The following is a 124777-nucleotide window of genomic DNA, read 5'->3' as shown; positions in this document are numbered from 1 at the left end:
TCATTTTGATGAATATTCATCCAAGATGCACAAAACAAAAAACGTGATTTTTCCGATTTTGACGGATCAATGTGTTGTTAAACACTTAAATAATGATAATTAGTTATGCACTATTTTAGTTTTATGGACTTTTAATGCATAAAAATGATATTTTTAAGTGTTCTGACCATTCTTATTTTAAGATTGTTCTCACCGGAGTGTTACTATATACTCATAAGGGAAAAGGGAATATAAGGTTGTCCGACACCTAAGCTTAGGTGTGGAACCCCTCACATACCATACTAATATTTACTATAAGACAGTTAAACTAATGACTTATTAACCAATCAAATCGTTTAATTTTATCAAATTGACTCTCGCTTATGTCATCATTTAGATAAACTATAAATTAAAAATCCTAATAATAATTATCCAAATATATTATTATAATATTATTTATATTAACTTGTAGAAAAAGTCTCATTAACTTACACATTTTTTTTATTTTCCATCAACAATTTACACTTTCTAGCCCTCAATACTTAATTTATATTTATTTTTAATCATCAACTTGAGAGGATTTTTTTTAAATTTTCTTTAAAAAGTTACAAAAAGTATTCATATCTTTTTTAAGTTACAATTGTCACTCAAATCAAGAGTCCTAATTGTTATCAAAGAAATTGAAAACAATTATTATTGTTATCTAATTATCATAAGACAGGTGATTGAAAAAGAGCCTGTATCATGACCACATACATATACTTGAATGTCAAGTACAAGATCACAAGTATAGTTATATTTTAACTCTTAATTATATTTTAATAATAATATTACATTATGAGTATAACTGGTTTAAAAAACTTTTATAATAGGAAATTATTGTAGCATATTCCTTGTGGAATGACTACGTCAAACAATTTCATCAATATGTCTCAGCTAATAATGACAGTGACGAGCATGCGATTATTGTACTACAACTTGCACATTATTACACTTAGAACCGTATATCTTTAAAATTATAAGATTTTATAAATTAAATGTATGAAGATCTAATATTGATAATATCGTAAACCCCGTGTCCAGTGTTGGACACGGGTCTAAAATCTAGTTAGTACTAGATTATAACCCCGCGTAATTCGCGGGGAATATATATATATATATATATATATATATATATATATATATATAATTAATGACATGTTAAACCGGGTAAAAATTGAACCACTAAAAAAAGCGTGAAGTTAGATTGATGGTCGTTGAGTTTTTGGTTAACGGTGACCGACCAATTGAAAAAATGGATACATCATCTATTAGAGGTCTCGCTTAGTAATGTTTCTGTTTGATTGGATGTTTTTTATGCATCTGAATATGTATGTATTGTCTATACTTGAGCTTTAACGTTTTGTTTGAATAATTTAGTTATTTACAAAATTTACTAACCAATTTAAGTACCAATCTATACATTACATATTGTATGCTAATCTAACTTAAAGTTATACATAATATCTTTACCATTTTCATACAACTATTTTTTGATACATAATTGTGATAACTTATTATAGATTTTTTATATGTTTTTTTTTTCCAGTTCTTCATTAACTCAAAAATCATTGAGTAATTATTGAAAAGTTATGTCAATCTGTGTATCGTAACGATTAAAAAGAAAATTTTATTAAAAAAAAAGTCAAAAATTGATTTTAAATATGAAAAATGATATAAACTTAAAAAAATTATTAGTTTTCATAATTATATATTAAATAACATTAATAAATAATGTCTACAAATTTATATTAGGAAATAAAAATTATTTAATTTATTGAATTAAAATTAAATCTAAAAAAGTTAAAAAAGGTATATGACATCATCGTTTTGATCTAATGGTTATAATTAAAAGTTGAACTTTATCCAATGGTCCAAACTTCTTTATTTTGAAATTAAGATTTTTCTTTTATATATATTTAGAGATAGTTGTTATTAACTTTAGAAGATATTTATCTTTTATATTTTGAGATTAATTATAAATCTATATTTCTTATAAAAAAAATCTAACCCCTTAAACTTTAAAAAACTTTAATATGTCTAATTTACCCTTCATTTTAATAAATCTTTATCTCTATTCTATATACTGTGAGTAAAATATTTTTACCAATATTTTTGACTTTATTAAAATTCTCTTTGCTCATAACATTGTCACGACACCTCGAGCGTTGCCTATTTTTACTGTTACAACATGTAGGCACCTATCTAATCAATAATTAAAAGTTGTCTATCAATTGTTTTTCAAACAACCCATCTCAAATACTACATGACCCGATATAAGTAGTCCAATCTTCAAACACTCCTTTTAACCTTATGGTAGTTAATTAGAAAAAAAAAAGAACACGTAAGTTTATAAACCACTAATTGTCGGATAAAGATTATTAAAAGTTAAACTTCATAGGTGAAGTTGGTAAAATTCAAATTTAATATTTGAATCTAAAACTTTAATTTTAATGTAAAGTTTAAAAATTGTCTAATGTCACTTATAAAAGTTACCTCAACTTCAATCTTAATCCCTAAGAACGTGCCTTGGACCTTCGTCTTTGGTTCGTCCAAGGACTCATCCTCCATTGTACACCAAGGGGTTGGACTAATCTTTGGACTCGTCCCTCCCCATTCGTCTCCCCAAGGACGAATGGGTGCTATTAGATAAAAGGTGGGTCCAAGAGATTAAGACTAGTCTCGGGTATAAGATTGTATTTAAGAGAATTAGCCTCTGGATGACTTTTTATTGTTGTGACGCTTTATTAGAATGAACCTTAGGCATAAGGCAGCCCCTAATTGTCCATGGCAACGGAACTTTGGGGGGAGGGGGGGGGGGATGGAGGGTATATAACCCGATAGCCATGAATGGAGAGAGTGAAATGGGGGAGTAGGTCCCATTTTGGTCAAAAGAGCCGTTGACTCACTTAAATAAAAAAAACTCTTTTTTTATAATATATATATATATATATACACACACACATCTATCAATCTTCTTTAATCAAAACTCAACCAAACACATACATTTTCACCCCAAAACCTTTACACCTAATAACATTTTCACCTAAAAATGTCTTCAAGTTCTTCTGATGAACTTATCATGCCACCTCCGTTTTCCCAATTATCTACCGGTAGTACGTTTGATTTTTTTCAAAACGCGAACAAACAAATAGAAGAACTTGAAGAATCGGGAAGCTCTCGTGACACCTAATCGAGGATTTGATTTAGTATTACGTAGTTTATTTAATTTTTGAAAAAATGTTGCATCGTATTTTTTTTGTTCTAGTTTATGTAATGTTATGTTTTTTTACTATTAAATAAAATGTTATGTATTTATATTTAATTGTTTAAGTTAAAAAAAGGAAAAAAATAATAATTTGGGAGAGTTGAAAATATTATCATCCGCTAATAAAAAGGGTTGAAAAGGTTAGTTGAGAGGGTTGAAAAATTAAATTAAGTTGGAAGGATTTTATTGGTGGAATTGGAGAAAGATACTCATTTTTCCCCTAACACTCCGCCCCCCTTATGTTAAAAAGTCGAGGAGCGTAAGCCCACCAGGCTAAAAAAAGTCAAACCCCACTAGAAAGTATTAGCGGCGACGTCGCCGCTAATACTGCGGGCCCCATGTCCGTAATGGTAAATCTGACAGAGAAAATAGCGGGCCCCCTGTCAGTGTCAGAGTATTAGAGGCGCGTCGCCACAAATGCCTTGGGCGGGTTGACTTTTATCTGGTGGTGTTACCCTGTGCCTAAAAAGTACTCGAGTAAATTATTTTTTCATTTATGGGGAAGGTAAAAAGCTGCATTTGCTTTGGTCAGTTGGTCCAATGAACCCACTGATTGTCCATATTTTGACGGTCGCGTGTGAAGGAATCGAGTAGACACAACCATTATTAGCATATATGGTTCAGTTTGATATTTTCAAAGAACTAAACCCCAGTTATTTTACGTGTCTATTCATATACTCCTACCCGTTGTAATGTTGTATATATAAAATTGATCGACATTATATAGGCATAAATAAATAAATAAATAAATTCACCATAAACATATAATCAAGCAATTTCTTTTCTGCCTTTACAAAACACAAACACTAAAAATGTATGATTATAATACACTACCCTTTCAACCAGCAAACCACCAGGATCATGAAGAAGGACTAGATTGCCCTGCTGGCGGTTGGGTTTATCTATGCTGTCGTTGCATCGGCTCCTTCAGTCACATGGCCCCGCCGCCGCCACCCCATGCTGCTCCATGCATGAGAAACTGCTGCTGCCATTCTGGTGGTCAGAGTACTGTTGCTGTTGCTGATCCCCCGAAAGAACCGGAAAAGTTTAGTGTGGATAACAAACCAGCAGTCCGGGTATACTGCAAATCCTTAGTTAAATACTCTCTGACTATCCGTAATGGTAAACTCACGCTTGCACCCACCAACACTTCTGATCCTCACCAGGTTTGTGATTAAATTTATTTCAATATTTAATACTTTGTTCTCAGTTTTTTTTTTTTTTTTTGGAAACAACTCGGTCAGGATGTGATCGAAGTAAATTTAGGAAAAAAAAAACCCTTATACTTGTCACTCCGTTAAACCAAAGATCTATGTGTAAAGACCTATACGGAATTCTTTTACAATAGTTTAACTAAGGAATTTTTTTTGACAATTTTTGACCCAAGAAAATCTGTTTGACAATTTTTTAGGGAAAATTGACCATTTTGTGAAATGTTGTTGTATAGTGTATACATATCACCAATTGTTACATGTACATATATGTTGGTTTTAAAATCTTCCATCAATTTTTTTTGTTGATATTCTTTATTGTCCCTGAAACAAAGAAATGGATCAAAGAAGAGAAGTTTGGGAAAAAAGTCAAGGATGAAAAGGGCAATTCTTCTTTCGCTTTAATTAACAAAGCTACTGGTCAAGCTATAAAGCACTCAATCGGTGTAACATATCCGGTATATATTAACTATATTTTTGTGTCATATGTCAGACTCTTTGTTTTGATGAATGAAGTTTACTATTGATTTGTAAATGTATATTCAGGTTCAGCTGATCAAGTATGACCCTTATAAACTCGACGAGTCTGTTCTTTGGACTTGGCGGGGTGTACAAGGTTATAGTGCAATCCGACCAGTTTATGATATTTATCTTAATTTAGATGCATACGACTGCACCAAGGATCTTGAAAAGACAAATATCCGTCAATATGGTTGGAATGGAGGCGGTAACCAGCTGTGGAATCTGGCTTTTTTCTGTAAGTAGATTACTAACGCACAAACTACGTACATTACTTGATAACATAGATAGTTTAACATGATGTTAACTAAGTAATTTTGTGACATGTATACGTGGTCGATGTGTATTATCTATTAAGTTTTATGTTAAGAGCATTTCTTTGTCAAAACCTAAGCGGTTATTGTAAGTAACTCGATCTGAGTCTTTGTCAAAAGGATAAAATGTTACTCCCTCCGTCTCATTAGAAGTGTTATGTTTAAATTTTCAAAGTCTTCATTTTTTAACTTTGACCTCAAATATTTTTGTTTGTACTATATAATATTTGATGAAAGTTATATGAAATGATTGAGATTTAGATATATTTTTATAAGATATAATTTTTATCAAGAATTTTTATAGACAAATTTTTATTTAAGGTCAAGTTAACAAAACAAAGACTTTGAATAATCAAGATGTGGCACTTTTGTTTAGTAAAAGTCCAAATCCAGATTTAAGAATCGCCCCGTAACAAACACTATAAAATAGCTAACTTAGATTTTAGTTAACAGTCTTTTCTTAATTAATTTTAGAACTGGAGTAGACACGTACATTTGAGGTAATTTTATCATGTAAGGATATCTTGATTGTTTGTTTTTGTGATATTGTTTTACTTTTCATGCCATATATGAATGCGTAAGCTCGTTTTTCATACTTATTACCAGAACCTGAACTACCATTTCAATAATTTTAACCCTTTCTTAAATCCTTTGTGCAGGATATCGATCATGGCATGTAGAATTTCGATGTCTAGTAATCGTATATATACCATCATGGGATCGAGGAGCTACGTTTCTTTGTCACATGGTATTCATATGTATTCTGAATGATGATGTGTTATGAATAACTAGATAGTAGCACAATATATTAAAGACTTGATTTTTGTTGAGATATCTTTATGAATTTTCTACTGTACTCATTATTGGCTGTTATGTATGCCCAATTTTGGTCATCTAATTTGATATGCATTTCTGCTTACCATGAAGCTTGCTCTGCTAGTTTTTCTTACAACAAATAGTTGTTTTTTTAAATTGTCAAGTACTATTGTCATGGTACTCTTGTTCTATTCATCTTTAATTCGTTAAGACATACATCTTTGGTAATTTAGTACTTATTTATTTACGTTTGGGCGCCATGGCCGGCAACATGTCGTGCATATTAGATATTGCAGGAATGCCATATTTTCATGACTTCATCATCTATGTTAAGTTATTTTCTAATGCACAGTTGTCACGCATCTATGTTTTCGTTGTAACTTGCACAGCATGGACTAAAAACGTTATATCTCTAGTCATTGGGTTTGCAATTCTGTAACAATATCGCTCGTTGTAAACGGTTGGTTATACCTTCGTATCAATGCCGTCTTCGAAAATATAAAAAGTTTTTGGGGTCTGGCTTGAGAAATTAAAACGGGCCTTTAATATAACGAATTTATAGCATAATATTACGACGATACTTGTTTTCAAAAATAGTAACAAAGTTTTACGAACTGAACACGAGCGTATTCAAACAAGTTAAATGATTTAATAAAATATAATTATATACATTTCCGAAAAACGTCATCTCCATTAGTATATTTCAAAGAATCTTCTATGTCTGACATTTCTTAATGCCATAGCATTAGTTAAACAAATTAATGGTAATTCTGGTGCTGTTAGATTAAAAAAGAAAAAATTACACACTATTTTGTCAAGTAAGTTGTAAGTACCAAAGCAAACATTAGGTACTAGATCCATATACCACTTATATGTACAAAGAAATTTATGGGACTTTATATGACAGTGGACCAGGTTCATTTGCACCACATGAGCTCCCTCATGTCCGGCTCTTCTTCGTATGCTATCTTTGGCGGACATGTATGATAACTAAACTCTTTAAGTAAACTATCCAACTTTTACCTCTTTGTGGCCGACGGTCCTTAGAAGCGATTTCTAATACGCCGGACGAAATCGAAATTTATAATACGGCGTTTTTTTTTAAAGGTGAATTTCGCTTGAGAACTTCGTGTCGTGATTCGACAGCGGAAGGTCTAGCATACGTTGTCTTAACCGGGTCTGCGCTAGAGAGCTCCCTCGAAGTAGAAATGCCTATTTCAAATACCCGATGGGGGGAAAACCCCCTACTAATCCGCCTGAAGGCACGACGATCAATAGGGGTAAACCCTGCCCCCTCAGACTTGAACCTGGGTATACCCAAGCCAAGCCTTCATAGGAAGACTTCCTATGTACTTCCCAAGTCTTGAACCCAAGACCTCTTACTTGTAAGGTAAGTGCTCAACCACTTGAATTAACTAGGAAGTACATAATACGGCGTTTATAATGTCGGTTTCCAAAAAAAAAAAAAGTCTGAGTGGTGCGACATGACCGGTTGGTGAACTATAAGGACTAATCTTGAAATTAACTTCCACTATATATTTTCCCAATAAGTCCCGCCCTATAATTTACGACTAGTTTCAATCGTCTGGGTTTTATTCATTCGATCTCTCACATTCGATCGCTCACAATACATATTCCGAGGCACCGTAGCTACCTTGAATCGTCATCTCGATGGAGGTTGCCGAGGTATTCATCTCCGTTCCTTATTTATTTGTTTATTATGCTAATCAATTTCAAAAACTAACTAATTTGATGATATATACATGTATATATATATATACACATATATGTGTTTCAGGCTATAGTTATATGTATCGACAATTCTAAATGGATGCAACCCAACTCTTGGAAATATCAGGCTCAATTGGAGGCTATTCAAATATATTCCGAAACTAAACTTTGCGTACGTAATTCTCATGCCCAATAATAATTTTGTTCATTCTACTTAAATTTTTTTACATTATTAACAACCGAATATCATGTTTTGTTTTGTTACAGGGACATCCAGAGACTGTTGTGGCTTTCTACACAATGAGTTCAGTCAACTCTCAGTGTTTGCTTAGATATCCTACTAGATCTCTTGGAAAAATCGTTGATCAATTCTCAAGTAGGCTTCTTTTCAACTAATTACTTATATTCACACATAGAGTTCTTTTTTTTCCCCCACATATTGACTTACATACTGGACCATGCTTGTTTCTCAGAAATACATCCTGGCTTTGGTGATTTGGACTGGGTTACAATTGGGCCGGGTCCCTATTGGTCAATGGCTTGGTCGCCCAGATAAGAAATTGACAATGCTGTTTCTAGTTGGAGGGTATGCAATTCTTATTATTTATTTCGTCTACCTCTTTAGCCATATAGAAAGGGTGGCTTACTAATTAATTGTGTGTGTTTCTTGGCTGCCAGTCTTACAAATTTGTCTCTGGGATGGGTGGAGCATTTCGCCAAGGAATATAAAAGCATGGGTCTTGCCGTTGAAATTGTCAACTTCTATCAAGGTAGAATCCACAAAGATGCGTGGATTTATAACCAATACGGGAGGGACGAGCTTTATAAGTTTGCTAAGCTCTGCAATGGTAATGACAGTAGCCGCTATGTAGAAGTTAAACATGGATCCGATATTAGTGATGTCCTATCCAAGACCTTGTTAAAAGATACTCCTTGTCATCCTGCTGCCGCTGCCGCTGTTGCGGACGATGAAGCTCGGGGAAGTAAGCAGCGAGATGATATTGATCGGAGAATTTATAATGGTATGCATCCAGGCTGCTAGATTGTTTGTGTTTGTTTTTTATGTTCGTCCGCTCATCAGATCATAATATGTATCACTCTAGTTTGTTTTGTTGTTAGCATCACACACATACTTTACCGTGTGTTATTTACCGTGTGTTTGAGTGAATTGTCATGAACCTTCCTTACAACGTCTGTGTAACTTATCAGTTTTTCAAGTTTCTAGTTATATTGCTTAACCTTCCTTTATATTCTTGTGTTTCTAGTTATATTGCTTAACCTTCCTTTATATTCTTGTACTTAAATATAAGTAGCTTAAGAGTTTTATAGATATATTGATGTGATATTATACAGTCGCGAATAGCTATTGGTGTAAACAATCAAGGATGATATTAGTAGAGAGAAGAGGCTGTGTAGTTGGCACTTAAGGTTCTTAGCAAGACAGTGGACAGTACAAGTCTAACTTCTGGTAAACTTGAACTGGCTGAAGTAGTTTTGTCATCCACGGGGAAAGTAAAGTACCAGGTTTGCACACCCGATGCTCTGAGTAAGATGTTGGCCAAATATGGTGTCACCCTGCCTGCTGCAGAAGCCTAGCTGATTCGCCATATGGCTTTGGCTCGATTTTAGTTTGTTCGTAATAGACTTGCTTGTTTTCATTGAAACTTGTATGTCATGGACTAAATGTTATATCTCTGGTCATTTGTTTTGCATTTCTGTTTATAATATCGCTCATCCGATGGTTATCTTATCATGATGCTAACTGTGCAAAATCAAACATTTCAATTTTTGTAAATAGGTCTTTGGTTATCGTAAACAAGTCTTTCCTTAGGTAACCAAACCAAATAAAAGGACCTTTAATTTGTAATCAAAAATTTTGATAACCAAAATGGCTAATTTATTTTTTTTATGTTGTTTGCCTGTTAATCATGTTTGTTTATAGGAATTGTTCAAAAACATTAATATTATTTTTTATAGTTCAAAATCTAGACAAAAAGCCAAGTCAGATAGTTCAAACCGTTTAATCAGCATGAAGCAACCAACCAATATTAACTAAAATACGAAAGAATTTTTCTTAACAAGACACATGAAGCAACCTTTAATCAGCATGGGCCTTTTTATATCCATTATATGCTAATTTTGAGGATCATTTCAACTTAAATTTAGGAGCAAGAGTTAACATTGGTGCTGCTAGCAAGGAAGCCAAAAGGTATTCTGTGATTGATCCTGGATCTCATTGCAGGTGGTAAAATGGGTGGGTTAGGTAGGCGGGGTAACGGGTCAAAACAGGTAATATGCTAGTCTCATGTAATGTTATAAAATGTATAACTAACCGATAAAATAATACTCGTAATATATTGCATTTTTTTTTAGTTTCCATATCACGAAAATATGACAGTATCATTCTATTATTGAAATTTGGCAATAATATGGGGATATATTAGCTACATTATCATGTAGCCAATTAACTCAACCAAAAAACAATAAAATGACATCTATATCCTTAGTTATATCGATCTTCTCCCTTAAGTAATGTAATTAGTATATATATATATATATAAGGAATATTCTGGTATTGAAATAATAGTTTGGATATGAAGGTCTACTGAATCAGTTAAAACTCAGATACAAAAGAATACCCGTACTGAAAGTCATGCTAACATCAGTCATAGACACCACTCAAGGGACTTTAAGTTACAGATAAAATTAAAATGACCGTTGAAAATGCTCAAATGTATGCATATATTGCAAAAATTAAGGACTTCCCTTACAAGAGATGTCAATATGTGAACCACAGCCAGAAGTAGACGGGACAGAGGTTTTTGGTGGCTCTTCATCCAGCATACTTTCCAATTCATCATAGTCCAATTCTCCTTCGGCTTCTTCATTGACCACCCAAATATCAGTTTTATCAATATTTTCATAATCAAGTGGGCCATATGACATTGTATTCCCTTTGTTCCTGTTGAGTTCGAGTATTAATAAAGTTTACAATATAATTCAAAAATATATGTAACAAAATAAAATATACTAACCTGTTTTGTAGACGCAAGTTATAATGAACATACACCAAGTCAATTAGTCTTTGATGCTCTAACCGGTTTTTTCTTTTTGTGTGAATTCTTTCAAACACACTCCAATTCCTCTCGCACCCAGACGAAGAGGATGTTTGACTTAAAATCCTAACTGCAAACCTCTGCAACTCCGGAGCTTCACCACCAAATAATTTCCACCACTCATCTAGTAAGTAAAAAGTGTTAGGAGAAATTATACCACCATTCATTTACTATAGTTAATAAGTTATAAAATCTTACCTGGACACAACGCTTTACAACTAGCAACTGCCATTGGTCTACCAAAATCACCCACTCGGTCACAAAATTTAAAGAGTTGCGATGTAAGAGTTATGGGATCCTCACTTTTCTTCTTCCCAATCAGGTCAAGTACTCCACGAAAGGCTGCCCGTAGTGCATCTTTATTGTCTTCATCAAATTGAAACATTGAATTTAACCAATAAGCAGCCGAATGAAGACTTTTACGCAACATATTATCCCAACGACTATTAATAATAGTTGTGTAACGCATATACAAATCTTCTTTGTTTTCAAAAACCTCTTTAATGTCTTTGATAACCCTGTCCATACCTTCATATACAAAACCTAACGAAGGCTTTTCGTTAGAATCGCAAATTCTCAAAAGTCTCAATACTGGAGTCATTATCTTCATCACCATAGAACAATTTTTCCAAAAACTTTCATCCAAAACAATAAGCTTCACCTCTCTTGCTTTTGCTAATTTCAAGGCCTTTTCAAAATCTTTGCAGGTGACTAAAGCCTGTAAATCTAACTTATGCTCATGTAAACTGTTTAAAGCTATAAAAGATGAAGACCCAAGCCTACATGAACCATCAAAGAAAGACATATCGATGGGGTTTTGCTTGTTGCCTGAATGAAAATGCGTCTATTTCTTTCGGACCAAATCAAAATAAAGATGTAGGCTTAACTAAAGCCCAATGCCAAGCAAAGCCCTAAAATATAAGAAGAAAATAGGTTCAACTCAGCTCATTAATAAAAAAATAGATAACACCAATGAACTCTGTGAACTGGATTCGAACCAGTAGCACTCACTTTGATAGTTACTCTGTCCATCTTCTTTCCTAATAACACCTGGGTTAATTAGGCTGAGGATTCTAATCAGTTCCAGCCCTAAACGGGAATTAGGGTTCGAACCTATGACTTGGATTAGTCAGAATGGTAGACTGAAAAATAAATTCTTTCCATTCTAAGATTAAGATTTCAACTTAACTGCTTTTCTGTGACCTGCTCATGTAAACTGTTTAAAGCTATAAAAGATGTATCAAAACGTGTAGCACCAGGTTGAATGATTTCAGTCCAACCATCTCTCTTCCTCAACCAATTAAGAGACCATTTGTGGTTATAAATAAAGACAGTAACTTGTGAAGCAAGGGTAATCAGATCTGCCACATCATCTAATTCAGAAATATCCTTCAAAATCAAGTTAATGCAATGCGTTGAACATGGAGACCAACATATCATCGGGTACCTCTCCTCTAACAGGCTTCCTGCAGCTTTGTAGTTGGCGCCATTCTCTGTAACAAAGTGAACAATATTCGAACAACCAACTGTTTCAACTATTTCGGCAAATAGATTACATAGGTCTTCAGCATTGCTTTCAATATCTGATGCATCAACGGATTTAATGAATGAGATCCCTTTTGAACAATAAACCAAAAAGTTAATGAGAGGCCTTTGTTGGGAATCTCGCCAACCATCGCTCATTATAGTACACCCGATTTCTGACCAACGTTCTCTGTAAGAATCCACTATGAGATTCACCGACTGTTTAGCATCTGCCAATAGACTGACACGCATTGCATGAGATGAAGGCCCTTTATATCCATTCCCCATAGCAGCTATCTTACTCATCGCTATTGGAAAATATGGTGAATTAACAACACTCAATGGTATGCCAGCATCATAAAGCCACAAAGCAATAGCCAAATCTGCATCATGAATTCTTTCTTTACTGTGCCATATTGACTTTATTGAAGGTTGAGATGGATCTTGTATACCTTGTTGAAAACATGACCTTCGGTTGTCAGAGATACAAGAAGTATTTCGTTTTCCGAGTGATGTTTTTGGGGCTGCATTTTTTGAAGAGGATGCATCTTCTGTTTCCATTTTTACAATACCTACTCCACCACTCACTTTGTGTCCTAAAGCTCTTAGCATTTCAAACTTGACATCCCTCGGAACTTTAAAACACGATTTAACACTACCTTTTATTCCCGCAAGATGTTGTTTCATTCGGAAAATACCCCCTCCACGGAAAACATTTTTACAATAGTCGCACGTGTATATATTTTTTCCAAATTCATCATGAGATAAACTAACATGTCTCCAAGCTATGTCTCTTTTAGAACGTTTGTTTGACTGAACCGTAAAATGAAAATGTGATTCTGCGTCTGATGATGGTGTTGCTGAATCATTGACCTCTTCCACAGTCTGTAAATACATTAAACCAAAACTTATTATACCTATGAAAAATAACCCCCGAGGCCCCCAATATCAATAACCCATAATTTTAAGTAGTGTCAGACTTAACTGATGACTGCCCACTGAACAACCTCAAACTTCGAAAATCACATTAAATGAGCATATATTAGTCCTTACCTCTTTCTGGTAAACATTTACCCATCAATTAAAAAAAATTACTATGACGACACAACAACGATACTCAATACCAACAAAAGCAGGGTTTTAGGAAGGTATGACGTAGACAGCCTACCACTATCTAAAAGTAGAGAGACTGCTTCAGAAGGACTTCCGGGCTCCGGCCTAGGGCTTTAAACATATAATTAGTATAAATAAAATTACTATCATTTTGTTGAAACATATACTGATACTCATAAAATTCAAAGCAAGGAATAGCCAGGCTGCTGTAGTATATATTTTAAGATAATTATATATTCTCCTAAAATATCCTCCTAATAACAAGATCATAGCAGATAGCAAAATCAAGGGATATGATGATAAAAAAGAATTAGTGATCTGTTATTCTCCTAATCAAACCTAAATAAATAAATTAAGAAAATTAAATACTATCATAACCGAATATATGGGGGAAAAACCTAATAAAGCATTGTGATCTATTAATCTCCTAATCAAACCTATTAGTTTATATAAATAAAATTTAATATACCTGGTTCTCCATAGTACTAATAGGGTTGTGGTGGTGGTGGATCCGATGGAAAAATTGGAAGAAGAAGTGGACATCTGACAATGGATTTCTTGGATAGATTTGGAAATGATAGAAAAAAATAAATAAATAAATAAAAGGAGGGAATGTACACGGAATTAGAGCGGGAACAGAAGTGGTGGGAGGGAACCGGTGGGTGGGAAAATAGGGAAAAAATGGACATAGATTAAAATAAATTATATTAATGATGTAAGGTATTAAATCTAAAATCATAAAAGACAAATGCAAATCAATTACAAAGAAACTTAGGTCACAAAATAAGTGGACCAACATATGTAAAATTTTTTTTTTTTTTTTCATTTTCACCCTTCATTTCATTCATCATATGTAAAATCAAGAAAAAAATATATAAAAAGGTAACCTATTTACTTAAAATTCTTAAAAAAGAAACCTATTTTGTTTTCGCTTATTTAAAAGATACAGTTTTCTTAAATTTCTTAAAAAGGGGAATATTGTTAGTTTTAGACGACAGGCAGCTGTTAACTTTGTTAGTTTGCTTACGTGGCATTACTAAAACATATTAAAATGGTGCTTCATTGAACATGTATGCTTAGACCTCATAGACTTAATCTGAAAAGTTGACTCACCCTCAATCCATGATGCCCACAATCTAAAAGGACATGGATTTTCAACCACAATCCTCTTATCTTTTGCATTTCTAATCTCACATCTAACAAGCACATGTGTCTTCTTACTTTCTTCATAATACAATGGATACCCATTTGCCAATGCATACTTAACAATTGAATCCTTAAACTGTTCAATATTCTCAAACCTCTCTCCTTTGAATGGGTGCATTAATCTCCAATGAATTGTAGGATCATGCGATTGGGACTTAATCTTCTCACTCTGCTCTTTTTCAAGACCTTCTTCAACATTTGGGTTGAAACTTGGATACCATGTAACACAGACCATTAGTTAAATCCTTCCCAGGTACACAATAGTAAAGCCCAGCAGATACCCTTGGGTTGGGTACTTGATAAAAAAGGTTTACAACCCTAATAACATTTTTGGAAAAAAAGACTAATAGTTAAACTCATTAAAATTCAGTTTATCCATAGTAACTGATGCACCATCTTCGTATCTAAAAGGATTTTTTTTAACCCTCCACAATAGTGAACAACTACAGTACCCAACTTAGAAGAGGTTTCCATCATGAAATTTAACCTAATTAATAACCAAAATAGGAAACTTACCTGTGCGATTAATCGTAAATCACCATCTTTTTAATCATAAACCACCATTCTTGAGTATTGATTTTGATTTTAGGGTTTTTAACTTGGGGGAAATTTTGTGGGGAAAGAAGAAAGGGGGAAATCGGGGAGAGAGAAACTGATAAAGAAAGTGTGAAAATGTAATTATATGTTTTACATATATATATATATAATCTGTTTTTTTGTGTTTTTTTAATGTATAATATGTTTTAGTAATGCCACGTAAGCAAACTAACGAAGTTAACAGCTGTCTGTCGTCTAAAACTAACGATATTCCCCTTTTTAAGAAATTTAAGAAAACTGTATCTTTTAAATAAACGAAAACAAAATAGGTTCCCTTTTTAAAAATCTTAGGTAAATAAGTTACCTTTTTATGTATTTTTCCCTTAATTTTACCAATTTTCCTTAAGAAGTTTTATTTTAAAAAAACAATATATATTGCAAGATATGGTTCCTTATATACATCTCAAGTTTGTTTAATTATCTTATTTGATCTATTTGAAATGATGTCATATAATTATCTATCCGTGAAGAGACTGTTTTAGAAAGACCTCCAGCCATCACACTGATTTAGAGTAATGAGGTGAAACCAACGTATACTATATACAAACAAAAATGAAGTAAGCGGGCAAGATGCAAGTGCATTGACTTCTCTTGAGTACTTGTTAAGACATGGAAGTACTTTACGGGTACACTTTAGTTTCTAGATATTAGCAAATAAGAATTGATTTTCGTATATATTTTTTTTGCGTGGTGCACCATATCTTTACATTATTGATTTGTAACTTATATCAAATACTTCCAACATCAAAAATAGTGTGATACTTTCCATACAAATAAATGAATAAATGGCAATGATAATTAGTTGATTAGAATAAAGACTCCAACAATGAAACTATAACCTTGAACATGAAATCGCATTTGTGCCATGTGACAGTATTAATTGTTGTTGCCATTGACTTTCTTATGTTGCTATTAACTAGAAAAAAAAAACAAGTAGATTAGTCACATGCTCACTTGGGATTGCTAATTTTTAGCACTTGTATTGGAATATTAGTGGATCTAAAGAGTTCTTCAACTTTGTTTATAGTTGACCATAGTCATATTGGTATCATCAGTAGAGAAACATGTAGCAATTATAGTTACAACTTATATACATATACAGAAAATGTATGTTATGGCATTATGTTTTATTGACAATGTAATTATCCTTTTGGTAAGAATTTAGCTTTGTAGTCCTGAGGTAAGAGTAGAAGAATATACTTCCTTCATTTCCTTGTGTTATGGTGAAAAGCAAAGAGTGCGTAGAAAAAAGGCCAACAATTTACAAAATTTTACACATTTTTAAAGAGTGCGTAGAAAAAGTAGGTATAAATAACAAATTTGTTGTAGTGACATCATTCAATTGTTATTACAATACTTTAATAAAGTTGTTATATATTCGGTCTCCACTGAAGTCAAGCTTTATATTTAAATGTAGAATGTAAATGGCAATAAAGCATAAAAAATAAATTTTTCTAAAGTTTATATATAATAAGTTACTAAACTGAAATGTAACTTCAAAAGTCTGATCAATACATTAAAATTATGTAAACTTGAATGGAAGATGTGATGTGACCTAGCAAAAGGAGCAACATTTTGGACAAAAAAAAGGTGACATATTTTTGGGCCTGATATAAGAAAAGTAAGGGTGACAATAGAATGGGCGATTCTAAAATTACCCGTGGTTGCTAGACTATGAGTAACATTAATATGTACGTATGGTTACTAGAATGAGTAACATAATATGTTTTCATAAGCACTTCTTTCAGCAAGCTGAGCAGCTTCCAATGACGCCAATCAAGATAAAGAAACCATCAGTACCTGCCACTCGACCATCATCATCATCGGTACCTCAACCATCCAAGCCAGTATCTTCCTCATTAGAGCGTCATCAAATCATTGATGTTCCCAGCTTGGCTGTTGATGGAAAAACTTAAGAAGAAGCTTTGGAAGAATGATTTTCTTTATTTCAAGCAACCAGAATTTTGTATAAAAAATATGGAAGGTTCTAAATTTTTATCCCCCATTTTCTTTACAAAATTCTTAAAACAACCAATATGTTTGTTTTTTGTTTCAACACATTTCTCATTCTTATCTTCCTCCCACAGTTGTTCACATGTGCAATCAAAAGATAACTGATACGTTCAAAAATTGAGGTTGCAAAAAGACGTTTTAAATTTATAAAGTGCAAGTAAATACACACTAACGGGCGTTGGACTCGATCCAATGTAGCTAGTTGTAAGTCCCTGGAAAGGGATCGTTAATAGCTTGTTATAGTTATCTTGAGGTGCGGAATCCCTCTCTATAACTCGGTGATTCACAACAACAAAGAAAAAGCCTTCAGATTATCTGAGGTTGCAGATCTTCTCTAGGCTATATGAATAGCTTGATCACGAAAATAACCTGTAAATATCCTGGAAATTTTGACAAGTGTTAACCCTAAACCTATTAGGATTTGGTATTTATAGAAAAACAATTCGACTTGGGCTTTATCAGCGCGGGGTTGCAAATCCAGCCCAGCTCGACTCTATTGCGAGGTCACAATCTTGTCCTAGCATCGTAATTGACTCTACAATTACGAGGTCGCAATTTCCCTTTGAATTGCAAGGTCACAGTTCACTTAAACATATATACATTTCATGGTGGTTTTTATTTGGTCTTTAAATTTATAATGTTGCACAAGTAACTATCTAAATAAACCACACGTAACGAGTAGAGAACCCGACCAGTATAGTATAGTCTAGTAATAAACTACATGATCGTTCGCAGGGACGCGTTGCTTTACCTACTCTAGTAGTATGTGTAATTCTAGCGGTTGTAGGGTTGTCACGATTTCCTATTATACTATTGCAATAGAAGTAAATAAAATAGCTACAACCGCTTATTCAGCGAGAGGCTAGGTCAAAAAATATTGAAGAAAAGCAAATAACAGTAATTAAATTAAAATACTTGTTTGGCATCTCCGGTCTCATGGTGTGACCAAATACTATCCTACTGGTTTGCTAGTCTGTTGAAAACTTTATCACGGCTCAGATTCTCGTTAGATTCACTTTGCCCAATTAATACTCACACTACCCTATAAACAAATTTTCGCTAGATTCATTGTTTAAGCATTAATGACCTAAAGTTTCTGTTACTAGTTCATCTTTTAATTACCCAACTCTTAAGCCATGGCTAGATATAATTATCTCTGGTGACCACAGTGCTCGTTTCCAAGTCAAAGGATCGCGTCTGACATTGTTACGCTTCATGTTCAATTCATCCTAATTACTATGGTTTTGGATCCCTCGGTTACAAGTGAATCACTTTTTACTTCTAGTTATAGGCCGACTAGTCATTTTCTGTCCTAGCATATTAGTTCTAGTGTATGATCATAGACAACCATCAGAATTAAACTAATATGTTCAGATATAAAACCAATAGCAATATGAATTACTAATAAACACGGATCTACGATAAACAGTAAAACACACCCAACAGAATCTAAACAAACACAGTAAAACACTAAGCGTCTACATGATCACATCGATCCAAACAAGTATTCAGCCTACTAGCCTAGCATTATTAAAGGAATAACAAAGTCTGAAAAGATGAAAGACATTGTTCAAATAAAAGAAGTAAAATTGAAAATAAAGATCTAGACTGAGGATGAAGATCGAAAGGCGTTAGAAGCTCCAAAACCTTCATGGAATCTGCCAAGTCGACCTAGGGTTGTTGCTGGGCGGCTAGGGCTGCTGAATCGGCTCTTTTATAAGGTTTTGAGGGTTGATTCTGAACGTTCGAAGTGACTTATGACTTCATTGGATGGAGACGTGTTCTCTTCACCCTAAAAACACCTAAGGTGGCCGGCTTCTCTATGGAGGAGTCGTCACCGCCAAACACAAACACCTCCGATACAATGGCGTTAAGCTTCTCAAAGCTTTACACCGGTAGGGAATCGCCAATAAGTCGAAGAAAACCCATGCTTGTTCTCAATCGAAGTCCGTGCGGTTCTTTGATCAAACAATAGGCTCAATTAGGAATACGATAAATTTTAATGTGTCATGATAAGAGCCTATTAGGAATACGATAAATTTTAATGTGTCATGATAAGTCTTAAAGTATGAAATGAAATATTCTAATTCTCTTATATGAATATCTTTTAAGAAAATTTATTAACTTTGTTTAAAATATATATGAAAAATACTAGTAGTATATTATAAAGGAAATTTTAAGAAGTAAATCATAAAGTATTTCAAAGTTATAAGCAAAAAAATTAATGGTTAATAATGACTATAAAAAGTTAACTAGTTAACAATGAAAATTGACTAGTTCAACTGGTCAGAGGCATTCCAGGTTTTACCCAGGTTCTTGAGTTCGATCATTAGGGATGACAAGTTTTGGGGTTTTTTCCTCCGAATAATTGTACCGGCCCATGGTCAACAACTCGTTATCTAGGGTACGTGCAAGGCTTCAGCATTATACGGTGTGGTTTCCCTGATATCGCATACCGACTGAATGTTCGAAAAAAAAAATGAAAGTTAACTATTATAGTTGAAAACTTGAAACTTTATATTAGCCATCATTTTAATAACTAGTCAACCGAAAACCAACCAACTTTTTCAGGTACCCGAAATTAACGATATAAAATGTCTAGTAACGAAGTAGGAGCTAAAAAAAGATCCAAAATTTCTAGGTACCGGAAGGAGCCGAACCGTCCGTTACATGAAGCATGTGAAAAAAAGTAGGTAAAACATACCGTAAAAAAAAAAAAAAAAAACATATTTTATCTAAATTAACAAATTGGCACATGGTTAAGGCTTTAAGTGCCAATATAGTTTTCCCTAACCCTGCCCATTGTATATTTGTATATATAAAGGGATCACATTCCACACTTGCATGTTCACACCTTTCACAATACTAATTACTCTTCCTGTTGCCTATCTCCGGAAAGAACCGAAAAAGTTTAGTATGGTTAACAAACCAACAGTCAGGGTCTACTGCAAGTCTCTCACGAAATACTCGCTTACGATCCGTGATGGTAAAGTCACGCTTGCACCCACCAACCCTTCTGATCCTCACCAGGTTTGTTACATTTATTTCAGCATTGTTAATACTTTGTTCTCTGTTTTTGCTAAAACTTTTACATTTATAGAGATATATATGATGTGTTACACACTAACATTTGTCCATACAAAATTTCATAGTCAATTTTTTTTGGGCAAAATCGTCATTTTCCCCTTAAATTTGGGAGTATTTTTTTTTATTTAAAAAAAGCTAGTACATGCGGCAAGTGCCGGATTAAGCCAAATCAACCAAAAGTTTATCGTATGTGTATGGTTGAAACATTAAACCGGACACTATGAGTGCCTGATTTTATAAATGATTAAACCCTCTACAACCCCCTAGAGACGTGTCAGGTGAGAAAATTGGCCATTTTGTCAAAAAAGTTCCAAATAATGTTGTTGTGTACATATCACCACCATTCGTTACATATGTTATGTTGGTTTTAAAGCGTTTCACCAATTTGTTGATATTCTTATTGTCTCTGTGGAACAAAGCAATGGATCAAAGAAGAGAAGTTTAAAAGTATTACGGATGAAAAAGGGCATTCTTCTTTCGCTTTAGTTAACAAAGCTACCGGTCAAGCCATGAAACACTCAATTGGTCCAACTTATCCGGTATCAACCATATTTCTGTATAACATAGTTTTACTGAATTCTTTATGGAACCAGTCTCTCTACCTTTTGGGTAGTGGTAAGATTGTCTACCGCTCACCTCCGTAATACCCCGCTCAGGGATTGGGCACAGTTGTTGTTGTATAGTTTTACTGAATGAAGTTTGCTCATTACCATAAATAATGATTTATATAAATTTCTATTCAGGTTCAGCTGATCAAGTATGACCCCGATAAACTCGACAAGTCTGTTCTTTGGACTAGGGGTATCACCCGAGTAGAGGGTTATACTTCAATTAGGTCAGTCGACAATTATCATCTTAATTTAGATGCATATGACTCTACCAAGAATCTTGAAAGGACAGACATTAGTCAATATGGATGGAATGGAGGCGGTAACCAGCTTTGGAATTTGGCGTCACACGACTGTAAGTTGATTGTTTAAACAAATCTTGATAATTAACTTAGCTAGTGTTAATGTCTTATTCCAAAGTATATGATGTTTATTATCTATTAATCCTTTGGAAACCAAGATTTACTTTCGCTTTTCCTTTTCCTTTCAATCAAACAACAGTGACTTTTGATTTCTATTATACATGGAAACCAAAATACCGTATTTTTGGGAAGGTGAAACGCTGCATTAATTGCTCGGTAAAATGAAAAATCTCGAGTGAAGTGAAAGAAGTCGACCAGTTTACTATTTATTCATCTTATCTTAATCTTATTTTTTCTATAAGAGAGAAAGTACTTGTGTGTTGCGGCGGTGAGATGGTGGAAGTGATAGTTCATCGAGTGTGATAGGTAATAGGAGGCGATATGTCATAAAGTGTGATAGTCGAATGCCTTAGCCGTACGGGCTTCGCTTTCGGATTTAAAAAATTCGTCGAAAGTATATCGAATAACATTTTAATGAAAGAGCATGAAATTTTAGGAACATCTATATAATTTTTATAATTTATCGATGTATGGTTTTTGAGATAAATGATTTTGAATGAGTTAGAGGTATAAAATGATTTATGGAGGAGAGAAAAAAATGAGTGATTGATATTATAAAAATTACGAGTAAGTGATTGAGATTTCTTCTAAGGGTATTTTGGGGTATATAGATGTATTATACGTTATGCATTAATAGGTGTACATTGTTGAAAGTTGCAGTTTAAAACTTAAAACCCTATTTGTTTTATAATGTAGTATAGATAAATATGTTTTTTCCTATGTGACATTTTTAGTTTTTTTGTCATATTGGATTTTCAATGAGTTGTCATTTTCTCCATTTAAATTGTTATATTTACGTTGCCATGTACGATCTTAATTATATCAATACTAATCATAATCCTAATCATTAATATTTATTTTTCTATTTTCTATGAGTACAAAGATAGTTATATACATTATACTATATTTTTTTATTAGTTTAATGATAATCATCTTTTTTTAAATGAGATTGTTTATTATATTATGTTTATTTTTATTGAAAAGTATCTATTATATTATATTTAATAAATAGAGAAAATTACATTTTTGGTCTTTCAAGTTGATAGGATTTTCAGTTATTGCCCTTAAGTGAGTTAATTACAGACTAAACCCTGAAGTTAGTCAATTTTTTCACTTTTCACTCTGTGAGTAATAGTCGTCTATTAGGCCCCTTAAGTGGGGGGCAGATATGTCATTTCACCATGGTATCTTCTTATTCTTCTTCCAAACTCAAACACAAACCCAGATTTTGAAAATCACGGCGGTCGGAAAACAAAATGTCAACTGAAAAATACATACCTAGCACACAAACACACAAACTCATAAAGACACATAAACACACACTCGAAACATATAAGTTTGAGATCGGAAACAAGGGTTTTTGGATTCGGAATTGCTTGGATCGGGATCGTTTTGGCTATATTTGGTTGGATTCGAATTGCAATTGCTTTGTTTTGTCTTTCTTTTCGATTCAAACAAGTTTTTTCGGCGATCAAGCTTTTCCGGCGAATTCTAGATCGGATTATTTTGGCTAAGGTTCATGCACAATTGAATTCTGAGTGGATTGCAACATGTTTCGTGTACTAATTCGAGGAAACAAGAGATAAATCGAGATTTTAATTTTTCCGGCGTGATTTTCAAATTTTTGGCCTCCGTGATTTCATTTGACATTTCGTTTTTTTGCAAAAACTTTTTGTGTTTGAGTTTGGAATAAAAGAAGAAAAAATCATAGTGAAATGACGAATCTTTCCCCCACTTAACGGACGTAATAGACGGTCGTTAGTCACGGAGTGAAAAGTGAAAAAATTGACCAACTTTAAGGATTTTTCTGTAATTAATTCAGTTAAGGGCAATAACTGAAAATCCTGCCAACTTGAGGAACCAAAAATGTAATTTTCTCTAATAAATATATTCAATTAAAAGGATTTTTATAATTTATAAATATTTATGTTTCATTAGTCATGGTTTAATATATTTCACGTATATCATATATATTCATAAACTATAATTTTATTGTTTGCATCAGTCGTAATTTGATAGTTTTTACATTATTATAAATTATGAATAATAATGTAACTATCAAGTATTTTATTTTTTTATTTATGTTCTTAGTCTGCCTCGCGTGTAGGTTTAATCTAGTAGTTTTAATATATCTATACTATATGTTATAAAGCATTTAGTTTTTTTATATTTTCAACTAAGTTATTGATAACCTTAAAATACATTTCCTTTTTATTTATTTATTTAAAAATCTTTACTTAAAATACCTATAATACCCTTGATCAACTAAATATACAACATCTATCTTTAACTCTTAAATAACTACATTACATTAATTAGTTTTACATTGATAATCACACCTCTACTGTCGTTGCCACCGTTGTTGTCGTCACCACCGCCGCCACTACAGCGCCGCATCACGCATGCATATGACTTGTAATAAAAAACAACTAACATAACCTCAATTGATTAATCACAGTTCTCAATTTCTTCTATACTAAGTTATCAAGCATATGACTAACTTATATTATTTTTTTTTTACAAAAAAGATTTGACCAAATTTGTTAATTTTGATTAACAATGGAATTTTGATAAATTTATTTAATTAATATAAAATTATAAACTAAAAAACATGGGTCCATAAATTGTTTTTTAATACTTTAAAATATTAAAAATTATAAAAAAATATCTCATTAATTTATATTTTTTATTTTTCTAAATTATGTTTCTTAAAAAAAATAAAAGTTAGACCAAATTTATTAGTCACATTCATATGTATCAAATTATCAATATATGTATCTTCAGAATGATTTGAAACAAACTATACCTTGATTGATGACGTAGCCTTCTTATGATTATCGCATTTGATTTGTTGGTGGACGGAACATCTCTTTTCAAAATATACATTTGGTGAAAGTTATAATATCTTAATTTTAATATATACTATAACTAATGACTTATTAATCAATTAAATTGTTCAATTTTATCAAATTGACTCTCGCTTATGTCATCATTTAGATAAATTATAAATTAAAAATCATAATAATAATTATCCAAATATATTATTATATTATATTAATATTTATATTAATTTGTAAAAAAAGTCTCATTAATATACACTTTTATTTTTCATTTAACAATTTTCACTTTTTAGCCCTCAATACTTAATTTATAGTTATTTTTCACCATTAACTTGAGATGATTTTTATAAAATTTTTTAAAAAAAGTTACAAAAAGTATTTATATTTATTTTTAAGTTACAATTGTCACTTAAATCAATAGTCCTAATTGTTATCAATGAACTTGAAAATCAATCATAATTATTATCTAATTATCATAAAACAGGTGATTGAAAATGAACCTGCATCATGATCACATACATATACTTAAATGTCAAGTACAAGATCACAAGTATAGTTATGTTTTAATTCTTAATTATATTTTTATAATAATATTACATTATGAGAATAATTGGTTTCAAAAACTTTCTATAATAGGGAAATTATTATAACAAGTACCTTGTGGAATGACTACGTCAAACAATTACATCAATATGTCTTAGCTAATAATGACAATGACGAACATGCGATTATTGTACTACAACTTGCACATTATAACACTTAGAACCGTATAAGATTTTATACATTAAGTGTATGAAGATCTAATATTAATAATATCGTGAACCCCGTGTCCAGTGTTGGACACGGGTCTAAAATCTATGACATTAAATGGTAGAAATAGATATCACATATATGTCTTTATATAGTGATTTGTTACCGAAAAAAGTGGTGCTAAAAATCTAATTAAATTTTACTTCAGTGAGAAAAATGAAAAATGATATTAATAATTTAAATGATAATCTATACTTCTATACTATATTGTAAAAAAAATAGTCTTTTTTATTTTTGGTAATGTTGAAAATATGTAATATTTTCATTTGGCACCCCTTAAAAATACTTTCACACACACTACCTCCTTAACATTAATGATTAAATTACACTATCAATTCTTTATGTTTTAAAATATGTCCATTAACCTTTTACATCAATTATATACACAACTCAACGTCGTTCCATCACCAACCGTTGCCCAATTATCACACCGTCACCGTTATGACTACCGCCGCATCGCGCGGGTAACGTGTTAATATATTTCAAATTTAATACGAAGATAATAGCACATGGTTATAGAGATATTAACAAACTTTTGAAAAACTTCTTATTATAAGGCATGTACGTAAATCATAAGATATTTTTAACTTGGAGATAAAAACACATGCTTATATATAAGTTAACAAACTTTCAACGAACTCCTAATTAAAAGGCTTAATTTAAACGTACAAGATTAAAAGTTGTAATGATCCTTTGGTTGTAATTTAACTTTATTTACAATTACCGATATATATATACAAATTACACCAACCTATACCACTAGATCACGGTTGCTGCCACTGCGCGAGTACCGTCATCGCCACCACCAGATCACGGTTGCTGCCACTGACCGTGCTAGTATATTCTAGTATATATAGGCAAGAAGTCACTATAAACACATTGTGGAGTATCTTTTTTTAATGGCACATTGAAAAGTAATTCTTGTCTGTCTTTATGCAAACAATGTGTAATTATAATGTTGTTGATGAACAACCACTCCCATGTGATGTTATCGGTAATGTCACACCGCCTATTCAACCAAACCACCAGTGTGTTGTAGCTTGCCCTGATGCAGATCAGGGAATTTGGTTTATGATTGTACTCGCTGTATAGGCTCATCCGGTCACATGGCCCTGCCGCCGCTCACCATCCGGCCACCCCACATTGTGCATGCTTCATGCATAGCAAACTGCTGCTTCCATTCTGGTGATCAGGGCAGCAACCATACGAGTACTCTTCCTGTTACCGATTCCCCAAAAAAGCTGAAAAAGTTTCACTACAAAAATATTACAATTTTCACACTTTTAGTTAGCATGAACAAATTTTTTTAAAAGTTTGTCACGTTTTTTGTGTGTAAAACTAAAGTGAACCAAAAATTTACACTTTTAAGTGTATAGAATAGGTATTATAAATTACAAAAGTTCGCACTTAAAAGTACGTAGAAATTTATTCACATTAAAAAGCGTGTCACACAACTTTTTCCACACTAGCTATTAATTTGTCACACATTAAGTGTGGAGATATGATCAATAATGTGTGGATATTTGACTTATTCTTTGTAGCGTTTAGTACGGATAACAAACCAACAGTTAGGGTATACTGCAAGTCACTATTGAGGTACTCTCTGACGATCCATGGTGGTAAAGTCATGCTTGCGCCGACCAGCACTTCTGATCCTTACCAGGTTCTTCATTGATCAACTTTTATTTGCTTGTTCCAAGTTTTTTTTAATACTTAATTACATACTAGATTTAGATCCCGCGTAAAACGCGGGTCTGTTGAACAAAATTTGTTTTCAATTAACGCATTTACCTATCCTTAGAAAATTACCGAAGTTAACCCATATGCCCATTAAATTAAAATTATCTTACATTATACAATATGTCTCGTTAAATAATGAATCACTACAAGCACATGCCAAAGTCCAAAAAATCTTAGTACAATTGACAAGTTTTTAGAGCAACTTTAAGAACCCCAAATTGGTACAGGGCATTGACACTTGTGTGTATTTAAAAAAAAACTCAACATGTCTTGAACGTTGCCCTTTAATCAAAAGCTTCAATATTTGCTCTTCCATGTCGGGTGCTACATGTTGCCTTGAATCTAAACATCCAACTGCAAAACATATCTTGTGCCCTTAAACAATTTTCATATATGAAGGTCCATATTGAAATTTCCATAATTCTCAGCACCATGATCCTGCTTAAAGGTCAAGAAACAATATCAACATTTGCAGACTTTTAAGGAATTGGCCAACATAGTCAAGTTTCTTCCTTATGCTGCATGTCTTAATTTAGAATAACATTGACAATCAGCCACAAACTTCTCAATCTAGAATGATGTAATTAAAAAAGGATAAGTTATATAGTTCACTAAAAGATGACACAGAAATGTAAATTTATAGCAGATACCTATCAGCCTAAAGCATACTAATATCAACCCGAATTGCCGCCTGAAAGGCAAGTCTTAATAATCAAAACTATAAAAGAACTTTAAATATATCATGATCGTATTAACAAATCAAGAGCTGAATGTTAACACATGAAAATCACTTCAAGTTCATGTCCCTCTGTCATAGCAATTGCAGACTATATAAAAAGTTAAGTGAACAATCTTGAATGACACAATTGGTATTAAGTGAATTGACAAGAGAAGAATAGGACACAATTGGTATTAAGTGAATTGACAAGAGAAGAATGTTCATTACCAACTAAATATGGGTCAACATGGGTAACATTGTTTAAAATGGCTATTTTGACCCATTTAACTAAATATGGGTCAACATGGGCTATATGTTTTCTGCAAGTCCTGCAACACTGTCATATGGGTCAAATACGTCAATACGTAAAAGGCGACTTGAAGTATATTTGAACGCTTAAACACATTAAATCAATACTAAAAATATTACCTGAAGAGCGTGGGAATATCAGTTGTTGTGAGGAAACTTCTTCCATGGACTGTTGGGAGATCGAAATCAGCCCTCTAAATTCTACCAAAACCATTCTAAGATGTTGGAAGATCGAAAATCAACCCAAAAGGCTGTTTTGAATCCCACTTTCCGACCATTTAGACACTTCCATTTTTAGCTAACCTTATATCGTTTTAAACACATTTGACCATGCTTTCATTATATACTTTTAGTTTCCTCAAACACATAATACAAAAAACTAAGCTGTTGGAAGATTGAAAATCAACTCAAAAGGCTCTTTTGAATCCCACTTTTCAACCATTTAGACACTTCCATTTTTTGCTAACCTTATATCGTTTTAAACACATTTGGCCATTCATTCATTATATACTTTCAGTTTTCTCAAACATATAATACAAAAAAAGTTACAGCCATTCAAAAACAGTAAAAAACCATTTCTCGCTGCTGAAAAGTTAGCATACAACACCCTTGGTGCTGTTTTGCGACTCACTTTTGAACTACCTAGACATTTCCATTTTCTTAACATCTTATACCAATTAGATAAAATAAGATAAACAGATAAAAAAAAAGAATTAGATTAAATACCAAATTATCAATGAGCACTAATGATCTCATCCCAAATCACTCTTGAGACCTTACTTTCTCAGCCATCCCTATCAAATTGGAACAGAGTAAGGCTCAGAATTGTAACTCGGCCAGTTTATCTATCAAAAAATTTATATCTCAAACTTGAAAAGAACTGGACCAACTTCTACAATCTCTTTCACATAAACAAAGTTACTTTATGACAACTTCTACCAGCCTCAAATGACAGCTTTCTTACAGGGACACATCAAAAGTTTCATTAATTTACGAACGCGACTTCTCAAAACCTCAAACAAGTTTTGTATACAATAATGAAATTGATAAGTGGTCACTTACTTGCAAATTGACAGCTTCACCACCATTGAAATGATTATGGGTCTTTCTTGCGTGTTTTCGTGTACCACCTGAATTATACTACCCATTCAAAACAAAAATGGATAATTAGTTGCAGGTAATTACATAAAAGTTTCCACTTCTTCATGTATTACAACAAACAATTATCGGAATGTTTTTTTTTTTTATAGAAAACCAATTTCGAATATATATGATGATGACCCGATTCGATCGAAGTTTATAAATATATAATACTGTATTATCAAACAAACATGCACACGAATCACAAATCATCATCATAAACTTAGAAATCAATCAATAATATTCATGATAAAGCTAAGAGAGGGTTATATAAAAACTTACATTAAACACAATGAACTAAATAAAATTACTTGAGCTGCCATTCAAGAGTGCAACTTAAATGACTATTGATCAGAATTAACCTCCATCAACAAAATCAAAACTGTTTTATATTATTGAGATCAAATACAGTAACTTAAAATCAATCAAAATAAAACATAAAATACATTATATTCAAAATCCATATTATGTTCAGATCATTACTACATTCATGTATTATGTCAACAAATAAATTATATAATGGAAACTAAAAAAGTGAAATATTACCTAAACCTTCCATCACTACCTTTTGGCTCGATGTTGTTGATATTTTCTGGCCAAAAATCGTCGGAGTTTCCTTGATTTTAAGAAGAAAAGTCTATCACCAGTGACATATAATCCTACAAAAAATTATTCAAACTTTATGAAATACAAAAGAAAGTAAAAATATATATACATATATATGATGCTTTAAAGTCTTTCACCAATTTGTTGATATCTTTATTGTCTCTGGAACAAAGCATTGGATCAAAGAAGAGAAGTTTAAAAGTATTACGGATGAAAAAGGGCATTCTTCTTTCGCTTTAATTAACAAAGCTACCGGTCAAGCCATGAAACACTCAATTGGTCCAGCTTATCCGGTATCAACCATATTTCTGTATAACATAGTTTTACTGAATGAAGTTTGCTCATTACCATATAATGATTTATAAATTTCTATTCAGGTTCAGCTGATCAAGTATGACCCCGATAAACTCGACAAGTCTGTTCTTTGGACTAGGGGTATCACTAGAGTAGAGGGTTATACTTCAATTAGGTCAGTCGATAATTATCATCTTAATTTAGATGCATATGACTCTACCAAGAATCTTGAAAGGACAGAAATTCATCAATATGGATGGAATGGAGGCAGTAACCAGCTTTGGAATTTGTCCTCTTACTGTAAGTAGATTATTAACACAAACTACATTACTTGATAACTTAGCTAGTGTTATTGTTTAATATATTCCAAAACATAATGTTTCTGTTTATATTATCTATCGATAAACATAAATAGAAGATTTGTTTCTTAAATCAGTTGATGGCAAAAAGGATTAGAAAATGGATTAAATTAACTATGACAAAATGTCTATGTTATGTAAAGATCTCGTAAAATGTCTATGTAATGTAATGAACTTTCAAATCTTGGTAATTGGATGTACCCTAATATATGTGGCAACCATATAAGCTGCCATGTGTAAGTTTTTGATAGGCTAGCTATATCCAATAATCGGGATTTGAAAGTTCATTACATGACATAGACATTTTACAAAATCTTTACATAACATAGACATTTTGTCATAGTTAGTTATATCCATAGGTAATAATCCCATTAGAAAACTAGGGTTACATAATTGGGTGACATATGTGGTCAATGAGTATCAAATTTAGGTTGCTAACATTTCTGTATCAAAACCTAAGCGATTATTAGTTTGTGTCAAAACTCAAAAGGATAAAATGCTCAATTCAGAGATGTAGCTACTAGCTAGGGAAGTTGAGAAGCCATATAGTTTCCAAATTCGAGGTTTTCTTCTACAATTTTTACAAGCTTACAACTGTACGATTATATACCGCAACAAAAGCTTGCATATGATATTGCAATACTCTTCCTGTCCAAAACGTATGCAATTGCTGTTAGTTTTAAAAATTTTTGGAAAAATGTAGTATGTTTTTTAGTAAAGATCCAAAACCCAGATTTATCTATCACCCTTCTAACAAACACTATAAGATAGTTGACACAGATTTTGGTTAACGGTCTCTTTTTTTCATTTCTCTTTAATACAGGGGACATGTCTGAGGTGATTTTATCATGAAAGGATATTTTGATTTTTTGTTTCCTGATATTGTTTTACTCTTCTTGCCATATGGATGCGCAAGTTCTTTTTTTCACACACTATTAACAGAACCTGAACTATTGTTTCAATCATTTTAACCCTTTTTAAATGGTTTGAGCAGGATATCATGTCATGTGGAATTTCGAAGTCTAGTGATACGGGTTCGACACTTCATGGAGAACCACCCGAAGAGACAAATATGGATATCGAACCGACCTCTCGTGGCTAAGACGAGGCCCAGTTTGAATAAAGATCCAATCCAACCAACCAATATCTATTCGTTTTCTTTAAGTTCGTAACTTTTGTTTATGTTTATTTAGTTTCCTTAATTGTGGGATTTCCATATATCTTTCTGTTTTGTTCCTATATAAATTATTGTATCTATGTTGGTTGGATTGTTAAGTTTATTTAATAAAATAAAAATTCTCTTTCTTTTGAACTTGTTGTTCACGTCTAGTCGGTTGGCCGATCTTCTCGAAACTACGATTTCTAATTTCCACTCGTTACGAATCCGTATCAAGTGGTACCAGAGCCCAAGAATCTCAGAATGTCTGGAAGGGGTCACCGTTAACTAAACCGTTGATTCGCCGGCGGAGGCAACGGTGAAGAACGAGATCCTCGAGATGCTGAGATAGAACACCTCTGTCAATGGATTCACGAGTTGGAAACTAACCCTTTTGCAGGTTCGAAGAGGGGGAAGGGAGCTCAAAAACACAATTCGTTGTGAATGAATCCGAAGATAGCAGCTACGAGTTTGACAATTATTTTGCCCAAACATACCCCACCCAACCGGACACCCAAGACACCGCAAGTGCAACCACAACAACAAATTGACCACCTACGGTCCTTGGGTAAACTATTTAATTTGTTAGTACAGGTTGTCTTAAAACATGTATAGGTAAACTATTTAAAATGTTAATACTATATTGGATTTTTGTGTAGTTTCCCATCATGAAAAATGATAGTATCTTTATAGTATTGAAGCAACAGTTTGGATACAAAGGACTACTGGATCAGTTACTTAATGTTTGGTTTACAAATCTTGCAGTCCCTTGACAAAATCGTCCCATTGACTTTTCAGCGGTTGGTTTTCTAACTCAATCGTTATTCTACCAGGACTTAATAAATTAAGTCTAAGTAGCACGTTCAACAAAAGTCCCTGTATAATTTGTAATGCCATATAAGAAAACTCAGGCTTTTGTGAACATTTCAAAAATCCTCGAAATGGTTTGATAGAGACTTTTGGCAACTATGGGACAGATTGTTTTCCATGTGTCACTAACCTAATCATGCCGGAGTCAAAATTGGTCAATATAGTCCAACATTTCCTACAATCCTGTAAGGTTCAAAACATTAGTAATAGTTTCACCCTAGTTTAAATTGTCTTGAGTTATTCACCTTACTATGACATCAATCCTTTCTTCAAAAGATTTTAACTCTATGAAATGACCCGATTGATAAAGAGACACAAAGAAGTGGGAGAAAGAAAGATGTTAATTTAACTAATGAAACGCCGACGCATATGTATATAAGAATTTTGTCAATGTAGTAATGATTCTCTTATATAAAATAAAAAAGGGAGAGGCTTCTGAATGTTGGTTGTGCGAAACAAAACTAGCAGAGCAAGCATCCTGTTTGCCGGACAAATATAAGAACAAGTTGAGCATAACTGAGAAATACACTGCAGGCAGGATTTTGGCAAAATATGGAGGTAAAATTAATAACCAAAGCAAAACCCAGCGTCTAATGGTCTAACAAAACCAAAATACATATGAAATCCACCTGATAACATACATAACAGCTCCCATGGCAGCACCGAATATCCTGCAGAAACCATTGACTATCAAACAACCAGAACATTACTATTTAGTTTTGATTGTAGCATTGGTTCCAGAATGTGTATGCTTTGACTACCTTGAAATCAGTGACGGATATGATCCAAGACCAAATACCACAAATTGGACAAAAACTTATTTGTTCATTTTTCTCTTGGACCTGGTACATTTTTAAAAAAATTATATTTTTTTACTTACAGTACACGGAAAAAAGTCAGGTGGTTCACGTGCACTGTTGGGTCCGTCCTCCTTCAAATGATACAAAAATGTAGCTGAAGAAAGCTTTTTAAAACGTAAATCTTTTTACCAGCATTTTATAAATCGTTAAACAAATAAGATGTAATAAGAGTTTAGATGCAGATATGATAAAAATTGCTCATCATGGTGTTACTAACTAGCATCAAGTAAAGTATTTGGCGATGAACTTACAATAATGAACAATGGTCCACTTTTGGTTATCTCCTTGATTCCATTCCCATAGAATAATTTTGGTGCCATCTTTAACTCCACCAAGTTCCTTAACACCCTCATATCCATCTAAATTCAGGTGAATATTGTCAACTGCCCTAACCGCCCTATAACCGTCGCCTAAATTCCTGCTCATAGTCCAAAGAACAGACTTGTCAAGCTTATCAGGGTTGTACTCCTTTAGTTGAACCTGAAAAAAATCACCATAATTGTTAAACACTTTCATAGCGTGACAACTAATGCAAGTAGTCGAGTTAAGGACATTTTACGAAATAGCATAGTCTATGTATGTATATATACCGGATACTTTACACCAATAGAGTGTTTCATAGCAAGGCCAGTGGCTTTATTGACCAACGCAAAAGAAGAAAAACCTTCTTCATCCTTCACATCTTTGCCACATATCTCATCTTTGATCCAATGCTGTTTATAAAAAAAGTAAAATTATATAAATTTTAAAAGACAGGCATTCACAAATTAGAAACCACAATCTTTTGATTGATGGGTCACCTTACATACCTCTAGGCTATAAGGCGATGTCTTTTGGTGATTAAAAATCAAATAAAACTTATGGAATGGTCGAAAAAAATGTATTATCGTTACTATACAATGTCTAAATAGCAAAAGTGATACAATATTAAAAAAGTTTATGCATATAGATTTTACCTGATGAGGATCAAAGGGGTTAGAGGGTGCAAGAATGACTTGACCATCACGTACGGTGAGAGAGAAATCAATTTTGGCTTTACAATAGACCCTAACTGTTGGTTTATTCTCAACGTCAAAAACATGTCGTTGTGGGGGTGAAAATTGGTGATGGTTGAGACGATACGACTCCATACATTGGAAACAAAGATATATCCAAACCCCACGTCGTTGTCCATTAAACCGATCATCATGGATTAATGGTTCTTCAAGGTTGTTGTGGTGATGATAATTATTAATGTGGTCGTTGTTTCCGTCAGGATGTAGAGAAGGGTTGTACAGAAGAAGGGGGAGACTGTCATTGTTATCATCATCAATATCATCAAGATGATGATGAGTGTGACCATCACAATAATACATAGTTATTGTTATTTTGCAGAAAATGAGAAATGCCTAATTATTTGTTAGATTAGTTATTGACTAGTTATTGATCAAAGGCAATATTTGGATATTTTTCAAAATACAAACTTGATGGTTGGTCTTGTTTTAAGAATTTAATCTATTCTCCTTCACACGTTAAACCCAAATATGACGTTTAATTATGTTCTCCATCATTAACTTCTTTAGTTTATTAGATTTTTGATGGTTTGTTTTGGTTCATGACTTTTCATTTTATCAAAGCTAGCCATGCTAGGCTTCTCCTTCAATTCCCCATACACCAATCTACTCCTTACTTACAAAGAGGTGCACAATAATCTTGAAACAATTTAAGATACAAAACACATCTATACTATATTATAAAAAGGATACACTCATGTTGAAAGTTACATGAGAGAAATGTCTAAAATACCCTTAATAATATATTACACTATTAGTCCTTAATCTTTTAAAATATCTCAATTAACTATTTACATTTAATACTTTTACATCAATTACCTATATCAGCCGCCGCTGCCTCTACCACCGACAGTCGTCACCCACTAACACCGTCGCCACCACGAACTATATGGTGTAGAAGTATATGGAATACACTATATGGTGTAGAAGTAAAATATGTATACGTTAAGTATTTCTTTGTGGCACTGAATTCTTATCACATGCAGTGACATGTTGACTTGACGGATTCATATACTTCAGTCCTAGCTAACTCAACCATTCAGTGTGTGTTGTATCGGGTTGAAATGACCCGATTAATAAAGAGAATGAATTAAGAGGCAGAGAAAAAAACAGTTAATTATTTAACTAAAGAAAAATCTGCACATATTCGCAAGGAATTGTGTAAAAATGTTTGTTAAATGGTGAATCTTTAAATGTTAGTTATGCAAAATAAAGTAGCAGAGCAAGCGTCACGTTAGCAGAGCATTTTTTGTTTTTATTCTTTTTCAGATTGTTAAAATCATTATTTCATGTAAACTTTCCCCCTTTTTTTTTGATTTTTGATTTTTCCTTGGACATAAGGATAAAATATCAAATATCATCAATACAAGAAATTTGACTATAGCATTGGATCTACAAATGAGTATGATTTGTATTGACACACAATTAATAGTAAACTTGTAAATGAACCTAGACAATAGTTAAGATGTGTTTAGGATACATAAATGAAGAGTATAATGTAGAACTTTTGTAATGCGACTTTTTCACGAGCAAAAATCATATTACTAATTTGCTAAATCTTAAGATGAACCGAAGAATAATGCTAATTTAAAATACTAACATTGAGATTTTAATCCATATATATTCCAATTAATTCCTTTAAACCACAATTCTTTTAACAGATTTTAATTCCTCTAAAATATTTTGCAAACCAAAAAGATTTCAATTCTTATAAAATATTTTGTGAACCAAAAGGACCCTTAGACTATTAGAAGTAAGGAGTTCCAAGAACCCCATCCCCTCTACCTTTTTATGACATGTGGCATAAGGTGATAATGTAGGGGTTCTCTTGGAGCAAGGGGTTTCTTTAGATGGGGTTCTTGAACTTTTATTTTTTTTTGGTGACATGTAGCATAAAGTAATAATATGGTTCTTTTTTGTGACATGTGGCATAAATTCCTTTGAGACTCGCGTTTTCAACCCCGTCTCTTTGGTGTCGGGGTCACCAAATTTTTCCTCGAGAACGCCGCTGGGAGCGGTGTGGATGGCGTTTCCAGGAGTTCTCGAGCACTTTTTGGCCGAGAAACGCTTTTCTCCTAACAGCCTTAGTATTTACATCAGCGTTCCTTTCTTCACTAAAGAGTAAAGAAAATGATAGAAAATTTTGTTCATCCTTCACATATTTCCCAAATTTCTTTTCTTTAATTCAATGTTGCTTGAATTAAGTCAGACAAAATAATCAAACAGTAACCGTTGACCATAATATTTAAGGAACAATAAGATATACAAATAAATGAAATTTTTTCCTACATTAACTCTCATACACCATAATCCTATATCATGGTGCTAATCGAATTTCTCAATTGGCTGAATTTATCGTAATTTAACCTTCGGCTATTCTTTAATGCATTTTTGCCATTAAATGAAAAAATGAATGTAAGAGATCTTTTATAAAAGCAAGTCTTGCTTTGATTTAATCAAGTCAAACGAAATTAGAAAATAGGGACGTGTAATAAATTCAGTCAAAAATGTTTAGTGTTTCTTTCTCATGAGAACCATATATAAAAACTGGCAGTTGAAGTAGTCAAACTTGGAACGTGGATGTTACTACTTCATGGAATCGATAGATGACGTCACCTACATGCAAAAACTTGGGATAAAAGGCCAACATTCTTCTTTGTACTCTTGTGTGTGTTGAAGTTTAATTATTTCAAACAAAAAAAAAAAAAAAAATGAACTCGAATCAACCAATTATTTTCTTATCATCTTCGGCTTATTTCCTCTTTTATGCTCTTGTTTTTATATTTACCATCAGCACTGCCATCTCATCATCAGGCAGCAAAAATAATGAGACAGATTATGAGGCGTTACTGAATATCAAGTCAATGATCACTAAAGATCCATACGGGGCTCTAACATCATGGAATGATTCTCTTCATTTCTGTGACTGGAATGGTGTTACATGTGGGAAGCGGCACAAAAGAGTGACGACTTTACGAATTAGGTCATCCGGTCTAGAAGGTTTTTTGTCTCCTTTTGTAGGAAACCTTAGCTTCCTCCATAAGCTCAGTCTTCCTAACAACTCCTTAACTGGAGTCATCCCTCATGAAATCGGTCGTCTTCCAAGGCTGCGTTATCTTGCTCTTGAACTAAACAAGTTCAATGGCGTCATTCCGGCTAGCATATCTAGTTGTTCGTTCCTTGAAGTGATTGATATTTCTGCTAACGAGCTAGTTGGAAGCATACCCAAGGAGATTGGATTCCTCTCAAAACTTACTGCTCTCAATCTTCAGGATAACATGTTTACAGGTGGAATCCCGTCTTTCTTGGGGAATATCACATCAATGGAAAGTTTTGCCATTAAAAATAATCCTTTGGGTGGGAAGATACCGGATACCTTAGGCCAATGGAAATTTTTAAAAGAATTTTATAGTTTTTCTTGTAATTTATCTGGAACCATCCCGAGTTTCTTTTATAACTTTTCACGTCTAGCTTATTTTAGCTTGTGCGATAATCAATTGACTGGCAATCTTCATCCAGCCATAGGTACAATGCTCCCGAACCTCGTTTTGCTCGAGATATGGGGCAATCAACTAACTGGACCTCTTCCACAAACCATTTCTAATTGTTCGATATTATCAGAGATTGAAGTGGCTGAAAATAGGTTTCATGGGAGGTTGACTATCGACTTCGCAAAACTAAGAGACATTAGTTATATATCCTTCTACGGTAACAACTTTGGGAGCAAAGAACCCGATGAAATGAAGTTTATTGATTCTTTGACAAACTGCACAAAGTTAGTGTCTTTGGATCTTTCTTATTGCAAGTTTCAAGGAATGCTTCCTACATCCATAGGTAATCTTTCCGATCAACTCTTCGAGCTATATTTGTATGCAAATCAGTTACATGGATATATCCCTAGATCAATCGGTAATCTAGTTGGCTTGAATCGTTTACATTTAGCTCGGAACCAATTCACAGGCTACATCCCCTCAACCATTGGTAACCTTTATAGGCTGAAAGATGTTCATTTAGATACAAACCAACTATCAGGAAAAATTCCTGATGTCGTGGGGAACTTATCATCGCTACTTAGCCTTAATTTATCCTCGAACAAGTTGGAAGGAGTTATTCCGTTAAGCCTAGGAAATTGTCGAAGTCTAATAGAGTTGTACTTATATGATAATAAACTTACCGGGAAAATACCCACAAAACTTCTTCAAATTCCTTCTCTATCGAAAACTTTGGATCTTTCTCGAAACAACTTATTTGGTTCGATTCCAAGTGAGGCTGGAGATCTCAAGATGTTAAGTGAACTATACTTGTCTGATAATAACTTATCAGGTAACATCCCTAGTAACCTTGGTGGTTGTGTCAGCCTTTCAATTTTGTCCATCCAAGGTAACTTATTTCAAGGTATCATACCGCCATCACTAAGTTCTTTGAAAGCATTGGTGGAAATCGACATGTCTCGTAATAACTTATCAGGCCAAATTCCAAAATTTCTTGAGCGGTTACAATATTTGAACCTTTCGTACAATGACTTTGAGGGTGAAGTACCAACTTCTGGAGTGTTTGCCAATGTAACAACATTTTCCGTGTTGGGGAATAGTAGGCTTTGTGGTGGCTTTGTTGGACTTAGGTTACCCAAATGCAAGGAGACAAAGAAACATAAAACAAAGTTTCTGATGTTTGTAGTAGTCGGAGTATTGAGTGCATCCATTCTTTTGACCATCATATGTTTATTATATGCTTGGCAGAAAAAGAAAAGTAACAACCAACTCTCTCAAACATCAATAAACACACGATTCTTGAAAGTTTCATACGATCAACTTCTAAAGGGTACAGATGGGTTCTCCAAGGACAACTTGATTGGAAGGGGTGGGTTTGGTTCTGTTTATAAAGGAATCATCGAAAAAGATGGTGAGAGAGTTGTCATTGCAGTCAAAGTTCTACATCTTCAATATCGAGGGGCTCAAAGAAGCTTTATGAGGGAGTGTGAAGCATGGCAAAACATTAGACACCGAAATCTCTTGAAGATAATAACTTCATGCTCAAGCATTGATTACCAGGGAAATGATTTTAAAGCTTTGGTGTATGAGTTCATGCCCAATGGAAGTTTACATGATTGGTTGCATCCAACATTGAGACTGAACCTTCTTCAAATAACAAATATTCTTATGGATGTAGCATCTGCACTTGATTATCTTCACAATTATTGCATACCAAGCATTGTTCATGGTGACGTGAAGCCTAACAACATTCTACTTGCTGATGACATGGTGGCTCGTGTTGGAGACTTTGGCTTAGCTCGATTTATTGGAACTTCATACGAAAACAGCTCAACTGAGATTAGAGGAACAATTGGTTACACTGCCCCAGGTGATAAATTAATTCATGGTATTCAAATCAAATGTTCTTATATAATTTGCTTGTGGTATAATCTTTATTTCTATATGGTAACTACTTTTAAATTATAACAGAGTACGGTCTTGGAAATGAGATGACAACTAGCGGGGATGTCTACAGTTTTGGAATATTATTACTAGAGGCCATAACCGGGAAAATGCCGACTGACAACATCTTCAATGAAGGCTTTAGCCTTCATAAATTTGCTTCCATGGCCTTGCTAGACCATGTGATTGATGTTAACATTCTAAAACAATATCAAGATGATGAAAGTTTTATTCGAAAGAAGGAAAAAAATGCACAGAAAATAGAAGAATGTTTAGCTTCGATAGTGAAGATTGGTGTGTCATGCACCATGGATGATCCACCCCAACGGATGGATATCAAAACTGTCATGCAGAAATTGCAACAAGTACTAGATACGCTTCAAAATATTTAGAGTACATCTTATGTCTTGCACTCTTGCACTTATTCACTATTATGGTCTTGTTCATTGATCATAATTGATCATCTTAATTATATTCCAGTATAGACTGGAAGATATTCTAATTCATACATTTGACACATTTGTGTATTATTCCCTACATAAATCATTTGATTTGTGGTATTAATTAAGTATTATGTCCTTGATCATTTTTGTTCTTGTGGTGATTGAATTTCTTCATTGAGATTAATTTTACAAATTTCTATGGTTTGTGATCATTATAACCGGTTAGTTAAAGTGCAACTATGACTTCAACATCAAGGATGGTGAGAGAATAATTAGTGTTGGCTTTGCAATAAACCCAAACGGTTGAAGGAGATGATAAATGATGGTCCTCGAATGCACTGCTTGTGTTTTAATTAACTAACTTGTAATATAAATACGAAATAACAAGAATAGAGATGAGATGTAAAGAACTTTGTTTAGTTATATGTATTTCAAACTAAACGATGAAAACATGGATGGTTGTTTGACAACAACAATAAACAATAAACAGAAAAATATGTTAAGTTTTTGAACACACAAAAAAACTTAACAAATTACTTAGAGAGAATAAAGTAAAACTGTGGAACACACCAACCCCTTTAGTGGCTAGGTCAAGTGATTCCTTTTATAGGCAGATAAGGAATCACATGACTACTCTAGTAGATGTTGACACATGAAGGTTGTCAACTATCTATTGGTGGATCATTCAGATCTGCAGAGGTCTCTTTCTTTCATCTTGTTTGTTTCCAAAAGCTGAATGAGCCGCTCGCTGAGTCCCTCAGCGAATCCCTGATCCAACAATCTCCCCCTATTCGCTGAGGAGACTTAGCTGAATAGAAGGTTTGCAATAACAGATATTTGACAAGACATCTTTGGTGTAATGTTGATTTTATATATATATATGACAAACATGTTACAAGATATCAACATTACAATTTTATAAACAATCTATTCTCACATGCATTTTTCCTTGGCCTTGATTAATTCAGCATCATTTTGTCTTTCAGGCTTCAGCAGTTCTCTATCAATCAGCTTCACAAACTCTTGATTGTTAGAGGATTTGATGCAGTATTTCCTAATCTTCACCAGAAATGCCGAGGAAGCAATGCCAATTTCGTTTGTTCGAAAGAACAGTTCATGACCATGAACATTGCAGAAACATAATCCTCCCAGCTTTTCATCATACTCTCCATCAACGAAAAGAGTTCTTGATGGCATTTTTAAGTTTAGAAGTGGCTCTTCTTCAATGTTTGCTTTCGGCACAGCTCTGAGGATAGAAGGGAGTTGAGATACTGCATGACCAACAGCTGTCCTCTTGGTGCCACTTCTTGGTTGCTGGGGAGGAAGAGGAGGATAAGGATGTCTGGCAGAGCTGAGCAACGAATCTTTTACTTTGTACATTCGTTCTTTGCTTCTAATGTCTTTGATCTGCTCTCCAGCCATCTTGAGTAGAGGATCATATTGTGGTGTCTTCTTATCTTTGATTAGCTTGAAGATCTCGATCCACTCAGTTGGCCTAAGTGTAGAAGGTTTGACATTTTTCAGATTGAACAACTTGGGCATTCCTCTTCTTTGTATACATAAATTCATACCTTGCTGAGTGAGAGTAGGAGTTACCTTGAGAATTTCTTCTTCTCTTTGTCTGATCTCTCTTGTCTTGAGATAAGCTGCCTGACTCTCCTCCAAGGTCTTAGCTTTCTTAGCAAAGAATTGCTCCTCATTCCTCTTGAGAGCAGCCAAACCCAATTTTCTCGTTTCCTCGTCAGCGCCTTGTAATTCTTCATTTACAATCTGCTCACTGATGAACTTAGCTGACAGCTCTTCTTCTTTCTTTTTGCTTAGTCTTTCATGTTGAGCTTCAACTTCTTCTGGAGAAAGATCAGTGGAGGCAGTTGTTGATTTCGGAAAGGCTCCAAACATCAATTTTTCTTGCTGACGAGGTTTAGGTGGCTCGCTTTGAGAAACCATGACTGCTTTACCTTTTTCAGCAAATCTCTTTTCAAGAGCAGCATGGAACTCAGGAGTAGGTGCAAAAGAGGATACATTGATTGGCCTTGCTGGCACCACTTCAGCAGGCTTTGAAACAACTTCAGTAAGACCATCTAGCACCTCCTCAGCTGTTTTCTTAACAACTTCTTCATTTGTTTTCTCCCCCTCAACATCACCTTTCTCAGCTTCATCATTATTTGTTTGCTCCCCCTCAACATTTGCCTCAGTTTCAATACTTTGGGAACCCAGGGGAGCATTTTCAGCTTGAATGTTGTCAGTTGGGACCTCCTCAGCTGTTTTCTCCCCCTTGGAAGTAGCTGAGGGACTGGCTACTTCCACATTCTGCTTTTTGAGGAGCCCCAACATTTCTCCCATCATGCCTTTAAGGGAGGCCACTTCATCTTCCAGATTCATTAAGCAATTGTTTGTCTACAGCAACCTAGAAGGGAGTACTAGAAAAGACTTGAGCTTTGAGAGATGAGATTTCAGTGGTGAGAGTGGAGAGGAAATTTTCTTGAGTTTTGGAGAGAGATGAGATAGAGGAATCAAGCTTATGCAGTTGTGCGGTGAAGAGAATATTTGATTGAGAAAGTTGATTGAGAGAGGATAAGAGTCCAGGCACTTCAGTGACTTTCGCTGCATTTAGATCCGATGTGAGTTTGGCAAGTGAAGCAGAAATTTGAGAGTTGGAAGTGCTGACTCTCTTCATACTTTGTTCCAGCAATAGTTGGTTTCTCTTAAGAAGAGTTTCATGAGACTTGTGCTGATAGTGATGTTCCTTTATGATGCCAAACACTTTGTCTTTCAATTCAGCCATCTCATCAATCATTTCATCATTTCCATTTATCAACCTTAAAAATTGAGCATGAGCATCAGCATTCAATGCAGCAATTTTGTCTACCAGCCAGCCATATAAATACCCATGTCTATTTCCTTGGCTTTGGCAGATTTGCACCCTCCTTAATAGTTCATGCAACTGGCAGGTTTCAACATAATCAAGGCCTGGCACGTTGATGGCAGTGAAAGCAGTCTGGAGATCTTCATCAATAGAGGGAACCTTGATGGCTTTTAAGGAGACTGGATATCGAGCACAAGGAACCCTGAAGAAATCCGGATAATGCAAAGGAGGTACTTCCATAATAATTTCATCATCCACCTCCTCAGCTTCAACATATACTGCAGGCTTCATTTTCACAATTTTGCACAACATTACTCTCTTTTGAAGCTCAGCATCATCTAGTTCGAGTTCGAACTCTCCAAAGTGACCATCAAGTTCAAACTTAGCAGTTGGCTTTGGAGAGAATCTTGGAGGAGGTGGCATGTCATCAAGAGACTCTAGGACATCTTCAAAATGTTTAGGAGAAGAAATAAGCACATATCCCAAGTCTTCAGCCAAAAACCCACTAACAACCTCTTCCTTACTTTCTTCAGCAGCAGCGAGTGTGATTTCAGCTTCATCATTTAATGGGTCGAACTCGCTGCCTGCTTCTTCATCTGTAAGATTACCAAAAATGTATGTCTCGGTCCCTGCAAAGGCAGTTTCCAAGACAGAAGTAGATTGGGGGTTAAAGGAACCTGGTGCCTCAACCTCAGTGTGTTGTTCCACCAAGGTATCATCGGCCGTAGAGGGTGTTGACTCTAGCATCACCTGTGATCTGGCTGTTGTCAACGACTCAGTGGGTATTTGAAGAGAAGAGGGAATATTTATTTGGGGTGGATTTGGACTTAGACCTCTAGTGGGTTGGGGTGACCCAATATCTTCACCAACCTCTCCTACAGAAATTTGAGGTGGCTGCTTGCCGTTCCCATTTAACTCGTCAACAGCCTGTTGGGAGGCTGCTGATGGGGTGGCTTGGGTACTAATGTCCTTGGGCATAGAGGACTTCTTAACCTTTGGTTTGCCCTTTGAATCACTCCGTTTTCGTTTTGGGACGTCAGCGGAGGGTGAAGATTGTAGATTTTTTGTTGGGGACGTTGCCTTAGGAATATTTTTGGTCTTTTTAGAGGCTTTGGAGGTCGCTGGGGGGTTTATCAGCGGACCAGCCTCAGAAGGCATTTCGGCGTCCACAGCGACCGTATCAGCCACTTCATCAGAAAGAATTGCTACCTCCCAATCGCTGTCTTTGGGGTATAAAGAAGAGTTTAGAGAGAAGAGTACCCCTTTCATGTGTGGAGTGAGGCGAGCAACCAAATAATCAGCAAGTTGCTTATAGATGTTGCTGCCGACCCTTGCAACTTGTATTGTGGCAGCATTAGGTAGATCATACTCGTTACCCAGCGCCTCTTTGAAGATAAGGGAGAAAATTCTCACAAAAGGCACTGTGTGAGATCTGTTGTTCAGCGAGACCTTGTGGGAAGCGAAGAGTACGGCGTAATGACGCTGGAGTGATAGAGATAGACTTTGTTCCTTCTCGAACAGTACCCACTATAGATTGGGTGGACTCATCATAGTTACACGTCCACCAGAATTCACGAAGAAGATGAACATAAATCTTCTCCGGATCTGCCATTATACAGTGACTGGCAGGGGAAGCATGAATAAAATTGAGCATGGGCTTATATCTTTTTGTACCTTTCGGTACTTCAGACGAGCCGAGATGGTTATTAGGTTTAACAACCATCTCAGAAGCATTGAAAGAGATCTTAGAGGATTTTACGATATTAGAAGATGGAGAAAAGGAAGAAGAATTTAGATATGATTTTTGAGTGGCAGCGGAAGCAGATGGAGTTTCAGAAGATGAAGCCATTTTAGCGTTTAGTAAAGAGATGTGAAGATGCAGAGATCGGAGGAAGTAAAGATCAAGATTTTGAGAAGATGAATAATTTTTTTGAGAGATTTTAAAGAGAATGAATAGTTGAAAGAAATCATGAAAAAGGAAGTATGGGTATGAAGTTGCATATATAGGGTGTGGTGAAGGATTGTGATTGGTCAGAAATGAAAAGACAAAAGAGAGTTTTTCTCTCTCCTCATTTTCAACATCTACAATTGCTTAACAACTGTAACCCTATATATATTTATATATATAAAACCCTTTGTGAGTAACGTTTTGAAAAAGAAAAAAGATATTTTCAAAATACTCGAGTATGCGCCGTATGCGTCTGACAGAAACAGACGAACAGAGGCATAGTCACAGTCTCAAGTGGACATATGACGTACTTGAGTAAAACAAGTGGGTAACCTTTTGTTAAGGTGTATAATATGTGGCACAAAAGACTGCCACGTTGCCAACACAGTTACATCCGAAATAGTGAGTTTCAGATCCAGTCCTATGTTTTATTTAATATGTTCTATTTTAACTAAATAGAACATGTCTCAGCGAATGTATCGATAAAGACATATTTTATATTAGATATCAGCGAGCATATGACACACATATGGTCGCTGAGATACAATTTTTGGCAAATTGTCAGCCATCAACGGATTTTAGGAGTCTTTACCAATAACCGTTTGCTATTGGACTAGATGGAAACTTTTGGCTTTCCATTGCCTTTATTTTGCTTTTTCCCAAAGCAACAGGAATCAACGGATTTTAGAAGTCTTTACCAATAACCGTTTGCTATTGGACTAGATGGAAACTTTTGGCTTTCCATTGCCTTTATTTTGCTTTTTCCGAAAGCAACAGGGATCAACGGATTTTAGAAGTCTTTACCAATAACCGTTTGCTATTAGACTAGATGGAAACTTTTGGCCACCTGCTGACAAGATCTTTAAATCTCTTTTCATCTAGGGGTTTTGTGAAGATATCAACGAGTTGATCATCAGTGGGGATAAAATAAATTTCAACATCCCCTTTCATGACGTGGTCACGTATGAAATGATACCTAATGTCTGTATGTTTGGTTTTGGAATGTTGAACAGGATTATGTGTGATAGCAATCGCACTTGTGTTGTCACACATAATGGGAATCTTAGTGTAGTCTAAGTCATAGTCAGCGAGTTGGTGTTTCATCCAGAGGACTTGTGCACAGCAACTCGCTGCCGACACATATTCAGCTTCAGCAGTGGAGATGGACACTGTATGCTGTTTCTTACTTGACCAACTAGTTAATCTCCCCCCCAACAGTTGACATCCTCCACTGGTACTCTTACGATCTAACATGCAGCCAACATAGTCAGAATCAAAGTAGGCAACAAGGTCAAAATTGGACTCCTTGGGATACCAAAGACCTAAGGTCATGGTACCTTTCAGGTTTTTGAAGATTCGCTTAACAGCAAGAAGATGAGATTCTCTAGGAGATGCTTCATATTTTGCACATAAGCAAGTAGCAAACATGATATCAGGACGACTCGTTGTAAGATACATTAGCGAGCCAATCATCCCACGATAGTGAGTGGGGTTCACATGCTTACCATCAGGATCAGCATGGAGATTATTGGGAGGAGACATGGGAGTTGGCTTTGGAGAAATATCAGACATATCAAATTTAGCCAACATGTCTCGAATATACTTTTCCTGATTGATAAAAATACCATCAGCAATCTGTCGTATTTGCAAACCAAGAAAAAATGTTAATTCTCCCATCATACTCATTTCAAAATGAGATGACATAAGGGAGCTAAACTTTTTGCATAGTTTAGTGCTTGAGGATCCAAAAATAATGTCATCAACATAAATTTGGACATATAGTATATGAGCACCTTTTCGAAAGATGAAAAGAGTGCTGTCAATGGATCCTCGCTGAAAGTTGTTCAAGAGGAGAAATTCTGAGAGGGTGTCGTACCAAGCCCTAGAGGCTTGTTTAAGACCGTATAGGGCCTTATAAAGACGATAGACATGATGTGGCTTGGCTGGATCTTCAAAACCAGGTGGCTGCTCGACATAGACTTCTTCATCGAGTTTTCCATTTAGGAAGGCACTCTTAACATCCATTTGATAGACCTTGAAGTCTCGATAAGCAGCATGTGCCAAAAATAAGCGTATAGCTTCTAATCTGGCCACTGGAGCAAAGGTTTCATCAAAGTCGACTCCTTCTTCTTGAAGATAACCTTGTGCAACCAGCCTAGCCTTGTTGCGTATAACAACACGTCTTCGTCCATTTTATTTCTATATACCCATTTGGTACCAATAGGTTCCTTACCATGTAGTAAAGGAACTAAAAACCAGACGTGCTGTCGTTGAAATTGAGTGAGTTCCTCTTGCATGGCAGCAACCCAAGAGGGATCAGCCATTGCCTCACCAATATTTTTGGCAGTGATCATTGACAAGAAGTTTACATAAAGACATGTGTTTCTTGTCGCTGATCGAGTGACAATACCCTGCTGAGGATCACCAATGACTTGGTGAGCGGGGTGTGATGGTCCTTTAATGCACTGCTTGTGTTTTAATTAACAAACTTATAATGTAAATACGAAATAACAATGACAGAGATGAGAGGTAAAGAACTTTGTTTAGTTATATGTATTTCAACTAAACGATGAAAACATGGATGGTTGTTTGATAACAACAATAAACAATAAACAGAAAAATATGTTAAGTTTTTGAACACACAAAAACTTAACAAATTACTTAGAGAAAATAAGGTAAACTGTGGAACACACCAACCAGTGTGGTGGCTTGGTCAAGTGATTCCTTTTATAGGCAGATAAGGAATCACATGACTATCCTAGTAGATGTTGACACATGAAGGTTGTCAACTATCTATTGGTGGATCATTCAGATCTGCAGAAGCCTCTTTTCTTCATCTTGTTTGTTTCCAAAAACGGTATGAAAGAGAAACTTCACTGCACCGAAGTGGTACAAGGTCACATGTCTTCATCTTGATCTTTCAACACGTGTCCTTGGGACCATTCTTCTAATCTTCAAATTCCCGCTCATATTTGACTAACAAATACTGGACGGTGAGTCATTGAAATTATCCTTTAGACTTTGAAGATCGAATATGCTTGCAGATGTGTGAGCTCGCTGACAGATCGCTGAATGAGCCACTCGCTGAGTTCCTCAGCAATCCCTGATCCAACAATCTTCCCCTATTCGCTGAGGAGACTTAGCTGAATAGAGGGCTTGCACTAACAAACATTTGACAAGGGATTTTTGATACAATGCTGATTTTATATATGACAAATATGTTACAAAATATCAACATTACAATATCTATAAGCAATCTATTCCCACATGCATTCTTCCTTGGCCTTAATTAAATCTGCATCATTTTGTCGTTCAGGCTTCAGCAGCTCTCTATCAATCAGCTTTACAAACTCTTGATTGTTAGAGGATTTGATGCAGTATTTCCTTATCTTCACCAGAAAAGCCGAGGAAGCGATGCCAATCTCATTTGTTCGAAAGAACAGTTCATGACCATGAACGTTGCAAAAACACAAACCTCCCAGCTTTTCATCATATTCTCCATCAATGAAGAGAGTTCTTGATGGCATCTTTAAGTTAAGAAGTGGCTCTTCTTCATTGTTAGATTTAGGGACAGCTCTGAGAATGGAAGGGAGCTGAGAGACTGCTTGGCCAGCAGCTGTCCTCTTGGTGCCACTTCTTGGTTGTTGGGGAGAAAGAGGAGGATAAGGATGTCTGGCAGAGCTAAGCAGCGAATCTTTCACTTTGTATTTTCGCTCTTTGCTTCGAATGTCTTTGATTTGCTCTCCAGCCATCTTGAGTAGAGGATCAAATTGAGGAGTCTTCTTATCTTTGATAAGCTTGAAGATCTCTATCCATTCAGTTGGCCCAAGTGTTGAAGGTTTGACATTTTTCAGATTGAACAGCTTGGGCATTCCTCTTCTTTGGATACACAAATTCATACCTTGCTGAGTGAGAGTAGGAGTTACCTTGAGAATTTCTTCTTCTCTTTGTCTGATCTCTCTTGTCTTAAGGTAAGCTGCCTGACTCTCCTCCAAGGTTTTGGCTTTCTTTGCAAAGAATTGCTCCTCATTCCTCTTGAGAGCAGCCAAACCCAATTTTCTTATGTCCTCGTCAGCGCCTTGTAATTCTTCATTCACAATTTGCTCACTGATGAATTTAGCTGACAGCTCTTCTTCTTTCTTTTTGCTTAGTCTTTCATGCTGAGCTACAACTTCTTCTGGAGAAAGATCAGTGGAGGAAGTTGTTGATTTCGAAAAGGCTCCAGACATTAATTTTTTTTGCTGACGAGGTTTGGGTGGCTTGCCTTGAGAAACCATGACTGCTTTACCCTTTTCAGCAAATTTCTTTTCAAGGGCAGCATGGAACTCGGGAGTTGGTTTGAACGAAGATACATTTATTGGCCTCGCTGGCACCACTTCAGCAGGCTTTTGAACAACTTCAGTAAGACCAGCTGGCATCTCCTCAGCTGTCTTCTCAATACCTTCTTCATTTGCCTTCTCCCCCTCAACATCACCTTTCTCAGCTTCATTATCATTTGCTTGTCCCCCCTCAACATTTTCAGTTGGGGTTTCCTCAGCTGTTTTCTCCCTCTTGGAAGTAGCTGAGGGACTTGCTACTTCCACATGCTGCTTTTTGAGGAGCCCAACATTTCTCCCATCATACCTTTGAGGGAGGCCACTTCATCTTCCAGATGCTTTGTTCTGCTAACAGATTCATGAAGCAATTGTTTGTCCACAGCAATCTGGAAGGGAGTGCGGGAAAAGATTTGAGCTTTGAGAGATGAGATTTCAGTGGTGAGAGTGGAGAGGAAATTTTCTTGAGATTTTGGAGAGAGAAGAGATAGAGGAATCGAGTTTATGAAGTTGGGCGGTGAAGAGAATGTTAGATTGAGAGAGTTGATTGAGAGAGGATAAGAGTCCAGGCACTTCAGTGACATTCGTTGCATTTAGTTCAGAGGTGAGTTTGGCAAGCGAAGCAGAAATTTGAGAGTTGGAAGTGCTGACCCTCTTCATACTTTGTTCCAACAACAGTTGGTTTCTTTTGAGGAGAGTTTCATGAGACTTGTGCTGCAAGTGGTGTTCCTTGATGATGCCAAACACTTTGTCTTTTAACTCAGCCATCTCATCTATCATTTCATCATTCCCAGTTATCAACTTCAAAAATTGAGCATGAGCATCAGCATTTAACTCAGCAATCTTGTCTACCAGCCAGCCATATAAATAACCCTGTCTGTTTCCTTGGCTTTGGCAGATTTGCACTCTCCTTAATAGTTTGTGCAGCTGACATGTTTCAACATAGTCAAGACCTGGCACGTTGACAGCAGTAAAGGCAGTCTGGAGATCTTCATCAGCAGAGGGAACCTTGAGGGCCTTTAAAGAGACTGGATATCGAGTACAAGGAACCCTGAAGAAATCCGGATGATGCAAAGGAGGTACTTCCATAATAATCTCATCATCCACCTCCTCAGCTTCGACATACACTGTTGGCTTCATTTTCACAATCTTGCACATCATTATTCTCATCTGAAGCTCAGCATCATCCAATTCAAGTTCGAACTCTCCAAAGTGACCATCTAGTTCAAACTCAACAGTGGGCTTTGGAGAGAACCTTGGAGGAGGTGGCATGTCATCAATAGACTCTAGGACATCTTCAAAATGTTTAGGAGAAGAAATAAGCACATATCCCAAGTCTTCATCTAAAAACCCACTCACTACATCTTCCTCACTTTCTTCAGCAGCAGCGAGTGTGATTTCAGCTTCATCATTTAATGGGTCGAACTCGCTGCCTGCTTTTTCATCAGTCAAATTACCAAAAATATATGTCTCGGTCCCTGCAAAAGCAGTTTCCGAGACAGAAGTAGATTGGGGGTTAAGGGAACCTGGTTCCTCAACCTCAGTGTGTTGTTCCACCAAGATATCATCGGCCGTAGAGGGTGTTGACTCTAGTATCACCTGTGATCTGGCTGCTGTCAACGACTCAGAGGGTATTTGAAGAGAAGAGGGAATATTTATTTGGGGTGGATTTGGACTAAGACCTCTAGTGGGTTGGGGTGACCCAATATCTTCACCAACCTCTCCTACAGAAATTTGAGGTGGCTGCTTGCTGCTCCCGTTTAACTCGTCAACAGCCTGTTGGGAGGCTGTTGATGGGGTGGCTGGGGTACTATCATCCTTGGGCGTAGAGGACTTCCTAACCTTTGGTTTGCCCTTTGAATCGCTTCGCTTTCGTTTTGGGACGACAGCGGAGGGTGAAGATTGTAGATTTTTAGTTGGGGACGCTGCCTTAGGAATAGTTTTGGTCTTTTTAAAGGCTTTGTAGGTCACTGGGGGGTTTATTAGCGAACCAGCCTCAGAAGGCATTTTGGCGTCCGCAGCGACCGTATCAGCCACTTCATCAGAAAGAAGTGCTACCTCCCAGTCGCTGCTTTTGGGGTATAAAGAAGAGTTTAGAGAGAAGAGTACCTCTTTTATGTGTGGAGTGAGGCGAGCAACCAAGTGTTCAGCAGGTTGCTTATAGATGTTGCTGCCGACCCGTGCAACTTGTATCGTGGCAGCATTTGGCAGATCATACTCGTCACCCAACGCCTCTTTGAAGATGAGGGAGAAAATTCTCACAAAGGGCACTGTGTGAGATCTGTTGTTCAGCGAGACCTTGTTCTTCATATCGTTGAAGATCAACAAGGCAAAATCTACAAAGCTTCCTTCTGCTAAGGCATGAATAATAGGCATCGAAGTAGAAGACGCCTGATTATATGACCCAGAGTTACCACCCATGCACTGAATCACATGGGTGAATAGAACCCTCCATATCCCTGGGAGATTTTGTTTAAGAGGATTGCTAGGGATGGCCGGAGGGTTCCTCAAGTTGTGATTGTACCCGATGGAAGGCATGGTTGCCTTCCACTCGTCATCTCCAGCAGCTTCCACAAATACATTGTTCTCATCTTCTTGTGGGAAGCGAAGAGTACGGCGTAATGACGCTGGAGTGATAGAGATGGACTTTGTTCCTTCCCGAACAGTACCCACTATAGACTGGGTGGACTCATCATAGTTACACGTCCACCAGAATTCATGAAGAAGATGAACATAAATCTTCTCCGGATCTGCCATTATACAGTGACTGGCAGGGGAAGCATGAATGAAATCAAGTATTGGCTTATATCCTTTTGTACCTTTCGGTACTTCAGACGAGCCGAGATGGTTATTAGGTTTAACAACCATCTCAGAAGCATTGAAAGAGATCTTTGAAGATTTTACAATATTAGCAGATGGAGAAAAGGAAGAAGAATTTAGATAAGACTTTTGAGTGGTGGCGGAAGCAGATGGAGTTTGAGAAGATGAAGCCATTTTAAAGTTTAGAGAGAAAGAACAATATGAAGATGTAGAGAACGGAGAAAGCAGAGATGATGATTTTGAGAAGATTAAGAATTTTTGAGAGATTTGAAGAGAATGAATAGTTGAAAGAAAGCATGAAAAAGGAAGTATGGGTATGAAATTGTATATATAGGGTGTGGTGAAGGAATGTGATTGGTCAGAAATGAAAAGACAAAAGAGAGTTTTTCTCTCTCCTCATTTTCAACATCTACAGTTGCTTAACAACTGTAACCCTATATTTATTTATGTATATAAAACCCTTTGTGAGTAACGTTTTAAAAAAGAAAAAAAGATATTTTCAAAATACTTGAGTATGCGCCGTATGCGTCTGACAGATACAGACCAACAGAGGCATAGTCATGGTCTCAAGTGGACAGATGACGTACTTGAGTAAAAACAAGTGGGTAACCTTTTGTAAACATGTATAATATGTGGCACAAAAGACTGCCACGTCATCAACATAGTTACATCCGAAATAGTGAGTTTCAGATCCAGTCCTATGTTTTATTTAATATGTTTTATTTTATTTAATAGAACATGTCTCAGCGAACGTATCGATAAGAACATATTTTAAACAAGATATCAGCGAGCATATGACACACATATGGTCGCTGAGATACAATTTTCGGCAAATTGTCAGCCATCAACGGATTTTAGGAGTCTTTACCAATAACCTTTTGCTATTGGACTAGATGGAAACTTTTGGCTTTCCATTGCCTTTATTTTGCTTTTTCCCAAAGCAACAGGGATCAACGGATTTTATATGTCTTTACCAATAACCGTTTGCTATTGGACTAGATGGAAACTTTTGGCTTTCCATTGCCTTTATTTTGCTTTTTCCCAAAGCAACAGGGATCAACGGATTTTATATGTCTTTACCAATAACCGTTTGCTATTGGACTAGATGGAAACTTTTGGCTTTCCATTGCCTTTATTTTGCTTTTTCCCAAAGCAACAGGGATCAACGGATTTTATAAGTCTTTACCAATAACCGTTTGCTATTGGACTAGATGGAAACTTTTGGCTTTCCATTGCCTTTATTTTGTTTTTATCGCAAGTAAGACAAACTTAAACTTGCTGACACCAAGTAAGCTTACACATGACATGTAAGTTAGATAGTTGAGTCACCATTCAACATTCCCAACCCGCTGACAAGATCTTTAAATCTCTTCTCATCTAAGGGTTTTGTGAAGATGTCAGCGAGTTGATCATCAGTGGGGATGAAATAAATTTCAACATCCCCTTTCATGACGTGGTCACGTATGAAATGATACCTAATGTCTATGTGTTTGGTTTTGGAATGTTGAACAGGATTATGTGTGATAGCAATCGCACTTGTGTTGTCACATATAATGGGAATCTTAGTGTAATCTAAATCATAGTCAGCGAGTTGGTGTTTCATCCAGAGGACTTGTGCACAGCAACTCGCTGCCGACACATATTCTGCTTCAGCAGTGGAGATGGACACTGTGTGCTGTTTCTTACTAGACCAACTAGTTAATCTCCTCCCCAACAGTTGACATCCTCTACTGGTACTCTTACGATCTAACATGCAACCAGCATAGTCAGAGTCAGAGTACGCAACAAGATCAAAATTTGACTCCCTGGGAGACCAAAGACCTAAGGTCATAGTGCCCTTCAGATATTTGAAGATGCGTTTGACAGCAAGAAGATGAGACTCTCGAGGAGATGCTTGATATCTTGCACATAAGCAAGTAGCAAACATGATATCAGGACGACTCGCTGTAAGATACATTAGCGAGCCAATCATCCCACGATAGTGAGTGGGGTTCACATGCTTACCATCAGGATCAGCATGGAGATTATTGGGAGGAGACATGGGGGTTGGCTTTGGAGAAATGTCAGACATATCAAACGTAGCCAACATGTCTCGGATATACTTTTCCTGGTTGATAAAAATACCATCAGTGAGCTGACGTATTTGCAACCCAAGAAAGAAGGTTAATTCTCCCATCATACTCATTTCAAAGTGAGATGACATTAGAGAGCTAAACTTTTTGCATAGTTTAGTGCTCGAGGATCCAAAGATAATGTCATCAACATAAATTTGGACATATAGTATATGAGCACCTTTTCGAAAGATGAAAAGAGTGCTATCAATGGATCCTCGCTGAAAGTTGTTAGAGAAAAGAAATTCTGAGAGAGTGTCGTACCAAGCCCTGGGGGCTTGTTTAAAACCGTATAAGGCCTTATAGAGACGATAAACATGATGTGAATTGGCTGGATCTTCAAAACCAGGTGGCTGCTCGACATAGACTTCTTCATCGAGTTTTCCATTTAGGAAGGCACTCTTAACATCCATTTGATAGACCTTGAAGTCTCGATAAGCAGCATGTGCCAAGAATAAGCGTATGGCTTCTAATCTGGCCACTGGAGCAAAGGTTTCATCAAAGTCAACTCCTTCTTCTTGAAGATAACCTTGTGCCACCAGCCTAGCCTTGTTGCGTACAACAACACCATCTTCATCCATTTTATTCCTATAAACCCACTTAGTTCCAATGGGTTCTTTGCCAGGAGGAAGAGGAACTAAAAACCAAACATGTTGTCTTTTGAATTGAGTTAGTTCTTCTTGCATGGCAGCAACCAAAGATGGGTCAACCATGGCTTCTCCAATATTCTTAGGAGTTATCATTGACAAGAAATTAACATAAAGACATGTGTTTCTAGTCGCTGATCTAGTCACAATGCCCTGCTGAGGGTCACCAATAATCTGGTGAGCAGGATGACTTGAAGTCCATTTAAGTGATGGAACACTTGATGAACCTAGAGTGGCAGCTGAAGATATTTGTGAGGGATCAGCAGGAGAAGAATAAGAGGAGAAATCAATGGTTATTGAAGGATCAAGAGAAGCTTGATCAGTGGAGCCAATTGTCTGATTTAAGTTATCAATGATGGGGTCATCAGCACACACTATGTCTTCAGTGTAAGCTGAAGCATCATGAAACTCTTCATCAGCAGAGTCATCAACTTGCACATCATCAGCCAGTGATCTAGGTTTGGCTGATGCTGCATGGATTGACCTTAAGGTAGGCTCAACTGGCTCAATCGTATAGATATGAGCAGCAACTTGCTCCAACTCAGGGTCTGCTGAACTATCCTCAGTGAGTTGCTGATCAAGAGGAGGCGAGCAAGAAGCATCGACATATGAGTCAGCATCCTCCATAGGAGGATTAATGAACTCATTGAAGATCTCTACAGAGGAAGATGGTTGGATATCTCTAAGAGCAGAAAAGCTTTCATCAAAAGTGACATGAATTGATTCATCCACTTTTTGAAGACGAGTATTGAATACTCTAAAAGCTTTGCTAATAGAAGAGTATCCAACAAAATAACCATCATCAGCTTTAGGATCAAATTTTCCTAAATGATCCTTATTATTTGGAATAAAGACAGGACATCCAAATACATGAAAGTATTTGATTTGAGGTTTCTTTCCTCTTAAAACTTCATAAGCAGTTTTGTCATGTCTTTTGACAATAAGACATCTATTTTGGGTGTGACAAGCAGTGTTGACTGCTTCATCCCAAAACCTACTGGGAAGAGAGGACTCACTGAGCATAGTGCGTGCTGCCTCTATAAGAGTTCTATTTCTCCTTTCAGCAACACCGTTTTGCTCAGGAGTTCTAGTGGAAGAGAAGTTTTGTGAGATCCCTTGATCAGCGCAAAAAGTTTCAAGAGTGTGATTTCTAAACTCAGTGCCATGATCACTTCTGAGTTCTTTGACCCTTATGCTGTTGAGATTTTCCATTTTCTTGATGAATTTGATGATTTCATCAGCAGCATCACTCTTGGAATTAAGGAAAATTGTCCAAGTATATCGTGAATATTCATCCACAATCACTAAAGTGTATCTGCTACCCTTTAGACTTTGGACATTCACTGGACCAAAAAGGTCCATGTGATGAAGGTGAAAACAACTCTTAACAGAGTTGGCTTGTTTAGTTTTAAAAGTAGCTCTATGGCATTTGCCTTTTTCACAAGCACCACAGATCCCTAATAGAAGCTTTAATACCTACTTTCCTAATAGAAACTTTAATACCTTCTTTCTTATTCAAATACCTATTTTACAGAAAATTAGTTAAATAACTTAACCAATTAAAAATCTGCACATTTCTGTAAAGATTTGTGTAAAATTGTTGTTAATGCTGTTCTGATTCTCTTTTGAAATGGAAAATGGTGAATCGTTAAATGTTAGTTATGCAAAATTAAAGTATACTTACAGAGCAAGCATAATATACTTATACAATAACAAAAGGATCATAATTGGAAGATAAATGAAAGGAAAATACAGGCAGTACTATTTCAGCAAAACTTTGAGATATAACAACCACAAAACAAAGTTGTAACGCCAATGTAAAACGACAATACATATGAATTGAAATCCGCTTGATGAAATAAAAGTTGTGACACTACACGCGATACATATGAAATCTGACTGATGAACAAAACACATAAGGCATAAAATCCTGCATAAAGAAAAACCATATAATATTGTGAGAACACATAGTTATGCAAAAAAAGGCTTAAGGCCACCCGTTAAATACTGGGCGTATTAAGTGACTAAATGTATAGTAATATCTGTATCTTAAATAAAATATACAAAATTGACGATTATTCTTGTTTATTAAGTCAAAAAAAAAATATAAAATTTAACTTAATTATTAAGTTTATTACGTAAAAAGTAAACGGAGCCTACTTACCGATAATAAGTATACCTTGTGGCATGAAGGAAAAGAATTTCAATACAAAATGAACCATACGCCCATACCACACTAAAAATGATGAGTCTATCATTTAACTTTAGTAACGTTTTTTTACAAGAAAAAACATTGCTATTCCTAACCATTTTTTTCTAATCTTAAGAACCATAGAATAAAACTAGTTTGAAAACCTAAAAATTCAGATATCCTCCTTACGGGCCGGGTTCTTTTTTTGCATATGATATAGTATGGGAAAACATTGTAAAGACAAATAAGATGCAAGTTATACAAGAATAGTAGTTTGAATGCAAGTTTTTTGGTTGAAAAACTTACAATAATGGGCAATAGTCCACTGTTGGTGATCACCTTGATTCCATTGCCACAGAATAATTTTGGTGCCATCTTTAACTCTACCATTGTCTTTAATACTATGATACCCATCCAAATTCAGGCCTATGTTGTCCACCGCCCTGACTGCCCTATAACCGTCACCTACATTCCTGCCCATAGTCCAAAGAAGGGACTTGTCAAGTTTATTGATGGGGTTGTATTCCTTGAGTTGAACCTGAAAAAAAATCATCAATATACACAATTAAACACTCTTATGAAATATATAGCAGTGTTATAGAATTCATATATAGAGTATGTATGTATATATACCGCATACGACACACCAATAGATTGTTTCAAAGCAAGGCCAGTAGCTTTATTCACCAAAGCAAAAGCAGAAAATCCTTCTTCATCCTTGACATCTTTCCCAAATTTCTCTTCTTTGACCCAGTGCTGTTAAAATAAAACCGGTCAGTCAAATAATTAAAATGATAAAACAGAACATGCTGACGATAATAACTTGTAAATAACAGATTATTATTATTATTATTATTATTATTATTATGTACCTGATGAGGATCAAAAGGGTTAGAGGGTGCAAGAACTACTTGACCATCACGATTGGTGAGAGAGTAATCGGTTTTAGCTTTGCAATAAACCCGAACTGTTGGTTTATCATCTGTAGTATACTTTCCGGGGGGTTTTTTCTCATCTGAAACATATGGTGGGGGCAGGTTGAGACTACTAGCTGATGAGCTCATCATACATCGGAAACAAAAGTAAATCCAAACTCCGGCATTATTAAATGGCCTATCACTTGGTGATGCTTCAAGCTGATGGTTTCCTGGGTTGCATAGAATAATTGGTTGTTGTTCATTGTTATCATCTTGATGATGATCAGTATGACAGCCATTACAACAATACATATTGTTATATTGTTATATATATCGTAGAAAATGAAAGTGACTATGTTGAACTATATACGATCCAACTATTGGGCGTGTTAAGTTATTTACCACGAGTAGTATTTATAGTCAAATATTTGGCCATGTTAACCGTTGGTTTAGTTAGTTTAAACTTTAGATCCATTCTCTTTTAAATGTGACCGCCTGACGTTTAATCTTCTCTTTCAAAATGGTTTGTGACTTTTCATTATCTCAAAGCTGAGTGGCTTGGCAAAGTTTCTCCTTCTCCATAAACAAAAATATATAATAGAATAAAATATATCAAATACGAAAAAAATATTAATGTATACTCCATATATATAATCGTCCAACAAAACAAAATACAAGCAAGTAATCTTACTTCTTATCTTACTCCTTTATAAAAATTATGGGCCCTTGTTGAAATGTTAACAAATTTGGGACACGCGATTTTACAGTTTTACCCTTCTTACTCCTTTAATATAGCCGTCCTCTCCTCTCCTAATAAAAATCTCCTCTTCTCCTCTCCTAATAAATATCTCCTCTTCTCCTCTCTTAATAAATTCATAATATGCCTGGGGAACGAAAAATAAGTCACGCTCATCTTCAATCACTCACGCCTCTTCTCTTCTCTTTCTCTTTCCCTCCTAATAAATATACCTGTAACTATTTGTCTCTCTTTAGTTTATCCATGGCTGCCCTAATTATTGATTTTGCTTCTCCCAAAAGATCCTGGACTTCTATACTACCCCTTATTCTCCCCATATCTCCCCTTATAAATACACCCTTCTTCTCCCTCCCTCATATCACATCCATTGCAACTTCTACTATTTCGGTCACTGAGAATAAAATCCACATCTCCATTCGATGCTCCAACCAATGCTGCTGTTTTGATCACCGCAAATGCTTCGCCCACATCGCAGATTTCAAGTGGTGTCATTAGCGCAACAACCGGGTTGTCTCTGTCGGCACCGCTTGTGACATATTCTCCAATATTACCGGTTACTCCTTCCACCGTTGCTCCTTGTGGTGCATCCTCTTCACTTCCTGTTGAGGTAACTGATTCTGTTTGTTTTTTTTTTTTGTAAACAATGCATCCTCTTCACTTCGAGATTATCCTATTCACTTCGAGATTATTCTATGAGTTTATTTTGTCTTACAGATACCAGTTACTCCTTCCATGGCTGCTCCCTCCGGTGCATCTTCCTCTTCACTTTCTGTTGAGGTAATCTATCATCTATTATAATGTAAGAGCCAGCACCTTCTTTTCTATTACTTTCATTCTCCGACCCTCTTGACCGCTTGCCTTTTCGAGAATGATCATCAATTTCTCCTTTATTGTATCCTGTGATGTACATGTGTGAGTAAAAGTATATAGGGACTGCTTCATTCAGTATTCTCAAAGAGCTTTTTATACTGCTTCATGCAGCTTCTCTAAGATTTTGACATGAAAGATCCTTTTCACTTGACAATATGTTGTACTTGGCCATTAGCATTTTATACTCCCTATTTCCTGAATCATATCAGTTTTGATGTGGATGACCATTACAGGATACTGATAAGTTTTAACTGTTGAGTTTCCTGAATGTTTATAAATTTTTCGTGTTTGTTGATTACAGGAAGGACAATTGTCGATGAATGTTACAAAACCATGTTTTAGTTGTTGATCACCGGCTGCTAACAAATGAAGAAAAGAAGGCTGCGAATTTCTTTTTTTTTCCTAACTTCATGTGTTCTTAAATTCTCTAAGTTGTTTTTGTACGTGGATTTATCACCCAAGGTTGATTCATTTTATGCTTAGGTACATTCATTTTACCACCTAAGGTTGATTCATAACTTATCCTAATTCATTTTGTATGTGGATTTATCATCAAAGTTGTTTTTGTATGTGGATTGCCCTCTTACACTATTTTCGATAGTCACGACTTGAGATGCCGTATCTATGGTATCCGTCGCAACGCGCGGGTACCATGCTCGTTTATGTTAACTGTGACGGACTAGCCTTAGAAAAATTCAAAACCTTTACCATAAAAAGATTATACTCGATCCTATTTTTGTATTATTTAAAAAAAGCAAATAAATAACATACTACTATATATGTATATTAAACTTTTTTTTGTATTTAAACATTATAAACTTTTGTTTTTACATCTCTTAACACAAAATATATATATCTATAACTCTTATAAAACAATAGTTAACCAAGCATTTTAAAGCCCTCTTACAATCTAAAACTAATTTAAAAAATTGCCACATAAGATTTTATCCTATGTGTCAACTCCATATTTTTCTTTAAATAAACTATATATTTAGAAAACAAATGAAGGTATATATGTTAAAATAAATAAATAAATAAATATATTGTAAGAATCTAAGATCTTCTCATTAGATAAAATGATATCTTCTCTTTAGTTTAAAAAATCACGTTATACCTAATGATATTTCATTATCTTTTTTATTCAACATTTATATGAGGTTCCTTTCGTTTTTTTAATGGTGATTATATGAAAGTTTGTTCAGGTCGTTGGTTAGTTGGAATTCTCATTAATGGCAATATTTAAAGTTTATAAGCTTTTTTATCACCACTAAATTATATTCGTCTTATATGAGTTAAGAGCTTTGTATAATAGCATAATTTTCTGAAAGAGTTATGTTAATTCTTTCGTTCATATTACTAAAAAAAATGATGTACAATTTTTGGTTTAATTTTTTTTTATCTTTTTTTGAATTTTATGATAATGGTTAATATAATCTCTTTCTTCTTTTGTTTTGATCCATTCCATTAACTCATTCGTTTACATATTAAGCGTTTCATTAAATGTATACTATCGATTTTCATTGTTTGATGATTTTTTCATTTATGCTCATCTTAATGCATTTTAATTATAAATTATATATTATTGTTATTATAATCTTTACAAAAAAAAATATATTTAAACTTTAGATTTTTTTTTCATTTGTTTTAGCTATTCATTTTGTATCTAATATAATATGCTCTTTGTCCATTCATCCAAGCATGTTTTTTTTATGGATGCGACTATCAAAAATGACTTAAGTATTAGATTAAATTGCATACTATTTCAGTATTTTGGTATTTAAATGTAGCTCATTGTAAATTTATTAAAGCCAATATTAAAGGTTTTAAAAAACTAATATAACTACCGCACATCGTGCTGGTAAAAAACCTAGTAAATATATATATATATATGTATATAGAGAGACGGTAAGTAAATATAAATGTATAAATAGAAGTGATTATTAATTTCATTTACCTAAAACCTATATTATTGTCCCGCCTAACGTGAGTAAATATATATAACTAATATATAACTTAATGCATGTATTATTATTTTATGATATTGTAAAATAACAAATATATTTGTATCATGATACAAGATATGTCAAGTTAATTCGTATCATGCCACTACAAACAATATTGCATTTGTCCACACTTTTAATCGAGTATGAACAAATTAAAAATTTTGTCACGCTTTTTTGTGTGTAAAATTATACAGAAATAAAAGTGTGTATAAATTTCCGACACTAAAAAGTGTATAAAACTAAAAGTTCACACTTTGTAGTGTGAACTTTCATAATTATTTTGTAACACATAATTTGTCTACGTTAACTAAAAAGTTAGCATGAACAAATGGGGTGTGACAAAATAATTATGAAAGTTCACACTATTTTAATTCTACACACTTTTTAGTGTGTAGAAATTTTTACACACTTTTAATTCTATATATTTTTACATACAACAAAGCGTAACAAAATTTTTAATTTGTTCACACTAACTAAAAATGTGAACAAATGCAATATAATTTGTAGTGTGCTAAAATGATTTGATGTACAAATAAACAATTTTTTATTAAGTACTATGGAATTTATAATCAAAATTAAGATCTATAAACTATACTACAAATTATATAAAAAATTAAAAAATCTTTGATTAAAACCCAAAAATCTTAATTGAAACCCATCCAATCCCCAATAATTCACCTTTTGAGACACGAATGCTGGTCAAATATTCCAAAGTTAAAGAATTTAACAATGAACCACCAAACTCAATTGAATCATCATTGTCATTCAAACGGCTCATATTCAATGATGAAATATTAATTAAATGTAAGTAATATATCTATAGACGTAGTAGAATTAAAGATGTTTTTATATATTTTTGATAATATTCTGATATATTGATATTTGTCTTATTTATTGATCTGATATTTATGATGATTGTATATGAAACTAAATACAAGTGAAGCTCCTAATATGTTGTAAAATCAATATCAATATATATTTAAAAAAGTTGATTACATGTAATCGAATCTACGCATTAATGTTGAAAAAATCAGTTTTACAACACCGAAAGTACTGAAAACAATTGGCGATAATGAATAGTGAATATAACCAAAAAAAAATCAGGCTATAAATTAATTTAATCAATATATAAACTAATGAATTTTTTAGTATTTTTATAAGTCATAAATTAATTTTATCAATAAATTTAGTGAAAGATAAATTTGTGAAAGAAGCTCATCTCTTTATTATATAACTAAGAAAGGATATTAATTCTCTTAACTGGCCTCTATAAGAATTTAACACTTTGAATTTTTGATTAGTTGTTTTTTTTTTTTTTTTGTTAATTGATTTATTTTTATTCTATTTGTTTAGGAACATCATCATATTTCATTTTAAATAATTAGTTAAATGTAGTTAAGCAAACTTAAAATCCGTATGAATATTATCCTAAAATTTTCTTAAAATAAATCTATTTTAATAACTAAAAGTTTAAACTCATCTAATAGTTCTTTTTTTTTTTTAAAGAATTTAAGACTTTATTATATATAATGTAAATATATCGATGCTCCTATTCATAATTTTCCAACTCATAAAGTATCATGAAGCTAACTGAGCCCCTTCGAATCAAAATCAACTTTTAAATTAAGGTTCTATGTTCGACATTTGTATTTTGATTTTAACAAATGGTGGTTGTGATCATTAAATGAGCATGATGGTTGGATCAGTGGTAAATAACCTAGTCTCTGAAAATAAAGGTCATGGGTTCGATCCTCATCCCATGCAAAAGTTAGAGAGGTAGAAAATGAAAGCAGTCTTTCTACTTAGTTAGAGGTAAGGTGTGACAACATTTTGACCACATTCATACACCGTCGACGAAATATTAGGGCTGAGCAGTTTTTTTCCTAATTTCTTATGCATAAATAATTTAACCTTTTAAAACTGTAAAATTGTTGGTTAATATACGTTATACTATTTTTCCTAATGAAAGGGAAAATGGTTAATCTGTTGGTTAATGCTAGTTATGGGAATTGGGAAATAAAATAGCAGGGCAACCATCACGTTTGCATGCAGGACAAAAATACAATAACAAAACCAACATAATTGGGAGGTACATGAAATGAAATACAAATAAAGCAGGCAGTATTTCAAACAAAACATAGAGATATAACAACCACAAAATAACACGCTGTAACACACGAAAGCAAAATAACAATACATGTATCCGCCTGATGTATAATATTTATAACAGCTTCGCATGAGACGCGTGATATCCTGCACAAACCATTTAATATCAGAATTTTGTTAAAACAGTAATTTTAGTTCTGCAAGAATTAAAAAAGCTTACCAAAAACAACAAACACTTTGTGAGATGACTGAAGAACTTTTCAACACATTAAAAAGGTCATTCTTTCCAAAGATTATTTTCATGTGAAATTGCGCATATATGTGTCTTTTTTTTTTTTTTTTTGCTTTTTTATGGAAAATATTCTTAATGATTAAAAGTTTGTACTGTACGTAGATAAAAAGTGCTAGTTATGCAAGAATGTAGTTTCGAAACTTACAGAAGTGAACAACGGTCCACTTTTGGTCATCGCTGTTAAATGCTGGCAATTCCCACACAACAACAGCATCATGAACCTTAACCCGGCCGCCTTCCTTGACACCAAATAAATCTAGATTCAGGCTAATGTTGTCAACTGCTCTAAGCGGCCTATAACCGTCACCTAAATTCTTGCCCATAGTCCAAAGAAGAGACTTGTCTAGTTTTTTAAGGTTGCATTCCTTTAACTGAACCTAAAAGAAAACATCAATAGTCAAGTCATAAATATCTATATCTATATCTATACTATATTATAAAGCAGATCTCCCCTGTTTACATTTTAAATTTCAACATTTACTTTCTCAAAATGCTCATATATCAATTCTATATTTACCTAAAACCCCTTTTCTCTCCTCATCTCAACCAATCATTTGTTTTCTCTCTCCTCCATAAATCATTTGTTCCTTCAATTCATTCAAAATCTTTTATCTCAAAAACCGTGCATCGATAAATTATAAAAATTATATGGGTGTTCTTAAAATTTCATGCTCTTTCATTAGAGTTGTCATTCGATATACTTTCGACGAATTTTTAAATACGAGGGCGGAGCCCGTACGGCTAAGGCATTTGGCTACCACACTCTATGACCTATCACCCCATCGTCTCACCGGGCAACGCGCGGATCCCTGCTCTCGTATATTAATATAACAAATATCACTACAAGTCATAAATACATATATGTTATAGTAATTCATAGGACATATATTTCAGAAAACTGAGTATGTGCTGTAGAGACCTAAGTTAAATGTAGAATAATATGATTGGCCCCATATTTTTATGGATAAAAAATTAGTATGTGATGGATTTTACACTCAATTTAGACACGCACATCTTCGCCCAATCTTTTGATCTCTCTCTATATATACATTTATTGAACATATATATGTATATATATACCAGATACTTTACACCAGTGGAGTGTCTCATGGCATGGCCAGTAGCTTTATTCACCAAAGCAAAAGATGAAAAGCCTTCTTCATCCTTGACATCTTTCCCAAATGTCTCATCTTTGATCCAATGCTGCTTGAAAGTCCGAATAAATTGATGAAACGCTACGAACGTTGACTATAATATTTAAGGCAAAAATACACAATGTGAAAAATTTGCACTCTAACATATAATGGATTATGAAAAATGTACCTGATGAGGATCAAGAGGGTTAGATGGTGCAAGAATGACTTTACCATCACCGGCGGCGAGAGAGTAATCAGTTTTGGCCTTGCAATAAACCCGAACGGTTGGTATATCATCTGTACGATGACTACATAACTTTTCCGGGACTTTTTTCTCATGAGAAACATATGGTTGTTGATGCAGGTTGAGACGGGCAGATGATGATGAGTTCATCATACATTTGAAACAAAAGTATATCCAAACACCTCCGCTACGTCTTCCATTATCATTTAACTGATCAATACCAGCTGGTGAATAATGATGGTTGCACCGAAGAAGTGGCAAATTAGCGAGGGGGGATGGTTGTTGTTCATGATTGTTATGGCCATTACAGCAATACATTGTTAATATAGTATAGGAAATGAAAGTGCCAATGAATTACTATGAACCAACTATATATATAATGCATCGTGTTAATACCGTGTTAAATTGGCCATTTTCATATATAAATAAATCTAACGGTTGGTCTTTGCTTACGTATATATCAATTCGATATATCTACTTCAAATGTGACCGCCAGAGATTAACTTTTAGACGTTTAACCTTCTCCATCATTTACCGTTTTATATCTTTTTGATAGTTTGGTTTGAATCTATTAAATGGATTCTGACCTCTCATTTTCTCAAATCTATCTAGGAAAGGTTTCTCCTTCCCCATAAAAAATAAAAAAACATAATAATAAATAAAATAAAATAAGTAGGTAGTAAGTAAGTAAGTAACTACCAATGCCGTCTTCTACGGGTTTTGGGTCACAATACCGTCTTCGACAGTGGGGGAGGTTGATATGTAGACAGCCTTACCCCTACCAAAGGTAGAGAGGCTGCTTCCAGGTTCTACCATAGGTAGAAAAGGACCTCCAGCCTTGCTGGGCATAAGGATCGAACCCATGACCTCTGTTTCGAGAGTCAATTTATATTTAATATATTTTGATTGGCTTTCTATAAGAAGGTAACAATTGAAAAGGTAAGACTGTTCCCAACTGAGATTTTCAATCCTTTTTTGTCAGAAAAATAATTGGATGTGGCATGTAACTATTCTCATATCGTAGGTGATATACTGATATAATAGAGAAACTAAAACATATGGATATTTTTATTAACTAACTAGTCTCACTACCCGTACACCATATACGATAGCTATATAGATTATATCATAAAGAAATTCGAATATGTCTCATACATAATTCGTAAGTATGAAAAGTAAACCAATGATCAAATCTAAATTATAATAAAACAATAATGATAAATATAATATATATGTGTTTAGTTAAAGTTTTGGATTTAATCTAAATTTTACAATCACATCAAAATCGAAACTTGTATGCATAGTAGATGATGACAAATAGTCTTGTGATTTCAGATCGTAAACTCGAACTTTTGAAGTTTTCGTGTTAATAACTTATTATAACTAATATAATTTATATGAGTTAAAGAATTGAGAAAAAAAAAGAAACAATTTGATTAATGGGAAAACCATCAATCAAATAGGATTACAATGTATTTTGTATTTATAAGCAAAGAGTTAGAGTTTAATGCTAAGCCTAATAAGGAAATTGAATTTATATACACTTAATTAAAAAGTTAATTGAATAAAATAAATAAATTAAAAGGACATGTGTCGATCAAGGATTATGACATGTGTCATTTCAAGAACATTTTTATAATATTCGTGAAATTTGACTTTTGTTGACCCATTAATTTTGTGTACATTCGACTAATTAACATTTACTAATTAGTATGTGATCGAGTTACTTGTGATATAATTGTGTTCAAGGTATTATGTGAATTGATGATCGTTGTAGTTAATTTACCTTCGTGGGCTAGTCAAGGTTATTGATTGATTTAAATTAAATGTTAAATTGTTAGTTGTGGGATAACTAGATTAAATTAAATGAATGAATTACCCATGGGTTGACCCAAACCCATATCCTTGACCAACCTCACCCAACCTTATCCCCTCCCATTCTTTCACCCTTTCCATCCATTCATTTCATTCTATCGTCTCCTCCTTTCTCTCTCTCTCTCTCAAATCCAAGAATATCAAAAATACACACATCTTCACTCCCCCTCTCTAAATTCTAGCATTATTAATTGTTGCTTGAACAAGATTTGTAGTAACAACATCATCATTATCATCATCTTTAACACATATCAAAAGTTTGGATCTTCAAAGTGCAAGAATCTTCCCTTTTTGCTCAAAAATCGGGTTTAACACTTGGTGGAGGTTTGGTAAGTAATTTCTAACTCAAAATCATCATTTAATGTTATTAATCTTGTTTTTGGTCAACCCTAAGTAAATTTGAGATAAATATGAGTTATTAGAGCCAATTTAGGGTTTTGGGTGGATTTGGGTATAAATTGGTCTTGGATTGTGAAATGAAAGAGTTTTTGATGATGGGTTTTGTCCCAAAATGTGTTGATAACATGATTGGTGACTTCCATATGGTCCCAAAATGGTCAAAACGATTTTTGGGTCGAATTAGAGTTTCTTAGGGTTTTGATTTGGGTCAAAAACGAATTTGGACAAGTTTTGATGTTATATATCAAGTATGTATTGTGGGTTATGTTCATTTATGCTTGGAAATGAGTTTGGAAGTGTCTCCTAATTGATTTTGAGGTCAAAATGAAGCTTGGATGTTGTTGGGTCGAATTGGTACAGGTTTTAACGGCCGTTAGTTTTCAGGACTGATTCTGACAACAGTTCAGAACCAAGATGAACAAATTAGAACCAAGATCCGTTAGTTTTTAACGACCGTTAGTTACAGTCTAGAACCAAGATGAATTAATACTAAACAAGATGAACTAGTCACAACCAAGATGAACAAATCAGAACCAAGATGAACAAAATCAGACTCAAGATGAATAAAATCAGAACCAAGATGAACTAGTTAAAAAACCATATGTAAAGTCTTGGGTTGGTCTAGGATGACTTGTAATGTAACGTAAGCTATAATGTGATGATTTAATGTTGATATAATAGGTTTGTGACCGTTGTTCTCCCTACTTACCCACTTAGTCACCTTCTACAAACGCTCAAGGCCAAGGTGAGTTCGTAGCCCCTTTTTCTTTATGTGATCTTGGGGTGAAAAGTATACAACGTGTTTTCTTGGTTTGCTGATCGTTATGTGTTTCGTTTGCTTTGTGAATCAAGGTTGTATGATTGTTTGGCTAGTTTATCAAGGTTATGTGTTTCGTTTGCTTTGTGAATCAAGGTTGTATGATTGTTTGGCTATGTTATCAAGGTTATGTGTTCGTTTGTTTTGTGAATCAAGGTTGTATGCTTGTTTGGCTATGTTATCAAGGTCATGTGTTCGATTGAATTGTAAATCAAGGTTGTATGGTTGTTATGCGTTCGTATCAAGGTTATGGGGTTCATTAAATGATCCAATCAAGGTTTCAAGGCTTGGTGAAATGATCCCAATTATGAGATCATTTAATGACCCAATCAAGGTGTTTAGGTTGTGGGATCGTTTACCAATGCAAATCAAGGTTTCAAGGTTATATGATCATTTAATGATCTAATTATGTTCGTATCAAGGTTAAACGATTGTTATCCCGACACATGTTTCTTATAGTCAAAACCTATGAACTCACCAACTTTATGTTGACGCATTTTAGTACACTTTTTAGGTAACCAAGTGAACCAAAGACTTGATGGATGATTGTCTTGCATGTGATAGGATTGAGCTTGGACTTTTGTGGATCCGTGATTCATTACACCCGTTCATGGGTTATGCCTAGGATCATTAGTTATCATTTGAACTATCTCTTTTGTAAACTATTGATGGTGTTGTGCTCCACTGCTCCTTGTGCATTATTTGATCCGTAACTTGTAATTGTACTTGAATTATGTATGGATTGCTCAATCTTTGAATGCATTGAGCACCTCTACTTAATTTCCATGTCACGCTGAGCTTTTCTATTAATGTCCCGTGTTTCCGCCTAGTTGGGGTGTTACAATTTTAATTTTGTTTTAGTTTATTGGTAGATTACATTTTCAAGTGTTTAAACTTGTATAGTTTTATATAAACCGAAATGTTTTTTTTTTTTACATTCTAATCTAAAAACATACAATATTTGCCTTTGATTTGTACATTTAAAAAACAAAAATTTTATGTATATAACCATATTTACTAACCATAAGTTTAAATATAAAATAGTTTGATTCAATATTTGGGTCGGTTTTGTTTGCTTTTTAACTTTTGGTTCGCGTTTTCCCTTAATGTTGTATAATATCCTTTGAAATGGAAAATGGTGACTCCATTACTTTAAAACTTAGTAGTTATGCGAAACAAAGAAACAGAACAAGCATCACATTGGCAGGACAAATGCAATAACAAAAGGATCATAATTGGGAAATACATGAAATGAAAATGCAGGCATGCAGTACTATTTCAGCAGAACATATATAGAGATATAAAAACCACAAAACAACGCTGTAACGCGGAAGCAAAACCACAAAAGCTAGCTAGGCAACGTTTCTCCTTCAATTCCCCATCAACAGAAATATTATAAAATTAATAAAATAAATATATTCACTAAAAATATGAATTTTGTCAAATAAGTAAATAACTATGATTAATACTAAAAATAATAATCGATCGATGAAAACATACAAAAGTTCCTTGCATGCATGTTATCATTTTGACCAGTACTATATGTGGTGTGAACAAATTGATTAATTAAAGATGTTTTTATTTGTGAAAAACGTACAAATTAATGTGAAAAACAAACGACATATATGTTTGGTATAAAAATGAAAAATATAACCAATATCTTGATATTATTTATAACTTCTTCACTTAAATAAGTAAAATTTTTGACAACTACTTCAGGTAAAAAAAGATGTAACTTTCTCTTAAATTTAAATATCACATGCGTCTATCGTTTAATATGGTTTTAAACCTCAGAGATGTCTATTGAGTCATGTAATCAAAGTTGTTCTTACACGAGTCCTTTATATTTCTGTTTTCTTTATTTTTTTTAATCTATAATTCTATATAAAGCAAATCACTATTTTTCCATCTTCTAACTTTCAGCTTCTGAAATACCTAAATTATCCTTATCTCTACTCCTTTTTAAAAATTATGGGACCCGTTGAAAAAAAAAGATGCAAAAATACGATTTTACCCCTTCAAAGCTTCTCCAACACGCACTGCACACAAATCTATACTATCTCCCACTCTCTTTCAAAGTTCAAACAGATCTAAACAAATCTCTCTTTCAAACTTTTCCCTCTGTACTATCAAACCCTTATCTCTGAAATCGGGTTTTCCTCCATTACCGTCGTTCTTCATTCCAATCGGTGGTAATGTGTGATACTTAATTCCACATATTTTATCTATCTATTTTTTTATTTAAATCATTTTCTATTATAATACTATCCAATCGGTTATATTTTGTTAGATCTATCTTAATTTTTTATATTTTGTTACATCTCTGTTACATTTATATCTATCTATACTAATTGTTTGTTAATGCTTTTTTTTGCAGATTTCTTTTGTGTTGCATAATTTTGATATAAAGCAGCCCGTTCTTTATTTTGAATTTAAGCAGTTCATTCTTTAGGTATGTTTTGGATTTTGATGATGTTATTTTCTATAAATAAAACTTTGGATTTGGAGTTGTGGGTAAAGTAAAGTTTCCATGTTGATATTCTGGTGGTTCGAATATGGTAACTCAATGTGGTAACTCACTTGCGTTTGCTACCGATGTCGGTTCTGATTCTGATCATTTGGAGTTCAAATGCTAAAGAATCAGTTTTTGATAATGTATGTTGTATCAAAAGGTTTTTTTGGTATTGCTTAGTTATGTGCTTTATTTGCTAGATGGTTTAAGAACATGTAACCATGTCTCTTTTGTTTTTGGTTTTTAATTGCTTGCAGGTACCTTTTGTTTTTTAAATTTTTTTTAATCAGCCATCCTCTTAAACGATACAGCAATGGAACTTTTTCTTATATCGCCATGATTTGACCATTCAGAAATAAATAGATCAAAAGGAAAGATATATGAGTCATGAGCTAATAACTCTTACTGTATTTACTAACCGTTTTCTCTTCTTAGGGAACATTTAGTTGCAATTGGAGAGAAGGAATTGGAGGTATCATTTAGGCATTTAGTTGATCAAACAAGTTTATTTTAGAGATTTTGGTGGTTCAGTTTTCGACTAAAATTTGATCTACCTGTTGTAGATGTCTCATTTATCGTCAATCGAGGTGACGAGACTACAACAGGATATGAAGAGCACAAAAAAGTTAATGACAATATGAAGGAGAAGTTTACGGGAAAATTTTCGTAGTACAGTATTGGTATAAATTTCATTCATCACAGTAAAATGGATGGGTTGGATCATGGGTCAAGGTATTATGAACTATTTTGAACATGGATAAATTCTTAGGTGGGATTTTTTATAACCTTGTTACTCAGTCAAAAGTTTTGCATATTTTTTAGATTCTTATTAATGCCTTTTATGAAGTAGTAACTTGAATGTGTATGTGGCATTCGTTCTAATTCAAATATGATATAAAAAGACTACTATCTCTTTTTTAGTAGATATATATTGGAAAAATATCGACAAGTTTGTAGGAAAAATGCTTGATGTTTAAGGTACCTAATCATTTTCCGTATGTTGTTTGTATTGATTTAGTGAACTGAGAAAAGAGTGCACATCACAAAAGATAGCTGACCTGTCACCTTCTCCGAGCCCTAGGTTGATTGATGGGATCTTCTAAACCAAGTTTGATACTATAGATTAGGTAAAACTCGAAGTTATTAAACCTTTTTTATTTGTTTTTTTCTGAAAAGCTGGTAACTCTTTTTTCTCTTGGTACAATAGTGATGTAGGAGTCGCACTTTCGATGGTTTACATATCTGGATCACCTGTGATGTAACGTCAAGTTAATTGTGAAGACTCTGCTTAAATAATGTCCACATGAAGCCATGGTGAGTGAGTTGTGCTGTGGTTTATTATTTGGCTCTACGTCAAGTCAATTTACACATTTAACATTCATGCTCAAGATATTAAAAGATGTTGGGCTTGAAGAATTTTATCCGACTGTACATACTAGAGTTAGTAATTTAACTGGGATATATGTTATTTGAATTGTCAAATAGTTACAAATATAGAATTTGGTTATTAATGCATACGAGTATACGACCTTTGAAATGATTGCATTGTCTACTTAGAAGCTTACCGAACAATTGTTATTGTATTGTCTATTAGTCCTGCAGGTTCTGGTTAGGCATGTGAAAGACTTCCATTGACCCGAAGTATACACGTCAAATGTAGTGCACAGAGAAGTATTACACGGTACATAATTTGTATTTTGTAGGTTCTTTAAACTTTACATTTGGAATTATTATTTTATTCACTATCTCGGTCGCTTAATTTCAATCTCTACTCCTTTATAAAAATTATGGGACCTGTTGAAAAAAAGAGATGCGAAAATACGATTTTATCCCTTCAAAGCTTCTCCAACACGCACTGCACACAAATCTATACTATCTCTCTACTCTCTTTCAAAGTTCAAACAGATCTAAACAAATCTCTCTTTCAAACTCTTCCCTCTGTACTATCAAACCCTTATCTCTGAAATCGGGTTTTCCTCCATTACCGTCTTTCTTCATTCCAATCGGTGGTAATGTGTGATACTTAAGTCCACATATTTTATCTATCTATTTTTTTATTTAAATCATTTGCTATTATAATACTATCCAATCGGTTATATTTTGTTAGATCTATCTTAATTTTTTATATTTTGTTACATCTCTGTTACATTTATATCTATCTATACTAATTGTTTTTTAATATTTTTTTTGCAGATTTCTTTTGTGTTGCACAATTTTGATATAAAGCAGCCCGTTCTTTATTTTGAATTTAAGCAGTTCATTCTTTAGGTATGTTTTGGATTTTGATGATATTATTTTCTATAAATAAAATTTTGGATTTGGAGTTGTGGGTATAGTAAAGTTTCCCTGTTGATATTCTGGTGGTTCGAATATGGTAACTCAATGTGATGTGAGATGATTAGGTTAAATCTTTAGTTGGCACTAAATACCCTTTGAAGAAAAACAGGGGGCTGATGATGACTCAGTTCCTGATGAGCTTAATGCCCTCATCGGAAAAAGGTTCCTATGTAGATTACCTGTTACTGAGTACAATCTTGAAAACACTGGCTTTACTGTTAACCTGCTTACTCTGATAACAATTGCTGAGCTTTTTGTGGAGCCGTTGAATTTTAACCCGATAAAAGCTAAACAACTTATTGGCCAACACAGGGGTACCATCCTGCTTTTTTGTCTTTGTTTATGTTGTATTGTGTGTGAGTGAATATACATGGAAAGAGTAATATTTCTTATGTGATTGGTTATATCACTGTAAACAGAAATGTTGATATGTGCAGTCGTTTGGTGGAAACACATTGTACACAAGACATCCTTTAAGGGGATGTCGATTTATCAAATCTTCATGCCGCCTATGCTGCTGCTTTCAAGGTACATTTTAACACTTTAAGAACTTCATGCAGCTAATATTTTTTGATATGAAAATAGTTGAACTTTACATATAGAAAAAAGAATACAAATGGCTATTCATTCACATAAGAATGATTCATAACTAGTTAATTGGTATATGAATACTATAATAGCAAACTCACTTGCGTTTGCTACCGATGTCGGTTCTGATTCTGATCATTTGGAGTTCAAATGCTAAAGAATCAGTTTTTGATAATGTATGTTGTATCAAAAGATTTTTTTGGTATTGCTTAGTTATGTGCTTTATTTTCTAGATGGTTTAAGAACATGCAACCATGTCTCTTTTGTTTTTGGTTTTTAATTGCTTGCAGGTACCTTTTGTTTTTTAAATTTTTTTTAGTCGACCATCCTCTTAAACGATACAGCAATGGAACTTTTTCTTATATCGCCATGATTTGACCATTCAGAAATAAATAGATCGAAAGGAAAGATATATGAGTCATGAGCTAATAACTCTTACTGTATTTACTAACCGTTTTCTCTTCTTAGGGAACATTTAGTTGCAATTGGAGAGAAGGAATTGGAGGTATCATTTAGGCATTTAGTTGATCAAACAAGTTTATTTTAGAGATTTTGGTGGTTCAGTTTTCGACTAAAATTTGATCTACCTGTTGTAGATGTCTCATTTATCGTCAATCGAGGTGACGAGACTACAACAGGATATGAAGAGCACAAAAAAGTTAATGACAATATGAAGGAGAAGTTTACGGGAAAATTTTCGTAGTACAGTATTGGTATAAATTTCATTCATCACAGTAAAATGGATGGGTTGGATCATGGGTCAAGGTATTATGAACTATTTTGAACATGGATAAATTCTTAGGTGGGATTTTTTATAACCTTGTTACTCAGTCAAAAGTTTTGCATATTTTTTAGATTCTTATTAATGCCTTTTATGAAGTAGTAACTTGAATGTGTATGTGGCATTCGTTCTAATTCAAATATGATATAAAAAGACTACTATCTCTTTTTTAGTAGATATATATTGGAAAAATATCGACAAGTTTGTAGGAAAAATGCTTGATGTTTAAGGTACCTAATCATTTTCCGTATGTTGTTTGTATTGATTTAGTGAACTGAGAAAAGAGTGCACATCACAAAAGATAGCTGACCTGTCACCTTCTCCGAGCCCTAGGTTGATTGATGGGATCTTCTAAACCAAGTTTGATATTATAGATTAGGTAAAACTCGAAGTTATTAAACCTTTTTTATTTGTTTTTTTCTGAAAAGCTGGTAACTCTTTTTTCTCTTGGTACAATAGTGATGTAGGAGTCGCACTTTCGATGGTTTACATATCTGGATCACCTGTGATGTAACATCAAATTAATTGTGAAGACTCTGCTTAAATAATGTCCACATGAAGTCACGGTGAATGAGTTGTGCTGTGGTTTATTATTTGGCTCTACGTCAAGTCAATTTATACATTTAACATTCATGCTCAAGATATTAAAAGATGTTGGGCTTGAAGAATTTTATCCGACTACATACTAGAGTTAGTAATTTAACTGGGATATATGTTATTTACATTGTCAAATAGTTACAAATATAGAATTTGGTTATTAATGCATACGAGTATACGACCTCTGAAATGATTGCATTATCTACTTAGAAGCTTACCGAACAATTGTTATTGTATTGTCTACTAGTCCTGCAGGTTCTGGTTAGGCATGTGAAAGACTTCCATTGACCCGAAGTATACACGTCAAATGTAGTGCACAGAGAAGTATTACACGGTACATAATTTGTATTTGTAGGTTCTTTAAACTTTACATTTGGAATTATTATTTTATTCACTATCTCGGTCGCTTAATTTCAATCTCTACTCCTTTATAAAAATACGATTTTATCTCTTCAAAGCCATTAATTTTTTTTTTCCTTTTCTTTTTTAATAAAGATTTAAGACCCGTACATCGCACAACAATGATGAAAGATATTTTCTTTATTTATGTGTAACGTATAAATAATCGACCAACAAAACAATACAAGTAAATTTATGTTAACTATGACCAATTAGCCATAGAAAAATTCAAAACCTTTACCATAAATAAATTATAAATTATTTTTATATTATTGTTTCAAAAAATAAAGAAATAAATTAGTGCTATATATAAGATTTTATTTTAGTATTTCTAGAATAACACACATCTATACTTCTTTATAAAAATTATCACACCCTCATTTTTAGAAATAGTTACATAATAATTACATACAAAATTACTAAATTATCCTTAATAAAAACCAACTATGGAAAGATTTTTTTTAAATATCAAATTTGCCTTTAATGAATTAATTTACTATAAACTTTTATTTGAATATTTAACACTTTAAGTTTTTATCTTCAAAAAAATTTATACTATCGCAATTAAATCAATTTACACCACTTGACATCGTTACCACCACCAATATTACCATCACCGACACCACTAAACCGCATTCCCCACCAATCGACATATGCCTATATTGTTAAACTCATTTCTACAAATGTAGGAAGTGAAATTCGAACCCGACTTGATGAACTTCTTCAAAGTTTATGACTTTTACCAATCAACCACCAACCTATTCCTTATATAAAGTGTCTTGTACAATATTTAAATTCTTATAGTATAACAAATTGAGAAAAACAAATACATCTAATTAAAGGATACTTAAAACAAAGTCACAGTTTTTCAAAAATCAGTATTATATATATCTATAAATTTATCTTTTTTTTAAAGGCAGAAGAGTATATGTATTATATATACTAGCATTGTACCCGCGCGATGCGGCAGTGGTCATAACGGCGACAGTGTGGTGGTGGAGGCGGGTGTGGTGGTGGATGCGATGTCGAGTGTCGTAGATAATTGATATAAAAGTAATTGATTTAAAAGGTTAATGGAGATATTTTTAAAAAAATAAAGGATTGATAGTGTAATTTAATTATTAATGTTAAGAGAATAGTGTATGTGAAAATATTTTAAAGGGCTGTAGCCTTGTAGGTGAAAATATTACATAGGAGGACATTTTAGACATTTCTCCCATATAACTTTCAACATGGGGGTATTTTTTTTAATATAGAGTATAAATAAATAAAACTTACCACTAGCAGGATGCTAGAAAGTACCACCAGTACATACATAATATACAATTGACAAACTGAGCAAATATAGGTGACCAACTATATACATAACGCACCAAGAAAGCCCTGATCTTAACTGTGAGGGTACTAAAATGGATGAAAAAAACCTGAGATCAAAAAAAAATCCCTAGGTTTTCACCCTAGCTCGTTTTTGGTAGCACCCCAAACAGATCCAGACCTGCAAGACTCACCAAAATAGGTTGCAAATCCAACCCAATACGCCAATGCATCTCCAGATATCATGACATAATTATTTCCGTGCCTCGCCTTTTTTTCTTGAGACTCCTAGTGGCACCAATTTTCCCATGTTAAGTCTTGCATCTTTGCACGGTTCTTAATCCAAAGAAAGCTTAGGCACATCACCTCTTCTTTTAGTCGTTGCCACTGGGGTGCCACTCCATTAAAGCAAGCTCATTTCTTAGTTTCCATAGACACCAACACGCCGTGAGAATAATCGCTTGAATGACCAGGTTATCTTTGCACCTCACCATCTCGGAAATGCTAAGAAGATCACGAATAGAAAATGCAAAAATAGGGATAATTTTGCACCAAGAACTAATAAAGGACCATAACAAGTTAGCAAATTCACATGATATCAACAAATGTTCAATTGACTCCTGAAACGGCTTGCAAAGAGAGCAAAGGGTGGAAGGGACCTGAACATTCCTTTTTGCGAGTGCAACTTTTGTGGGGATTCGATCCATTTCAGCCCTCCACGCGAATATGTTAACCTTACCGGGGACCCATTTGTTCCAAACAAAGTGAAACTCTTTTGCTCTTGCTGAGGAATTATCCAGAGAATGTAGCGAGCAGAGGCAACCGAGAAAGAACCTGCGGTGTTTCCTTTCCAAGTCCACACGTCGTTTTCTCTAGTAATGAGCTGTGATATGTCCATGTTGACATCACAAAGATCTTTCTTCACCTTGCTGATGTTACACCATGTACTCGCTAGACCTTTTTAGATGGGAATCGAAAAAGAATCACTCTTATTCTTATGGATTGCTTTAATAGCTTGACTCCATATTGAATTTGCTTCTTGATGAAACCGCCACCACCGTACCATTTAAGTAACAAGCTAATGTTTAAGTGTTTAAGAGACCCGAGCCCTAACCCACCTTCATCCTTTACGCGAGACCAACACACCCAATTAATCTGTCCCACCCCACAGAAATCTTCTCCTGATCTTCTCAAGATTTTCAATGACTTTGGAAGGTGCTTTAAAAATTGAAAACTAATAAACCGGTAAGCTATCGAGAACTGATTTAATAAGAGTAGCTCGACCAGCAAGGGAAAGCCTTTTTGCTTTCCAAGATGAAAGTCGACACTCAAAGGTCTCTATAACTCCAGACCAGTCTATTAGCCCCCATTTTAAGGCCAAGGTACTCAAAGGGTAACTGACCCTTATCGATCTATCGTATATAAAATAAAAATAAGTTAAGTCAAACAGTACAATAAACGGATATTAAATCTAGTATTGCAAATATACAAATTGAAAAAAGTTACTCGTAATTCGTAAATAGTTAATTCAATATGAGATTATGATAACGGGTAACGTTCTTGTTTTGTTGTAGAAAAGTCACTTGTTAAAAATAGAAGTAAAAGTTAAAATTATAATTTAAATTTAAATATCACATACGTGTATGTTAAATATGGTTTTTAAAACTCACAATGCCTATTGAGTACTGGTTTACGTAATCAAAGATGTTCTTACACGAGTCCTTTGTTTTGTTTTTTTTTTTTCTATTTATTTTTTATTTTATATTTAATAACACAAGTCACTTGTTAACAACTTCAAGTTTTACAATTTCTAATCTTATTAAAACATAACCGATCACATTTCATCTATTATAAGTCTAAATGGTTGAAACTATACTGTATCTATCAGGTTGTTTTTGTTAAGAGTTTCAATTTGTTAGTCAATTTATTTGTTCGATCAGTTCACGCATACAGAAAAAAGCACACTAATATTATGAGTCCTTTTTGGGGAGGGATTCCCTCAAGTTATCCCAACATGATTAGTCATGTTAAGATAATCTTGACCATTGATTGGAAATCAAGGGCTAAGATTTCCCCAACTTGAGTCAAGTTGAAGAAATAACTTGAGGGAATCTTCTCCCGTCATTTTTATTTTATTTTTCAGTATATGTATGGATGTTTGTTTAATATAATGTTTTTGAATTTTATACTAATGATAACGTTACATAAGAAAAACCGAGTTTAGATATATTGAATTGAAGGCAAAATATTAGTTGATATATCATAAAATATGATAGTCAAATACGTTGATATGATGGGGGTGATAGCTAAGTTATAGAGTGTGATAGGTCATATGAGTTGATATGTCATAGAAAATGATAGTCAAATGTCTTAGCCGTACGAGCTTCGCTCTCGGATTTAAAAATTCGTTGAAAGTATATCGAATAACATCTCTAATGAAAGAACATGAAATTTTAAGAACACTCATATAATTTTTATAATTTATCGATGTATCGTTTTTGAGATAAAAGATTTTAAATAAATTGGAGGAATAAATGATTTATGGGGAGAGAGAAAAAGAATGATTGGCTGAGATTTGTGGAGAAAGAAAAAGTATTATAGTTATTTTAGGTAAATATAGAATAGATAAGAGAAACATTTTAGGAAACTACTTAAAATCAATATTAAAAATTTTGTTAAAAATTTAGTGCAATCTATTTTATAATATAGTTAGTATAGATATAGATTATTGAGATGACAGATACTTATATTTAGACATTTTCTATGTACCATTCGAAATCGCCTAAAAGCATATATACCTTTAAAAATAAAAAAACTATAAGCACATAATAATCATTTTTAACAACAAAAAAAACGCACAACTCCTATATCATCATGTACAAGTCGTCATAGAATTATCCCACACTCTATTTAACTCCACAACCTTGTACAAATTTTATTTCATTTTAAAATAAAGAAAATGGACCCATACCACAACAACCACCAACACACCTCCCACCACCGCCGTGACGAACCACCACCACCACACATCTCCGGTGGTCCACCCTACCCACCACCATCCCACGTCGGCGGTGCTCCACTCTACCCACCACCACCCCACGTCACCGGTGGTCCAACGTACCCACCACCGCCCCACATCTCCGGTGCTCCACCTCATCATTCTTACCCACCGCCACCACCCCACGTTGAATACTACCCTCCGCCACCACCACACCATCATCCCCCGCCTCCACCATCATACACGCCGGATTACCACCACCCACAACCACCTGTCTACCACCACGAAAGCAGCCACCATATCCCACACATAACTCCTCCGACCAATTACAATCATGATCACCACCATCCTAAAAAATACACAGATGATAAACCAACAGTTAGAGTCTACTGTAAAGCGAAAACTGATTATGCACTTACTATTCGTGATGGAAAAGTCATTCTTGCCCCTTCTAATCCCTCTGATCTTCATCAGGTTTTCTTTTTTTTTTTTTTCTTTTCTTTTTTAAATAAACTCCGTCTTCTCGTCCAAAAATAAGTGTCCACTATGAAATCGACACGTAATTTTACAAATATGTAACCATTGCATAAGTAGTTGCTGGAAATGATAAATTATGTCCTTTTTTTTTTAATAAACTCGGACTTACTGTCTCAAAATAAGTGTCCACTATGAAGATGACACCTGGAAATGACAATATATGTATTGTTTTTTGGTGGGGTTGACTAAAGTTGTTGACTTTTTTGTAAGAACAGCATTGGATAAAAGATTTGAAGTTTAGTACAAGGGTGAAAGATGAACAGGGGTATCCTTCTTTTGCATTAGTCAACAAAGCTACAGGTCAAGCTATCAAGCACTCCGTTGGTGCTACTTATCCTGTATGTTTTACTCTCCATATTCCTTATATCATTTTTTCTTTGATAAGTTATGAGTTGTGCTCTGTAGGACATATTTTTAGGACTTGTTGTTTGGGATCGTTTATTGAAAATGAAGTTATCTTAATTCACCAAATTAAAATAGGCCGAAAAGTGTTATAATCGAGACATAAGGTCAAGTTAGATGTAAATGAGTGCATGTCATGTGTTAAGCATCAAATTGATTAGTTCTATCTTTAGGTTCATATTGTAGGCATATGTATCATTACCTAAAATAAGAAGCTCCCCGTTATGCTTATGAACTTTATTTGACGAAAAGCGGGTTTAGGCTCCCGGGGGATTGTCAAGCCTTCGGTTTTGTTGTATGCGGCTTAGCCTGTATAACTGTTGGCCATTTCTGGACTCTTCCCTTGTTATTGCAAGGTTGAGATTTCAAATCCATCGACACCCTTCGGCAGTCTTATTACCTTAAAATTTCTGTTTGTAGAACATGTGTTTGCATGTATGATAGAACATTATATTCATAATTTGGTATTATCAATTAGGGTTACCACTGATTCAAGCTTTTATCAAGTAGCTCGAGCTTGAGTTTGACTCAATTGAGCCCTATCAAGCTATAGCTTGGCTTGGCTTGGTTGCAGGGCGGGCTTGCAGCCCTATGATAAATAGGTGAACTTTGATTATAGTATCTTTTGGGGAGGAACTTATCTAGTCTATTATTTGGATTTAGGCTTTAACTTTTATGGAACAAGAGAACAACTAATTAGACCCGCAGTGGATATAAGTTGTATATGAGCTTCAACAAAAAACATTCTATTCAAGCTTATTGGTGACATGAAGTAGTTTGCACTATCAGCGTCATATAAACTGCAAATTTTTGTAATGGGCTGGACTTGCAATTATATTATCTCAGGTTCAGCTGACAGAATACAACCCTGATAAATTAGATGAATCTGTTCTTTGGACTGAGAGCAAGGACTTAGGGGATGGTTACAGGGCAGTAAGAATGGTCAACAATATTAAGCTTAATGTTGATGCATTTAATGGTGACAAAAACCATGGTGGCGTGCATGATGGCACAAAAATTGTTCTTTGGGAATGGAAGAAAGACAGCAATCAAAGATGGACCATGGTCCCTTACTGTAAGTATCTCGACGCAAACTCTACTCAATGCTATTCTGTATTCTTCAATGATTTGCATATTGCAATCAACCTTCTGTTTTGACTTGGCACGTGGTAATAGTGGGTGCTTTGATCATTTCTTAAATGTTTACAACACCTTCAAATTGGCCAATTGGGACAAAAACAGCAATATATTTTGAATAACTTTAACCAATACCTTTTGATAGATGTAAGGAAATTACTGAACCAAATGAATACTGCATATGGTTTTTCATTTCCACTTTTACTTTTTTGTGTATGTTATTATGGACCATACATTACCTTGTATGGTCCAAAAGAAGCTTAACGGTTTCTGTTTTCAGTTTGTCCTCAAAAAACAAATGTAAGGATTTTGATTTTTGGTAATGTCACAACCTGAATATAACTATTTTTTCAGTTACTAATCTTCAAAAGATATGTATGACATAGATTTCAGTTCACAAGTTTCTTAGTTTTTTTTTGTTTTCAGAAGCATTTCACTTAGTTTAATTTTTAGTCAAAAATGCTAACTAAATCATACATTCATACGTTAAGTCAATTTCATTCTACTTTTTCATCAAAGGAAGTAAAAGCTAATTCTAATACAAAATTCAATGGCAACGAAATTCTAAAAATGTTTATATGAGACATCTTAGTGAAGAATTCGTGTGATTTTCTGCTACCAAGGGCCAAGGGGTGATGAATTTCATTTAGTACTTTATACCTCAGCAGCACTATGATCAATCCAAATATTATTATCTAACAACTATCTTGAATTGTATGTGCAGGATATGTGGTTATGTACAGTATGGAACTGCAAGTCTTCAGTGTGTATTCTTGTTGCTATATATTCGTGGGGAGCTTTATGCCGCTTGTGGTTTTCATGTGTATCATTGAATGATGTTTCTTTGGATACTCGATTGTTGAACCACTGAAGGCTTGCTTCTGTGGTTAGTAAGTATCTATATGTCGCCCTATTGCGTTTGGTATGGTATTGCTTCTTATGTCTTGGTTTGTGATCATTTGATAAGCAATTCTGTCTACCATGATATGCTTTACTAGGCCAAAGTGTCAAGGTTCACTGTTTTTTTTCACTTTTTATGGTTGTGACCTTTGCAACTGGCCAAATGTAGTGGATTCATTTATTTTTTTTTAGTTCGTGTGTTCTTGAGAGTTTTTTGTTGCTCTTTTGAAACATCGATTAACATATGCACCATTATAGTGTCTACTGGTAGCAATGTGATTTCCTTGCTGTGCTTAGACTTTGAAACCTTCCAAGTTTGTGAGTTTCGCTTCAAGATTTGATTACTGAGTATTTAAGTTATCAAATATTTTTGAAAGAATTCCGTTTCATTCCCAAACTCGATAGCTAATACTTTTTGGTCTTTATCAATTATCAGGCTGTTACATTTGGTCCTAACTCCTAAACATTTGCGAGCTTTAAGGGGTGTTTGGCTTGAAAATGGGAATCATTACAGGTATGGGATTTGTGTTGGAATGAGAACAAATAATTATATATTGGGGGTTAACAACTATGTTTCTAGCAGCAGCTTATTTACAGGAGTTTGTGAGGAGGAATGATTTTGTATTTACACATATGATTTTCAGAAGTAGGGGGGGGAGTGTTTGTGAGGGGAAGCATGGATCTATTCTTCTAACATCATATTGGTTTTTCGCTTATATAATGTATCAAAAACCCATCCTCGATGCGTTAACATACACAAATTGGTGGATTTGATTATCATTTTCCAATTCCATCAAATTTCATCAAATTCTGTGAACCAAACGCGACCTAAATCTTCATTCTCATACCCATAAACCAAATACCTTCCCACTTCTTGCTTTTACTTGGTTATTAATAATTACATTTTGCCCAATATAGTTTTAGGCTGTGTTTGTTTTGTAGTTGGATTTACTATAAGTATGAGTTTGATGAAGTAATAATGAAATTAAAATTTAAACCAAATCCATTTAATAGGTAAATGCATCAATTATATATGTTTCATACCCATTTTTATCCCCGAATCGACAAACAAAACAGTATCTGTCACTTTTGTTTGAATCTTTAAAATCTTATAAGCTTACATTAAAATCAGACTAATCACAAAACTGATGATAGGGAAGCAACCACTTAACAATGGTTGAACCACGTAAGAAACACAAAATAAATAGTTATAAATATGTTCAAACGTAATCTTTGTGAGTATTATATATCCGTGCATGGTTTTAAACCTAATCATATATACGATCTTAACATAACTAAATTATAAATATCGTACATTAGCTTTTTCATGTATAATGTTACATACCATATTATATTATATTTAGTTACATCATGTGAAAATAAAACAAGAATACATAGCCATATAGGTACATTTCTTACGAGTTACGTCTATGATAAGAAACTTCTTTTAAGAAATGCAAGACTAGAATGCAACATTTTGAAAAATAGAAGGTCAAAAGTAAAACCAACATGTCGACTGCCAAAGATTATTAAAAATAAATAAAAATCATAATTAATATTCAAAAAGCTAGACTTAATAATATAATATTCAAAAAAGCAATGTCCCCATAAAATATGAAATTTCATTAACCCGAAATGAAGCTCTCTCATTTCTACACGTATCATGTTCATTTGAAAATGACTCGGTGTCCAACCAAAGCAACCCCATAAGACCCCTTTTGTGAATCTTTATATTCAAGTTTTCAAGTCCATCTTTTCTATTCTTTTTTATTTATTATAAACATTTCATTTCATATTTTCATAATGGCTGAGATTATAGGGAAGTTTAGTAGTAATTACTGTAAATTTTCACCTTATAATAATAATAATAATAATAATGGTAATGGTAACTTATCATGTTACATGTTAAAGAAGAAAGTTTTACCGGTGATGATGATAAAGATGCCTGTTATAAGAGCTTCTAAGTTGACAAGAAGTGACAGTGAAATGTTTGGCCGGAGATTGAATGTTGTTGGAGGTCAAACAAGAAGTCAACGTATACAAGCTGTTTCTAGCGTTAAGGTTTGTATTTTCTTAACATGTGATTTGTCTGGGTAATCATCCATGTACCATTATTTTTTAATTGTGTATCACTAAATTTGTTTTAGGGTGCTTTTGTATAATATAAGCGATGTTTGGGGATCTACGGTTAAAAGGTGGTATAATTTACCTGAACTATCCAAAAAAAATTTTTTGAACAGCAACAATAATTTTATCAACTTAAAATCTAGCAAGGTGCTATCCAAATTAATTTGCCTGAGCTATCCAAATTAATTTTGATTTAAAGAGCCATATTGTATATGCGATTATGCAAAGAAAAAAATTTAAGGATCTCAATTCTCAAATGAACATTTATGTTTCAAATATGGAATCAAAGTCACGTCGTAATGAAGTCTTTCATGCTGTGGTCCCGGCATGGTGATCATTATTGTGTGAACAAATAAAAATTATTTTTGATTTCTGTACTAAATATCAGTGTGGTCGATTACATGTACAGAAAAAGGTTAGGTTCGATGTGATTGCTGCGAGTGTGACCACTATGAGTTCTCTAGAATGGGATGGAGGATCTCGAAATCTTTGATAAATATAGAAAATTGTGGACTTCATGTCTTGCAATTATGTAGAATATTGTGCATCTGTCCATGGCGAAGGGGTCGTATGGGTCGATCCCAAAGAAACTCCGGGTCAAGGGTTGCCCGACAGACCACCTTTTGCTAGATGTTTCGCTTTTTGTTTTTTTTTTTATACAGCAAATGTTAGTCGTTAGTAGTAGTTTTCTAAAGTTAGTAATTAAACTTCAATGTCCGAATCTGAACCTAGGACTTCCAGATAGGCAAATCTTCCCGCCTCCTCCCTTGGACCACTAGAGAAGTTTTGCAGTTACGATTAACTATGATCAAAGTATGATGAATTGAAGCTAATTAAGATAGTTTAATTATATTTGTTGACATAGATGGGTATTGGCATTGGGAAACCTGTAAGATGGTGGGAGAAAGATCTTAAACCAAACATGAAGGAGATAACTAGTGCGGAGGACCTAGTCGACTCTCTGTTGACTGCGGGAGATAAGTTGGTCATTGTTGATTTCTTTTCGCCTGGTTGTGGAGGCTGCCGAGCTCTTCATCCCAAGGTACCTGAAAAATAAAATCATGCCATGTATTATGTAACATTTCTGTTTATGCTTCTTATATCACATCTAGATAAGATTCAACAAAAATGTTAGCCATTGATATTTTTACATCATATATTCATATGTTTTTAAAAGAAGCATGTTGCCATACTGGTAAATGATATATGAAAGTTTTACTATGTGATTTGGCAGATAGATTCACGAATGCTTAAGGTTTAACCATATAGCAAAATAACAAATTAATGTTATTTCACGGCACAAATTAACCTTCGTGCCCATGGTTGACCGTTGCAAGACATTAGCAAAACTCAACTTACTCTACAAAACAATGAATTCTTCAAGACAAATGTAGTAGTAGTTATGCGAGTTTAATGTATTCTTGTGTTGCTATAGATTTTCCTTATTTGTAGAACTGTCGGCAATACTTTCTATCCCTTTGATTCGCAATGCTAAAATGATTTTCTTTACACCGTTTCAAATCATTTTTGATCTTATATACATGGTTTTTGGTCATTGTAGATATGTCAAATGGCAGAGATGAATCCGAATGTACAGTTCTTACACATAAACTATGAGGAGCACAAGTCTATGTGTTATAGTCTCAATGTTCATGTTCTTCCTTTTTTCCGTTTCTACAGAGGTGCCCAAGGTCGTCTTTGTAGCTTTAGCTGTACCAATGCAACGGTTCGTACTCCTTTTACCTTTCCATTTTTTAAGTTGGCAATATCAACCCAAGTATGTGTGGGACTCGTGTTATATTTTTATTTGTAACAGGTCAAACGGATCTAATTGAAAATTTAAGATTTAAAAGATACATACTAAACTAGACTAGATGAGTCAAACTGGTCCGAATTTCCCAAAGTATATATTTAGCTTTAGAGCATAAAATCTCCTAAACTATTTTATAGATTAACAAGATCTTAATACACTAGTATATATGAGAGAAAAGAACAAAAATAAAATTGGACAAGACTTTAAACAAACTCAATCCAGCTGAGCATGTTTCAGCATGTATGACCTTAACCGTATTCAACCCATTTTCCACCTTCAATATTTTTGTTTCGATTATGAATACGGAAAAAATATATAAGCTAAAAAGTGTGACATGGCGATGCAGATCAAGAAGTTCAAAGAGGCCTTAGCAAAGCACGCACCTGACCGAAGTAGCTTAGGCCCACCGAAAGGGCTCGAGGAGAAAGAACTCTTGGCACTTGGTTCTAATAAGGATCTCTCTTTCACTTACGCTCCAAATCCAAATCAAACACAAAAGATAGCACCTGCACCCGCACACGAATCAGTCCCTCAACCAAGTCTCCCTCTTCCTCGTCCTCTTAAGAAGCCAGTCTCTGCAGCATAAGAAGATAAAGATAGAACCTTAGTTTCTTCTGGGCAGTAAACCTATGATTCCGATATGTTTCAAAAGTGTTGTGTAGATAGTAAGAAGCCTTTCTACCCAGTGTTTTTTCTTTTTTTGGTAGAAAGAAGAGATCGCGTATTTCTACTTGTGTCTAATATGCTTGTAAAATATATATATAGTGTATACTGTATAGTAAATTAGCCAACTAATGATTGGCAATTGCAGAGGTTTTGTTCCTCATAGCTGTAGATAGTCACTTGGTTTTGTAAGATGTGAGCTATTCGCTCTATACTAGGTTTGTTAAAGCACTCGATTGTAAGAATTTATGTTGCGTGAGTAGTTGAATAGCAAAGAATATTCGAGATTTTGTATAAAATTTAGGATGCAAACTATAAATCTCCAGTATGTAAAAGCACTCAACTGTTCGAACTTATGCTCTGTCTGACTAGTTGAATAGAACAGAAAGATGCACAACTTGTAATGTTAGTTGCACGCTTCTCGAATGGAGATCATGATAGTCTGCTACATAGTTGCCAGATTCGCCACAATAGCCGCAAACAGCAAAGTAGCGAACCGGGTTCATCAGTACCACTTCGTGGTACAATACCATACCGGCAACATTTGGGATCGCAAAATTGTGATGCAAAGTGATCGTGATACCATATTTAGAACTATGCAGAAATACTCCCCACATATACTCCAGTAAGTTACTAGAGGATAATGAACCATCATTTTGCAACTTGAACGTTTACAAATGCACGTCATTTGAGGTAGAAAGTCCTCAGAGGCAAGATTTGAAGTCGCCTAAAAGAAGAGAACGTTTAGGAACTATGACTTTTAGATCAGGAGTTACTCGTTTCTCATGAAAAGGTAGAGTTCCTTTAGAGTCAATGGGAATGTTTATTTCACAGGTTCATGGTATTGTTTATGTCACGAAGATCCAAGGCCTTATGATTAACCCATGCCGTGAACTAACTTCGATTCTCTCGTCTACTGGTCATTTTGGCCTGGCCACTAAACTTATACCAAACAGGTTTTTTTCCTATAAAATCCTTGCTTTTCGCCATAACACAAGGAAATAAAGAAAGTACAGTCTTCTACTCTTACCTGAGGACTACAAAGCTGCATTTTAACCAAAAGAGTAATTCCATTGTCATTAAAATATAATACAATATTGAAAATAGAAAGCTTGTATCACATAACATCCATTTTCTGTATATGTATATAAGTTGTAACAATAATATAATGCTACATGTTTTTCTGCTTATGATACCAATATGACTATGGTCAACTATTAACAATGTTGAAGGAGTCTTGATCCACTAATATTGCAATACAAGTGTTAGAAATTAGCAATCCCAAGTGACCATGTGATTAATCTACTTGTTTACTTCTAGTTTATAGCAAAATAAAAGTCAATGGCATTCCAGTCTTAACTGCAATTAAAAGGGTCACATGCCACAAATGGGATTTCATGTGCTAGGTTATAGTTGCATCACTTGAGTCTTTATTCTAATCAACCAATCATTAATGCCATTAGTATTTGCTAATCTCTATAAACTAAAGTGTACCTCCAAAGTACTTCCATGCCTTATCAAGTACTCAAAAGAAGTCAATGGCGCAACTGAATTTCGTTGGTGTTGGTATCAATATTAAATGAATCTTATGTAAATACAAGAAATCTAACTCACAAATCAACATGCTCCAATTCCCTTTCCCTCCTTTTTAATGATCTTTCATTTGTGCATTCCAAATATTTTAAGAGTCAAACTTTTTCTTGATCTTGAATACACAGATAGGTTATTTATGTAGTGTGTCGATTCAAATAGATGGAATGAGTAAATTGAACAAACTCGAAATATATTAAACACCATATTGTGCATCAAAATATTGTATTGTTTCTTAGAAGTAAACTTTTTAAGGTCAAACTTAATGTAAAACTTTAATTTTTGATCTTGGAATAGCTCAAAGAGTATAAAACACAAGATGCCATTCACACTACAAAATCACTCAACTTGACATGTGGTCTAACTTGTTTGATGCACACATTTTACTACCTCTACTATCACCCAGACCACCTAAATGTAAACCTAAATATTGCCGCTCGATTAAGGTATAGTTCTCTTTCCACCACCAAGCTGGTTATGATGGTAATACCCATAAACATACACAAGTGCATACATATAATAACTTGCAAGTATGATATCATTATTGGTTTCCTTATTGAATCTATCTATCATTTTTAAGTATGCAAGTAGTCTATAGTTCTTAAGGATTTAAGTACCTAAACATATGACTTAGAGGGTATAAAATGACCATATCCATCTTTGAAATGACAGAATCTATCCCTGATTACCTCGACCTCAAAAAGTGTCTTCCGGCGGCACTAAATGTAACTACACAACACCAACAAAAGCCAAATAAAGTTTAAAGTAAAGCAGTTGCAAGGAGAGAAAAAGTGTCTGTTATCATATCTTATCATATATTATTTAAAAGATAGTGGCGGGCTTAAAGCTTCACAAGCCTTTTGAGGTTACTTGCTGCTTACTATAAACTTAATCCATATTAATGATTTAACTTAATATAATACAGCTTAGAACTAGAGGAACAAATCTTGTTTAACTATCTTTTGTTCTATATGCTTTCAAGTGTGATGAGAAAACTTTTATAGTTGCCTTTTTCATTACTCTTCCCATAGAATATGATTCCATATTAACATGAACCATGTGAAAAAAAGGAGGTAAAACATATTTTATTTTGATTTACAAGTTGGCATATGGTTAAGGCTTTAACTGCCAATATGGTTTTCCCTAACCCGGCCCGTTGTTTATATAAAGGGGTCACATTCCACACTTGCATATTCACACCTTCACAACATTAACTAACCGCTTCTCTTCAGATTTTGAGGTCAGAAAGCCTGAGAAAGATCTCTTTTTGCAGGTCTAAATGGGGTTTCGTGAAATCGTTTTGGTTCTAGCAGTCACGTTCATGATAGCATTGCCAAGTGCTAATGGCAAAGGTGGCGGTGGATGGATTAATGCTCATGCTACCTTCTATGGTGGTGGTGATGCTTCTGGTACAATGGGTAAGACAATTCATGCCAACTAATTAACTTAAATCATCCGAATAAGTCTTTTAAGCATACAATATCACAGCTAAGGTCCCAACCTGTTGGCCCATGAGCTCTGCCTTCTTTTTTATTCATTTTAAGAGCTTGTTTCACTGTAGACTGTCATTTACTGTATTATGCAATATATATCTAATGTTGATACATCATGTGTAGGTGGAGCATGTGGGTATGGAAATTTGTATAGCCAAGGATATGGTACAAACACAGCTGCACTGAGTACCGCATTGTTTAACAATGGGCTTACCTGTGGAGCTTGTTTTCAGATCAAATGTGTGAATGATAAAAGATGGTGTCTACCAGGTCACATCGTTGTCACAGCTACAAACTTCTGCCCTCCAAATCCCGCACAATCAAACACCGATGGAGGATGGTGTAACCCTCCCCTGCAGCACTTTGACCTTGCCCAACCGGTTTTCCTGAAAATTGGTCAATACAAAGCTGGAATAATACCAGTTCAATATAGAAGGTACAAATCACTCCATAGAAACTATATAGTCATTTGGTAAAACAAGTGTGAATGCACGTTGTAAAAGTTATAAAATCAACTTACCCATGGTTTTTTATCAAATTTGGCAGGGTGGCTTGCAAGAAGAAAGGTGGAGTGAGGTTCACAATCAATGGACACTCATATTTCAACCTAGTCCTATTGACCAATGTTGGTGGTGCTGGTGACGTTGTCGCGGTTTCTATCAAGGGCTCTAGAAGCAACACATGGCAAGCAATGTCTCGTAACTGGGGTCAAAACTGGCAAAGTGGTGCCTACCTTGATGGTCAAGTACTATCATTCAAAGTAACAACAAGCGATGGCAGAACAGTCATTTCAAATAATGTGACTCCTCCTAACTGGTCTTTTGGACAGACGTATACCGGCATACAGTTCTAGTTCCTTCCACTCCAATCTCCTAACTTCAATGTTTTCTTTTTATGTCTTTTCAATCACTAATAGTAACTCTAATGTAACATAGTCATATATGGGATAAACCAAATACATGGGCGCATTTTGAACGACCCATGAAATTGGTACCTAAACTAAACTCGAGGAAATCCAACAGTTGTTTCCTAAGATTCCTCGAGTCTTTTTAGACGACGCCCCTAAAGAGCCCCCAAAAGGGTTGGTGTCTTGGTGTGGCAGTGTCGTTTTATAATTATAAGCGATAGTAAAAGTCAATATATACTCAAAGTTAGTTACATGCACTCCTTTTGGGAGATGCAAAGATAAGTAGACAGTATATGTCAAAGATTCCTCAATGTATGTTTTGTTACTTATAATGAGAACAAATTCTAGATTTGTTCAGCTCTTTGTGGAATCAATATATTAAAGCTTTGTATTTCATGGGCATAATGACAATGATTTAAAGCACCTTAGTACAAAACAAACAATTTACAAGCAACTATAAGATTCTAAAGTCTAAACCGCCATGTTTAAGTGAAGCTTAAGTAACTTTGACATACAAACTTTAGTAAATAAGCTAAAACCAAACATACAAATTACTTTGGTATGACATATGACGATATGGTATCACACGATTAAGCATGACGACGACAACAAGCTCATTTTGCAATTACATGTCACGATAAGCTCATACGTCTATAATGTAAGTAAATAAGCCCGGTAACAAACTAAAACCAGACACGTAAAGTGACCGTCTACCGTCTACTCCATGTAAAGTGGCACCATTGTTGCTTGCTAATTGCTATACAGATAAACTTATATACATAGTCATATTTCTAACATACAAGTACAATTTTCTTTTTTTTTTTAAAAAGCTAAAATTTATTCCAAAAGAGCTTGTTGCCCCTCTGAAAATTTTAGTAACTAAGCTAGTCTAAACACCCAAGAAAATCAATAATAATATATAGCAATTATAAGATTAGAAATATTTTATGATATTTTTACAGAAATAATTTTGGTGTTATTTTTTAAGATTGAAAAGCCCGCTTAGCCATCATCGCCCAATTGCATATGAATTATGGGGCTCCGGAAGCGGGCAGACTTCATCGCGGTTACCGGCGGGAGGAATTACGGCGACGCCTCCTTGCAATTAGCGTTATCATTATATTGACCTAGGAACGATGATACTACGTTTTTATGATTTTCGGATACACCCATCTCAAGCTAGTCCTTAGTGAGAAGTCCTAACACTATGTTCTTGAGTTTTTTTAAGGAAAGAAACAAAAGGAATACAGTGGATTATAAAATTAGTTGTGTTCTTGAGTTTATTTTTAGGATAGAAAGGAAGTGAATGATATGATTTTAAGGGATAATTTAGTTGTTTTTGTTTAAAAGATTTTCTCCTCGATAAAAAGTATTTTTTTCATGTTTATGGGGTTTTTTATTGTAAAATGTCTAATAATCTGAAGTACGAAACTATATAGACATTCCATATCCTAAACTGGCATCCTATATCTTTTATATTTATTCAGATTTCCATACTTCCGTCAAATTCTTTTTCGTGCTCTTCCGAGAAAAGTCATCCAAGGATTTGTTTTTAAAGTATAGTATGCCACTATGCCAGTGATTTTAAAATGTCTGATATAGAATGAAATACGAAGCTATATAGACATCCCATATCCTAAACCGGAGTATAGAGCAAAACATCCCATATCTTTTATATATCAAATTTCCATACTTCAATCAAGGTTTTTTTACCGTACTTTCCCGAGAAACCCTTCCAAAGATTTGCTTATAGATAGAGAGCAAAGTTTATGCACAAAGTCTAGCGATCATTATACTTTTCCATTCACTCTAGTTGAACTTGCTTCAAAATCTTGTTATTAGTCATTTAGCTTTATGAAATTTAATTTGTGATTCCAAATATTAAGTCAGACTGTCATTTATAAATTGTTAATATAGTTATGTTTTTCCGTTCAAAAAAAAAATAGTTATGTTTTTGTTTATTCTGATTTCAAGGTAACCTTGTATCTTTTTTTATTTTTTTGTAATTTATAAAGGAAATGTGTATGAAAATTACAAATTATGCTATAACTGTTTCATTCATTTTACCAAATGATCATAAATCAACTTGACATGAATTTTATGTGTGAAATAAATATATATCTTGTGTTTTATGTGTGAGAATGATATTTTACTTGACATGAATTTTATGTGGTGTGGGTTACGAATATCAAGACAGTACATGAAACTAGTAAATTCCAACCATTACCTTTTTTTTGTTTCATCCATTTTTATAATTTTTGTTATTTAATTTCAATATAAGTGTGTTCAGTGTTCTACTTTGAAAAACTCGACTAATCTTTCCTTCAGTTTAACACTACATATAAGTCGAGTTTTCTTTATATTTGTTTCTGTCTAAGTGTTGGGTATATATACAAGAAAAATATAGCCTTATAGGTTATATGTAAAATAAAAGAAGTACGTTTCTCTTCGCTGAATATTTTCGTACATCAGTATATAAAATTTTACTTTGTGAATCTTCGTGCATTAATTTTACCATGATCTAAAAGTCAAGATCTTATCCTATTTATTTTTATTTTAATACTTACAGTAAGTAATATATTTAACATCATTTTGTAACGAGGCTAAAATCAAACTTGGATAATAATATGGTGCAACCATAACCGGTCAAACATAATAAAATATGATAAGACGCTAAAATTAAGGTTGGGAAACTCGTGACTTGGACTCTACTCGGCGAGGGGAGAGTCATGAGTTTTTAGAGAATTAGAGTTAACTCGGGGTCGGATTGGAAATTTATATATAAACATAAGTATTTTTGAAATTATATAGACTTCAAATTTTAGCATAATTGTTTAAAAATATTAACATAATAATTTAAACTTGAAAATTAAACGTTAGTTGTTAGATTCACGCTTAATCATCATTTTATCTGCATCAATGTTGGAGAACTTGTGGCTCGGACTCGACTTGACGAGGTGAGGAGTCAGAAGTTTATTTTGCGTACTCGACCGACTCGGAGAGTGTTAGGATAAAATGCATTAGGTATTTTACAGTTGAATGGCGGATATTTTTCTTTTGAGTTTGTAAGGAAAAAAAAAAAGGAGAAAGAATATCTTCCCCAGGCGAGCATTTTGCCATTTTTGATTTGAAATAAAAGTTGCTTACTCAGTTGACCCTTACATTTCCCCCCTCTTTCATTTTTTTTGAACAGTCCCCCCTCTTCTCTTTCATATTTGCCCTAAACTAACCAAATCTGACCCCAAATCTCGCATTCATTTCACTTCAGGTAAACCCCCAATCTTTCGATTTATTAATCTAACTCTATATTGTCCTGTATTTATTATACATCATTTATCTAGTATCACTTGTTATTTAACCATCCACAATATTGTAAATTTTATTATTATTGTTATTATTATTACTTTATTATTAACCAAATCTACTGAGATTACACTGTGTATTTTTGGCTTCTTTTTGTTATGAGGGATGAAATAGTGAATGAGAGAAGATATAAATCACATTTATTGTGTTTTATTTAATATATTTATAATTAGATTGTATATTGTGTTCATGTTGTTTTATTGTATTAGCATGAAAAATGTGTGATATTGATGTGTTTCGTTATGTTTGTCGACGTTGAAGTAGAGTTTTGTTTCATTAGATCTAGTGAGAAAATCACGCGTTTCGGTTATTAACTTCCATCACATTTTTAGCATTTTGTTATGGGAGTTGATATTCGTACCACAACAATCAATAAATCTACCACAACTCTGCATCACATGTTTGTACAGTATGTTGTGAAGCTTGTATATTGTGGTACAGTTATCATTTTCTGTGGTACGTACGTTTATCATTTCCCGTTTGTTATTATTGCACGGTTTTGTGTCCGTGTTCTTTGCTTTTGTGTAATCATGTAATTTGTATGACCATATTTGTTTCTCGTATTTTGAAAATAAATCATGCCGAACAACTATCATAATGAGCATCTGTGTCTAAGATATTGATCCTTTTTTTTGTATCTAGTTATTGGCCTAATTTTTCAAATTTGTATGTGTTCTTTAGGATGGATAAGTCAGTAGCTGGGTTCGAGAAGTGTAATGATAGAAAAGTGGACATGTCACAAGATAGGATACAACGTAACCGAGGTGACCCCTTTCCCTTTCCCGGGTTTATCGTGAATAACAAAGTTGATTATGAAGATCATACTCCTATTGGAAAAATGCTGTGTGGCTCTGTTCCTGATTCTGCTAAATCTAGTGAACAAAGCTCAAGCACTGCTACCACAAAAACCCCACCTGCCGAACCATCTGTGTCTCCTGAAATTCAGTCCAATTTGTGTCGGTCTGTTCTTGTTTCAGGAGCTGCACCTTCCACTTGTTATGGTTTCGGGCATGTAATATCTGGTGTCGTTGATAAGAGAAAATGCAAGGCTAGGGGAATCCTTTCGGTAGGACATAAAGAACCTCTTGAACAGGAGATTTCTGGAGACAGTATTCATTGTTTTAGTAATGATAAAAGAGGGAAAGATATCTTTTCAAAGTCTAGACCCTCGATGATTCCTTTTCCGGTTGAAGCTTCAATAAGTTGGCATTTGTCACCATCTTATGTTGATAAAGATGAAAATGACAATTTTGTTAGGAAAATCGATTCCCCAAAACCGTTGCACCAGTCCTGGAATATAGTTGAATCTTCCCCTTCTTCACCCTGTGAGTCTCCTTGTACGCTTAGCAGTCCTGATGCTCAAGGAGTATTAGAGACGTCGTCAGAGAAAGTTGTAAATAAATTATCTTCAACTTCTCCTTGCGATGAACATGTTATGCTACCAGAAGAGAGACCATCATCATTTGATTTCAGTGGGGAAAGTTCTCCATTTTCTGCAAACTCGTTAGGCAGTGGGAACGTCATGCAAACTCCGAACTCAGATTCAAGTTTAGAAAGGCATGCACCTTTATCTTGGATGAATGAAGGCATGACGTTCGAAACTGAACTTGATCAGGTGACCAATGATCTTCATCATAAAAGCTTATTTCCCAAGGACAATTCATCACCCTGGGATCCATCTAGGCTGAATGTTGAGTTGGCAGAATTATCCTCACTTTCTGATCTTATAAACCCCAAGAGTTTTATAGAAAGCTTGGATGTCCATGCATCATGGATTTCTAACTCAACTTCAGAGAATGTATCAGAGTCACAAATGCGTGTGTCTTGGAGGGATGGACTCATAAGTGGTTCCTTTGATAAGGAAGATTTGGATTGCTGTAGATTGTTGTCAGATGAAGAAACGGATGCTGATGGACTTTTAAAGTCTCCCAGGCTTACCGAGCATGAAGTGAAGGAAGAGGGGAATGGTAAAGGAACTTCATTTCCTACTCCCCTCAATCCTTGTGCAGAGTCAATATGCAGTGATGATGGTGGAGTACTTGCGTCTGACGACTCAGGCTGGACTATGTATTACAAAAACCGATCATTTGCAATTTGAATTTTGCCTTCTGTATTTATTCAAGTAAGTCCCTCTGTCTTGCTGATATATATCTTAGCTTGTTACTTTTTCACTAGCATTAATACAGAAGAATTATTTGCTGGAAACAATGTAAAGAAGGTTGAGATTTTTTTATACTTCACAGTTATTCTCCTAATATAACCAAGATAGTGTACGCCTTGATTGTATGTGGTATGTCAATAGTTTAACCAAAAGACGTGAAAAGAAGATAGAAAACTACATTTTAAGAATTTAATCAATATACATACACGTTCACATTTTACAAAACTCTTGAAAGATGACCAAGGTACCATTTTATTGATTTCGTAACTGTTGGCTTTAATCATAATGACAATGAAGATGATCCATTTAGTGTTGATCTCCAATCTAGATTTTCTTCTGTACAATCCTTGTGTAGCTCTTCTGGAGGGATAAAACAATCCATAGACAGACCAGGGACATTGAATGCCAAATCATCTATAGTCCATTTCTCTTCCATCCTTGTGATGACAGGGCCTGCCCTCAAATTATCTCCAAATCTTGTAATTATCACGTCTGATTGGCCAGAATGTGCAATCATCACACCCTCGATTATTCGGTAGTCCTCTACTTTTGTAGCCATATAGGTTTCCCAGTACATGGGGAATGAACCCGGTACTTGGACCCTAGTTAAATAAGAGTCCTCTAAGTGCACCAGTAACCCATTCTTTTGGCTAAAATAACCAAACATTACATGCTTAATCATTTCTGCTGTATTGTCGCTTCGATCTGCTAGGTCTGCATCATCTGCTGACAGTTTTAAGACGAAGCAATCAACATCCCCGATTCGCTTTTCTCCCATGTATTGTGCTTGGGAGAACACACCTGCCACAGCCATAGGATCTAAGCCCTACATATACAAGCAAGAGTTAACTACCAAGTTAGGGACCTTAGAGACTGAAGCCAATAGTCAATGGACCAAAGTGTTGTGAAGCAAAAATACAAAGATTTAAAGTAAAATTTCTACTTGAATTTTTGGGCTGTACACCAACCACTGTCAAATACTATTGAATGATTTATTAGGGGTCACTTCTTCCTCAAAGTGATGGTTTACTGACCACCACTTCCCTAGCTCTTGATATCACCTTTCAAAACTACGTAGAATGTTATAGGGGTACAACTATACATATATATAGTTATACGTCTAATGTTTGAGATTTGGGTATCTTTATGTTTGTGTGGGTAGTGTGCGTGTGAAGGACCAGGTTTCGGAATTAAGGGACCCAAGCTGACTAGAAATAAATAGAGGTGGCAATTATAGCCCATTCATGAATTCATCAATGGGTTGATCCGGTTACACTCAAATGACTCAAACATACTGAAAATGAAATGGGTCAAGTGTGAAGACAGGTTGAAAGTTTTCTAAGCCCTAAAAAGTTATTCATCTTTGAATTAAAATAAATCGATTTACTTAGAAAATATTCTAGTTGCATCATTTATATTATCTTGTTCTCATATGTAATACATCAGTCATTTATATAATTCAAAAGAACTGGATAAAAATGTTGCCAGTTCAATTTAACCCTGCATGACCACTGAAACCCGCTTTAAAAAATTCTTTTGACATGAACCCGTTTTGACTAGTTATCCAACCTGTTCCAAGTAGATCTTACAATTTTAGTATGTCATGAATATCGACAATAGGGGATTATGACCTGCTTACATCTCTAAGGATCTTTAAGTTAGGTTTAGTGGTGTTGATGTCAACTTGCTGCTAGGTAAAGCTGACTCTAAGATCAGTTGTGATAGTCAACTAGTCATAACTCATAACTTAACCTAAAGGGTTAGGAATTTGTAGGGACTGAATTCGTTAACTTTATAAGCATGTGGACCATCCTAACGCATGTGAATTTGATCTCATGACAATGAGAATCCATTGGAAAAGAAAAGGTAGTTGAAGAATATTAGAGTACCTTACAAAATGGGAAAATGACATACCACACCCACCAAAGTGGGCCAATTGCCAAAGCTGTTTGCCACTTTCTTCTTGAACATTTAATTTAAATATCTAGTCCCAGAAAGATTACATTGGGATAAATTCATAAACAGTACCTTCTTGCAAACATCACATAAAATTGCGGGTCCAATATTGAAACTTTTGGCCTTATGTAACAATATTTAATTATTATCTAAATATCAAGTATCAGTTCTGGTTCATTTTCTATTAGATATGTAGTTGCCAGAGAAGACTATTAATCATGAGATATTTGCTGTAATATACGAGCTATTAAGAAATATACTAGAAATGTAACTATAACAGTGCTGACCCTAACACGATCGACGATTAAGAATCGTTATTGTGGGCAAGTAGGTAATTCTGGTTTGAAGTTTTTTAATGAAAATGTTGCAATCAGAAAGATGGATATGAAGTTTGATAAATATGTTGGATTGTTACGAAAACGTTTAAATTACCTTCAAATTATTGACTAATTAAATAGTTTTTTTATAGACAAACATCATGGATAATGTGTAACTGTAACTGTTGATAAAATCTTAGTGATGTTTGTTATCAATATAAATATGTGTTAATTAGACAACATTTGATCTAATGACTAATGTATCTAAAAGACTTTTAGGATATGCATTTTTGGCAATCCTGTACCTTTTTTAGAATGCATTTTAGGTGGTCATTGCATTTTAAGTGTTTATGCCATAATTTTTATTCTGTTATTGTTTACATGTTTTATATATGGGGAAAGGTTAGGTAAAGCCTGCAGTACCTATCTTAGGTAAAGCAGAGAGGGGATTATGTAAAATTCTGGGGGGTTATGTATATTTATCAAATTCAAAGGTTTAATCTGTAACTTTTTTTAATGTGTCAATACCTAAGCTTATGTAAAGTCTGCAATACGGATCATTTTCCCTTTATATATTGTAAACAATTTTATAAGAAGTGTTACTGAGTTGGTAATGTATTTTCTTGCCTGAAGAGCACGGCGGAGTGGACGGACGCCACCTTTGGCAGCATGAGACCCAAGCCACGGTGTATGCCGCCAAGCAACATTGCCATCACTGCCAGCAACCACTTTGTGGCCGCCAACAGCAAGCTCAAATAACCACTTGTTTGGTACCATTTGCCACATAACAAAGCAACCCTTCTGTGGCATCCCAATATTACTGATGGTGGTTGATCCGTTTGAGCTGAGTTCATCTACCATGGCCATGGTAACTTTTCCAGTGGCATACATATTCCTTACTGTCCCTTCTAGCTTCCTGCAACCAGTGGCTGCCGTGAAATGTTGTATTATGTATTGTGCTGATGATGAAACCTACAAAACAGAACGGTTCACAGTTATACAATCCATATTCTTTTTTATTTAGATGATCAGATTGTTGCAGCTTAACCGAAACAATTTCATGTATATGTGCATACAAAGCGTGTGAGAGAGAATCATGCTGAAACGACAATACGATTCTCTCCATAACAACGATAGATCCTCTTTAAGTTGTTCTTAATAATCCTCCTAACATACCATGTCATTAAATCATGAGGATATGTACAATATAATGAAACCTTGAGATCTTGAATTTAAATTTTGGTATGAGCAAAATGTTCTTGAGATCGAAGTCGAGGTTTTCCAATAACAGGTTTCTTTTGGAATTAGAGTTGAGTATATACGGAGTCACGTCTTTTAGGTCAAATTTGGCGTTTAAAAAAAAATTAAATTCCTATGTGCGAGTTAAACATTGCAGCGGTCAAATCAGAAGGAATATATTACACCTTTTTGTTATAGTAAATGCAAGATTGATCAATATATTTCTAGTGGTTATGTGTTTTTTAAGGCATATATATGTTGTATTTGCCCCTCAAATTTTGACCAATTTAACTCTATCTTTTGGTTTGACCAATGTATAGTCTTGAACCTATTGAATTGAAATGTTAGTTGAAAAGTTAGGTTAAATGAATATAAATGTTGTTCCATTTGAGAAGGCACACAGATGACATAGACTGCTGACCAGATACAAAAATAAGAAAAACGAACAGTAGGGGTCTTCATGGCATTTATTGATATATATACAGATACACTTGACTTCTAGACCATGCCCAAAATTTACTTTAAAGCTACCCTTTATGATTTTTTTTCTTTTTCCATTAAACTTTTACATCTTCCATCCAACTTTTATTCTCTAAGATTTGGTAGATGAGGACATCGCACAAATATTTCATACCCATTTCTTCGTGTATAATGATTTTATTACAAAATTTTGTAGGATTACATTACATATACCATCATAATCAAATAAAAAGATTTGCAATGTATAATGCAAAAGATATATTAAATGATAATTTTGAAAGTTTATTCATACCATTTCATTTTTGATAAAAATTCATTAATTTTGATACAATAAGCCTAATTAGTTTATAATAATATTGACGAACACCTTTAGCATAGAAAACACTAAATGGAATTAGTGAACAACTTTGTTTGATAATTATCTATCATTCCTTATAAAGAATGTACATATTGTTGAAAAACTTGATCTTTTGATATGACCAGTATAACTTTACAATTTAAATTTCAATAACTTTAGTTTTTATAGTATACGTTTAGTCAAATTTCACATTTTTACAAGTAACTCATTTTATATAATTTTCCAATTCTAGTTATGAAAATGATAAATATCTATTATTCTATTGTAAAATGGAATGAACTTTTTTGTAACTTAAAAAAAATACAAAATCTATTATCAACTAAATTACACGTTAAATTATCTTAAAAAATATACAAGTCACTGTATATTCTTCATTATTAGACCACCTACGACAATCACCATAAAAAATTTCGGACACTGCTAATGAATACTATTTACTCCCGTCTTGCGCAAATATTAGACTAGTTTATAGAAAAAAGTTGGACATGAATGTTCATTAGTGTCATTGGCGGAACTTAAACATCTATTATAAGGGGATGAAACTTAATGAACATAAAATCTACCATGATTATAGGGGTTAATATGTAATATAACAATTATTTTTAACGGTATATTATATTATTATTATTATTATTATTATTTTAACGTTATTATAATATTTTAAACGTTATTATAATATTAGTAATAGAAATAAATTTTTTTGTACGGACTAGACCCTTTACTTCCTTCAAAATTCCATCCTTCATTATTAGTGTTGGAAACTTTATATCTATGTTTTTAATTTGTCAACATCATTCATTTTATTGAAGTGTATATGTGTATGTATCAATTTTGTATCATGTGTTTATACTATGTGTGAGCATATATGCATATACGTGACTATAAAAAGTGAAACGAGCCATCTCCACAAAAAGAGGATCAAGATTCTAGTCCGGCCATGATATGATTAATAAAGTTTTCCAAGTATTTTTCTTTCACATCACTATTTATATTTTACTTTTTTTAAAAATAATAAATGATACTACTTAGTTTTGCCTTCGATTTGAATTACAAAATGTCATTTTTCATGGATATGGCGACAACAAAAACAAAAACAATAAAAAGGGTTGTAAATAAATTATATAGACTTATTTTCATAAGATCACCCCTAATATATATACTAGTTAAGATTCCCTATATTTGTTTTTATTTGATTATATTTACAAATTACAAAAGTGATGTTCTTCCAACAATACATATGATTTTAAATTTCATACAACAAAAGGTTAGCATCTTAACCAATATGCTAAGCTTTTGTTGTATGAAAATTGAAAACCATATGTATTGTTGGAAGAAACATCATATTTGTTGCTAGAATTTACTATTAAAAAGGTTGGTTGCTTGATTTAATCTTTAAAATGAGTATTCACATTAAAAAAAAAAAAAAAGAAGTTATGTTAGATCAGCCCCTACTAGCTCCAATCACTTCAGACATCAAGATACAATCTAAGTACCAAAAAGAAGTAGTAGTTTTACACGCCAAAACTAGTAACACAAACTGGCCGGTCACCTAAGAAACACTTCATGACCTCAAGTACGCACCAACACAAAACTAGTAGACTAAAAACTAATATATATATATATATATATATATATGGGAAAAGTGAGTATCAGGCTGTTATGCACCCAACTTGGGTGAAAAACCCCTCACATACTAATATTTTAATATTTTAAATAAATACATGGCCCCCCCATGATTTTTACCTTTTAAAAAAAGGTATGTGAGGGGTTTTTCACCCAACTTGGGTGCCTAACAGCCTCATATTCCCTTCCCCCTATATATATAGTGTAACACTCCGGTGATAACACTTTTAAAATAAGAACGGTGATAACACTTAAAAACATCATTTTGATGCATTAAAAGTCCATAAAACTAACATAGTGCATAACTAATTATCATTATTTAAGTGTTTAACAACACATTGATCTTTCAAAATCAAAAAAATCACGTTTTTGGTTTTGTGCATCCATCTTGGATGCATATTATCAAAATGATGCATCCGACAAAAAACGTAATTTTTTTCGATTTTGACGGATCCATATGTTGTTAAACACTTAAATAATGATAATTAGTCATGCACTATGTCAGTTTTATGGACTTTTAATGCATCAAAATGTAGTTTTTAAGTGTTCTCATTTGTTCTCATTTTAAGTTAGTTCTCATTTGATTGCGACCCTATATATATATATATATAACTATTAAACAACTTTCAGGATCTCTACAGAAAAATAGAAATTAGGCTCACGGGAGCAAGGAACTGATCTCAAATTAATATTATCAAAAAATATATATAAGTTTGTGTGCTCATATAAATTTTAACATGCTTGTTGGAAATCCTTCAGGAAACAGTCTCACTACCATCCGGAATAGAGATATAACTGTCTATATCCAACTTCTAACGAGATTGGAAATATATCGTGTATATATATATATATATATATATTTATTGTTGGTGAAGTATATGCAATCATGAGATGCATGCTAACTAACATAGTAGTAGTACTCGAGATCTTGATCATGGTTAATGACTTATTAATGTGATGTAATGATCATGCATTACTTTAAAAAGAAGACATTAGTTTAAACATTATATACAGATTAATTAGTTAACTAAAAAGAGATCAAGAAAGGTTTCTACATGTTACAAACTTACCTGAGAAAATGAGGATTCAGGAGAAGGGAGTTGGGAGACAGGAAACAAAGGGCAACCCAAAACACTTAAAAGAATATTGAGATAATAATTATTGGGCTTGTTGTGTTTATTGGATAAAGAGAAATGTGTTTTGAGCCATGTTTGTGCCTTCTTTGATGATGTATACCATATGCTATTATGATGTTTGTATTCTCCATCTTCATCAATTGGTTCTTCTGATAGTGTTGCTAAACGCATCCTGTTATTCATACTCATCTATTTCTTCTCTTCTTTTCTTTTCTCTACTTTCTATCTCTCTCTTTTGTTTTAAGAGCAAGTAGAGATCGACACCCCCACTTAAATGCATCTCACCACTACTTTTCCATTGCTTTTTGTGCACGTGCATGTCATGCTTACTCTCTCTCCCTCTCTTCCTCATTATGAAAAACAAACTTATCTAATTAATTCACTTAATCACCCGACTAAGTCTTAATTTGGTCATGGATCAATTCACATTGATGATGACATATAATTCAGTGGTTTCGTATAAAGTCTTAGGTTCGAATCTTATAAAAGAGGTTTTCTCATAAATATTAAATTTCTCTCTAAATTGATAATTTGTATAAGGGATTAGTTCCCTCGAATGTAAGAAATTTTGAACGAATGTCTATAGTAGGAAATAACTAAAGTTGTGTGTATTGTATGTAAACAACTTTGAAATAATGTTTATTATATGTGAGAATTTCGTTTCAACCAATTACAATCTGACAAGTGGTACCTGTATATGGTTGTCACGTATGTTTTTTTACATACAATAAACATTTTTTCAAGTTGCTTACATACAATACACTAACTTTAGTTTTTTTCTACTATAGACATTCGGTCAAAGATAGTTACATTTCAGGAAACTAATCCCTTTGTATAACTAGGTGATACCAATTCATGGTGTTTAATATTCATGGGGAGTAAATAATTAGTAATTATGGTATTGTTTTTGTTGTAAATCATATCACCTTTTAATGAAACACAATACAACTTTTTGAGGATGGACGGAATCATGATCGAGGTTGGGACTCAATATATATTATTATTGATTTCGAAAAGGATATAAAAAAAAAAAAAAAAAAAAGTAGGCACTTTTTGAAATATAAATAAGAGTTATGGGGTGTACTATGAAAGCCTCATATGCGCATGCTCATCTTCTCTTTTTAATTTCTTTCATTTCTTATTTAAATTGTAAATTCATTTATATTGATTCATTCATAAAATAAAATGAAGAATAAATATTGGGTTCGACTCATTAGTTAGACAAGTCTGTAAATTGTTTTTCTTGAAATATTTGCTCATCTCTTGAAACATATAAGAAGGAATGAAATTGTTAGCTAGGAGATATCGTTATTCAATTAATTAAACATTAAAAAAATAATAGTAACAAATAACGAGCTATCATAAAATAATTGTCTATGTTTATTTATTTATTACAATTTAAAACAAACTATTTAAAAATATTTAGATATCTTATTGATTAATAGTGACTTTTCTAATATATATATATATATTGAAAAGTTATTTTAAAAACTTTTTTTTTTTACGAAAACCTTTGATAACTTTTCAAATAAAGCCCAGCTGATGATTATTCTTTACATGAAAATTGTTTTTTGATTGTTTTCTGAATAACTTATGTGTAATTTTGAAGTTTATAATTGTATGGAGACATGGATTATCATTCGTTATACAATTATGTAGAGATTTGGATTCTTGATCACATATGCACGAATATTGCTATGATTACATATGATCAACTTGCATACATGTGATCATACCAATATTCGTGCACATGTGATCAAAAATCCAAATCTCCACATAATTGTATAACGGATGATTATCCATGCTCCACGCAATTATAAACTTCAAAATTACACATAAGTTATTCATAAAACAATTAAAAAACAATTTTCATGTAAAGAACAATCATCGGTTGGGCTTGATTTGAAAATTTCTCAAAGGTTCTCGAAAAAAAAAGGGTTCTAAAAATAACTTTACCCTATATATATATATATATATATATATATATATATATATATATATATAGAAAGGTGTGGATCATTTGCTCACAACAGGGGATCTAGCTTACGTTGTCTTAACCAGGTCCGCGCTAGAGAGCCCTTTCACCCTCAATACCTAGTAGGAGGAGAAACTCCAACTAAACCGCCCGAAGGCACGACATTTAATTGGGGTAAAACCATGCCCCCTTTGCAGAAACAAAACTTGCTTCACTTGAGGACTTTTTGTAAAATTCCTTTTAAATGTCTTTCACATGTCTCGAACTCGAGACTTTCAGCATGTAAAACTGGTACTCACTATTGAACTATAATGGAAAGTACATTATAAAATAGGTCAAAGTACTTTTTTCGTCCCTGTGGTTTTTCGAATAAGCATTTTTCATCCTCGCCGTTAACTTTTGGAATCGTCCCTGTGGTTTGCATTTCGTCTCTGCCGTTAACCCCCTCACACGCAAGTCACGTGAGGGGCATTTTCGTCTTTTCATAAAGTTAAGTGCAAAAAACGTCCCTGTGGTTTACCGTTTTTGCATTTTTCGTCCTCGCCGTTAACAATTTCAGGAAAAAATTTCAAAAAAAAAAAAAACAAAACAAACAAAAATTACCGTACCAATTTAATCCAAACAAAACAAAAACCTATATACCTACATTTGAGGATATGCTCAATCAATTTCAAATGCAAACACGTACATACAATATTTTAAATACCGGTAGTATACCCGTAATACCGGTATCGGAAGGTACCCCGCTACAACTATTTCTGATATTTCGGTATTACCGTTCCGGTACTTCCGGTATTCACATTTTTTAATTTTTGAATTTTTTAAAAAATTATTTTTACAATACTTTAATGTTATTTTTTGTAATTTGTGAACTTTCTTGTAATTTGTTATAAAGAACCTATTTGTTTTTTTTTTAATGAATTCTAATTATATTTTGACTATTTTCGTTATATTATAGTAAGTTTATAACATTTAAAAAAAAATTAAATTAAATTAGTTGTACCAGTCAGTATTAAATTAGATCCTCATATGTAGGTTTTTAATTTGAGTTTGTTTTGATTTTTAATTAAATTTTTGTTTGGAAGTTTGTTAAATTCAAGGATGAAAAATGCAAAAATGACAAACCATAAGGACGAATTTTGCACTTAACCATAGGAACAAATGGGTATAAAGACATATATGCCCCTCACGTGCCTTGCACGTGAGGGGGTTAACGGATCCAAGGACGAAATGCAACCACAGGGACGATTTTAGCCAAAAAGTAACGGCGAGGATGTAAAGTGCTTATTCAAAAACCACAGGGACGAAAAAAGTACTTTGGCCTATAAAATATATCATGTGTGTTAATTCAATAGCCCGTAAATATTTATAATGACCTTTTAATCAGTTTTTTCACAAATTTATTCCACAAATTGGAAGTTTATTACATGTCTTATTTCAGAATCAGTTTGTTTTCCATGGTATAGAAAATAACAATCAACCGTTATTATACGTTACGACTATCAAATAAATAAACTTCATAAATATATATACACATTTTTATCATATGCACAATTTATAGGCAAAGTTACATCGATCTACTTAAAACTTAAAATCAAGCACTGTAGCTCACACTAAGCCATTCAATCCATCACGAAAGAAGCAAATGAAACTCACAAAGAAGATTGCACAATTACTCAACCGATTGATCCAACTTCATCAACTATCGTTTTCTAAGGTCCTCATTTGCTTTGCTACACGTCGAACACTAGGTCGAGTTCCATTTCCAGATTAACTTCGGATACACACCAAATTAAGATGGTTTTGGTTATTAAAAATAATTTCATTTCAACTTAATTAACCAATGATTATGATAGTCCTTGGGATTTAGCCCAACTGGACATTTAACGCCCCTTATGTTTTTTAGCCAAATATTGGTCACGGGTTCAAAATCTTTGAAAGACATATTAGGAAGTCTTTGCCAATGAGGTGGAACATTAGAGTTTTTCTCTAGCATTTAGCTAGTTTCCTGCAGAACGGTAGTGGGACTTCCACCGCCAGTCATGCCCTCGGATTGACTGTGCTGGTGACGTGGTCGATCTCTACCGGACGATGAAGAGACATGCCGCTGAATCCAGTCACCACTGTTGTTCAAAAAAAAACCCAATGATTATGATATTTCTCCTTTCTTTTCTGAATGATAATTGTATTGAACACAAGCTATGTACAACTCTTCATATCTATTTTGCTTCGTTAATTAATTTATGTATTAAATTTTTGTGTCAATGTAGGGTTAGCTCATTTTATAAAGATTTTAATCTTTTGAATGACATTCAGATTTTAATCCTTGACATAAATAAATTTATGATTATTTTAATTTGGATAATTGGGGATGTTTATTTTTAAACAAGCGTTAAAATAAAATGAATAATGTAAGATCTTTGACCATTATTAGATTATTATAAAATTGATACACGAAGATTTTATATAATGCACAAATATTTTTATAATGTGCAACTATTTTTAGTTAAAAAAATTTTATTTTATGTTAGTACCTTTAAAAATAAAATTGATTTATCGTTAAGAATACATATATGGTACCACTAGTCTGTACGTTGTTGCCTTACTTGTAACCAGTTGTTAGCAACATATGGCTGCCTAAGATAGTAATATGCACCCTTTATTGATTGGAACATTACATTAAACTGAACTTTTGAAGATCTAAGTTTTTTTTTTTTTATTTTGTTTATTTTGTTTATCTATATCTATATCTATATCTACATCTATATCTACTTATTATAAGATAAATTAGGTATTCTATTTTTTTTGAATCTTTTAAAACATTTAGCATACAAATTTTATCTATTAAATCACATTTATTAACTCCCTAAATCACATATGAATTATTTTACATCAATTATCAATTTTACTCCCCGCCGTTGCTATTACAAGTCGTTACCGCCACCACCGACACGCTGTTGCCTACACCGCCGCATTGCACGAGTATTCCTATAGTTTTTATAATTAGACCCTTAATTTCTTTATAGAAGCATTTTTTTCACATGCTTAACAATGGTTGCTCATTGGGTTAATTCTTCTTCATTCTTTTTAAACTTTTATCAATTAAACTTGAATTTACAACTCATGTTTTTGAGAATCTTACAATGAGCATTTGATTAACTACAAGATCTACCCTTTTCTCCATTTGAAAAGTATTCGTTCTTCATACTATTTACTTTTTAATCTTGAATCCTTTTTACCCACCCTTTTTTGTACCTCATTGCAAGAGCTTAGTTATGTTATGGTTTGGTTTATCTCATCATTCATTATTTGTTTAATTTTTTTTTGAAACAGCTAAATTATTACTAAAATGATTTCCGGTATCAAAATTCATCATAATAGATAGCTAAAGGGTTATTAACAGATAAAATGGCCCGTTTTCCTTTTCCTTCGCATCCATGGGCTTTGTTCTTAATAGTACTCGTATATCCCAATATCCCATCATTGGATTCGGATCGATAAGTTAAGGGTTCTTTCCAACGGTAGAAATTGTATATATGAGTGAATTTTGTGTGAATTATGATATTGTTAAACTAAAATAGTAATAATAGGATTTTTCTAACTAGTGCTTTATTGATACTTGTTAGCAAGTTCTAAATTATCTTAATATTTCTTTTAATAGCTTAAATTTATATTTAATAAACATTATATAACTCAAAACTTTTCATTTTAAAATTGATTTTTTTTTATTTTTATGGAAATATATTACTTCATTAAACACTTTTAAAGAGCTTATAGAGTTATAGGACACTAATTAAAAAAATCCGCCTTTATAATATCGGAGTTTTTTTCCAGCTACATCCCTAAATTGCTTAGAAGATTCGCCTTGTTTTCAGAATTGTTAGAAGATTTTTGGCATTCTATTTTTAAAATAGATTTTGCGTTTTCAAAAATGAATTTTTAAAAAATATGTCATTACTTGTTTTTTCAAAACTACGTTTTTATTATGTGCAATCACAAATAATCACTTTCTAAGTCAAAGACTTTTTCTAATTTTTTGTGTTTTGCAAACACAATAGTTACACCCTTAATCAAAAAACGCTTACAATGTATTGTTTAGTTTACTTAAAGGTGGAAAGGAAAGGAGAGGGAAAATATATAAGATGCATTCTTAAGTTTTTTTTAAGCGTGGAGAGGGAAGGGGTGGAAAGGATTAGAGGGGAATTTTAGTTGTTTTTTGTCTTAAAAGTTTTCCCCTCATTTTTGAGGTGATTAAGAAAGAAAACTTTTCTTCCCTTTCTTATCCTTTCCACCTTTAAGTTAACTAAACAATACAGTGTTAGTTTTAAACGTAGTTTCAAACACCCTTAGTCAAAAACCCTTACTTTAAGCACAATAATCACTTTTTAAGTCAAAGACTTTTTCTGAATTCTTTTAAAGGTAATTCCAAACACCTTTGTCACACCAAAATGTAATATAAGGTTATTCTAAGCTAAAAAATACAACCCGTTTTGGTTTCTAATTTTTAACTTTTTTTTATATTCCAGTTATCTTTCCTGTGATTAATTAGTGTTTGGTTGGTTTCATTTTATTCATGAACTTTTTAAAGTTTTTTTAAAAAAAAAATAAAAAATGATTGGACTAAAATGTACTCGTTTTAATGATAACAAGGCACGCCAAGTGTTCGATGAAGTGATTAAATTGTACATATTTTTCTCATTTAATTTCAAGCTAATGTTCCACCGCATTTTCAATACCTTATAGTATGTGGACGATTACCTCACAAACTAATGTGATTTGCCGTGGTCGAAAAGATTAATATTTCTATAAACATACAAGCCATTTGGTTAATTAGTATTTATCAACACCGTCTATAAGTATGTTTTTTTTTTAGATTTGTGATTTTTGTTTGGTGTACTGGGAACTGTCTTTTACTATTTGCATAATTAGATTAATTCAACTTAAAACACGTAGGCATATTAACTTTGAATTCTTGTTAAATATATTTTAAAGCGCTTGACCAACTTATATACAACAAGGATACAAAATTGTATAAATGTTTATGCAATGCTTGTCAATTTATCCCTTATAAACCAGAATATTGTTACAGCCAAAGCTCCTTTAATTCTTAATCAAAACTCAAATGTGTCGATATGATTGTAGGATATTTACTAACAACTAACAAGTCAATGTAACAAATGGAAAGACGGTCTACATTTTATTTCTGGTAGAGAAATAATTAACTGTCTATATTTCATCTTTTTCATACATTATTGTTTTTGACGGAACTGTAGTGTTGTGAGTGTAACAAGTCGAAATCAATAATTGTAATGTACATAAGATAGAGTGGGTGTGGTTGGGCGTCGTAGTGGAAAATGGTGCTTTTAAGGAAGGCAAGGAAGGAAATGTGTCTTCATCCAAATACCATTTGTGCAATTATGCCTATTCTTGGTGTTAGTTTCTTTCAATTCTCTCCTTTTACTTCACACTTTTATTTCACTTTTGTCAGTATAACTAGTCGTTCAAGAGTCTTAGTTTATAAATTTGTGCATGATATAGGAAATACTAAATTTAAGAGATATGGTCGTTTTTTATAACTCATGTCAAAAACATACATATCTATATACATGACTGCCTAGGTTTAAAAGATATGGAAAAATCATTTTGAAAGAAGGAAAAACTAGATCATCCTAAATTTTGTTGATTATTTAAGTTTGGTTATTTGAAACCAAGTCAATCATCATCACAGGCGGTATCACATAGGGGCAAAGGGGCAAATGTCCCCCTCAAAATTTAGATTTTATCATGTATTTTCAATTTTTCATTGATTTAAAAAAATTTCTTATAGATTTTTAACATTTTGACCCCTTTTATATTTATATTTTACGGATTTTTTAATTTTGCTTCCTCTGAGATTTTTTCCTGATACCGCCTCTGATCATCATGATATATATCATCGTCACCCCAACATGGGTCTTTCAGAGATATATATATGCCGATGTCGGGATAATTAATTAATTGCCGCCGAGAAGAGATATTACACAAGTAACAATGTGAAAATCACCGATAAACCCTAAAATGGTGCTTGAAAACGGGATTGTAAAACAAACCAAAAAAAAATCTTTTAATGTATTGTTAGAAACTTATTGAAAATTAAGTCTAGACAGCTATTTACAGATAAAATCGTAAATTATAACCTGAAGGAAAAAATAAATCTATTTTGAAGATATCTCCAAACAAGTTTATGCATATGTTATCAGGTATATCTACATCACAATTCACATGTATAGTATATTAGTATGCATCTTCATTTTTCAAATGAATAATCAAAATTTACATCGATGGATGCTTGGACTAATGTTTATATGAGATTAACGATCATGCATATATGATACTTTGTAAATTGTCGTTGGTTTATATGATTGCATTTGGATTTTTTACGATTTTCACTTTAAAATTTTTTATATTTTATTTCTATTTAATCATGATGAAAATGAATGATAACAACACAGCATATCATACACAATACAACCTTTATACATATACATATAAATTACATACCCATACATCGCGTGGATACTCTGATAACAATGAAAGGGGAAAAAAAAAGAATTCCGCTTGATTCCTTTTTAGTTGTAATTACATAATGAGAAAGTCTTTGATGTTGGGGTATTCCATCAAGATTTGATTTGAGTCTCCTGAGTTTTAGTTCACCGTGTAATTTAAAAATAGGAGTAGAATAGTCTGTCAATAAAGAAAAAAAAAACTATATATAGATCATAAAAAAAAAAAAAAAAACACAATGGTGCTAAACTATTATTTGAGCTTCGAAGATACAAATAAGGCAGTCACAAATCTGGACTTATGAATGTTACATGATCCAGTAGATAAATAAATACATTAAGGTCCACAGCTGTAACTGGCCATAGGCACAAAAGTGGACTAAAAATGATGTGGGCTAGCTCTTGGGCCAAGTTTTTACATTACTAGATATAAACTTTTAAATAATACTAGCACGGCAGCACAATACAATGATGGTGATGGTTGTCTGATGGCGGCGACCGGTGACGAATATTGGTGGTGGTGGAAACTGTGTTAAATAGTGTAGGTTATTGATGTAAAAGTATAATTGATATAAATAGGTAAGTGGTGATATATTACAAAATAAGGGACCTATGGTGTAATTTAATTAAGAGTACCCTGGTAATATCTCATATCCTAAAAGTGTGAATTTTAACAAGGGTGTGTAATCATTATAAGTTGTATAGATAGATGAGCGGGCTTTTCATGTTGATATCAATGTAATGTTTTCTTTGATATTTGGGAAGCGATCTTTACACAAAAAGTTTTAGCGATACAAAACTTTTTAAAAGTAATATATAACATATTGTACAACTGTGTCATACATAAATTTTTATGTATAGTTAAAATATTTTGTGTAATGATAACTAAATTTTAACAAAAATGTGTTGCCACATATATGGAGGTGATTCGTACATAACTATCTTTTAAGCCGTATATCATAAAATGTGTTCCATATATAGTATTGTAAATTAACACCCTAAATCGTATTTAGTAGTGTGCAGATCGACCCAAAAAAAAAAGATCGACCGCTCATCAACAATCATGCTAACTTGAGGTGATATCAATATATCATCAAGCACTGATTAAGGACTCGTGTTGATTAGCAACTACGTTGATTAGTGAGTTAGTGACTGCATACTGATTAATTAGTAACCTATCTAACACGTAATTACTATATGTAATAATCGTTTATCGTATGGAAATCATCATATATATAGGATAGTTAACTAACCTATCTAGCTGAGAAAAATTATAAATGTTCTTTGAGACGGACACAACACAACTTTACTTCTTCGCAAGCGCGCGTTCTTTGTCTTGTTTTAAGCTGAAATACGTTATGCTCCAGTACTGAAAAACTAATATTGTAACACATATGATTAATATTTTAAAAACGTAATCACATGAATAATGTGAGACATCCAGTCTTTCAATTCGAAATATATTCTCAAATCTCAATATATCGATCCACTTAAATTTTCTATCGGAGTTTAGTAATGAGACTAGATTTTAGACCCCTAATATTATTAATATAAGAATTAGTATATGAAACTAAGAAAAATACTTATACGTTAAATGTAAAAATATACTTATAAAGGAATTGAGATATTCAAATGTTAATACTGAATGCTAATATCATAGCTAGCTGGATGGTGTAGTAAAGTTTATTTTATACAAATTCTGTCAGAAGCAATATCTTAATTTTAATTACATAATTGATCAAGTTTTCATTGATGTCTTGCAAAAAGTGATTTTATTTCCATTACCCATGGTTGTTAAGAACAATAAAAGTAACGACTGTGGGGTTCTCAAAGATTTTGTGTTATGATTTTATTTGTAGTATTCATTTTATATGAGAAAAATATGTATCCTAAATATAGTTTGATTCCAATTACATGTAATAATAATGATTATCTTAATTAAAATCTCATTACAAATTAGATAAACATTATACAATAAAATATATTGTTTTTACCAATGTTAATGTTATGTTTGAATTGAAAAAGGAAAACAAAATCCATTACTTTTTGTTTCATTCTGTTCTCTAATAAATTCCCCCAAACAAATATATATCATTAAGTTGGATAAAAACAACCACACATCTTATTTATATTTGTTTTCATCGGAATTTATATGGAGTAAATATTTTTTACGTTAGATTTAAGTAATTAAAGGTATTGATAAAGTAGATAACGGGTTTGACATTGTATTTATCCAAATATATATACTCGATTTTGATAAAGTAGATAATGGGTTAGATTTTGTTGTGATATTAGTCATACATTTTTTGTTTTTCTTTTTATTTAACTCAAGTTGAAAAAAAAAGGCAAACTAGAATTAATATTTATATGAAGTTAATTTTCATATGTTTCTTCTTTAGCTTACGTATTCATTAAGTTGTGTTATTGGTCATACACTTTTTGTTTCTCTTTTTATTTAACTAAAGTTAAAAAAAAAGTAAATTGGAATCAATATTTATATGGTGTTAATTTTCATATGTTTCTTTTTTAGCTTTCGTATTCATTAAGTTGTGATATTGGTCATACACTTTTTGTTTCTTTTTTTATTTAACTAAAGTTGAAAAAAAAAAGATAAACTGGAATCAATATCTATATGGAGTTAATTTTCATATGTTGCTTCTTTAACTTTCGTATTCATTAAGTTGTGATATTGACCATATACTTTTTGTTTCTCTTTTTATTTAACTAAAGTTGGAAAAAAAAAGGTAAATTGGAATCAATATTTATAGTTAATTATCATATGTTTCTTTTTTAGTTTTCGTATTCATTAAGTTGTGATATTGGTCATACACTTTTTGTTTCACAATTATTATAAGATTTATATATCTTGAGACTACCCGTCCAATGGACGAGCCTAAGCACTAGTACAGTAGTGTATATATATATATATAGGTTCTTAATTCAAATAACACAAGTTTGTATAACGATAGATAAACCCACTCATTAATCATTATGTTATCTATACTCCCTTAAAAAAAACTGATACCCTCTTTTTAAATTAAGAACCTGATATGTCTCATTTACCCTCCATTTTAATATATCCTTATCTTTATTTTATATAATGTGACTAAAATACCCTTACAAACATTTCAGATTCTATCTCTCCTTCACGCACAAACATATAACAAAAACTCTAACTCATAATTCGTTCCCCCCTTGCATCACGTCCGACCTCAAACGTTGTCTATTTTTGCCGCTGCAACACGCGGATACCTATCTAGTTATAAATAACAAGTCGCCATATATGATATTACTATATGCAGTTAATAATCTATAAGAAAACCTTAATTAATTAGTACATCACCAAGATTTCTCAAGATTCTTTGGACATAATTTAAATTTTCCATGAGATTAATTAATTATTTCATCTGTGTCAACATTATTGAAAAACAACGTGTTTTATTATAATCCAATAGAATAATAATCAATATATATCCAATAATTTGTTTTATTATATAAATATAAAATTAACTGATTAAAAAAAATCAACTAGAAAGACACTAGAGATCAAAAAGTACAATTCTAGAAATACAAAGCATTGCACATTCTAAAATCTTCTCGATGTTTTAACTAACTAAAATGGAAAAAGGTCGAAAAAACTTGTGTCAATTGGGTTAAAATATAAATTGGTGATGGAAAATCAGAAAGTGTAAATTAATAATTTTTAAATTGGGTTAAAGTGTAAATTGTTGATGGAAAACCAAAAAGTGTAAATTAATTTAGACATGTGTTGATTTAGTTAATTTTGTGAAATTGGGGGATATGAATGGTTAATTGAGGTTAGATCAGTTGTTGTTAGTATATACTAGATTTTAGACCCGTGTCCAACACTGGACACGAGACTTACGACATTATTAAAAATCGATATTAATACATGTAACTCATAAAAGCTTATAAGTTCAAAGCTGAAGTATATGTAGATATTATGTGTTTAATTCAAATGTCAAGACTGTTAAGCTAATAGAAAGAAAACTAATGTAAAAAAATAATATTGGAAGCATATACCCTCATGCGGCAATTGAAAGACTTTTTTATAGACGAAAATTATTGTAATGTCTTCTCTCTTATCATCTTTGTCACATATTAACACCTTAAAGCCTCTTCTCGACTTAACATTAAAAGATTTTTATAATTATTAATTATGAGTTTTATCTATATCTATACTATATTATAAAGCAGATTTTTCTTAGATTCTCAACATTGAACTTGAAATTTTCAATATTGATTTTAAGTATTTTTCCAAAATGCCCCTCCTATCTATTTTATATTTATCTAAAATAACTATAATACCCTTTCTCTCTCCTCAAATCTCAACAATCATCTTTTTTCTCTCTCCTCTATAAATCATTCATTTCTCCAATTCATTCAAAATCTTTTATCTCAAAAACCGTACATCGATAAATTATAAAAATTGTATGGGTGTTCTTAAAGTTTCATGCTCTTTCATTAGAGATGTCATTCGATATACTTTCGACAAATTTTTAAAACCGAGGACGGAGCCCGTACGGCTAAGGCATTTGACTATCATACTCTATGACATATCAACTCCTATAACCTATCATACTCTATGACCTAAATATCACCCCACCATCTCACCGCTGCAACGCATGCGTACTTACTCTCGTATCTTATAACAACCATAAACTTTGTACAGTATTAGCTTAATGAGCTTGTTGTAAGGGATAAATGATCGGTTTTGTTATATATACGTGGCGTTGACAAGAACTAATGGTGATTTGTGAATTGTGATGGGATAGACCAGGCAAATAGAACGAGAAATACAAATAAAACAAAAGAACTTTTCTTTCTATATCTTACGTGCCAGAATTTCTTGCGTACTTACTATAAATTGTCAACACACAACCTTTTACTCAATACACAAAATATATTCGTGAATAACATACATCAATTCTAAAATCCTTCAACCGAAAATGGTTAGCATTCAGGAGTTAAGAAAGATGCAACGAGCCGAAGGACCAGCAACGATTATGGCCATAGGGACCGCTACACCGCCTAATTGTATAGACCAAAATATGTTTCCAGATTACTATTTCCGTATTACCAAAAGCGAGCACAAGAAAGACCTTAAAGAAAAATTTAGGCGCATATGTAAGTTTTATACATGTTATTTACTTGTTTTCTTATAACCATATATAAGTTAAATTTTTTCAAGAATATTTTATGTTATTTGACACATTTTTGTATGTTATCTAATCTTTTTAGTAATTTGACACATTTTTGTATGTCATCTAATCATTTAGTAATTTGACACATATTGGCACATTAATATTTTATATGTTATCTAATCTTGTTAGTAATTTGACACATATTAACACATGTTATCTAAGCTTTTGAGATATTTGACACATTTTGTATTGTGTTCAGGTGATAAATCAATGATTAAAAAAAGATACATGTACTTGACAGAGGAAATTGCAAAAGAGAAACCGAACATTTGTGCCTACATGGCACCGTCATTGAACGATAGACAAGACATGCTGGTTGTTGAAGTTCCAAAGCTCGGTAAGGAAGCAGCAACACAGGCGATCATGGAATGGGGCCAACCTAAGTCCAAGATCACCCACCTCGTGTTTAGCTCAACAAGCAGCATTGACTTGCCAGGAGCTGATTACCAGCTCACAAAGCTTCTTGGTCTTCCGTTATCTGTCAAACATTGTATGATATACCAACAAGGTTGCTATGCTGGTGGGACGGCCCTTCGTATGGCTAAGGACTTGGCCGAAAACAGCAAGGGGGCTCGCGTCTTGGTTGTTTGCGTTGAAATCACTGCTGTACATTTTCATGGGCCTGATGAAACCCGAATTGATAACTTAGTGGGCCAGGCCTTATTTGGTGATGGTGCAGCCGCCATCATAGTTGGGTCTGGCCCATTAATAGATGTAGAAAAGCCACTTTTTGAGATGGCTATTGCTTCTCAAACTATTCTTCCAGATACCGAGGGTGCAATTTACGCTCATCTTCGTGAGGCAGGGATTTTATTTTATCTTGGTAAAGGTGTTCCGGGCCTTATCTCAAAACACATTGAAAAAATATTAGTAGAAGCCTTTCAACCCTTGGACATAGTTGATTGGAACTCACTTTTTTGGATTGCGCATCCAGGCGGGCCGGCAATCTTGGACCAAATGGAGGCAAAACTAGCCCTTACCCCCGATAAACTACGGGCCACACGACATGTGCTTAGTGAATATGGAAACATGTCAAGTCCTTCTGTACTATTTATCCTTAACGAAATGCGACATTTTTCAGCTACAAATGGGCTTAATACCACAGGAGAAGGTCTAGAGTGGGGTGTATTGTTTGCGTTTGGGCCTGGGCTGACCGTTGAAACCGTAGTATTACATAGTGTGCCCATTTAGTGAACTATTATTTACCCATTATTTTTGTGCTAAAAATGTCTTCTTTTTTATGTTCTTCGAACTTGCCATTAAATCATGGTTAAATGTCTTCCCTTTGTTATTGTTATTATTTTCACTGGATGATGATAATCTATTTTATGAATTAATATAATAATTTGTAATAGTTTGTGTATGATGTTCGACTAAAGAAATCATTGTCTTCTAAGAATCAACGAGAGAGAAATAAATATGTATGATAAATCTACGAGGGACATGATTTTCTAAGGATAAATGATTTCATGCTAAATTATTATTCGAACTTCGAAGATAAAACTGGACTTTTGAATGTTTCATGGTCCACAATCGTAACTGGACAAACGCTACAAACGCACCAACAACTGGACTAACATTAAAGTAGGCTAGGACTTGGGCCAAGGTTTTACACTGTTACATTTAAAGATTTAAACTTATTAATCAAAATTATTAACAGGCTTTTAGGATGTTGAGATTTCTCCTAAATTTGTCAATATCATCTTTCTTTGATTTTATTTACTCAAAAAAACGGTGTTTATAACCTAGTTAAAATGGAAAATAAGATAAGTCTAATCATTTTGATATCTTAATTATAACACTTGATAAAATAAATGATAAAATTAGAAGAGGTCAAGAGGGAGATAGTAGATAATACTTATCATGTAATCAAGTTGTTAGAAGGATTATCAGATCAATTATTTAAAAGAATATAGTTAAATACAATGCGTATATATTTTTGTCTTTTAAAATTTGATCAACAAATTCTTACCATATTTTTATATTGCCGCTTTTTTTTTAGTCAATTATAATTTATTTATCAACCTTTTTATCAGTTTCACCACCAAATTTTACTATGTTTTCATTTGTACCTTTACTTTTTGGCCTTTTATAACTTGATCATCAACTTTCTATCATGTTCTCATTTTTTTTATTTTAACTTCTGGTTTTTACTTCGATATAAATTTTTTTGATTTATTTTATCACATATAAAATCACAATTCCTCAACGAAGCATCAAGCCTGCCTGTTATAACTATTTTATTAGAAAGTATCCACACATGTGTAACATAAATAGTTAGGGTAGGGGGGGGGGGGGGGGGGGGGGGGTTGTGTGTTTTGTTTCAAGACCTCCGTTATATGTAAAAGTATAACATATATATATTATTTGATTTTAATAACAAGTTAATTTTAAAATTATAATTATACAATATCTTAGATATTAAATATGTATATACATACAAAGTTATGTCTTTAATAATAATAAGTTATACCAATTTACTTTAATTATGAATTAAATATTTAAATAAAATTTAGAAGATAAAGAGTAAATACTCTTAGCAGTTTTTCTTCCACAAATGGTTAATATTGTGTTTTAAAATACTAGATACTATAAGTAACATCAAAAAAATTTAGTTTTACTCTTAATTCTTAAATGTATGCTTCTGTTATTAATCTTTTCTTGATTAGTTATTATTACTAATTTTGATTTCTTGATCATATTTTGGTGATTTTTTTAGAATATCGTTTAATATTATTTAGAATTTCATTTGATTAAAACTATTTTTATTTATTCATCCCGGACTTTAATATAAATTTTAATTAGATTAAAACAATAAATATATAAGAAACACCATTTTTGATGTTATAACGTCTTAATTATAAAAAAGAATTTTTGTTTATATAATTGGATTCTTAAGAGTTAGAGGCATTTTTTTCACTGTTCGGGCTAGACACTTGAATTCTCAAGTCCGCCACCAGAGTCAAGGTACAAGACCTTGTTTGACAAATAGAAGGTACCATGTTATACTTTTGATAATCTAAGGTGGTCTAGTACATAGCCACCCAAATAGAAGAAATTTCTTTTTATTAAAGAGTCGTCATACTTCATTATTAGTCAGGAGATCATGTTTATATAACATACGAATGTTGATCAACCGTGCATCAATAATCATAGGGTCGTCTCTGAAAATGACAACAAAAAATTGGGCCCAAGAAAAATGAAATATATAGACCCCAAAGTTATTGAAATTTAGCCTTACCCGCTTACACTCATTTATTGAGCAATTACGTAAAAAATTTTTAATTATTATTATTATTATTATTGTTATTATTATTATTTTATCAAACTTCCATTTGTTGTGATATTAAATATTTTATCTAGAATTAAAATAAAAAAATGATTTAATTTAAAGTTATAAAACTTGATTTTTTAGGCCTTTGCATATTTTTGACCCTAAGCTTATATCCTCTTTGCCCCACCTCAGACGACCCCGAATAGTCACCAACATTCCACCATGACAGGCCCACAACTCCATCATCTACTAAATTATGAGTTACAACAATTTTATTCATGCCTAGTATTTATAGTTTTCACATATCTTTTATTAAGAGAAAAAATGTTCACTCATTTCAACCTGTATTTTCCATGTAGGCTATCCAATATGTAACTACATGTATCTACAGCATGTAATCGTTGATTAGTTACAACAATGATTAATTAGTAAACTATCCAATATGTAACTACATGTAATCGTTTATCTTGTGGAAATCATCATAGGACAGTTTTAACTAACATCACAGAAACATCCACATTAAAGGTACTATATACTTGTGAGACAAAACAACTTTGCAAGTGTAGTCAAAATCAAGAACAACTCTTTATCTTGTTTCAAGATGAAATTCGTGTAACATATGCACCAGACAAAAACTCATGTAACACATGGGTAGAATAGATGAGTTTTTTTTTCCGTGTGTCTTAGTCTTTCTGTAATTTACATAAGTTTTTTTTCCAACTCTTTTGCAACCTTTGCAGTTAAAATTCTGAGAAAAATCTAGTTTGTGAAATTGTTTGTATTTCTAAATTGTAATTTGTATACTTCGATCACTAGTACCTTGCTAGAGGATCATTTATAGTATATTCTTTTTGCCGTTAAAAATAAATAAATAAATAAGAGTTTGACCGGTCTTTTTCTTTTTTTTTTTTCTTGGTAAAGAAAAGGCTACAAAATAATTGATGGTGGATATTAAGTATGCAAAATTAGGATTGGAAAAAGAAATTTAATGTATTCCTTACATTAATTTTTTGTGTTAACGCATTTACAAATTTTGCTTACAAACTATATATATACCATTGAAGTGTCAAGTGTTTATTCTAATTACTTATTCTTAGAGGAAGAAATCATGTTAATCATGGATACCATTAATTTTAAGCTTCCATATGGGTGAACGTTAAGTGTTACGACTTACACGACTACTATAACTAATCTCAGGCCCGTCCAATGAATGAGTAGTCTCAAAATATATTAATCAAAGCTAAAAAAATTGAAATTTAAGTATATTAAATCCCTATGACCAATATCACAATTTAATCAAAACGAAAACTAAAGAAGTAAATATATGAAAATTAATTTCATGTAAATATTGATTACAGTTTACTTTTTTTTCAACTTTATTTAAATAAAAAATTGCAAGTTTTATATCTAAACTTACTACAAACACAAACAACAATTTTAGACTAAACGATTTAGAGTTAAGCTCAACAAAAAGTGTACGGTATATAATTTGAAAAATACATACCAATTCATCAACAAAGACCATCTCGAACGTTTTGATTTTCTTTGGGTTGTTCCACTCTAAAACAGTCCATACATGCACAAGACAGATTCATAGGTGATGATTAACATGTGTTAGGTTAAGATCTTCAAGATGAATTAATGTGGGCTTATTTTTTGTTGTTGAAGAAAACTTAATTTAAAAAAATATAATAATAATAATAATAATAATAATAATAATAATTTAAGTTCATAATATATTCAGTTTCATAAAAGTGATGATCTTTAAAAATTAAAAACATATTACCTGGTATAAGAAGATGTCGAACCTTTTGGTAGTCGACTTTTTTTTTTGGTTTCGTCGTAGGTTTTTTTTTTAGAATATGTGAGGTTTTTTATATAGATAATTTGGGAGACTTTTAAAGATAAAAAGAGTTTTAATTAATAATAAGGTCGGCCTATATAGATTTAATTGTTAAAAGTATATTTAAAAAATAAAAGATTAATTAGGCTCAAAGAGAAGGATTAGGAGTGTAAGTATACCCCTAATCTCTTGTTTTAGTTATATTATCAAATAGATTGTGAAACAGATTGAAATTTTAATAATAAAATCAAGAACACAGCCTTAGACTGGATTTTTATTAATAAAATTAATAGTTAAAGTAGTGTTAAACAGAGTGGGCTCTATGGGTTTCAGTGGGCCGTCCAATACAAGCTTTTGTGTCCTTAAGGAATCTCGTGAATCTTGTGAATCAAATATTTAAAACACTTTTGTGATAAAAGTTATAAAAAGTAGCACGTGGCTACGAAAATATAAATTTGAGGTACAATAAAACATTCATAACGGAACCTCGAAGTTAACCACCGGAAAAACTCAATAAAGAACGTTTTAATATGGTACTTAAAGTTAAGTGTTTCGAAACATTCGGTTTAGATGTATTGAAATATCTAATTTTTTAAATACTCGGTTTTATTTAAGCAACTCATTTTGTAAGGAGAGATTCCTCTTCCCGAGGCACCGCCTTCCTGGCTCGGCTCCGATAACGCAATTCCGGGAGACATCTAATACAATTTTCAGGATGTTTGATTTCATTTGTTTTGGCTTACTTGTATATGACTTATATCTGATTAAAAATTTTTTATTTTTATGGCTTATTTTTAGACTTACTAGATGGATGTCCGCGCGTTGGGGCGGCTAAATGGTGATAGTTTTGGAGATTTATGGTTGCGATGATTGACGACAGATGGTGGTTATTGTGAGATATGTGTGTTTGTGTATGTGTTCAGTGTGGGCGAAGGAAAAGAAAGGGGGAAATGGGAGCGTGTAGTGTTTTTGGATAGAAAAAAATGTTAAATTAAGAACTCCCAGTTTGTAGTATAAAGGGATATAGATAAGGTTATCATGACTTAATATTTATACTTCATATTAAAGCAAACTATTTTATTTTTTTCTCAACTATTCTACCTCTAAAATACCATATATACCCTAAACTTCTATAATGTTTAAACACAATACACCCTAAACTACCAAAACTACCCTTATAATTTCTTAAATCAAACATACGTACAAACAACGAAATCACAAACCACCCCATCCCTTCCTTCTCTCTTTCACAATTATCTGTTGCCCTTCTCTTGCCACCGCCGGCGACCCTCCCCAATCGCCTCTCTTTTTGTTCCAGAGAATCCTTTCACTCGTGACAATCTCTATCACCACCGCCGCCACCACCATCCATAGCCACGACCACCATCCATCACCTCCAACTCCGGTGATTTAATTTTCTTTTTGGGTTCATCAATCGACGTCGACGCGTGGTTGATATAAAACTTAATTTTTTTTTTATTTCTTTTATATATTTAGGGGTTTCATCAAATATTTTAATTATTTCTTATTTATTTGGAATTGTTCTCTTACTATTTTGTTTTACGTCTCAGATCTGGACACCAAGAAGACCGTCAATCCATCATTAATTTGGTATTTATTTATTAATTTTTTTTCAATTGGTATAAATCTTTTCATTTTTAATATATTTTTTACATCTTCTCA

The 124777-nt window shown here is 33.4% G+C and overlaps 16 protein-coding genes and 2 long non-coding RNA genes across 18 annotated transcripts; 12 read left to right on the top strand and 6 right to left on the bottom strand.

The window, feature by feature from the left end:
* The first annotated feature begins 4098 nt into the window (after nucleotides 1–4098).
* LOC122604473 lies at nucleotides 4099–9111 on the top strand. The gene is made up of 7 exons (XM_043777367.1): nucleotides 4099–4452; nucleotides 4833–4955; nucleotides 5044–5254; nucleotides 7054–7127; nucleotides 8145–8237; nucleotides 8351–8463; nucleotides 8556–9111. The coding sequence occupies exons 1-7, from the start codon at nucleotides 4099–4101 to the stop codon at nucleotides 8917–8919; spliced, it is 1332 nt and encodes a 443-aa protein (XP_043633302.1). The 3' UTR covers nucleotides 8920–9111.
* Nucleotides 9112–10451: 1340 nt separating this feature from the next.
* On the bottom strand, nucleotides 10452–14271 carry LOC122605932. Its single transcript, XM_043778897.1, has 4 exons — nucleotides 14100–14271; nucleotides 11192–13402; nucleotides 10913–11117; nucleotides 10452–10839 (listed from the first exon to the last, which is right to left on the bottom strand). The coding sequence occupies exons 1-2, from the start codon at nucleotides 14109–14111 to the stop codon at nucleotides 12173–12175; spliced, it is 1242 nt and encodes a 413-aa protein (XP_043634832.1). The 5' UTR covers nucleotides 14112–14271; the 3' UTR covers nucleotides 10452–10839; nucleotides 10913–11117; nucleotides 11192–12172.
* Nucleotides 10632–11798, bottom strand: LOC122604472. Its single transcript, XM_043777366.1, has 3 exons — nucleotides 11192–11798; nucleotides 10913–11117; nucleotides 10632–10839 (listed from the first exon to the last, which is right to left on the bottom strand). The coding sequence occupies exons 1-3, from the start codon at nucleotides 11796–11798 to the stop codon at nucleotides 10632–10634; spliced, it is 1020 nt and encodes a 339-aa protein (XP_043633301.1).
* Nucleotides 14272–20290: 6019 nt separating the features above from the next.
* LOC122604471 (ricin B-like lectin EULS3) lies at nucleotides 20291–21513 on the top strand. Its single transcript, XM_043777365.1, has 3 exons — nucleotides 20291–20476; nucleotides 20953–21072; nucleotides 21277–21513. Exons 1-3 carry the CDS (start codon nucleotides 20291–20293, stop codon nucleotides 21511–21513), a joined length of 543 nt encoding a protein of 180 aa, XP_043633300.1.
* Nucleotides 21514–26213: 4700 nt separating this feature from the next.
* On the top strand, nucleotides 26214–31691 carry LOC122606232 (ricin B-like lectin EULS3). The gene is made up of 5 exons (XM_043779196.1): nucleotides 26214–26422; nucleotides 26755–26876; nucleotides 29900–30019; nucleotides 30104–30320; nucleotides 31374–31691. Coding segments are annotated over exons 1-5 (564 nt in total). The 5' UTR covers nucleotides 26214–26319; the 3' UTR covers nucleotides 31376–31691.
* A 2044-nt stretch (nucleotides 31692–33735) lies between these two features.
* Nucleotides 33736–34620, bottom strand: LOC122604470 (ricin B-like lectin R40G2). Its single transcript, XM_043777363.1, has 3 exons — nucleotides 34222–34620; nucleotides 33863–33978; nucleotides 33736–33745 (listed from the first exon to the last, which is right to left on the bottom strand). The coding sequence occupies exons 1-3, from the start codon at nucleotides 34618–34620 to the stop codon at nucleotides 33736–33738; spliced, it is 525 nt and encodes a 174-aa protein (XP_043633298.1).
* Nucleotides 34621–37028: 2408 nt separating this feature from the next.
* On the top strand, nucleotides 37029–37977 carry LOC122604469 (LRR receptor-like serine/threonine-protein kinase EFR). The gene is made up of 2 exons (XM_043777362.1): nucleotides 37029–37842; nucleotides 37961–37977. The coding sequence occupies exons 1-2, from the start codon at nucleotides 37029–37031 to the stop codon at nucleotides 37975–37977; spliced, it is 831 nt and encodes a 276-aa protein (XP_043633297.1).
* Nucleotides 37978–38093: 116 nt separating this feature from the next.
* Nucleotides 38094–40328, top strand: LOC122605703 (probable LRR receptor-like serine/threonine-protein kinase At3g47570). Its single transcript, XM_043778662.1, has 2 exons — nucleotides 38094–39678; nucleotides 39780–40328. The coding sequence occupies exons 1-2, from the start codon at nucleotides 38133–38135 to the stop codon at nucleotides 40142–40144; spliced, it is 1911 nt and encodes a 636-aa protein (XP_043634597.1). The 5' UTR covers nucleotides 38094–38132; the 3' UTR covers nucleotides 40145–40328.
* A 17019-nt stretch (nucleotides 40329–57347) lies between these two features.
* Nucleotides 57348–58320, bottom strand: LOC122604468 (ricin B-like lectin R40G3). The gene is made up of 3 exons (XM_043777361.1): nucleotides 57964–58320; nucleotides 57725–57847; nucleotides 57348–57629 (listed from the first exon to the last, which is right to left on the bottom strand). The coding sequence occupies exons 1-3, from the start codon at nucleotides 58318–58320 to the stop codon at nucleotides 57348–57350; spliced, it is 762 nt and encodes a 253-aa protein (XP_043633296.1).
* A 5934-nt stretch (nucleotides 58321–64254) lies between these two features.
* LOC122604466 (ricin B-like lectin R40G3) lies at nucleotides 64255–65734 on the bottom strand (the record flags this gene model as incomplete). Its single annotated transcript, XM_043777360.1, has 3 exons — nucleotides 65360–65734; nucleotides 65117–65239; nucleotides 64255–64413 (listed from the first exon to the last, which is right to left on the bottom strand). Coding segments are annotated over exons 1-3 (657 nt in total), but the record flags the coding sequence as incomplete, so codon positions are not given.
* A 4876-nt stretch (nucleotides 65735–70610) lies between these two features.
* LOC122602586 lies at nucleotides 70611–72300 on the top strand. Its single transcript, XR_006324330.1, has 6 exons — nucleotides 70611–70699; nucleotides 70885–70959; nucleotides 71455–71491; nucleotides 71583–71699; nucleotides 72038–72146; nucleotides 72227–72300. It is a non-coding gene; the product is annotated as an uncharacterized LOC122602586 (long non-coding RNA).
* A 911-nt stretch (nucleotides 72301–73211) lies between these two features.
* LOC122602559 lies at nucleotides 73212–75739 on the top strand. The gene is made up of 6 exons (XR_006324318.1): nucleotides 73212–73287; nucleotides 74413–74449; nucleotides 74541–74657; nucleotides 74996–75104; nucleotides 75185–75291; nucleotides 75570–75739. It is a non-coding gene; the product is annotated as an uncharacterized LOC122602559 (long non-coding RNA).
* A 4240-nt stretch (nucleotides 75740–79979) lies between these two features.
* Nucleotides 79980–83200, top strand: LOC122604037 (ricin B-like lectin R40G3). The gene is made up of 4 exons (XM_043776927.1): nucleotides 79980–80507; nucleotides 80786–80908; nucleotides 81819–82047; nucleotides 82834–83200. Coding segments are annotated over exons 1-4 (867 nt in total). The 5' UTR covers nucleotides 79980–79994; the 3' UTR covers nucleotides 82836–83200.
* A 1593-nt stretch (nucleotides 83201–84793) lies between these two features.
* On the top strand, nucleotides 84794–87924 carry LOC122606269 (thioredoxin-like 1-1, chloroplastic). The gene is made up of 4 exons (XM_043779231.1): nucleotides 84794–85070; nucleotides 86002–86178; nucleotides 86698–86862; nucleotides 87296–87924. Exons 1-4 carry the CDS (start codon nucleotides 84813–84815, stop codon nucleotides 87533–87535), a joined length of 840 nt encoding a protein of 279 aa, XP_043635166.1. The 5' UTR covers nucleotides 84794–84812; the 3' UTR covers nucleotides 87536–87924.
* Nucleotides 87925–90416: 2492 nt separating this feature from the next.
* LOC122606270 (expansin-A10-like) lies at nucleotides 90417–91959 on the top strand. The gene is made up of 3 exons (XM_043779233.1): nucleotides 90417–90620; nucleotides 90819–91131; nucleotides 91242–91959. Exons 1-3 carry the CDS (start codon nucleotides 90482–90484, stop codon nucleotides 91546–91548), a joined length of 759 nt encoding a protein of 252 aa, XP_043635168.1. The 5' UTR covers nucleotides 90417–90481; the 3' UTR covers nucleotides 91549–91959.
* Nucleotides 91960–94715: 2756 nt separating this feature from the next.
* On the top strand, nucleotides 94716–100424 carry LOC122603736. Its single transcript, XM_043776523.1, has 3 exons — nucleotides 94716–94870; nucleotides 95647–97087; nucleotides 100033–100424. The coding sequence occupies exon 2, from the start codon at nucleotides 95648–95650 to the stop codon at nucleotides 97061–97063; it is 1416 nt and encodes a 471-aa protein (XP_043632458.1). The 5' UTR covers nucleotides 94716–94870; nucleotide 95647; the 3' UTR covers nucleotides 97064–97087; nucleotides 100033–100424.
* LOC122603737 lies at nucleotides 97283–104474 on the bottom strand. Its single transcript, XM_043776525.1, has 3 exons — nucleotides 104170–104474; nucleotides 100027–100371; nucleotides 97283–97952 (listed from the first exon to the last, which is right to left on the bottom strand). The coding sequence occupies exons 1-3, from the start codon at nucleotides 104422–104424 to the stop codon at nucleotides 97407–97409; spliced, it is 1146 nt and encodes a 381-aa protein (XP_043632460.1). The 5' UTR covers nucleotides 104425–104474; the 3' UTR covers nucleotides 97283–97406.
* Nucleotides 104475–117687: 13213 nt separating this feature from the next.
* Nucleotides 117688–119168, top strand: LOC122603276 (chalcone synthase 2-like). The gene is made up of 2 exons (XM_043775946.1): nucleotides 117688–117900; nucleotides 118177–119168. The coding sequence occupies exons 1-2, from the start codon at nucleotides 117723–117725 to the stop codon at nucleotides 119166–119168; spliced, it is 1170 nt and encodes a 389-aa protein (XP_043631881.1). The 5' UTR covers nucleotides 117688–117722.
* Nucleotides 119169–124777: the final 5609 nt, after the last annotated feature.

Source organism: Erigeron canadensis, chromosome 6 (genome assembly GCF_010389155.1).
Source record: "Erigeron canadensis isolate Cc75 chromosome 6, C_canadensis_v1, whole genome shotgun sequence".
In the NCBI taxonomy this organism is placed as follows: domain Eukaryota; kingdom Viridiplantae; phylum Streptophyta; class Magnoliopsida; order Asterales; family Asteraceae; genus Erigeron; species Erigeron canadensis.
This window is presented reverse-complemented; position numbering and strand designations above follow the sequence as displayed.

Coding starts and splice junctions, on each gene's coding strand:
- LOC122604473 (XM_043777367.1), top strand. CDS start 4,099: ATGTATGATTATAATACACTACCCTTTCAACCAGCAAACCACCAGGAT. Junction 4,453..4,832: donor ACACTTCTGATCCTCACCAG/GTTTGTGATTAA, acceptor CCTGAAACAAAG/AAATGGATCAAAGAAGAGAA. Junction 5,255..7,053: donor GTGGAATCTGGCTTTTTTCT/GTAAGTAGATTA, acceptor TTTATATGACAG/TGGACCAGGTTCATTTGCAC.
- LOC122604472 (XM_043777366.1), bottom strand. CDS start 11,798: ATGTCTTTCTTTGATGGTTCATGTAGGCTTGGGTCTTCATCTTTTATA. Junction 11,118..11,191: donor TTGTAAAGCGTTGTGTCCAG/GTAAGATTTTAT, acceptor TTTACTTACTAG/ATGAGTGGTGGAAATTATTT. Junction 10,840..10,912: donor AACTTGCGTCTACAAAACAG/GTTAGTATATTT, acceptor CGAACTCAACAG/GAACAAAGGGAATACAATGT.
- LOC122604471 (XM_043777365.1), top strand. CDS start 20,291: ATGTTCACACCTTTCACAATACTAATTACTCTTCCTGTTGCCTATCTC. Junction 20,477..20,952: donor ACCCTTCTGATCCTCACCAG/GTTTGTTACATT, acceptor TGTGGAACAAAG/CAATGGATCAAAGAAGAGAA. Junction 21,073..21,276: donor CAATTGGTCCAACTTATCCG/GTATCAACCATA, acceptor ATTTCTATTCAG/GTTCAGCTGATCAAGTATGA.
- LOC122606232 (XM_043779196.1), top strand. CDS start 26,320: ATGGCCCTGCCGCCGCTCACCATCCGGCCACCCCACATTGTGCATGCT. Junction 26,423..26,754: donor TCAGGGCAGCAACCATACGA/GTACTCTTCCTG, acceptor TATTCTTTGTAG/CGTTTAGTACGGATAACAAA. Junction 30,020..30,103: donor CAATTGGTCCAGCTTATCCG/GTATCAACCATA, acceptor ATTTCTATTCAG/GTTCAGCTGATCAAGTATGA.
- LOC122604470 (XM_043777363.1), bottom strand. CDS start 34,620: ATGTATTATTGTGATGGTCACACTCATCATCATCTTGATGATATTGAT. Junction 33,979..34,221: donor ACCCCTTTGATCCTCATCAG/GTAAAATCTATA, acceptor TTTTATAAACAG/CATTGGATCAAAGATGAGAT.
- LOC122604469 (XM_043777362.1), top strand. CDS start 37,029: ATGAACTCGAATCAACCAATTATTTTCTTATCATCTTCGGCTTATTTC.
- LOC122605703 (XM_043778662.1), top strand. CDS start 38,133: ATGCTTCCTACATCCATAGGTAATCTTTCCGATCAACTCTTCGAGCTA. Junction 39,679..39,779: donor AATTGGTTACACTGCCCCAG/GTGATAAATTAA, acceptor AAATTATAACAG/AGTACGGTCTTGGAAATGAG.
- LOC122604468 (XM_043777361.1), bottom strand. CDS start 58,320: ATGTATTGTTGTAATGGCTGTCATACTGATCATCATCAAGATGATAAC. Junction 57,848..57,963: donor ACCCTTTTGATCCTCATCAG/GTACATAATAAT, acceptor TTATTTTAACAG/CACTGGGTCAAAGAAGAGAA. Junction 57,630..57,724: donor CTATTGGTGTGTCGTATGCG/GTATATATACAT, acceptor ATTTTTTTTCAG/GTTCAACTCAAGGAATACAA.
- LOC122604037 (XM_043776927.1), top strand. CDS start 79,995: ATGGACCCATACCACAACAACCACCAACACACCTCCCACCACCGCCGT. Junction 80,508..80,785: donor ATCCCTCTGATCTTCATCAG/GTTTTCTTTTTT, acceptor TTGTAAGAACAG/CATTGGATAAAAGATTTGAA. Junction 80,909..81,818: donor CCGTTGGTGCTACTTATCCT/GTATGTTTTACT, acceptor ATATTATCTCAG/GTTCAGCTGACAGAATACAA.
- LOC122606269 (XM_043779231.1), top strand. CDS start 84,813: ATGGCTGAGATTATAGGGAAGTTTAGTAGTAATTACTGTAAATTTTCA. Junction 85,071..86,001: donor AAGCTGTTTCTAGCGTTAAG/GTTTGTATTTTC, acceptor TTGTTGACATAG/ATGGGTATTGGCATTGGGAA. Junction 86,179..86,697: donor GCCGAGCTCTTCATCCCAAG/GTACCTGAAAAA, acceptor TGGTCATTGTAG/ATATGTCAAATGGCAGAGAT.
- LOC122606270 (XM_043779233.1), top strand. CDS start 90,482: ATGGGGTTTCGTGAAATCGTTTTGGTTCTAGCAGTCACGTTCATGATA. Junction 90,621..90,818: donor TGATGCTTCTGGTACAATGG/GTAAGACAATTC, acceptor CATCATGTGTAG/GTGGAGCATGTGGGTATGGA. Junction 91,132..91,241: donor ATACCAGTTCAATATAGAAG/GTACAAATCACT, acceptor CAAATTTGGCAG/GGTGGCTTGCAAGAAGAAAG.
- LOC122603736 (XM_043776523.1), top strand. CDS start 95,648: ATGGATAAGTCAGTAGCTGGGTTCGAGAAGTGTAATGATAGAAAAGTG.
- LOC122603737 (XM_043776525.1), bottom strand. CDS start 104,424: ATGAGTATGAATAACAGGATGCGTTTAGCAACACTATCAGAAGAACCA. Junction 100,372..104,169: donor CTGAATCCTCATTTTCTCAG/GTAAGTTTGTAA, acceptor TCTGTTTTGTAG/GTTTCATCATCAGCACAATA. Junction 97,953..100,026: donor CACTCCGCCGTGCTCTTCAG/GCAAGAAAATAC, acceptor TTGTATATGTAG/GGCTTAGATCCTATGGCTGT.
- LOC122603276 (XM_043775946.1), top strand. CDS start 117,723: ATGGTTAGCATTCAGGAGTTAAGAAAGATGCAACGAGCCGAAGGACCA. Junction 117,901..118,176: donor AGAAAAATTTAGGCGCATAT/GTAAGTTTTATA, acceptor TATTGTGTTCAG/GTGATAAATCAATGATTAAA.